Source organism: Theobroma cacao, chromosome 4, assembly GCF_053813885.1.
Source record: "Theobroma cacao isolate CCN51 chromosome 4, ASM5381388v1, whole genome shotgun sequence".
Lineage (NCBI taxonomy): Eukaryota > Viridiplantae > Streptophyta > Magnoliopsida > Malvales > Malvaceae > Theobroma > Theobroma cacao.
The window spans coordinates 29,974,058-30,115,926 of record NC_142642.1 but is presented as its reverse complement, the minus strand read 5'-3'; the positions used below and the strand labels follow the sequence as shown (position 1 = coordinate 30,115,926).

The 141,869-nt window shown below is 33.2% G+C and overlaps 13 protein-coding genes, 3 long non-coding RNA genes and 2 pseudogenes across 22 annotated transcripts; 12 read left to right on the top strand and 6 right to left on the bottom strand.

The window, feature by feature from the left end:
- Positions 1-11,471: 11,471 nt before the first annotated feature.
- LOC148763257 (uncharacterized) lies at positions 11,472-13,510 on the bottom strand. Its single transcript, XR_016026006.1, has 3 exons — positions 13,413-13,510; positions 12,682-12,761; positions 11,472-11,814 (listed from the first exon to the last, which is right to left on the bottom strand). It is a non-coding gene; the product is annotated as an uncharacterized LOC148763257 (long non-coding RNA).
- A 22,952-nt stretch (positions 13,511-36,462) lies between these two features.
- LOC148763256 (uncharacterized) lies at positions 36,463-38,387 on the top strand. Its single transcript, XR_016025985.1, has 3 exons — positions 36,463-36,572; positions 37,222-37,305; positions 38,174-38,387. It is a non-coding gene; the product is annotated as an uncharacterized LOC148763256 (long non-coding RNA).
- Positions 38,388-42,279: 3,892 nt separating this feature from the next.
- LOC18602052 (alpha/beta-Hydrolases superfamily protein) lies at positions 42,280-50,021 on the top strand. Of its 4 annotated transcripts, none has more exons than XM_088805330.1 (9): positions 42,280-42,297; positions 44,697-44,878; positions 45,423-45,452; positions 46,039-46,165; positions 46,257-46,403; positions 48,107-48,237; positions 48,316-48,453; positions 48,678-48,776; positions 49,520-50,021. In XM_088805330.1, the coding sequence occupies exons 2-9, from the start codon at positions 44,735-44,737 to the stop codon at positions 49,742-49,744; spliced, it is 1,041 nt and encodes a 346-aa protein (XP_088661456.1). In that variant the 5' UTR covers positions 42,280-42,297; positions 44,697-44,734; the 3' UTR covers positions 49,745-50,021. The 4 variants fall into 4 exon arrangements, with proteins under 4 accessions (XP_088661456.1, XP_088661457.1, XP_007033264.3 ...); XM_088805331.1 differs by lacking the exon at positions 42,280-42,297 and adding an exon at positions 44,121-44,250; XM_007033202.3 differs by lacking the exon at positions 42,280-42,297 and adding an exon at positions 44,257-44,582.
- A 1,080-nt stretch (positions 50,022-51,101) lies between these two features.
- ABA4 (abscisic acid (aba)-deficient 4) lies at positions 51,102-54,911 on the top strand. Its single transcript, XM_007033201.3, has 6 exons — positions 51,102-51,463; positions 52,274-52,499; positions 53,499-53,599; positions 54,208-54,336; positions 54,473-54,561; positions 54,656-54,911. The coding sequence occupies exons 1-6, from the start codon at positions 51,419-51,421 to the stop codon at positions 54,804-54,806; spliced, it is 741 nt and encodes a 246-aa protein (XP_007033263.3). The 5' UTR covers positions 51,102-51,418; the 3' UTR covers positions 54,807-54,911.
- LOC18602050 (uncharacterized) lies at positions 54,906-56,813 on the bottom strand. The gene is made up of 4 exons (XM_007033200.3): positions 56,355-56,813; positions 55,580-55,853; positions 55,296-55,495; positions 54,906-55,218 (listed from the first exon to the last, which is right to left on the bottom strand). Exons 1-4 carry the CDS (start codon positions 56,696-56,698, stop codon positions 54,906-54,908), a joined length of 1,131 nt encoding a protein of 376 aa, XP_007033262.3. The 5' UTR covers positions 56,699-56,813.
- Positions 56,814-57,777: 964 nt separating this feature from the next.
- On the bottom strand, positions 57,778-64,638 carry LOC18602049 (zinc transporter). Of its 2 annotated transcripts, none has more exons than XM_007033195.3 (11): positions 64,537-64,638; positions 62,935-63,127; positions 62,734-62,819; positions 61,170-61,254; positions 60,789-60,867; positions 60,483-60,613; positions 60,250-60,336; positions 60,012-60,121; positions 59,527-59,657; positions 58,721-58,834; positions 57,778-58,238 (listed from the first exon to the last, which is right to left on the bottom strand). In XM_007033195.3, exons 1-10 carry the CDS (start codon positions 64,584-64,586, stop codon positions 58,722-58,724), a joined length of 1,065 nt encoding a protein of 354 aa, XP_007033257.3. In that variant the 5' UTR covers positions 64,587-64,638; the 3' UTR covers positions 57,778-58,238; position 58,721. The 2 variants fall into 2 exon arrangements, with proteins under 2 accessions (XP_007033257.3, XP_088661289.1); XM_088805163.1 differs by lacking the exon at positions 64,537-64,638 and adding an exon at positions 64,125-64,143.
- Positions 64,639-68,118: 3,480 nt separating this feature from the next.
- On the bottom strand, positions 68,119-70,238 carry LOC18602048 (transcription factor BEE 3-like). Its single transcript, XM_088805667.1, has 6 exons — positions 69,813-70,238; positions 69,593-69,712; positions 69,392-69,457; positions 69,222-69,290; positions 69,031-69,108; positions 68,119-68,653 (listed from the first exon to the last, which is right to left on the bottom strand). The coding sequence occupies exons 1-6, from the start codon at positions 70,155-70,157 to the stop codon at positions 68,561-68,563; spliced, it is 771 nt and encodes a 256-aa protein (XP_088661793.1). The 5' UTR covers positions 70,158-70,238; the 3' UTR covers positions 68,119-68,560.
- Positions 70,239-71,030: 792 nt separating this feature from the next.
- Positions 71,031-72,336, top strand: LOC18602047 (large ribosomal subunit protein P2B-like). Of its 2 annotated transcripts, none has more exons than XR_016025889.1 (2): positions 71,031-71,713; positions 71,952-72,123. XR_016025889.1 is itself a non-coding variant. In XM_018119943.2 (2 exons), exons 1-2 carry the CDS (start codon positions 71,626-71,628, stop codon positions 72,229-72,231), a joined length of 336 nt encoding a protein of 111 aa, XP_017975432.2. In that variant the 3' UTR covers positions 72,232-72,336. The 2 variants fall into 2 exon arrangements, 1 of the variants encoding a protein (XP_017975432.2); XM_018119943.2 differs by having other exon boundaries at positions 71,626-71,713; positions 71,984-72,336.
- A 269-nt stretch (positions 72,337-72,605) lies between these two features.
- On the top strand, positions 72,606-87,659 carry LOC18602046 (alpha/beta-Hydrolases superfamily protein). Its single transcript, XM_018119942.2, has 9 exons — positions 72,606-72,739; positions 75,500-75,972; positions 76,775-76,819; positions 76,954-77,083; positions 77,573-77,642; positions 77,726-77,774; positions 78,228-78,325; positions 87,012-87,150; positions 87,350-87,659. Exons 2-9 carry the CDS (start codon positions 75,634-75,636, stop codon positions 87,494-87,496), a joined length of 1,017 nt encoding a protein of 338 aa, XP_017975431.2. The 5' UTR covers positions 72,606-72,739; positions 75,500-75,633; the 3' UTR covers positions 87,497-87,659.
- A 962-nt stretch (positions 87,660-88,621) lies between these two features.
- Positions 88,622-91,035, top strand: LOC18602045 (small ribosomal subunit protein eS7-like). Its single transcript, XM_007033190.3, has 6 exons — positions 88,622-88,766; positions 89,722-89,806; positions 89,890-89,963; positions 90,069-90,192; positions 90,340-90,522; positions 90,626-91,035. The coding sequence occupies exons 2-6, from the start codon at positions 89,732-89,734 to the stop codon at positions 90,743-90,745; spliced, it is 576 nt and encodes a 191-aa protein (XP_007033252.3). The 5' UTR covers positions 88,622-88,766; positions 89,722-89,731; the 3' UTR covers positions 90,746-91,035.
- A 586-nt stretch (positions 91,036-91,621) lies between these two features.
- DIN9 (Mannose-6-phosphate isomerase, type I) lies at positions 91,622-96,116 on the bottom strand. The gene is made up of 5 exons (XM_007033189.3): positions 95,536-96,116; positions 94,821-94,988; positions 93,758-93,970; positions 92,760-93,026; positions 91,622-92,099 (listed from the first exon to the last, which is right to left on the bottom strand). Exons 1-5 carry the CDS (start codon positions 95,845-95,847, stop codon positions 91,785-91,787), a joined length of 1,275 nt encoding a protein of 424 aa, XP_007033251.1. The 5' UTR covers positions 95,848-96,116; the 3' UTR covers positions 91,622-91,784.
- Positions 96,117-100,301: 4,185 nt separating this feature from the next.
- LOC148763255 (uncharacterized) lies at positions 100,302-102,222 on the top strand. The gene is made up of 3 exons (XR_016026012.1): positions 100,302-100,432; positions 101,083-101,166; positions 102,024-102,222. It is a non-coding gene; the product is annotated as an uncharacterized LOC148763255 (long non-coding RNA).
- A 1,766-nt stretch (positions 102,223-103,988) lies between these two features.
- On the top strand, positions 103,989-108,277 carry LOC18602043 (elongator complex protein). 2 transcript variants are annotated; one of them, XM_018120105.2, is made up of 10 exons: positions 103,989-104,254; positions 104,365-104,457; positions 104,607-104,779; positions 104,915-104,952; positions 106,127-106,196; positions 106,529-106,755; positions 106,845-106,931; positions 107,209-107,284; positions 107,427-107,671; positions 107,839-108,277. In XM_018120105.2, the coding sequence occupies exons 1-9, from the start codon at positions 104,088-104,090 to the stop codon at positions 107,618-107,620; spliced, it is 1,125 nt and encodes a 374-aa protein (XP_017975594.2). In that variant the 5' UTR covers positions 103,989-104,087; the 3' UTR covers positions 107,621-107,671; positions 107,839-108,277. The 2 variants fall into 2 exon arrangements, with proteins under 2 accessions (XP_017975594.2, XP_007033248.3); XM_007033186.3 differs by having other exon boundaries at positions 104,906-104,952.
- MEF22 (mitochondrial editing factor 22) lies at positions 107,940-111,134 on the top strand. The gene is made up of 2 exons (XM_018120104.2): positions 107,940-108,075; positions 108,301-111,134. Exon 2 carries the CDS (start codon positions 108,736-108,738, stop codon positions 110,941-110,943), a length of 2,208 nt encoding a protein of 735 aa, XP_017975593.2. The 5' UTR covers positions 107,940-108,075; positions 108,301-108,735; the 3' UTR covers positions 110,944-111,134.
- Positions 111,135-119,055: 7,921 nt separating this feature from the next.
- Positions 119,056-124,451, bottom strand: LOC18602040 (peptidase M50B-like protein). Its single transcript, XM_007033183.3, has 10 exons — positions 124,206-124,451; positions 123,228-123,323; positions 122,209-122,293; positions 121,555-121,676; positions 121,383-121,407; positions 121,206-121,289; positions 121,065-121,094; positions 120,828-120,933; positions 120,633-120,697; positions 119,056-119,350 (listed from the first exon to the last, which is right to left on the bottom strand). The coding sequence occupies exons 1-9, from the start codon at positions 124,293-124,295 to the stop codon at positions 120,634-120,636; spliced, it is 702 nt and encodes a 233-aa protein (XP_007033245.1). The 5' UTR covers positions 124,296-124,451; the 3' UTR covers positions 119,056-119,350; position 120,633.
- A 1,558-nt stretch (positions 124,452-126,009) lies between these two features.
- LOC148763254 (cysteine-rich repeat secretory protein 38-like) lies at positions 126,010-126,769 on the top strand (annotated as a pseudogene).
- Positions 126,770-126,888: 119 nt separating this feature from the next.
- On the top strand, positions 126,889-128,777 carry LOC148763253 (cysteine-rich receptor-like protein kinase 44; annotated as a pseudogene).
- A 5,442-nt stretch (positions 128,778-134,219) lies between these two features.
- On the top strand, positions 134,220-141,310 carry LOC18602038 (uncharacterized). Its single transcript, XM_088805765.1, has 2 exons — positions 134,220-135,416; positions 140,141-141,310. Exons 1-2 carry the CDS (start codon positions 134,652-134,654, stop codon positions 140,882-140,884), a joined length of 1,509 nt encoding a protein of 502 aa, XP_088661891.1. The 5' UTR covers positions 134,220-134,651; the 3' UTR covers positions 140,885-141,310.
- Positions 141,311-141,869: the final 559 nt, after the last annotated feature.

Below are 141,869 nucleotides of genomic sequence, written 5' to 3'. Positions count from 1 at the left end.
GAATGGCTTATGAGAAATGAGTATATGTGGCTATATTTTGTGAATGCATTGGGAAATTTATGTAAGTTGTTTTACTATGCAGGCTGGATAAATAAATAAAAGCCACGTTATACTGTCGAAATTTTATTAAAATTGGTGGGTTAGTCACTGCAGTGACGGGTTTTCGTGGACTGCCTATTAGAGGGGCACGGTAAACCCAGTTATATAGTTACTCCTGTTGTAGAGGCGAGGAGGGTAACTCCTGGAGTAGTATTAGAGCTCACTTCACGTCGAACCCCCACGTGAATGTGTAACTCGGCCAACGCCGAGGAACGGCTGGTTTTTAAAAATAAAAATGTGTTTCACGTGTGAATATTTTAACACCCTTGGCGGACTCGGTTAGATGCCTCGGCCAAGGTATCATCGAGGATTAGTTTTGGCTTGAGCCTTGTTTCAATAAAAGACATAAGCCTTAACAATTGTTTTGGTAAATTACAAATATTTTATGGTTTAAGAAATAAATTGAAAACATTATGAAATGGGTTGAAATTTATTGTTTAAACTTGCCTCCATTTTACTCGCCTTTAGATATTTATGATAATGTCTGTTTACTCATTGGGATTGCAAAATCTCACCCAACTCCTTTCCACCAATTTCAGGTTCAGTATAGACTGTAGATAGCTGATCTCAACGAGGACTACCATTGGATCTGCATTTTCCAAACCGTAGGTTCACAGTCCTCTTTACTTTTGTTTATTCGGGGGCCCTCTTGTTATTGTAAATTAAATTAAATATTTTGGCTTACTATATTTCAGTATGTATAAATTTATTTAGCTTTTACGCTATAAAAAAATTATTCACATATAACTCTATAAATATTGTTTTATAAGAAAATAGAATATTTTCCTTAATATTTCTTTTATTTTCTTATTATATTCAAATAACCGTAATTTTGTTTTAAATGAAGATTTCAGACTTTTAAACTCATTTTGAATATGAATTATGTGTTTTGTACTTGTATATTACGTTTTAGCTAGTTTCGAAATTTTTGAGAAAAAAATGACCAAAATACCCCTGTGTGGCGAAAATTTTATTTTGATTGTTTTTGATCTAAAATAGTATATATTCTCTCAAAACTCGATATTTAACAATGATTGCTCTGGTTGGCATTCCGGATAATGAGTTTCAATTGAGACGTCGCGGCGATTGTCATGGGCCTGAGGGAGGTTCCAGGTCGTGACACTTTATTTGTTATTTTTTTATAGCCTTTTGTTGTGGTTGTTCTTTCTTGCTCCAAAATTTATGGTTACCTGTATATACTTTCTTTCAATTCTATTTTCTAATGTGAATATGAAACTAATTAGATCTTTTGTTTTCATTGTTTCTTCTTATAATTAATGTCTTATATAAGTCAATTCGCTACAATTATTATTTTGAAAAAAATCACTATAAGTAATTACACCACACATATGAACTTATAAATCCCAAACCCCCAGAAAAAGGAATTAATTTTTTCATTTTCTCTTTCTCTAATAAACTAATTATGAATTTATGAAATGCATGCCCTTGTTGACCTTTGGCTTTTCAAAAAATTAATTATTGGATTTCTATTAAATACTTACATATCTGTGTTCCTCTTAGTATGAGTTACAGCTTTCTTTAATGCATAAGCTAATTATTACTATTTAGTTGTAATTTATCAATGATAGAGTTATAATATGCAAAGATTATTGTTAGATCAGTGCATACAATACTCTTAAATCTTAGGCCTTAAACATGTTTATTTTCTTATTACTTTAAGAGTGTTGTTGTTGTTTCCTTATATTCGTAAAAATTGTAAAACCCGACCCTATAAATACATGTCATGACATACATGCATTGAGTAGCATGTTATTACGCTAGAAAAGCACCTAAGAATAGACGAAACATGATATTGTACCTAACGGTACACTTAAATTGATTTAACTTCGAACTAGTTCAAATAGGAATTGTAGGATGAAATTTAATATTTTATAGTCCAGAAATGACTAAAAATGATTGTTCGGAGTTCGAGGGTTCATTTGGGGTAAAATTAGAAATTTTGATATTCAAGGGCAAAATCGTCATTTTGCCACCTAAGATAATAATTTGATCATGGAGTGAAAATTTTGACTAAGATTAACTATTTGGAGTATAATTTAATGATAGGAAGTGAAAAAGTTTAATTCTGGTGATTTTTGGAGTGTAGGGGCAAAATCGTAATTTTGCCACCCACGGACAAAATTTGAGATTTTGAGAGAATTTAGATCAAATTTGACAAATTGGAGAATGGTATGAGTATAGGGGATGAAAAATATGTCTATGGGTAATTTTTCAATTTTTTGGGCAAAAATGTAATTTTTCGGGCAAAAATGTAATTTTTCACTTTTACGGGGGTAAAAGTGTAAATTTCAAAAATTACTCCACCGAGACTTTGGATAAGTCTGAGAATTTTATCTAAGCTATGGATATGTGGGACAAGTGTATGGTGAAAATTTGGAAACAAATGGATGAAATTTTAAAAATAGGCCAATGGGAAAGTGACACGTGACATTTTTTTAATGAAATAATATTATTTTAATGAAAAGTCAGCCCATTTAAACCCAAATTTTGAGTGCTGGCCGGCTATAAGGAAGAACAAGAGAGGAAATAGAGAGGAAAGGAAGAAAAAAAGAAAAACCAAAGAGAAACAAGAAAATTCAAAGGGAAATTCGCGTTTTTCGCCCGTTTACTCTTCTAACGGTAAGATTTTTCGATTTTATCTTGATTTCTACCTTTCCTATGCCTTTATTTCCATTTAGCATGCTTGAGGAGAGAGATCAAAAAGTGATATCAAGGTCTGGACGAAATTCTAGGGGAGAGAAATTGAAATTTTTAGGTTTTGATTTTTAGTTAAATTGATAGTTTTAGTTAGTTAAATGTGTTTAGAAATTAAATTGGGCAAGAAATCATTAAATTTTCACAATACCCACTCTTGGCTGGATGCTCAATGCTGTACAATGATGATGAATTGATTTTGTTCTAAGGAAAATGAAGAGAAAATGATGAAAAACGATTAAACGTGATAGAAAAACAAAATAGAAAATTAACCGAGTTAATGTCCCATTTTTGGCTGAATTTTTCAAGGAAGGGAGTGAGCTGATTTTGTTGTTTTTAGAAGGTTATTGGCTGATATTTAATGGTTAGAAATGTTGGAGAGAGAATGGGATGATTTAGAGCTAAAATGAAGCGCGTTAGCAATTTATCAGGCAAAGTACCAAAAATAGGTTAATACCGCGTTTAAGCCGGTTTAGGCTATTGCATTTCATACCATGCATTAGTATAGGATTTAAGTTAATTATATAGTGATTTAGCATCAATGTGATGAATTGTGTAAATTTTTGTAATGTGTCTAGGAGGAGAGCCTTCCGGAAAAGGTAAAGAAGTCGTACCCGACGAGTAGTGATCGGGGCGCTTAGAAAGCTTTTAGTTTGTACAAACGGTGAGTAAACTTATTATTATTGTAAATTATCTAGAGTTTATTTTTAAATGCCCTTTATGTATTTTATGAAATGAAAACGGGATTTTTGATGTTTTAGGAATAAATGTGATAAATAAAAATATATTGTATTGATTATGAAATTGAGTAATTGGAGGCTGCAAACTGACTTGAAAAATATATATTTTCCTAGGAATGGCTTATGAGAAATGAGTATATGTGGCTATATTTTGTGAGTGCATTTAAGAAATTTATGTAAGTTGATTTTACTATGCAGGCTGAATAAATAAATAAAAGCCACGTTATACTGTCGAAATTTTATTAAAATTGGTGGGTTAGTCACTGCAGTGACGGGTTTCCGTGGACTGCCTATTAGAGGGGCACGGTAAACCCAGTTATATAGTTGCTCTGGTTGTAGAGGTGATGAGGGTAACTCCCGGGGTAGTATTAGAGCTCACTTCACGTCGAACCCCCACGTGAATGTGTAACTCGGCCAACGCCAAGGAACGACTGGTTTTAAAAAAAAAAATGTGTTTCACGTGTGAATATTTTAACACCCTTGGCGAACTCGGTTAGATACCTCGGCCAAGGTATCCCCGAGGATTAGTTTTGGCTTGAGCCTTGTTTTAATAAAAGACATAAGCCTTAACAATTGTTTTGGTAAATTACAAATATTTTATAGTTTAAAAAATAAATTGGAAACATTATGAAATGGGTTGAAATTTGTTGTTTAAACTTGCCTCCATTTTACTCGCCTTTAGATATTTATGATAATGTCTGTTTACTCATTGGGATTGCAAAATCTCACCCAACTCCTTTCCACCCATTTCAGGTTCAGTATAGACTGTAGATAGCTGATCTCATCGAGGACTACCATTGGATCTGCATTTTCCAAATCGTAGGTTCACAGTCCTCTTTACTTTTGTTTATTCGGGGGCCCTCTTGTTATTGTAAATTAAATTAAATATTTTGGCTTACTGTATTTCAGTATGTATAAATTTATTTAGCTTTTACGCTATAAAAATTATTCGCGTATAACTCTATAAATATTGTTTTATAAGAAAATAGAATATTTTCCTTAATATTTCTTTTATTTTCTTATTATATTCAAATAACCGTAATTTCATTTTAAATGAAGATTTTAGACTTTTAAACTCATTTTGAATATGAATTATGTGTTTTGTACTTGTATATTACGTTTTAGCCAGTTTCAAAATTTTTGAGAAAAAAAATGACCAAAATACCCTTGTGTGGCGAAAATTTTATTTTGATTGTTTTTGATCTAAAATAATATATATTCTCTAAAAACTCGATATTTAACAATGATTGCTCACAGGAAAGGAAAGAAACTGATATGTAAGGCTTGTGGGGTTCCGGTTGGCATTCCGGATAATGAGTGTCAATCGGGACGTCGCGGCGATTGTCATGGGCCTGAAGGAGGTTCCGGGTCGTGACAAAAATAATTACACATTTGAATTGCGTATAATTGTTTGTTCTTTAACATTTGTATGAACTGTACAAAGTTGTTGGTTTAACAAAGTTTTGAGCACTATATTACTTAAAATTAACAGAGGCTATTCTTGTGTGTTGGCAATGGTCTTTCCTACTATGTTCCTATTTATGATTTTTTATTCGTTTATATGCTTTGCTTTACATAATTTTTGCAATCACAATTTATACCATTTATTATTGTTTTCATGATAGGTTTTTTTTTTTTAGTAGAAAATAAAATTATTAGGATTTTTTTATTTCTTTCGCTATACAATTATTTTTGCTCTTTACTTTTTTTGTAAACTAAACAGGTGGTTGATTGTACAAAGTTTGAAGATATTGGTAACGTTACATTTGTAGGACCAGTCGGTATGTATAATCAACCCTTTTTTTTAACATTTTTTCTATTTAATTGTTTAATACATTTATCTGTTTTGCTTCACAAACTATCTGTAATTATTGTTTGTGTCATTTTTTAAAAAGAAAATTTATGGTCAATGACATTGATTGTTTATTTTTTGATTTTTGATTTATTATTTTATAATTTCTTTTTCCTTCTAATTACATATGCAGTTGATTGTCAAAAGATGTATGCTCTTTTTGTCAAATATATATTCTATTTTTTTATTAAAATAGTTGTTTATTTAATATAGTTCACTTTATGTACATATTACCGGTGGCATTGCATTATTTGTATGTTTAATCATGAAAACGACAGTGCCAACATTAATAATATATGTACACAAAACTTTTTTAACATGACTTAGATATTTATGATTCTAAAAATCGAAGAAAAATTTTGATCAACAACTCATATATGCTTATATATCAATGTCTAAAATATAAATATGATTTATTACAAGTTTTTTTTTTCATATTTTTACAAATTCACTTAAGTGATTGAATTTCATCTTTGCTTATCTACTACTTTTAAATGTACAAATTTTTTACATAATTTTATGCAATCTTGAACTTTTTCCAATATTTTCAGTTTTCTAATTATAAAAATGACATTCAAACTTTCTCTTATGTTCTTATTGTCAAATATTACATTACTCACATGGCGTTTCCTTACTTGCTGGTCTAACGTGTATATGTTATTTTGTTCTGCAGTGTTTTGTATTTTTTTTCATTAAATATCACATCAAGTAGCAATTGAGCATTGTAAAGCTTTCAACCTTATTCCACCTTCTGATTTTTGCATCTTTTTTGTTCTCGCTCCATTTATTATTTAAGTCGTATCGTTATTTTTTATGTTATTAATTTTTTAAGTTTTTTGTTAGATCTTCCTTTCATAGTAATAAGTTTGTCTTTATGGATAAAAATAATCATAGTAAACAAAATAGATGTAACAGGATCAAATTATTGAGAGCTAAAAGATTAAGCAAGACAAAGAATTATATCAGCTCTAATCTTATTATATCTAAAGGTGATAGTTACTCATCCTAAATTGAAAGAGAATTTCCTCCCTGATATAACAACACGAATAACGTCCCCTTAACTCAGTGTAACTATGCGCCTATAGGAAGACATAAAATTCTCCATTCTACTGCAAATGCTCATGGAGAATTACAGACAATTCGAGTTGATCCTCTTACAGCTATTGCTATGACTAGTTCAAAAAATACTCCTTATAGAAAGAGAAAATTTAATTGCACATATTCTCCTTCATCTGCCTCTAGCTATTTTTTCCAACAAAATACTTTAATTATAACTAACGATTTGTGTAGAATCCATCAGCCTTCTGATTTTGCATTTTCTACTCGTAGGCCATCAAAAGTCGTTGATGTCGATCTTAATGGTAAACTTATCTTTCTTAAAATCCCCCTACACTATACTAGCATCGTTTTTTTCCCTTTTTTCCATAACATGTAAAACCATATAAACAATTTATGATTGAATTTTTCTTTAACCAAAATTATGAAGGTCATGTAGAAGACGTTGATTATCAATCCGATAACCATACGTCACGCCTTCAATCATCATCCGAAAGAACCGCTTCTATACATTTACAGAAGTCAAACAATGTTAATACAAATGTACCAACTTATTTAAAACGTTATTTTGATATTATCATTAACTAATGCTTACTATTGTTTTTAATCAATTTATTAAGGAATTGCTTCACAATTGCTTGCTTCGGAGGACCTGATTATGTTTGTCCTTTTTGCTCTACTCATATGTAGTATAAAGAAAGAACTAACATATCAAAGGGAACTAGAAATTTTTAGTCTTCATTGTCAAGAAGGAATTGTCAAAATACCTCCGTTTAAACAAATGCCTTCTTTCCTAAATCAGTTGCTTAGTAACAACACAAATCAAACAAGAATGAAATTTAAAGATAATATAAAAATGTATAACAGTATATTCCAATTTACATCATTAGAAGGTAAAGTAGACAACTCAATCAACAATAGACCAAGCCTTTACACTTTTAAAATTAATGGATAGCTTCATCATATAATAGGTTCTCTTCTTCCTACAATTAGTAACAAGCCAAAATTAGCTCAGCTATATGTTTACAATACTAAAAATGACATCTCAAATAGATTAGATATTTTTTGTACTGATGAGAACAACAAATCTGTTGATAGATCTATAGTGGAAGGTCTATTAGAAATGCTAGATGAAAATAATCAGATTGTTAAAATTTTTAGGATGGCTAGAGATAGATTGACAATGTCAAATTCTACACCTCTCCGGTTAAGACTTCTAGGATCTTGTAATAACTCTGAACCAAGCTATCGATTACCAATTGCTTTTGATATTGCTGGGCTAATAGTTGGTGATTTAGTATAATATGATGGCCATCGAGATATCATAGTTGATCATATCAGTGAAAGACTTAAACGAATAAGTGAACTACACCTTTCTTTTATAACCATGTAATACCCTATTCTTTTCCCTTATAGTGAATATGGGTTTACATTTACTATAAATTATGTTCATTCATCGATAAGAAAAAAACCAAAACGCCAAAAAGTAACTATGCGAGAATACTTTGCTTATATAATTCAACAATGATCCATTGTTAAAAATAAGTTGTTAAGAGGTGGTAAACTTTTTCAACAATTTATAGTTGACGCATTTGCGGGTATAGAAGAGGAACGATTGTTATATATATGAAATAATAAAAAAAAATTATGATCAGAATTGTATAAAGGCTTAAAAGATGCATTTGCAAAAGGTGATAACAATGCAACTACTATAGGAAAACGTATAGTATTACCTGTAAGTTCCACTGAAAGCCCATGATATTTATTACAAAATTACCAAGATGTAATGGCAATTTGTAGATATTACAGTTGTCCTGACCTGTTCATCACATTCACTTGTAATACTAAACGGAAAGAAATTCCAGATGCATTAAGTTTGATTTCACATCAAAGACCAGAAGATAGACCTAATATAATTACGAGAGTCTTTGAAATAAAACTCTACTATTTAATGGAAGATTTAATGAAGAATAGACACTTTGGCCGCACTCTAGCCGATATGTCAATTAATCAAAACGAATATTTATGACTTTAAACGAAACAATAAAATCATACTTTTCATAGACTAATACAAAAGTTTTCATCCTATATGAGTCAGTGACTTACACCATTAGTTCCAAAAATGAGGATTACCACATGTCCATATTCTTCTTTGGCTGTATCGTGATGACAAATTCTCATCTTCAGAAGATATAGATAAGATAATATCAGCTGCACTGCCAAACAAAGATGTTGATCCAATAGCATATCAAGCTATAACAGATTTTATGGTCCATGAACCATGTGCCCAATCACGAACAAACTCTCCATACATGACCAAAATGCATTATTCCAAATACTTTCCAAACAATTTCCAAACAAGCACTGTTATTAATAAAAATGGTTTCTCAATATGTCGGAGAAGAAATATACCTTATAATACAGTTATAAAAAATGGTATTGAATTAGATAATAGATACGCAGTACCTCATAATGTTGATCTAGTAGTCAAATATCAAGCTCACATTAACATTGAAATTTACAGTCAATCTAGAGCCATTAAATACTTATTTAAATACATCAACAAATGACCAAACAGAGCACTAGTTATCCTAGAAAATTCAAACTCAAACATTGATCAAAATGAACAACAAACGTCTATTCAAATAAATGAAATAAAAACATATTTAAATTGTAGATATTTATCAGCATACGAAGCATGTTGGAGACTCTTTGGTTTTCTAATACACCATCAAGAACCAGTAATTCAAAGAGTAGTCATACATTTACCAGAACAATAAAACATTTACTTCCATTGTAAAGCCTGACCTCATAAAATACTTGTCATGACATACATGTGATGATAGCATGATTGCATGCTAGGAGAGTCTCGAAAAATTTACAAAAGTAGGTATTGTACCTAGAGGTACAACAAAGTTAATTTAAGCCTCGAACTAGATCAAATAGGAATTTTAAGGTGAAATTAAGAGCGTCACAGTCCAAGGATGACTCAAAATAGTAATTCGGAGTTTGAGGATCAATTTGGAATTAAACTGAAATTTTCACTATCTAAGGGCAGAATGGTCATTTGTCACTTGGGGATAAAATGAGAATTTTTAGAAAAGATTTTTTTGGCCCCATTTGACTTATTAGAGTATGATTTGAGTATTGGAGTATGATTTGAGGTTAAGAAGTGAAAAAAAAATTGTAATCTCGGTATTTTTTAGAGCATAGGGGTAAAATGGTAATTTTACCACCCCGGGGGCAAAACAGTAATTTTCCACCACCAGGATATTTGTCCAGCACATGGTCTTCCCTTATCCTCATTTTTGACCTTTGACTAATCATGTGGTGGAGATAAAAGGTTTAAAATTTTAAAGTTTTAAAAATGAACCAATAAGAAAATGACAAGTGTCAAGCTTAGGATATTTTATTATTTAACTAAAAAAAATCAGCATAAATCAGCCATTATCACTCCCAACATTCAGCCAAGCAAGGAAGAGAAGGAAAGAAAAGAAAAAAAAAACCCTAGGGAGGAAAAGCTAAGGAAAATTTGTTGAATTTTCAAGAAATTGGTGACTAAAGGTAAGATTTTTAATATTGAGCTTGAAATTCATCTTGCCCATGCATTCTTTTCCATTTTCCATGAATTAAACTCAAGTTTTCATGAGGGGCAATATGCTGGCCAAATTTAGAGAGAGAAAGTTAGTGATGAATTTAGTTGAATTTCAAAGTAACTTAGTGTTTTTAGGTGTTTAGTAACATTTAGTATGAAAATTAAACAAGAAATCCACATGCCCATTATAGAACCTATCTTGGCTGAATTTTATGGGTGAGGTTTGATGATGAATTTGGTTGTTTTTCATGCCCTATAGATTGTATTTGGTGCTTAGGAAAACCGAAAATCGAAAACGGGTACCAAAAAATTTTACTCCCGTTAGTTAGTAATTTGCACAATAATGAGGGATATTTTGGTAATTGCACTTAGAATAGATTTTTATTGAGGCGTGTGAAATTTTGGGGAGTATTAAAAGTGAAATAAATTAATTGGAATCAAATTGGACGTTTAGACCGATTAAATAGTGTATAGTGCGCAATAGGCCGAACACCTCTCATTTCATTGCATGCATTCATAAAGAACATAGAATAGTTTTGTGACGATTTAGCATAAGTATATTAAATTTCCTGTTACACATTATGTATAGGTGGTGAGCCCTCGGATAAGGGCAAAGGTATTGCACCCGATGATCAAGACTAGGAGTGTTGTAAATTCTCGTCAAAGTGAGTAACCATTGTTCATCTTATTATCTAGAGTATTTTTACAATCGTTTTTATGATTTTAAGAATATTGAACCTAAATGAATTTATGTTTTATGACTAATAATTGATTTAAGGAATAAGGTTTATGACTTATTTTACAATTCAATAATGTTTTTTCTGAAAATGTGAGTATGTGGAGACCAATCTTTGATGTTGCCTATATATTTAAGTTTACGTACCTACGTTGGAATTGATGATTTATGAACTGATACGTGATGACATATGTGGCTGAGTTTTTGGTTTGTGAAATATATAAACCGTTTGTTTTGCTTTGACAAGCTGGGTAGTATTATGTTAGCCACGTTATGCTGTCAAAATTTTATTGATTGGTGGGTTATTTAATTAGTCACTGCAGTAGGCGGGTTTCTGTGGACCAGCCTATTAGAGGGGTACGGTAAAACCCGTTATATTTACCTTAGTAGGAGAGGCGCTGTCACGACCCGAAACTCCCATCGGGCCCGTGACAACCGCCGCGACGTCCCGATAAGCACTCATTACCCCGAATGTCGATCGAAACCCCGCAAGGCTTAGCATCAACTTCCGCATCTCCCCGGTGAGCGATAGTTATTAAATCTCGCATTTCAAGAAATCATAAGTTGTTTCCAACTCAAAACAATAAAAATATTATTTTCTAGCTCACTGGGGCATTTTCGTCATTTTCTTTTTTTTTTTTTTTGAAATTTCGAAATCCGAAAAAATGTAATATGTAAGTGAAAACACATATTTCATGATTTAAATTAAATTTTGAAGTCTAAAACATTCGTTTAAAGTAAAATTATAGCTATTTGAATATAATAAAAATATTAAATAAAATATTCTATTTTCTTAAAACACAATATTTTCAAAGTCTTCCTAAAATAACTTTTGTAGCGTAAGAGTAAAATAAATTTATTCATATAGTAATAAAGATAATTAAAGTATGAAATTTCGTTTACAGTGACACGTGGGCCCCCAACTAACCAAGAAGGTGTAGAGCTACGAACTCTTACTTCCTATGATGCAACTCCGAGATTAATTCTCGTCTTAATCAACTATCAACAAACTGTCCTGAGCCTGAAAAATGGATAGGAAGAGGGGTGAGATTAAATAATCCCAGTGAGTAAACAATTACCATCAAAAGCATCTAAAGCCGAGTAGATGGAGACAATATAAAAACGTTATATCTCAATAATGTTCATAACACAAAATTCGTTTCAATTTATACCAAATAATTTCTTTTCATCAAAATTTCCCCGACTTATGAATTTTTTTAAACTTGGCCCCTGCCAATATCATTCTCGCGGGTACCCTCGTCAAGGTATCTCACTGAGACCGCCAAGGCTGTTCAATGACCCATACCCATAAATATGTTTTCACATCTGACACACAGCCGTTCCTTGGCGTTGGCTGAGTCTCACTCTCACGTGGTGGCCCAAACGTGAGGTGCACTCAAATCATACCTCAGGAGATACTTCACCCAACATCTCCCCCCGGAGGTAAGTATATAATTGAGTTACCGTGCCCCTCTCATAGGCAGTCCACGGAAACCCCCACCACTGCAGTGACCGTTTAATATACCACCAGACCCATAAAAATTCCAGTAGCATAATATGGAGAATAAAATGTAGTCCAGTCTACCAAGACCAATCCAAAACTATTCATGTTTTTCATACCAACCTCAAAAATTTAGCCATCATGCTACCATAGTGTCATAAGCCACAATTTCAATAACATATAAAATCATAAATTTCAACACAGTCTCCATATACTCAATTTTTTCAAAACAATATTAGTTTTCAAAACCAATATAAATCTCATTTTTTATTAAAAAACATTTTAATTGGAAAACATAATATTTTATAATTTAAATTCACCATTCAATAAAAGCATCAAACAAGTATAATAACTCTAGATATTTAAGACGATAAATTGTCCACTCACAGTTCTAGGAGTCGATGTACTCCTAATCTCAGTCTTCAAGCACAATGTTGGTACTTTTACCAGTGTAATTTGCTCACCACCTATCCACAATGTACAATACATAATTCACCACATCAATGCTTGACCATTATAAAATCAATTCAGGTTCGGTATATATGCATGATATGACATGCAACTTATCCGACTACCGCTTAAATGCGGTGCTAACCTAATTCGGCCTATTACTCGATTAAATTACTAACGCGTCCAATTTAATCTCAAATTAATTTTTTTCAGTTTCTATACCTCAATTGCACCCAAATTGACTTAATGTCCCTCAGTGTGGTGCAAATTATCAGTCCCGATAACAAATTACGAAAATACCCCTAATGGGTAAAAATTCGTATTTTTGCTCCGAAAATTTTCATTATTTTTCTAGACTCATAATTCATCATTATTCATCATAATTGCTCAAGTAAACATCAAGATCATCAGCCAATATTCCCCTAGAAAATTCAGCCAATAATGGTAATGGAGGAAAATAAATTCTTTTCTTGTTGTTTTGTTCCTAAATATGCTAAACTAACTTAAAACACTAACATAACTTAAAATCAAATTAATCTAACAAGTTTCTCTCTCCTAACCTATTTTTTCAGAATTGAATTCATCCTCAAATCACATGATTCAACCATGGAAAATGATGAGAAATGCATGAAAATGATAAATCTTAAGCTAAGCTTGAAAAATCATACCTTTAAACACTTGATTCCTTGAAAAATCACACTTTTTCTTTGAATTTTCTCACTCTAGGGTTTGTTCTTATTTCTCTCTCTCTCCTGATGGTTTTGGCTGACCCTCCAAATGAAGAATTCTGGAATTTGCAAGCCTTTTAATAGGCTTAATAAAATATTATTATTTTATTTATTTTTTTGAATATTTTATTATTTTATTTTTTCTAGCCATCTTTTTGACTTTCTTTTTCCACCACTCAATCCTCTTCACTTATCCATGTCTTCCATGAAATTTCTAGACTTTTCCAAAGTTTTGGTGGAGCAAATTTTTAAAAATTACACTTTTACCCCCGTAAAGTGAAAAATTACATTTTTACCCCAAAAATTGAAAAATTACCAAAATGCATAATTTTCACTCCTTATACTCATATCATGCTCCATTTAATCAAATTTGATCTAAATTCTCTCGAAAAATTCAATTTTGTCCTCGAGTGGTAAAATTACGATTTTGCCCCTAGATAGTGAAAATTCTGGTTTGACTCCGAATTGATCCTCGAACTCCGAATTACCATTTTGAGTCATCCCTGAACTGTGAAACTCTTAATTTCACCTTAAAATTCCTATTTGAACTAGTTCGAGGCTTAATCGACTCAATGATACCATTAGGGGCAATATCGTCTTTTAACGATTTCTCGAACTTCCTAAATATACAAACATTCTATCGAGCATGTGAATGACATTATAATTATTTTACAAAGCAGGGTTTGACAGGCGCGAAGGATATCTCCTAAGGTATGATAGAGTTCACTTCACGTCGAACCACCACTTGAGGATGAACTCTGCCAACGCCAAGGGATGGCTAAACTATGTTTTTATGAGTAGTTGTTAACTTAATAACCTTGGTGAACTCGGTTGAATGCCTCGGCCAAGGTATCACCGAGTATGATTTTTGGCATGAGCCAAGTTTTAAGAAAATCATAAGTCGTGATGTGTATTATAATCAAATGTGTTGTTTTATATGATTTGAAACAAGTACAAAATGTTGTGGATTATGGTATGATGAAAAGTTAACTATCTCTATTTACTCGGTTTTAGATGTTAATGACGGATTTTGTTTGAAATACCCCATACTTTGATATGGTGATAAATAAAGTTGATCGAATGCAAATTGAAGTCAATTAAAATGTTTAGAAGTGATAAAAGACGAAAGGAGTAGTTTAGGATAAAATATTTCGCAAGTGAGAAAATAATAATAAAATAATAATAATTTTATCGGAGGAGAATTTGTGAGATAAAAGGCGATTTGGAAGTCAAGTGAGGTATAATAAGGTATTTTGGGTACCAAGGAGACAAGATAAAATTTTTAGAAAAAATTAATATTTTATTAATAAAATAATATTGAAATATTAATATTTAGCCGGATGTCGAAGTCAATCAAGAAGAAAGATCATATGGTTGATCCAAGTGGGGGAGAAGATGACAAGCCCGACTCTATAAAAATATTTATCATGATATACGTGTGATGGATAGCATGTTTGCATGCTAGGAGAGTCCCGAAAAATTTACAAAAGTCGGTATTGTACCTAAAGGTACAATAAAGTTGATTTAAGCCTCGAACTATATCAAATAGAGAATTTACGATGAAATTAAGAATTTTAAAGTCCTAGAATGGTGTAATATGGTGATTCGGAGTTCGAGGATCAATTTGGAGTTAAACTGAAATTTTTGCTATATAGGGGCAAAATGGTCATTTGCCACCTGGGGACAAAATGAGAATTTTAGAAAAGATTTTTTTAGCCCATTTGACTTATTGGAGTATAATTTGACTTATTGGAGTATAATTTGAGGTTTAGAAGTGAAAACTTTTAATTTCGGTATAATTTAGAGTAAAAGGGTAAAATGGTAATTTTGCCACCCCAGGGGCAAAATTGTAATTTTCCACCACCAGGACATTTTTCCAGCACATGGTCTTCCTTTATCCTCATTTTGACCATTGACTAATTGTGTGGTGGAGATAAAAAGGATTAAAATTTTTAAAATTTTAAAAACGGGCCAATGACATGATACCATGTGTCATACCTTTATTATTTTATTATTTCTTTATAAAAAGGCATAAAATCAGCCCATCTTCCACCCCATGGCCGGCCAAACCAGCAAGAAGAGAGAGAAAATAAAAACAAAACCCTACAGAGAGAAAATCAAAGAAAAAGTGTGAATTTTCAAGGAAATTAAGTGAAAAAGGTGAGATTTTTTCTATTAAGCTTGAGTTTTCTTATTCCCAAGCATTTCTCTTTATTTTTCATGATTAAATTACATGTTTTCATGATGAATTCAATTCTGAAAAAATGGGTTAGGAGAGAGAAAGTTGTTAGATTAATTTGATTTTAAGTTATGTTAGTGTTTTAAGTTAGTTTAGCATATTTAAAAACAAAACAATAAGAAAAGAATTTATTTTCTCCCATAACCATTAATGGTCGAATTTACCATGTGTTGAGTGAGGATAAATTTGATTTTCATTCTAGGAGAATTGGTTAAGAAATGATGAATTATGAGCTTAGAAAAATAATGAAAATTTTCAGAGCAAAAATACGATTTTTACCCACTAGGGGTATTTTCGTAATTTGCTATCGAGATTCATAAATTGAATCTTATTCACAGTCATGGAGGTAATTTAGTTATAATTGGAGTGTAGAAAGTGAGAAGAATTGATTTGGAGTTAAATTGGAGATAATAGGCCGAATTAGGTCAACACCACATTTAAGCGGTTGTTGGATAAGTTGTATATCATATCATGCATATATACCGAGCCTGAATTGATTTTATAATGGTCAAGCATTGATGTGATGAATTATGTATTGTACATTGTGGATAGGTGGTGAGCGAAGTACATTGGTAAAAGTACAGAGATTGTGCTTGGAGACTGGGATTAGGAGTATATCGACTCCCAGAACTGTGAGTGAACTTATTATCGTCTTAGTTATCTAGAGTAGTTTTATACAACTGTGTGATTTTATGGAAAATGGGTTTAAATAGTAAATTGCTATGTTTTAAGAGAAATTATAATTTTATAAAATGATTTTATAAATTTTCTGGAAAATCGAATATTGGTTTTGAAAATAGAGTAATTGGAGACTGTTAGTTGTGTTGCAAATTTATGGTTTTGAATTGAATGACTTATGATAATAAATGAGCATGAATGGCTAAACTGATTTTGGTGTTAGAATTATTTATACTATGTATTCAGCCTTGAGAGGCTAGGTTGCGATAAATTGCCATGTCATGCTAGAATGAATTTTATTGATTGGTGGATTATATATTAATTATTTACTGCAGAGTGGGTTCTGTGGACTAGTCTATTAGAGAGGCACGGTAAACTCCATTATATTATTACCTCGAACGGAGAGGCGCGTAGGGTATCTCCTGGGGTAAAGCTTAGGGTTCACTTCACGCCAAACCACCACGTGAAGGGGAACTCAGCCAACGCCAAGGAACGACTGTACTTTTCTCAAACTAAAAATATAATTTAAGTGTATACAAATTTTTAACAGCCTTGGCGGACTCGGTTGGATGCTCTGCACAAGGTATCACCGAGTATGAGTTTTGGCACGAGCCCAAGTTTTAAGAAATTCATAAGCCAAGTTGATTACTCGATTTATATGGATTGATTTTATTTGGTTGAAATGAACTGAAAGGTAATGAAATTAAAGTATGATGACTTATTTTAATTGTCTCCATTTACTCGACTTTAGATAGTTTAGATGGTATCTGTTTACTCACTGGGATTTTATAATCTCACCACCCTCATTTCCTCACATTTCAGGCTCGGAGAATTCCATAGTTAGCTGACTTTGACAAGGACCTTCATTTGGACTCGAATCGGTAAAAGTTGTAGGTTTCCAGCTTCCGATGCATTTTGGATGGATGTGGGCCCACGTGTCACTGTAAAAGAAATTTTATACTTTGGTTATTTGCTTTATAGTATATATAAATATAATTAACTTTTACGCTATAAGAATTATGTACCGATAGTTTTATGAAAATTATTTTACAAGAAAGTAGTTTATTTTATTGAATATTTTTATTATATTCAAATGGTCAAATTTTCACTTCAAATAAACGTTTTAGATACTTAATTTTTTTTTAAATCATTAAATATATATTTTCGACTTACCTACTACATTTTTAGCAAGTTTCGAGATTTTTGACAAAAATGACGAAAATGCCCCTGTGAGCAAAAAAAAAATGTTATGTTCTGATTTGAAAATGATTTGTAATCCCTTAATTTTTTGATATTTGATAACTATTGCTCACTGGGGAAGTGCGAAAGTTGATACAAGAGCTTTGTGAGGTTTCGATAGACATTTGGGGTGAAGAATGTTTGTCGAGGCCTCGCGGCGGTTGTCACGGGCCCGATGGGGAGTTCTAGGTCGTGACAATTAAGATTGGTATTAGAGCATGGTTTGAAGATCAGATATTTTGATTTTAAAGCATTAGATTTTAAAGCCTTTGGTTTTAAAGTTGTTTTAAGGAATCTACATTGACACTGCGTGGCCCCAAGTCCAGTTAAGTTAAGTTAGGTTAGATTGAATAGAATATATGCATCTACATATAGAAATCTACCTACTTTTGAGATGCATAAATAATTAAACAATTACTATTTGATTGCATATAGGTTTTGAGGTACACTGGTGACATACACACCATGTCTAGAAGAGGTGGTAGTCTCGATACCTCTCATAGTGATAGCGAGGGATCGCTAGATTCTACTGTTAGGAGCCGATGGCAGTCCGAATCGAGTAGTCCAAAAAGTGCAGATAGTGATAATATTAATGTTAGCATGAGAGGTTCCCTTTTGAGAGAATCTACGGAACATGTTAAAGAAAGAGGGAAATTAAGGATAGCCGAAGGAGGTATTCGTTCTAGGAAGAGATTGACAGTAGTCCGACACTTTCCACCAGGCTGTGGGAGAAATATAAGGGGACAACCAAAAAAGGATAAGGAGAAAGTAACAGTGGCGAGTAAACCCCTTAGAAAAGTGTCAAGTGTACGACATTTTCCTCTCGGTTATGGAAGAAATGCTGCACCAGTGAGTGATGAAGAATATAGGAGAATACAACAAGCTTGGATTGAGGAGTAAAGGAAAAAAAAATCTCAGGAGGAGGAAAACCCGGAAGAGAATCTTCAGGAGGACTCGGAGTAGAATCTTCTGATAAGATCAAATTAAGATGATGATCCCAATGACATGTAATATTTTCGTAGGATTTTACACTACCTTAACTCTAAGTAAATGTTGTGTAAAAGAGATAATAATTATCTGTACAAAGAATTAAAAATAGTTTGGCTTTTAAAGTATAGGACTAGAATGTATTATAAAATAGTTGTTTAAGTAACTGAAAGTATATGGGAATCTTTAGTATGATAGGGATAAATTGGTAATATAATTATTGAGGAAGGTTATAGAATGAAGCAATAAGGTTATAAATGACATTCGGAATGGATAATGTGATTAAGTTAATGATTGTAATTTAAGCATGAAGGGGATTATTCAGTGATGTTATGATACTATGAGGTAATAATTGGGCACAAATATACCCCAATGAAGTTAAATTATGGAATATGGAGAATATAAAATTTTGATTCAGTAAGGATTGTGAGAATAAAGTAAAGAGGAAGCTGGGCTATTTTCGTAGTTAATTATACCGAAAGTCAATAAAATTATTGGAGTATAAAACAAAAAAGATAAATGGGATAAGGATGACAATAAATTTGAGGAAAGTTGTAGATAGTAAGCAACTTATGTGTGGAGTGGTATATTTATCATGAGTTTACACTTTATGGAAAGGATGTTTTGAGGTGGAATTTTATGAATGTTGATAAACATCAAAAGATGACATGAGATGGAAGTATTAATCTGGCTTAGTGTGTATGACAAGAAAATTGAAGGTACCTATACTTATGGAACTCATGATATATGTCTAGAAAGGAAACCCACTGGTTGAGAATGATTGATGAGGTGACTTTGAATGCAGACAAATAGTTTTGATGAAGAAAGTTTTTAACAGCTACAATACTTCAGCATTGATTGTCCAACACTATACTGCTCCGAATACCTCGCGCTTATGATGCATGAGTAAGATGGGAGTGACATGATAATGAGCTTACAAATAGAATTTTGGTTATTGGTCATTGTGTTTTGTTATCTGGGAGTGTTGAATATTCTGGAGAATGTTTACCCAAATGAATTGAAAAACTTCTTTATTGCCTTGTATATAGGCATATAATTAAAAAAAAAATTGAAAGATTCTTGAAATGACTATATTGAGATGAGATACCAAATAATGAAAGTGTGAAGGAAGAATTACGAGACTGGTATAGAAAATCAGTTTATATAGAATATCATTACGAGAATTTGTAATATCTGTTTTGATATAGTAAAATGACAAGAGTTAGGAACAACATGAGGCTAATTGTGTGACACCCTAGAAACCTATGAAGATGAGTTAGGGATTGAATGGATGAGTACGTATTTATATACCTTTAAGATTAAGTGTTTTAGGAATACATAAACATCTTTGAGAAGAGATTCTAATCATACACAGCAAGTATGAAACATAAAATTTTTAAAACTTGCTGAGAAGCCTAACGGTTAAATCACAAGTTAAGGGATCACATGCTGTGAGACATAAGTTTAAGATAGATATTCTCAAGGAAATACTCAAGAGAAGTTTTGCTCTGGATCTCGTTAAAGCAAGCACTAAGTTATGTGATTATAAAAAGGAAGCTGTAAACTGAGAGTGATATTAGTATTAGTATTGAAAAATATTTGAGGAGAATCTAATTTTAAGTTTTACAATTTCAAGTACAATTTATAAATTGGTTAAGGAAGAATGATGTTATGTTCATATGAAGGAGTGGAACAAAGGATGATAGAAGTTGACCTTGAAAATGAAGTCAGATAATGAAACTTTCCTAATATATTATGGAAATTGGAATTCGAAAATGCTTAAGGCATACATGATTCAAATGGGTTTGAGTCTTAAGTGACAAATCAATATCGTAATGCAAGAAAGATACAAGGTAATATAGAGGCATGAAAGATGATTAAGGACAAAAGGATGACTCTTAGGAATTGTGGTATTGCATGAGATGCAATGATCAAGTTGAGATAAATCTTTGAGGCATCAATAGGATTATAAAGCATACACGCATAATAGATTATAATTCAATGGAGATGACATTGTGATGAATGATATGAAGTTATACACAAGTATAATAAGAAGGTTGACATGCACTATAAGAATTATTATATTGAAACTAGGATTGGATACGGATGAATAATGGGGGAATGTAGTCCAAGGCATGTGAACACATGGATTCCTATATATAAAGAGAGAGGTTGACATTTGAAAATGCATGTATATATGTATATATGAAATTGATAATTTTACTAACTGAAGTGAAGAATGGTTCTCGGTAATTGAGAGATTTTGAAATAGTGTCCAGAGAGGTTAGTGAGCTAAAGTGTTAACGGACATGTAATGAACGATTAAAGTTATGAATGACTTTGAAAGTAAACCTTGAATTGTTTAAGTTCTTAATGGAACTCTATTAAAGGAAGGGTATGGACCAGTATAAGACGAATGAATTAAGGTTGAGAAATTTGGTATAGAGCAAATTAATAAAACGATGAATAGGTATACATAAGTAAGTATGATATGTGATCGAAATCAGTATAATTGAGGTGAAGTTATGGTTCAAATTTAATAATGGTGATAAAGGCATGCTTAGTGTCTCTATATAAGAGATCGTGGTTGTGAAAAGTATTACTGATTCAGTTCCAAAGGATAATAATTGTCATAAATAAAGCATTTAATTGAACTGAAGGTGAACGAGGTGAATAAGTTGAATGTCCCTATAGAAGGAACAAGGAGTAGGATCATAGAAGGAGATTGATAACGCAACATCGACCAAGAATTCGGGGACGAATTCTATTTAAGTGGGAGAGATTAAAATACCCCATACTTTGATATGGTGATAAATAAAGTTGATCGAATGCAAATTGAAGTCAATTAAAATGTTTAGAAGTGATAAAAGATGAAAGGAGTAGTTTAGGATAAAATATTTCGTAAGTGAGAAAATAATAATAAAATAATAATAATTTTATCGAAGGAGAATTTGTGAGATAAAAGGCGATTTGGAAGTCAAGTGAGGTATAATAAGGTATTTTGGGTACCAAGGAGACAAGATAAAATTTTTAGAAAAAAATAATATTTTATTAATAAAATAATATTAAAATATTAATATTTAGCCGGATGTCGAAGTCAATCAAGAAAAAAGATCATATGGTTGATCCAAGTGAGGGAGAAGATGACAAGCCCGACTCTATAAAAATATTTATCATGATATACATGTGATGGATAGCATGTTTGCATGCTAGAAGAGTCCCGAAAAATTTACTAAAGTTGGTATCGTACCTAAAGGTATAATAAAGTTGATTTAAGCTTCGAACTATATCAAATAGAGAATTTACGATGAAATTAAGAATTTTAAAGTCCTAGAATGGTTTAATATGGCGATTCGGAGTTCGATGATCAATTTGGAGTCAAACCGAAATTTTCGCTATCTAGGGGCAAAATGGTCATTTACCACCTGGGGACAAAATGAAAATTTTAGAAAAGATTTTTTTGGCCCCATTTGACTTATTGGAGTAAGATTTGAGGTTTAGAAGTGAAAAATTTTAATTTCGGTATAATTTGGAGTAAAAGGGTAAAATGGTAATTTTGCCACCTCAGGGGCAAAATTGTAATTTTCCACCACCAGGACATTTTTCCAGCACATGGTCTTCCTTTATCCTCATTTTCACCAATGACTAATTGTATGGTGGAGATAAAAAGGATTAAAATTTTTAAAATTTTAAAAACGGGCCAATAACATGATGCCATGTGTCATACCTTTATTATTTTATTATTTCTTTACAAAAAGGCATAAAATCAGCCCATCTTCCACCCCATGGCCGGCCAAACCAGCAAGAAGAGAGAGAAAATAAAAACAAAACCCTAGAGAGAGAAAATCAAAGAAAAAGTGTGAATTTTCAAGGAAATTAAGTGAAAAATGTGAGATTTTTTCTATTAAGCTTGAGTTTTCTTATTCCCAAGCATTTCTCTTTATTTTTCATGATTAAATTACATGTTTTCATGATGAATTCAATTCTGAAAAAATGGGTTAGGAGAGAGAAAGTTGTTAGATTAATTTGATTTTAAGTTATGTCAGTGTTTTAAGTTAGTTTAGCATATTTAGAAACAAAACAACAAGAAAAGAATTTATTTTCTCCCACAACCATTAATGGCCGAAGTTACCATGTGTTGAGTGAGGATAAATTTGATTTTCATTCTAGGAGAATTGGTTAAGAAATTATGAATTATGAGCTTAGAAAAATAATGAAAATTTTCGGAGCAAAAATACGATTTTTACCCACTAGGGGTATTTTCGTAATTTGCTATCGAGATTGATAAATTGAGTCTTATTCATAGTCATGGAGGTAATTTAGTTATAATTGGAGTGTAGAAAGTGAGAAGAATTGATTTGCAGTTAAATTGGAGATAATAGGCCGAATTAGGTCAGCACCGCATTTAAGCGGTTGTCGGATAAGTTGTATATCATATCATGCATATATACCGAGCCTGAATTGATTTTATAATGGTCAAGCATTGATGTGATGAATTATGTATTGTACATTGTGGATAGGTGGTGAGCAAAGTATACTGGTAAAAGTACAGAGATTGTGTTTGGAGACTGGGATTAGGAGTATATCGACTCCTAGAACTGTGAGTGATCTTATTATTGTCTTAGTTATCTAGAGTAGTTTTATACAACTGTGTGATTTTATGGAAAATGGGTTTAAATAGTAAATTGCTATGTTTTAAGAGAAATTGTAATTTTATAAAATGATTTTATAAATTTTTTGAAAAATAGAATATTGGTTTTGAAAATAGAGTAATTGGAGACTGATAGTTGTGTTGCAAATTTATGGTTTTGAATTGAATGGCTTATGATAATAAATGAGCATGAATGGCTAAACTGATTTTGGTGTTAGAATTATTTATATTATGTATTCAGCCTTGAGAGGCTAGGTTGCGATAAATTGCCATGTCATGCTAGAATGAATTTTATTGATTGGTGGATTATATATTAATTATTTACTGCAGAGGGGGTTTCGTGGACTAGCCTATTAGAGGGGCACGGTAAACTCCATTATATTATTACCTCGAACGGAGAGGCGCGTAGGGTATCTCCTAGGGTAAAGCTTAGGGTTCACTTCACGCCAAACCACCACGTGAAGGGGAACTCAGCCAACGCCAATGAACGGCTGTATTTTTCTCAAACTAAAAATATAATTTAAGTGTATACAAATTTTTAACAGCCTTGGCGGACTCGGTTGGATGCCCTGGGCAAGGTATCACCGAGTATGAGTTTTGGCACGAGCCCAAGTTTTAAGAAATTCATAAGCCAAGTTGATTACTCGATTTATATGGATTGATTTTATTTGGTTGAAATGAACTGAAAGGTAATGAAATTAAAGTATGATGACTTATTTTAATTGTCTCCATTTACTCGACTTTAGATAGTTTAGATGGTATCTGTTTACTCACTGGGATTTTATAATCTCACCATCCTCATTTCCTCACATTTCAGGCTCGGGGAATTCCATAGTTAGCTGACTTTGACAAGGACCTTCATTTGGACTCGAATCGGTAAAAGTTGTAGGTTTCCAGCTTTCGATGCATTTTGGATGGATGTGGGCCCACGTGTCACTGTAAAAGAAATTTTATACTTTGGTTATTTGCTTTATAGTATATATAAATATAATTAACTTTTACGCTATAAGAATTATGTATCGATAGTTTTATGAAAATTATTTTACAAGAAAATAGTTTATTTTATTGAATATTTTTATTATATTTAAATGGTCAAATTTTCACTTCAAATAAACGTTTTAGATACTTATTTTTTTTTAAATCATTAAATATATATTTTCGGCTTACCTACTACATTTTTAGCAAGTTTCAAAGTTTTCGACAAAAATGACGAAAATGCCCCAGTGAGCAAAAAAAAAATGTTATATATAATTTTCGAATGTTAATGATTATATATAACCATATCTAGGGATTGGTTTAATGTTTATGGAATGGTATCTAATTTTCAAAGAAAAATCTTGTTTAATCATTAAAAAAGGTATGTACCTATGTATCGGTTGTTAGGAAATCAAGGCTGAGTAGTGTGTCCAGACGATATTGCTTAAAATATATATAACCATATCTTAACAGAGTTTCCCTTAAAATATATTACAAATAGTTTGGTTGTTTCTCAATTAGGAAAGAGCATTCTACAATTGTATAAACAACAATCAAATTGATATTGCTTTGTAATTATTACTTATAATTAAATAAAAATATCAACAAAGAAATATTTAATTCTTTCATTCTCTATTGTTATAAAATATCAAGATTAATTTGTGCCAACTAAATAACTAATCCAAAATACTAATAAATATAATTCCAAGTTACCATGTGATCCAATTTTTCCTTAAACACTTGACCTTGTGTTGCTATGGCATTAAACTTATTATATAGAAATCTTGAGGATATTCTTTTCTATTATTAGTTACTATTACAATGATAGGAGAATTTAAGTGATTACCATACAAACTTTGAACTTTGTTTATATTGTGAAAAAGGCAGAATGTAGCCTGGTTGGTTAGTAGACAAGTTATGATGGATTACTGCTCCTTTGTATGGGATCAAGCAATTTTTTGATGCCATACATATTTTTAATTCCTCCAACCTATATTAATATAAATTGATTGTCAGAATTTTGAGATATTAACAAAACACAGATTTTTCTTTATTTAAATATTAACAAAACATAGATTTTTGTGTCATTTCAAAATTTGGGTACTTTACATATCAAGATAATAGAATTTTGCTTTTATCTTTGTATGGTTAATTGTTGAAAAATAATTTTAATGTTAAAACTGCATTTTGCATTCTTGGAGTTACAAATTGGTAATAACATTTTCAATTCTTCATTCAATAGAGAAATGCGTTGCATTTTATGGTTAGATACTCAGATATGCCACAATTTCGACCTTAATTGAAAGAAGGATCTTTATATTGAATTAGCAAGTTTCAAACAAGTGATAAAATGTAAAGCCTGATCTTATAAAATACTTGTCATGACATACATGTGATGATAGCATGATTGCATGCTAGGAGAGTCTCGAAAAATTTACAAAAGTAGGTATTGTACCTAGAGGTACAACAAAGTTGATTTAAGTCTCGAATTAGATCAAATAGGAATTTTAAGGTAAGATTAAGAGCTTCACAGTCCATGGATGACTCAAAATGGTAATTCGGAGTTTGAGGATCAATTTGGAGTCAAACTGAAATTTTCACTACTAAGGGGCAAAATGGTCATTTGCCACCTAAGGACAAAATAAGAATTTTTAGAAAAGATTTTTTTTACCCCATTTGACTTATTGGAGTATGATTTGAGTATAGGAGTATGATTTGAGGTTGAAAAGTGAAAAAAATTGTTATCTCGGTATTTTTCAGAGCATAAGGGTAAAATGGTAATTTTGTCACCCCAGGGGCAAAATTGTAATTTTACACACTCGACACTTGTCCAAAACATGAATTTTACCCAATTTTATCATGGATAATTGAAGGGATTTATATGGTGGAGAGAGAAAGCTTAAAAGTTAAAAAATAAAAATGGGCCAATGAAATGGTGACACATGGCATATTAATATCCTTTTATTTTTTTTAGCTTTAAAATCAGCAAAAATCAGCCTATTTTCTTCATTATGGCCGGCCAAAGCATGAAGTGAAGAAGAACAAAGAAAGAACAAAACCTAGGTGGAAAAATTGAAGAAAAAGTGTGGGATTTCAAGGGATTAAGTTAATAAAGGTAAAATTTTGTGATTTTATCTTGTGATTTACACTACCCATGCTTTCTTTTTCATTTTTCATGCTTAGAACTCAAGTTTTCATGGTGAATTCATGGCTGACCAAATGGGTATGGAGAGAGAATGAAGTTGGATTGATTGGATTCTAAGTTATGTTAGTGTTTTTAGTTAGTTTAGCATATTTAGAAACAAAACAACAAGAAAAAAAATTCATTTTCTCCCATTTCTCATAAGAGGCCGAATTTTCTAGGGAGGATATTGAGGCTGAAATTGATGATATTTCATGATATTTTGGTGGTATTTAATAATTGGTGAGGCTAGAAATTTAATGAGAAATTTTGGCATGAAAATCTGAATTTTTACCTAATGTATAGACATGTGCGATTTATGATTCGGACTGATAAATTGAATCATATTCACAGTCATTGAGGTAATTTAAATATAATTGGAGTATAAAAAGTGAAAGAAATCGATTTCAAGTTAAATTGGAGGTTTTAACCAATTACAACGAGAATAGTGCGAATTAGGTCAAATACTGTATTTAAACGACTATTCAGACATTTTTGCATTCCATATCATGCATTAGTAGTCTAAATTAGTTTAATTTTGATTTAGTACCAATGTAGTAAGTTTCTCGATTTTGTACTATGTCTAGGTGGTGAATCCTCCGATAAAGGCAAGGAAATTGTACCCGATGATCTGTAGTCAGAGTACTCTAGAAATTCGACTCCCGAAATAGTGAGTAACCTTACCATCATTTTAATTATCTAAAGTATGTTTTTATTCGGTTTTGGTGAATTTTATGAAAATGAGTTCAAATGGTAAATTTTTATGTTTTGTAAACAAAATGTGTTTAAATGAAAAGACTTTATAAATTGTCTTAAAACGAAATAACGATTTTGAAAATAGAGTAATTGGAGACCACTGGTATATTGTAAATTTATGATTGGAAATTGATGGCTTATGTTATATTGTTATTGTGTTGGCATGACTGGTTGGGCTGTATTTTATGAATTGTATGAATTGTTTTATTTTACCCGTGCAGGTTGGGTAGTAAAATATTAGCCCTGTCATGTTGTCAAAATTTATTGTATGGTGGGTTTAGCTTGCTGCAGTAGGCGAATTTTGTAGACCAGCCTATTAAAGGGGCACGGAATCTAGATATATATATACCTCGATCGGAGAGGTGCGTAGGGTATCTCCTGAGGTATGAACAGAGTTCACGTCACGCCGAACCACCTCGTGATGATGAACTCCGCTAACGCCAATGAATGACTGTGTTTTTCAAACTAAAAATATGTTTACGTGTATACGAACTTTTTAATATCTTTGGCGGACTCAATTAGATGCCTCGACCAAGGTATCTCCGAGAATGATTTTGGCAGGAGCCAAGTTTTTAAGATACTCATAAGCCATGTTGAATATTTAAATGAAATGAATATTTATGTTATGAAATAAATATTGAGATGAAATATTTTAATTATCTCATTTTACTCGACTTTAGATATTTCGGATAATGTTTGTTTACTCACTGGGATTATAAAATCTCACCACTCTCCTTTCCACCCATTTCAGGTTCAGATTAGGCTGTAGATAGCTGAGTTCATCGATGACTACCCTTGGATTTGCATACCTTCAAACTGTAGATTCACAGTCCTCTTTACTTTTGGTTATTCAGGGGCCCACTGGTCATTGTAAATTAAATTAAATACTCCGGTTTACTGTATTACAGTATGTATGAATTTACTTTGCTTTTACGCTACAAAAATTATCTACCTATAACTCTGAAAATATTGTTTAATAAGAAAATAGAATATTTTACTTAATATTTATTTTATTTTCTTATTATATCCAAATAATCATAATTTCATTTTAAACGAATGTTTTAGACATCTAAATTTATTTTTGATTTTGAAATATGCGTTTTGCACTTATATACTACATTATTGGCTGGTTTCGAAATTTTTTGAAAAATGACCAAAATACCCCTATGAGACGAAAATTAATATTTTATTTATTTTAAGTTGTAAACAGCTTAAAATCTTTTAGAACACGATATTTGACAATGGTTGCTCACAAGGAAAATAAAAAACTGATATTAAAGCCTTACGGAGTTTCGGGTTGACATTCCGGGTAATGAGTGTCTATTGGGACACTGCGACGGTTGTCACGGGCTCGAGGGGAGTACTAGGTCATGACATAAAAAGTCTAATTTTAACGCCACTCCCTCAAATATAATTGGGATGTTTACAAGGAACACCCAAATCTAAGAGCTTCATGAAGATTTGGCCTCATACCCTCATCATATTTTACTTTCGCATCATTTATCAACTCAATGTAAGGATTCGATATGATGTTGTCTTGATAAGTACAACCAACTTAATTATTTCCTAAATTGCTAAAGCATAATTTCTACAGCATCTTTCATTATTGACACTAAAATAGTCACTAACCCCAACTAAAATGATGTTTGAAAGCCTCATAAATTTTAGAGGAATTATAAGGAATAACCTTTCTTGATAAGGGCATTTCAAAAATAACCATCAAAATAAATTTAACTGTTTTTAGCCATATTTAGCCATGACTTGACGAAAATACGCTTGAAATTATTTCAAATAAATTAAACTAATCATTACAATTTCTCCCTATTTGTGTTTCCGATTTCTCTTTCTCATCATTTCGCTTTCTCTAATTTTATCGATTTTTCTCTTTAGCATTCATCTGCTATGCTCCTGATTTCTTTTTCTTGCATTTTCAGATTTCTCTTTCCTGCACTTTCAAGACACCAAGCGATGGTTTTGATGTGCTTGGGTGGATGGCTATTTGGAGAATTTGATTTTTAGGTATTTTGGATAAAACTAAAATGGTAAAAATAATCACAGATGCTTGAAATAGCTTTTAATTGGATCAATTCGGGACCTAGACACTAATAAACTCAAAAATTTAAAATTTATAAATCTAAATTTTCAAAGGAAATTTCTTTCGATTTTTAGTCGAAATAGGTAGTTTAGACAAGAAAATTTATGTTTTGATTTATGAAAACATGTTAGAAACACTTTAAGTGGTGCCAAATTGTCAAAAAAACAAAAAGAAATTAAGAAAGTTGAGAAGATTTGAAGTTTTGATTCGTAAGTAACAACAACATTTTAGGTGTTAAAGTGTAACAAAATATTTTTGAATATGGCGTGTAACAACAATATTGTTTCAACATGGTGTGTAACAATAATATTTTTTTTTCAATATGGCATGCAACAACCTAATCATGACATGTCACATGTTTTGTGCATGGCGTGTAACAACCTAATCATGGCGTGTCACATGTTTTTGTACATGGCATGTAACAACCTAACCATGGCGTGTCACATGTTTTTGTATATGGCGTGTAACAACCTAACCATAACATGTCACATGTTTTTGTACATGACATGTAACAACCTAACTATGACGTGTAACATGTTTTTATACATGGCGTGTAACAACCTAACTATGGCGTGTCACATGTTTTTGTATATGGCGTGTAACATGTTTTTGTACATGGCGTGTAACATATTTTTGTACATGGCGTGTAACATCATAACGTGTAATTTCATTAAGGGTAATTTTGTCTAACTTGGCTAAATATAATTAAAATTATAAAAAAGGTTATTTTTGAAAACATCTTATCTATAAGGGTTATTTTTAAAAATGCTCCCAGATTTTATTGGCACTTTAAAATCGATGACCAATATTGCAAAGGTTTGCTTGCATAACAAAACTTATGACATTAAAAAAGCATGACCTTTACATTGAGGATCTCAAGTTAAAAAAAAGTCATGAACGAATTTGATCCTATGGGTGAATAAATGTTTACATCAAATCCCATACTTTGTATTTTTATATAAAGTGGCCATAGCTTAAAAGTTGTTTTATATGCTAATAAAGCTGAAGACATAAATGAAGACCAACTTCTTGATGAAGTTATCAGCCCTATTATTGTTTTGGCCCCAACAACAATGAAGAAATACATGAGTAAGAATATTATTTACTATTAGTTATATTATTCTGTATTTGTCATGTTTTTTTATAATTGTTTACTACTCTTGCAGACACCCTTGACCCTACATCATATATATTGATCTAGATATACTTGAAACTGCAACATTTATACAGAGATAATATCAATATTATAACTATAAATGGCATTTCAAATATAAAATATCAACTCACAAATCTTTTAACTCATAGATATCAAGAAAAATCATTTAGTGTGCAAATCATAAATATGAAAATTGACTCACATCCACAAATTGGAAACAATAACAACATTGAGGAATCAACCACTGCAGCCATTAATGTGGCTGGCCCAACCAAAACCCAGGTAAAAGCAAACTTAAACAAACGATTTTCGAAACACAATGTTAAACACAAACATATTGAAAATAAACGTATATTGTAGAACATCAAATACAAGATATATGCAACAATTACTGATATTGATTGCAACAATAGATGGTTTTACAATTATGCAATGCATGTGGGTTGGCCTTACAATTCTATGCTGGAAAGTACTGGTGCACTCAACATGATGAAAAGACACTGCTGCCAACGTAAGTAAATCATGAAACTCTTATATTCTTAACATTTTGGTCATTTCTTTTATTCTAGAATATGGATGTTTATGATCGAATATTTTTTTTCTCACATTTTGAAAATCACTGCTAAATCCACTCCAATCTTCTTCATGTAGTCAAAATCTTCATTTCTATCTTCTTAATAATGAATTAAAACAAACAAATATACATGAACACAAGTTTATGTGTTTGTATATTAATTTTATAAACATGTTTATAATTCATTATGTTAATATTTGAAATATTTTAAAATTATTATTATACAATACATGTATTGTTGGTATAAATACCTTTTGAGTTCATTACCAACTCCTTATCTACATCTGTAAAAAACTAAAATTTAATTTTGCAGATATTCCATACAACTGATTATGCAAGATAGCACTGGACAAATGGGATTGGTAGTGTTCAGTAAAGTGGTAGAGAAGTTAGTTGGAGCGAGTATCACAAAACTTGCAACACTCAATACTATCCATTGCATGACATTTTTTGAACTTGTCAAGGCTTTGATCAACTAAACAAGGACATTCGTAGTAGGTTTGATGTTAAAGGTAATGAAAAAAAGAATTTCAAATTACAAACTGTTCGATTGTGATGTGATGGCAAACCAAGAACTTGTCACTCCAACTTCTACAAGCATTATTGTATCCTCAACACTTTCATTAACAATTGAACAACTAGAGGAGCAGTTCCTACCATCACCAATTAGCACACAAGTGGCCAAAGATCTTTTCCCAAAAAACATTCCTCAAAAAGTATTACCATCAGCCAGGGACAAGAATCACCCTAGAAAAAAAAAATACAAAACTAGGTTAGGATTACAATACAATAAACTTCATTTTACATATTTGCTCTTCATCTGATTGTTATTAGGTTATTTTCTCCTTCTTTCATATAGTTTGAATTGCAAGCATGAGATGAAAATGATGCATTTTGAAATATATCTATCTTCATTTGAATGTTCAACATTTTCAAAATTAACACACATTATAGCACTTTTGATGAAAGATTTATAGCTAACATATCAACACTGAAGTTTTAAATAAATTAGATTCTTTTGCACATTTTGAGAGCTGTAAAGAAATAAAAGGTCTTTTTTATGGATGATGAAATTTTGTTATTGATGGATGTTAAAGTTTGCCTTTTTTAATTGTTTGTACATACACTTTATCAATGCTTGATGTAAGTTGTGTATTACTCATAGAATTTTAATGTTTTTTGCTTTCGTTCATGAGTTGTTGAGATAAAAATTTCAAACAATATATGATACTCTTTAATTGCTCTGCCATTGTTTGCAAACAGGGCACACATCGAACCAAAACCTTGATGGAAGTGCAATGTTATTGAGACTTTTTGTTTATCTATAGCTAATATAAAATCTTAACATCTAATTGCCAACTACGTATTAAGATGCCTCATTCTTTTGTTCGAGGTGGCATGCAATATTACACACTATAATTATATCTTTTTTGTATATGCTTCGAATGCTGGTTGAATATCAAAACATTACTTTACCCAACTACATATAGTTTGTAACAACAACAATGACATCTTTTGTGAAACTTCGCAAAAGCCTTATTCTGATTTCCACTTATGGACACTATCTTTTGTACTTAACCTAACGATAATGGTAAAAAATTATAATTTGTCGTAATATTGCTTTTACGTTTTGTGATGATATCTATATATTTATGCATTATATTATGACCCTATGTTATAATATTCAAGGACTTTCTACTACTGACTATAACATTATATATAGATAATTTTTAGTACTTAGACTTGCTTTAGTCTTGACCTAAAAAAATTTAATAAAATGAAAAATATGATAAACACAACTATTACAACATATATTATTATATCCGTGTGCAACGCACGGTTACATTTCTAGTAATCATTAAAAGTATGAGCAAATCATGTCCCCTGTACACAAAAGTTTCTTGTAGCAGCAAGGAAAAAACACAAATTCTAGAAACAATAAACTCTAGAGCATACCATATCAACTATTCCAAGAGAAAGTCAAGATCATGAACCATTTACAGAACATGACTTCAATGTTATTTGTTTCTTCTTGAAAGTAATGTTTCTTTGGACCTCCTTTAACTTTTTTCAGTGAATTAAGAAGCTTTGATATAGTGTTCTTGTATTGTAAGAGAAAATAATGTAGTATGATTGTTGCTTTGAATACATCTTTGCACAAGACAAACTCCAGTATAGACTATCGTATTCAATCTCATATTTTTTGTCATTTTCCATGACATTCTTAATAATTTGCTCATTACGAATAATGATAATTCGTAATTTAGTAATTAGGTAGTATTTGTATAATCACAATACACAATACATGTATTAATGTTAAATTAAATTTTTATTAATTAATGTATAAATTATTAATTTATCTTTTATTTTATGGAGATTTTACTGTAAATATTGAAATAAGTAATAACTATACTTTTTTCCTACTAAATTTGCATATTTTATGTGACTCTTAACAAAAATTAGTATTAATATAATAAAATTTATCAATTGTAACAATGTGTTTAAAAAATAAAATAATAAGTATTATATGTTTTAAAAGATGATATTATAAATATAATACTGAAAACGTCTTCCAATTAAATCATCTATACACCACTAGTTTCTTGTAGTATACTCCAATTAATTTAAAAAAATCAAATTAATTTAACATGTTTAAGCTTTGGAGAAATTAATATATTAACCACTAGAAATCAGTTAAATAATCAATAATATGATTAAACTATGACTTATAATTTACAAATTTATCATAAATTAATATGTTTCCAACTCAATGAAAAGTAAAATTTTTAATTCAATAAAAGTTTAGTTTGAGTAATTAAAATTCAATTTAATGAGAATAAAATATATTTAAAATAAATCTAACAGTGATAACAACACAAAAAACTTCACATTTATGAACATTTAAATATACAATGCTTATTATTTTAATATTTTCTTTCTTACTTACTTTTCATTATGTTAAATATTTATTATTATTTAAACTAATTATATATATATGATTGGATTGATTTTTCAAAAAATATTTGCATATTAAATTTACTTTCTTTCCTTTATCTAGAAAAAATGACATTAAAAAAAGAAAAAAGAATATTAAATTAAAGCGACTTTACATTTTCCTCCTTTTCTTTTTAATTTCCAAGAAAAAGCTTTTTTTGTCAAAAACTTAAAAATTTAAAAAAAAAAAGAGAAAAAAAAAACTATACCTTTATTTTTAAATTAAAAAGTAAAGAACAAAAAAAAAAACTAGTTAAGTTGGGAAGATCCATGTGACTGCCACGTGGCACTCGCATGGAGGTTTGTAACGCAACTTTGGTAAGTACAAAAAAGGAAAATCAAACTCCAAAGTAATACAACTAATTCTCTATGATTGCCACGTGTAAGCCAATGAGTATGTCAAATATATTAATTAAGAATTCAAATATTGTCCGAACATCAAGCTATTAGACATCTAATTTGCAAAAGAGGATTATGCACACCTCCCACGTAATAATATCAACTTAATTAATAAAATTCTATAAAAAACTTAATCAAAACAATAAAGTAACGCACAAAAATAAGTTCATATTAGTAATAGTCTACATAAATATTAAGAATGGAGCCAATATTTTAATTAATTATTTTTTTATTTTTGGCACATACTTGAAAAAATATGTTTATTTTCTTACAAAAAGTTATTCTCCCACATACCTTTCTGTCTCTCTCATGCACATAATGGATATGCACAAAATTGTAATAAAGATAATGTGTGCGTAAATAATGTAAACTTTAAAATACAAAGATTTTATGTCTTATTCTAACTACTTGGATAAGTATTGTTTTATTCTCTATCATTGATTCATTTTCCCAATCACAAAAATGGCAATGCTATATGAATTTAGAAAATGCAAGTAATAATGTTAACACACATTGATGGCATAACAAGTTATTTTTGCCAACTTTAAGGATACAAATTTTGATGCGTTTTCTTTGCTCGGTTCAATTTCTTTTTTTTCAAACCATTTAGTATTTAATGTTTTGTTATAAAAAAACTAATGGTTGCTACAAATAAGAAATGATTAAATAATTGTGATTTAATCAAATGCGGAAGGAGGGGCCCGCCCTCCCAAATTTTCAAAAGTTTATAATTTTATAATTTTATTTCTATTTTTTTAAAAAAAATTATAATTTTATCCTCAAATATTAAACTTCTTGTTTTCTCCCTCTCAAACATAAAATCTTGACTCCGTTATTGGATTTAATCATGTCAAAAATCTTTTCACACTTATATGACTTGTTTATTAAATAAATTATACAACAGGGGATGCACTATGAAATACCCCATACTTTGATATGGTGATAAATAAAGTTGATTGAATGTAAATTGAGGTCAATTAAAATGTTTAAAAGTGATAAAAGACGAAAGGAGTAGTTTAGGATAAAATGTTTCGCAAGTGAGAAAATAATAATAAAATAATAATAATTTTATCGGAGGAGAATTTATGAGATAAAAGGCGATTTGGAAGTCAAGTGAGGCATAATAAGGTATTTTTGGTACCAAGGAGACAAGATAAAATTTTTAAAATAAAATAATATTTTATTAATAAAATAATATTAAAATATTAATATTTAGCCGGATGTCGAAATCAATCAAGAAAGAGGATCATATGGTTGATCCAAGTGGGGGAGAAGATGACAAGCCCGACTCTACAGAAATATTTGTGTTGACATACATGTGGTGGATAGCATGTTTACATGCTAAGAGAGTCTTGAAAAATTTACAAAAGTCGGTATTGTACCTAGAGGTACAATAAAGTTGATTTAAGCCTCAAACTAGATCAAATAGAGAATTTACAATGAAATTAAGAATTTTAAAGTCCCAGAATGGGTTAATATGGTGATTCGGAGTTCGAGGATCAATTTGGAGTCAAACTGGAATTTTCGCTATCTAGGGGCAAAATGGTCATTTGCCACCTGGGGACAAAATGGAAATTTTTAGAAAAGATTTTTGGCCCCATTTCACTTATTGGAGTAAGATTTGAGGTTTAGAAGTGAAAAATTTTAATTTCGGTATAATTTGGAGTAAAAGGGTAAAATGGTAATTTTACCATTCGAAATCGAAAATTTAATTTTTTGAAAGGATTTTGATCAAATTTAATTATTTGGAGTGTGAAATGAGTATGAGGAGTGAAAATTATGCATTATGAAAAATTTTCAATTTTTGGGGTAAAAATGTAATTTTTGAAAAGTTCGGGGGCAAAAGTGTAATTTTGAAAAATTTGCTCCACCAAAACTTTGGAAAAATCTGAAAATTTCACTTAAGACTTGGATAAGTCAAAGGGAATGCATGGTGAAAAAAATAGGACAAGTGGATGGCTAGAAAAAAAAATGAATTAATAAACTATTTAAAATATGAATAAAATAATATTATTTCATTAAACAATAAAAAGGCATAAAAAAAATCAGCCCACCCATTCTTCTTCTTCAACATTCGGCCAAGCAAGAAAAAAGAGAGAGAAAGGAGAAAACAAAACCTTAGAGAGAGAAAATCAAAGAAAAAGTGTGAATTTTCAAGGAAATTAAGTGAAAAATGTGAGATTTTTTCTATTAAGCTTGAGTTTTCTTATTCCCAAGCATTTCTCTTTATTTTCCATGATTAAATTACATGTTTTCATGATGAATTCAATTCTGAAAAAATGGGTTAGGAGAGATAAAGTTGTTGGATTTATTTGATTTTAATTTATGTTAGTGTTTTTAGTTAGTTTAGCATATTTAGAAACAAAACAACAAGAAAAGAATTTATTTTCTCCCCCAACCATTAATGGCTGAATTTACCATGTAGTGAGTGAGGATGAGTTTGATTTTATTCTAGGAGAATTGGTTAAGGAATAATGAATTATGAGCCTAGAAAAATAATGGGAATTTTCGGAGCAAAAATACGAATTTTTACCCACTAGGGGTATTTTTGTAATTTGCTGTTGGGACTGATAATTTGCATCACACTGAGGGACATTAAGTTAATTTGGGTGTAATTGAGGTATAGAAACTGAAAAGAATTAAATTGGGGTTTAAACGAACCCGTTAGGAATTTAATCGGGTGATAAGACGAATTAGGCTAATACCGGATTTAGATAGTTACCAGTGCATTTTTGCATTCCATATCATGCATTGGTAGTCCAAATTAGTTTAATTTTGATTTAGTACCAACTTAGTGAAATTCTCGATTTTGTACTGTGTCAAGGTGGTGAGTCCTCCAATAAAGGCAAGGAAATTGCATCCGAGGACCAGTAGACAGAGTGCTTCGAAAGTCTGCATTCTAGACATTGTGAGTAAACTTATTATCGTCTTAATTATCTAGAGTAGTTTTATACAACTATGTGATTTTATGAAAAATGGGTTTAAATGGTAAATTGTTATGTTTTAAGGGAAATTGTGATTTTATAAAATGATTTTATAAATTTTCTGAAAAATCGAATATTGGTTTTGAAAATAGAGTAATTGGAGACTGCTAGTTTGTGTTGCAAATTTATGGTTCTGAATTGAATGGCTTATGACAATAAATGAGCATGAATGGCTAAACTGATTTTGGTGTTATAATTATTTATACTGTGTATTCAGCCTTGAAAGGCTAGGTTGTGATAAATTGCCATGACATGCTAGAATGAATTTTATTGATTGGTGGATTATATATTAATTATTTACTGCAGAGGGGGTTCCGTGGACCAGCCTATTATAGGGGCACGGTAAACTCCATTATATTATTACCTCGAACGGAGAGGCGCGTAGGGTATCTCCTGGGGTATAGCTTAGGGTTCACTTCACGCCAAACCACCACGTGAAGGGGAACTCAGCCAACGCCAAGGAACGACTGTATTTTTTTCAAACAAAAATATATTTTAAGTGTACACAAAATTTTAACAGTCTTGGCGGATTCGGTTAGATGCCCTGCGCAAGGTATCACCGAGTATGAGTTTTGGCACGAGCCAAAGTTTTAAGAAATTCATAAGCCAAGTTGATTTCTCGATTTTTATGGATTGATTTTATTTGGTTGAAATGAGTTGAAAGGTAATGAAATTACAGTATGATGATTTATTTTAATTGTCTCCATTTACTCGACTTTAGATAGTTTAGATGGTATCTGTTTACTCACTGGGATTTTATAATCTCACCACCCTCATTTTCTCACATTTCAGGCTCAGGGAATTCCATAGTTAGCTGATTTTGACAAAGACTTTCATTTGGACTCGAATCGGTAAAAGCTGTAGGTTTCCAGCTTCCGATGCATTTTGGATAGATGTGGGCCCACGTGTCACTGTAAAAGAAATTTTATGCTTTGGTTATTTGTTTTATAGTATATATGTATATAATTATCTTTTACGCTATAAGAATTATGTATCGATAGTTTTATGAAAATTATTTTACAAGAAAATAGTTTATTTTATTTAATATTTTTATTATATTCAAATGGTCAAATTTTCACTTCAAATGAACGTTTTAGATACTTAATTTTTTTTTAAATCATTAAATATATATTTTCGGCTTACCTACTACATTTTTAGCAAGTTTCGAGGTTTTCGACAAAAATGACAAAAATGCCCCTATGAGCAAAAAAAAATGTTATGTTATGATTTGGAAATGATTTGTAATTCTTCGTATTTTGATTATTTGATAACTATTGCTCACCGGGGAAGTGCGAAAGCTGATACGAGAGCCTTGCGAGGTTTCGATCGACATTCGGGGTGAAGAATGTTTGTTGAGGCTTCGCGACGGTTGTCACGGGCTCGATGGGGAGTTCCGGGTCGTGACACACTAATTTATTTAATTAAATATATCGCATCAAAAATTTGTTACAATAAAATGAGATAAAACCTATTTAAATACAATTGACACTTGCAATGATATGGATTAACTTATGGATATGCATGATATCCAAAAAGACCTTTAAACTATTTAAAAAAATTTAAATAAACTCTTATACTTTTATTACCTTCAAATAAATTTTTATATTTTTATTTTACTCCAAATAAATCATTGTATTTTTATTTTGAGTTAAATAAGTTCTTATAACTAATGATTAACTTAGTCAAAATACCATTTGTTATTCTATTATGCTTGAAGTTGATATAACATGCTAACATATCCTAATTGATGATGATGTGATATATTGATATTTCACAATTGATAATAACACGACATGTTAATTTGACATGATAATATGACTATGTGGCATTTTTCACTCCTAATATTAACGTCATGTCACTGTCATGTGTATATAAAATGACAAGTGACATTTTGACTAATATAAATAATCAATCATTTGTCATAAGGACTTATTTGACCAAAAATAAAAATATAAGGGCTTAATGGAACACAATAGAAGAATAAAAACTTATTTAAATTTTCTTGAATAATTTGAGAGTTTATTTGAGCATTATGTCAAAAAAAATTAAAAGGGTTATAATTCAGAAGACATGTTTATTAGTTGACTTATAAACCTAAGATCTATGTTGTTTTTACGTACTAATTTGTTTTCTTTCTTTTCACCAGCCAGTCAACAAAAATCTAGTTGACGTAATGAAGTGTCGATTTGGCACTCTGGGGAGTGCTAGATCAACACTTCCTGTAGATGGATATGGCGAGGGAATGCTAATTAGCATTTTTCGCAATCGACATGGTGCCACCATCGCCATTCGTTGAAAGACTTTAGAGAAAGAAATAGATAGAAGATGGGTAGAGAGAGAAAGAAAATGTGAAAATTGAAGAAACTCTATATTATGATTGTAAAACCCAACCCTATAAATACATGTCATGACATACATGCACTGAGTAGCATGTTATTATGCTAGGAAAGCACATAAGAAAAGACGAAACCCGATATCGTACCTAACGGTACACTTGAGTTGATTTAACCTCGAACTAGTTCAAATAGGAATTGTAGGATGAAATTTAATATTTTATAGTTCAGGAATGACTAAAAATGATTGTTCGAAGTTCGAGGGTTCATTTGGGGTAAAATTAGAAATTTTGATATTCAAGGGCAAAATCGTCATTTTGCCACCTAAGATAATAATTTGATCATGGAGTGAAATTTTTGACCAAGATTAACTATTTGGAGTATAATTTAATGATAGGAAGTGAAAAAGTTTAATTCTGGTGATTTTTGGAGTGTAGGGGCAAAATCGTAATTTTGCCACCCATGGACAAAATTTGAGATTTTGAGAGAATTTTGATCAAATTTGACAAATTGGAGAATGGTATGAGTATAAGGGATGAAAAATATGTCTATGGGCAATTTTTCAATTTTTGGGGCAAAAATGTAATTTTTGACTTTTACGGGGGCAAAAGTGTAAATTGTAAAAATTACTCCACCGAGACTTTGGATGAGTCTGAGAATTTTATCTAAGCTATGAATATATGAGACAAGTGTATGGTGAAAATTTGGAAACAAATGGATGAAATTTTAAAAATGGGCCAATGGGAAAGTGACACATGGCATTTTTTTAATGAAATAATATTATTTTAATGAAAAGTCAGCCATTTAAACCCAAATTTTGAGTGCTGGCCGGCCATAAGGAAGAAAAACAGAGGAAATAGAGAGGAAAGGAAGAAGAAAAGAAAAACCAAAGAGAAACAAGAAAATTCAAAGAGAAATTCGCGTTTTTCGACCGTTTACGCGTCTAACGGTAAGATTTTTCGATTTTAGCTTGATTCCTACCTTTCTTATGCCTTTATTTCCATTTAGCATGCTTGAGGAGAGAGATCAAAAAGTGATATCAAGGGCTGGACGAAATTCTAGGAGAGAGAAATTGAAATTTTTAGGTTTTGATTTTTAGTTAAATTGATAGTTTTAGTTAGTTAAATGTGTTTAGAAATTAAATTGGGCAAGAAATCAGTAAATTTTCACAATACCCACTCTTGGCTGGATGCTCAATGCTGTACAATGATGATGAATTGATTTTATTCTAAGGGAAATGAAGAGAAAATGATGAAAAACGATTAAACGTGATAGAAAAACAAAGTAGAAAATTTACCGAGTTAATGTCTCATTTTTGGCCGAATTTTCCAAGGAAGGGAGTGAGCTGATTTTTGTTGTTTTTAGAAGGTTATTGGCTGATATTTGATGGTTAGAAATGTTGGAGAGAGAATGGGATGATTTAGAGCTAAAATGGAGCGCGTTAGCAATTTATCGGGCAAAGTGCCAAAAATAGGTTAATACCGCATTTAAGCCGTTTTAGGCTATTGCATTTCATACCATGCATTAGTATAGGATTTAAGTTAATTATATAGTGATTTAGTATCAATGTGATGAATTGTGTAAATTTTTGTAATGTGTCTAGGAGGAGAGCCTTCCGGAAAAGGCAAAGAAGTCGTACCCGACGAGTAGTGATCGGGGCGCTTAGAAAGCTTTTATTTTGTACAAACGGTGAGTAAACTTATTATTATTGAAAATTATCTAGAGTTTATTTTTAAATGCCCTTTATGTATTTTATGAAATGAAAACGGGATTTTTGATGTTTTAGGAATAAATGTGATAAATAAAAATATATTGTATTGATTATGAAATTGAGTAATTGGAGGCTGCAAACTGACTTGAAAAATATATTTTACTAGGAATGGCTTATGAGAAATGAGTATATGTGGCTATATTTTGTGAGTGCATTTGGGAAATTTATGTAAGTTGATTTTACTATGCAGGCTGGATAAATAAATAAAAGCCACGTTATACTGTCGAAATTTTATTAAAATTGGTGGGTTAGTCACTGCAGTGACGGGTTTCCGTGGACTGCCTATTAGAGGGGCACGGTAAACCCAGTTATATAGTTACTCCGGTTGTAGAGGCGAGGAGGGTAACTCCTGGGGTAGTATTAGAGCTCACTTCACGTCGAACCCCCACGTGAATGTGTAACTCGGCCAACGCCAAGGGACGGCTTGTTTTTAAAAATAAAAATGTGTTTCACGTGTGAATATTTTAACACCCTTGGCGGACTCGGTTAGATACCTCGGCCAAGGTATCCCCGAGGATTAGTTTTGGCTTGAGCCTTGTTTTAATAAAAGCCATAAGCCTTAACAATTGTTTTGGTAAATTACAAATACTTTGTGGTTTAAGAAATAAATTGAAAACATTATGAAATGAGTTGAAATTTGTTGTTTAAACTTGCCTCCATTTTACTCGCCTTTAGATATTTATGATAATGTCTGTTTACTCATTGGGATTGCAAAATCTCACCCAACTCCTTTCCACCCATTTCAGGTTCAGTATAGACTGTAGATAGCTGATCTCATCGAGGACTACTATTGGATCTGCATTTTCCAAACCGTAAGTTCACAGTCCTCTTTGCTTTTGTTTATTCGGGGGCCCTCTGGTTATTGTAAATTAAATTAAATATTTTGACTTACTGTATTTCAGTATGTATAAATTTATTTAGCTTTTACGCTATAAAAATTATTCACGTATAACTTTATAAATATTGTTTTATAAGAAAATAGAATATTTCCCTTAATATTTCTTTTATTTTCTTATTTTATTCAAATAATCGTAATTTCGTTTTAAATGAAGATTTTAGACTTTTAAACTCATTTTGAATATGAATTATGTATTTTGTACTTGTATATTACGTTTTAGCCAGTTTTGAAATTTTTGAGAAAAAAATGACCAAAATACCCCTATGTGGCGAAAATTTTATTTTGATTGTTTTTGATCTAAAATAGTATATATTCTCTAAAGACTCGATATCTAACAATGATTGCTCACAAGAAAGGAAAGAGACTGATATGTAAGCCTTGCGGGGTTCCAGTTGGCATTCCGGATAATGAGTGTCAATCGGGACGTCACGGCGATTGTCATGGGCCTGAGGGAGGTTCCGGGTCGTGACAATGATGATAATTTTTAAATTTATTTAAGGATAATTTTTTTCTAACAAAATTTTTGACCTATTCCCCATCTTTAGAATAGCTATTACTAAGGTTCCTTTACTAATGATTATTCAAGTTTCTTTAGGAATGACAATTCCAATAAAGCAAACAAGTTTTTAGAGAGAGTTTAGGAATATGGAAAATGGCTATTACATTCCCCAACCAAGCACGATGTAAGAGAGAAAGAGTGGAGAATTTAGTATATAGGTTTTCTTTTTATTGAGAGAAAGAGAAAGAAAAAGTGTTGTTGAACCAAAACGCCTTGTAGCTTAACAAAGAAGTAATTCCTTCGTCGATTTGTATTGAAACTCAGATGGGGTGGGCAGTTGGCCGATCTAACTACTAATTATGATAGAAGAATCCTTCATTAAATTGTGATAGTATTATCTTTAGGGCTAGTATCAGTGTTGGAAATATTTTGTCACAATTTCTACTAGAATTTTAATTTGATGTTAATTAATTACTTTTACCATTTTTATTATTTAACTATATTATAACCTCAAATCAAACTTAATAGTAAAACCTTAATTTATTTATTTGAAAAAAAATAATTAGTTATCACATTATAATCCTAAATCAAATGTAAAAATCACTTAAAAAATACATCACTAAAGTTAACAAGTAAAAAAAATTTTGAAATCTCTTTTGGTTGAACAATTTGCCAAACCCAATTTTAACGAAAAAAGAAGGGAGAAGAAAATAATGAAGTGAGAGAGGTACATAAAAGCGGAGAACTATCAATGAACATTATGACGGAGTTAAGAACAATTTTTTTTTTGTTATTTATTTATTTAATTATTAATTTTGTTTATAAACCAAAATTTTATTTAATTTCTAATCATTCTTGAAAAACACACTCTTAATAAGTCATTGAATAATATAGAGCTGATTTTTGAAAGTGGTACATCATAAAAACAAAAGTTTTTATTTAAATTAAAACTTACGTTGGTCATACTATCCGTTGCCATATTCCGTTCTTGATAAATATGAAAAATTTTTACCATATCTAAATTATTAAAAAATTTTAAGTATTTAAGTTTAAATCTTAAATACTTTTAATTTTACTTTATTAGTGACGTGATAACATTTGATGAGCTGATACTATATCAGTGCATAAATATAAATTTATTATTTAATATTGATTTTTTATTAAAAAGAATTAAATTTATTCGTTCCACTGGCTCGAATAGCACAAATTCAAAGGGCATCTTGTCATTTCGGTAGTGCCCGCATTGCGAAAAGAATCTTAACACGTGTAAGTGAGGAGTGGGGAGATTGTAGTGAGCATCGGCACCTTCCTTTTGTGATCGTGAACGCTACATCATCTTCACCAAACCCTTGGCCTCCTTGTGTTTGGGTATCTTCGAACCTCTCCAACAGTGAAAAGTAGTGACAGCTTAGCTCTATATATAAAGTCGAATCTCAAATTCCCTTTGCATTTCTCTTCCTCTTTACAAAAAAATAAAACATAATCAAAATACAAACAAACTAGTAGTACAAATATCTCTCTTCCACTGCCACTCAGATTGCCTTGCACTCATTTTTCTACCCATTCTTCCGGGACTTAAGGAACATAATATAATTTATTTGTTTTATTTGTTTTTGTCAGCCATTCTTCTTTACTTTTCCAGAAATAAATCCACATGGCTTTGAAATCTTCAAACTTGTTGAGGAGCCATCTTTTTGACGGTAACTCTAGAAACCAAGGACAACTACAAAAAGAATTTTCCTTTGTTTGCTCTTTTTCTGCTAAAGTAAACAATTGGGTATTTAAAAAGATATAGGATTTTTTCTGGGTGGCAGGGTTTTTGTCCAGGGGTAGAAGAGAGAAAAGGAAAGTAATGGCTAAACCGGTGAGGCTCAAAGGGGTGGATGATGAGTTGCAGAAGATTTTGGATGCTAATATGGATGAAGCACCAGCTAGAAGGAGAGCTAGAGAAGCCTTTAAGAAGTTTCAGCTTGGAATTGATCATATTTTGTTCAAGGTCATTGCTTTCCAACTTCATACTTCAAATTTATGTCTTTTGTGTTTTGGATAATATTATGTATGGAGTTGAATAATTGGTTCTTATTTTTTTCAGTGGCTCCTTTTTGGAGGATTTGATTTAGTTGATATTGTTTAGATAAGGAATGGCTGGATTGAAATGAAAATTGAGTTATAATTAGAATGAGTAGACAACATCTCAATGTCAAAATTCATTAGAGAATGTGCCTTTCTTTTTGTTTGATAGTATTTCAAATGGATAAGTCATAAGTTTTTTGTGTTTGTTGACTTTAGTTCATTTCATTATCTGGATGCTTGTAATTTATAATTAGCAGGATGCGGTTGAGTTGATTCATTAAGGGGCACAATAAATTTGATTAAAACGAAAATTGGTAATTATCTGAATGAGTGACAAAGTGTCACTGCAAGAATTCAGTTCATCATCCCTTTCTTTTTTAGTATGATATGTCAATTAGATAATTTTAAAATTTTGAGTGGTTGTTGGGTGAATATTGATTGGTCTATTGTTTTTGCATGTGTTGCAGACACCTATAGATGGACTGAAGATGAATGAGGTAAAAGCTCTAGACTTGTTCTTCTTGTCTTTCTCTCTTTTCTTTTTCTGTTTGTCTTGGTAGGCTATTGTACACCTTGAATTTACCATAGCAGCTTTATTCTTTTGCTTATGCATTCTTTTCTCGGAATCTTTAAAGTTTCATATACAGGCATTCAGTGCTGAAATTTGATGCAGGGGGAGAGAAAAGACAGCTCCTCTATCTTTGCCTCAGCAAGCAAGTTTCATATTATATGTATAAGATGATTCCCAATTCAAATGAAAAAGTTATTCTTTGAAAAAATCATATTTTTCTTTATTATGTTTATGCCAAAGAAAAGGTCACCATACTAGCCATTAAAAAGAATAACCTTCAGCAACTGGAAAGCTTTTTCCTTGTATTTTAAAAGAAAATTTCCCCACTGTAATTATGTCATTGATGTTAATTATTCAGTTACTTTTTTTCCCCTTGTATGCAATTGATGGGGTTCATGCCTAAGTTGTTGTCTACTGTGCCAGCAAAATGTTTAATTGCCCCATGTTGGATTCTTTGCAGTGGCTATAGTATACTTTATAATCACTTGATATTTTAAAATTTTGTTGTACAGTCATATCAAGTGAATTCTAGGGGATTGGAAATTTTCTCAAAAAGTTGGCTTCCAAAGACCTCCTGCCCCAAGGCAATGGTGTTCTTTTGTCATGGTTATGGAGACACTTGCACATTTTTTGTTGAAGGCATGTAGTTCATAACAAGTAGTGGTACAGACCATTTTGTAGTTTTGGGTATGTTGTTGCAGGACCTAATTATTTTTGCCACTGTTAGCAGGTATTGCTAGGAAATTGGCATTGTGTGGGTATGGAGTTTTTGCAATGGATTACCCAGGATTTGGTCTGTCAGAAGGTCTTCATTGCTATATTCCCAGCTTTGACAGGCTTGTTGATTATGTGATTGAGCAATACTCCAAAGTCAAAGGTTTGGAGTTTTTTCTCTCTAAGCCCTAATGATATTGAATCTTTTTGGAGAACTTCTCAGGTTGTGTCAAAATTTTATCTTAGATAGGCTTAGATTTCCTAGATAGAAAAATTCATCGATGCCCTTGTGCAATGAAGGAGGTAAAGTAACTTGGTATAGGGTTTTAGTTTAGTACATTGTGGAACTTTTTTGGGTATAAGTGCTTGGCAATTCATCATCCTCTATGATTTTTGTTGTATGTTGAATTAATATTTGAATGTCACAATTCATCTAATGATAAATGATACTCCTATGCTCCTAGCCCTAGGAAATTTATGACTTGCTTTGCACATGGTTTCTCAATTCTAAATTGAGTGCAAAAGATTTGCACTGCCCTTCTGAAGATGACAAATTTTGCTTTTCTAGCCTCTTCAGTTGCATATAATTGACTGGAGCTGGTTGAAAGTTACATCCAATTAATTTCTTAAAGCACCCTCTGATGATAAGATGACCTGGACTTTTATAGGAAAAACCATCACAAATGTTTTTGTTGAAACTCCTGGTTTTGGTGATCCAGCTGGAATAGTTTGATATAAACCGAAGCTGCAGGGAGAAAGGCACTTATCGCGGTTTCAATATCCAACGGAGGGATGTATCAAGGCACACCTTAATGCTTTGCTAAATAAAGAAAATAGAAAAATTTCTCAATGGGAAGAAAAAATAATAAAAAATTGAAAAGAACGATAAAATATCTGATTTTCCACTCATGTGCTTTGTTAGATGGATTTGGAAGTGAATTAATTCATAAAATTTTAGAATCTTCATTTTCTCTCACATTTTCCTCTTTGTAGTTTATATAATTTGTGTAATCAAAATTTTTATATTCAGGCGAAAGTTGCACACTCACATTTTCATTTTCTCACTTTTCTACTCTGATCATATCAAGTAGAAGAAATTGCACTTTCACCTTCCTTTTTGAATCTTTTCCTTTCCATCCTGTCACTTCTCTTCATTTGTGCACACAAGAAGCCACTTGAATCTTTTCTGAAAAAGAATAGTCAGGGTGCTTTTGACTAAGCTGCTCGAGAGATTGATGTGATGCAGTTTCTGTCCTCCTTTCTACTGTATCAAGTAGAAAAAAATTATACTTTCACCTTCCTTCATCATTCTTCTTACTTCTCTCTAATTGTGCACACAAGAAATCACATCAATCTTTTCTCTTAATTGATTCAAAGCATTATCTGTCCTCTTTCCAAGTGAGATGTAGAAGTTATATTTTTTAATTGTTTCTTCTCAAAATGTATCAGCTACAACTAAAACAGTGGTCAAGGGAAAGAAAGAATTGAATGAAGTTATTTTTGAATTGGAATATTGTTATTTTATCTATGTAAAAATTGTCGTTTTTATCATTATTGTCATCACTTCACTAAAAGGTGAATTGGAATGATGCATTTTGTTTGAGTTCTGTTGTTGTGACTCATATAGATGTACCTCTCTGAGAAGAAGCTTCAATTTTTCTATTCTCTCTGTTAAGTCACTTATTTTTCCTTAATAGTGAATAACGATGTTTCGTTTACTTAATGTACTTTAGTCTTGTTATATTTTTATTTGAAGGAAGACTTTTTCCCTTCAGGTCTTTGTTATGTTCAATTAATTTAAAAATTGCCAATCGCCTTGATTACTGGATTGCTCTTGATGTTTACTTTTGTTGGATTCAATAACAGAGAATCCTGAATTTCGGACCCTTCCAAGCTTCCTATTTGGGCAGTCCATGGGTGGTGCTGTAGCTCTGAAGGTGCATCTAAAACAACCTAATGCCTGGACTGGTGCCTGTCTTGTTGCTCCTATGTGCAAAGTATATTTCTGAGCTGAAACATTTATGGACTTTGCATGCATCTTTTTTAAATCCTAATAATTGGAATACTTTGTGTAGATTGCTGCTGACATGGTTCCACCCTGGATAGTACAGCAAATTCTGATTGGTGTGGCTAATGTTCTCCCGAAGCAGAAGTTAGTCCCACAAAAGGATTTGGCAGAGGCAGCATTTAGAGACATTAAGAAGAGAGAACTGGTTTGTTTCTATGGTTCATTAGAATGATTTGTAGTGTAGTTGATGTTTTGGTAAATGTTATGGATATCCTGTAGAATGTTTAAGTGTGTAACTGTGGCATTTCTATGCACTTTGTTATCTCTCTGATTTAATCATTCATCTTCTCTGCATTCATAATAATTTTTCGAATGAATAACCAAAACTTCTGTTATAGAAATTTACTTTTTAGTTTTCTGTCAATGCAGACACCCTATAATGTTATTGCTTACAAGGACAAGCCACGCTTGTGGACTGCTGTAGAGATGCTGAGAACCACTAATGAGATAGAAAAAAATTTGGAAAAGGTCCATTTTCCTTCTCCCTGTCTCTCTAATAACTATTCTTATTTATTTTTGTAAAACGAAATTTGAATCAACTTCTTCTCTGTTGCTTTATTTGGCCTGTTACTCTTTTACTTTGTACTCAGAGAAATATGTATATCTGTGTTTGTTTGGCAGTGTGCTTGTGTATATTTCTCCAGAGAGTTCTGTAGTGTAATGTTTGATAGCAATCAACCCATGCTTTGCCATCGTGTCTTCGAGAATCCCCAACTTGTTTTCCTTAAAAGTCAAATAAGCTAAATGTTGTTAAATCCTAAACAAGTGCTCTATAGACTGTTGCAAGAATCTTTTAGCTTAAGTTGTGGATTTAAATGATTGAAGTGTTGCATCTCTACCTAGGAAGACGAGATATGTATGTTGCTTAGGCAACGATAGGGGCAAGGTCTCAATTACCACACCATTACCTTACCACTAGCAGTCCAGGAGTGCCCACATATAATATGCTTGAGTTCTTTCCTCAGTGTTATTGGATCCTATGCTGGGCAAATTTTATTGACAAATGATGCCAAGATAGCAATTTCTTTTAGATCTTAGCTCTTGGATATCTCTAATAAGGGAGCCCCAGAGACACCTCCAGTTCAACTAAAAGTCTAAGACATTATTGGGCTTTAAACAATGTTGTCATTGATTTGGAATATGTTTTCAACAACCATTTTGATTTTAAGTTTAAAACTTATGATTGATAACTATAACTGTGATGATTTCAGGTTTCGCTTCCAATCTTAATCTTGCATGGAGAGAATGATGCTGTAACTGACCCATCTGTTAGCAGAGCCTTGTATGAGAAAGCAAGAAGCTCGGACAAGAGGATTATTATTTATAAGGATGCAGGCCATTCTCTTCTTGAAGGTGAACCAGATGATATGATTCTTAGAGTTTTTAGTGATATAATTTCTTGGCTTGATGAACATAGCAGTAATACTGCATGCTAACCTCATATCTATATTTGGTTTCCTACATTGTCTTATACAAAACAATTCAACAAAGGGAATAAAGATCAGAGAATAAGGATCCACTGCTGTAGATCTCTAGATTGGTTACATGTGTTGTAAATTCAGGAAATTAAATTAACTAAAGAGATATTTTCTTGTTTTATAAGCCTGGTTTACATTATTAGGGGTACTCTTGTTTTCCCCTTTTTGGTGCATGTAATGAATAAACAAAAAATTCATATGAAAGAGAACAAAATAAAAGTCTTAGTTTAAGAAATTTATTCTAAAATTTTCTTAACGTGCACGCTTCATGGTTGTGCTTGTCTTACTGACAATGATGGCTCCTGAATAGTTTCTTTTTGTTGAATGGAATATTTTTCTCCTTAAATTCCCATGACTAAAAGTTAATATTCACTTTGAAACCGATCGTATGTCATGAGATAAAATAAATTTTGGATATATAATTATGGTTTTTCTCTACTTATTAAGTATGTTGTTTATGTTGAAAACGTGAACTCGTGACATTTGATTCTGGTCTCAATAATTTTCTCATTAATTTTTTTTATTAAAAAAAAATTAAATAATTATATATACATTCATTCACCACGTGTGCGTAAAAGACTTTAAAACAATTGCATGTTTGACTATTAACCAAATTGGTGAAGTATATTACTAATCTTCTAACATGATGGCGGCATTGTATGTTTTGAATTGTTTTAAAATGACTGATTTGGATTTATAGCTTTTGATTTATAATTGTTTTGAGTTTTAACTTACTTAAATTCAAGTATTTTTCTTTACAGTTAACTCAAATTGAGTTTAAGTTCAAATCATTTTTTATAATAATCTATCTTGTACTTATAGTTTTTTGAATTGCTTAGTTTATTGTGAATTAAGACAGTTTAAATTTCATATTTGGCTCAGTTAAATACAATATAAAAAAATTACTTAATAACTTTTATTCGTATTAGGTCAGATAAAATTGTCATTAGATAAATTAATCGTACTATTAGCAAATTTAATAAAAAATTTACCCATAATATCACTTGAAATGTCACATATCAATTCTTTTTTTTTTATTTTTTTATTTAAAAGAGGTAGAGTTGAAATCGAACTCCTTAAACTGAAGATAAAGGCGTGCAAAGTCTATACTCATTGCCTTGCCTACAAAAGCATCATTAATTCATAATGTGCCATTACCCAAATCTGCCAAACCCAACCCAGTTAGTCTAGGCAAGTGGAATCTATGTATCCAATCAACAAAATCCACGTGTCAAAATCCAGATGGGACGGCAAAAACACAAGTGCACCAATTATCCATTCCCAACAAGCAACGTGACTGTAGTACACTGTTATGCGACAAAAGTTTGCTAGTGGACGCTACTCGCTGTCTTGGCTTATGTGAACAGGTTTTCCATTTTTAAAAGCTCTTCTCCGAAAGTGGCCTTTGCAATTTTCCCCTTGTTTCCTCTTTTGCCTGCGTGTCTCCCGGTCTTTCCCTCTTAGTGGAAATTCCTCACCTCACCAAGTCACCATTTTTAATTTTTTGTTTGGGTGGTCACCGACTACTGCTAGTTTGACAACTACCTGCTAGGCAATAGGTACTTAATAAAAGCTCATGAAGAAGCCATTTTTGTTGCTTTTGTTGAAGGGTATTTCAGTTTTTCAGCAATCATGGTCTTTTCTTCTTGCATCTCCCATCCTCTAGTCTCACTAAAGGTTTGCTTTTTTATGCTCTTTAGCTTACTTTTTTTTTTGTTTTACTTTTTTGTATACATTTCGAGGTTTTTGGTTGGTCTCTTAATGTGGGTGTTATTGGAAAGTTTCTGCTTTTTGTTGTTTAATTTGTAATGGTGATGGAAAAAGAGCTTTAAATGACTGGAATTGGGTTTGTTTTGTATTTTGGAACAATCAATTTGGTCATATAATTGGCATGTTTAAGTCTAATTTCTCCTATACCTGAGATGTGGTTTATGGCTTAGTTTTGGAGTAAACATTTGTTAAAAAAGACTATAGCTTTGTCATTATTAGAAATGAAGATTAAGTGATTTTTGGTAATCTGCAAGGTGGACATAATTTTGACTATGTTTTTGTATGCTCAGTTGATATATCAGAACTTTGATTAAATCCAAGCACACTGAAAACTGCAGTCAAATGATTGTTTGGTCATATAAAATTCTCATTTCTCAAATTTAAAGTGTAAATTGTTCATTGTTACTTATGTTTCTTTCTTGAAGTTTTCCGTTTTCTGTGTGTCCGGGCCTTGGTTTATCATATTTTCAACTTAAGCAAATAATACATCCATCAATTTGAATTATTGGGGGTGCAGGATTATCCCCTAATGAATTTTATCACAAGATATATATTTGCCCATAATGAGGGAATATTATCAGTTTAAACTTATAACTGTGGTGTATTATCTTTTATCCCTCATCTCAGATGTTATTTTATTTTTATATGTTAATGAACTTGAATTTTGATGAGCCATCTAATTGACTTAGTGAATTTGTCTAATTATGCGGTTTATAGATTAGCCACTTTGAGCAGCCTAGTAATCTTCGTCATAATGTGAAAGCGGACCAAAGATTCACTTCTGCTCTCAAAAGCAGGACTACTGAACACTTTGGTCAGCGAGCAGGAATTGGATCTGGCGTACTTGGTGAATGGAGTTTTGCTAGAGGAACAAGACTTGTTATTAGGCAAAAAGTTTCAACATTTGTTCATTGTAGAAAAAGCTTTGAAGTACAAGCTTCATGTAATTCTTTTTAACTATTTAAGTGCTTATTTTTCGGAAGTTTACGTACTGCTTTTTATTTGCTTTAATAATTCAAGCTTCATGCTTGTCACATGGCCAGAATTGTGTGAATCATGCCCTATGTTGAAAGAGGAGTTGCACCTTTTAAGAGAGTATCTTACTTTTTTTTTTGCTGCCTCATCATGGTCCTTCTGAACCTCCTTTATCTCTAATGTTAGCAGAAATAAATAACAAATAATCGTATTATGTCTTGTCTGCCAAAGTTTGGGTAGTCTTCTGCCATGTCACCTCAAGGATTGCTATGAATTTATTCTTTTGGCTGTTTTTATGTCGTTCCTCTCTTTGTACCTAGTTAAACTTTTGATATTTTTAGCATCCATCTGTCAGCAAAGTTCATCGGCATTAGGCCCTTTCCTGCTCTTATTTTTGGGCACCTCACCTTGTAGCAGAAACCAGTATTTTGCTAGACAATATACTGAATATTAGTGGACATGTATGGAAAAGAGGGAAGAAAAGAAATTGATCTGTTTTTGCCAAGTGAAGAATCTGGCATCTGCTGGAGGGAGATCCACATGTTTTTCTTTCCTGTATAAATTATTGCTGCTGAGAGGTTGAAAAGGTCTAAGTTGGAAATTTCCACTGGTACTGCTTTCTTGGTTCTGCCTGTGCCATTTTACGCTTGGCTGTGGGACCACTTTCCTTTTGCTGCTGCCTGGGTACTTATTGATGTCCTACTCATAGCAATCTGGTACTAGCATCATTGGTTTACACTATGTGTGCTTATGCTGAAGTGCTCTTTAAAGGTCCTTAATTTGTAGCATGTACACAATATATCCTCTTAAATGCCATCTAATTTTGGTAGTGTTTCTCATGATGGTCAATGATAATGGAAATGATAATTCTGAGTATTGGCTGAATATTGAAAGAAGTCAATGAAGTCAACATTGCCAAGCATTTTCTTTCATTTTTCCTAACCCGCATATGCTATCACTTTTATAGGGTTGACAACTTCTCAAATTGCTAGCAGCGTATTTACCTTGGGAACAGCAGCAGTTCTTCCGTTCTATACGCTCATGGTTTTTGCTCCTAAAGCTGAATTGGTAAGTTTCTTATCATTACTAGGGATATCTAATTTGTCATTATTCTCTTCTATTGATTTCTGAGTTTCTGTTAGCCATGTATAGCTTAGGAATCTGAACTTTCTTTATAAAACTCGTGAATCTGGAAATAATTATTCAGGGAGAATACTACTGGAACAAAAGTTTATAATTCAGTCTTTCCTTGTGGGGACATGGATTACCTGTGCTTTCTTGGACACACTGTTTCAATATATTTCCAGGGTAGTCCTAAACCTTTATCAAGCAAAAAGTTTTGGTGAACTGGTTGTAAATTTGTACTCTCTCTCTGAGATTTGGTGGTTTGTAATTGTTTTTTTTTTCTTTTTTAGCATTTAAAGAATTTTTTAGTATATAGATCATCAAGTTCTTGGTTTGTCTTTATAATTTGTTAGAACTTTTGTAATATCATGTAAGCTCCTACAATGTCTAGACTATATACCGCACCTGTGATTGGGCTTTTGCTTATGGTGCCTTAGTCTTGGAAACATTTGAACCTTGCAATCATTCTTTTACGATTCATGTAAATATTTTGAGCCCTGCAATATTTCTTGAGTGATTCATGTATCTGGCTTGCATATCTCCTAATGCAGACTAAAAAGTCTATGGAAAGTAGCATCCCGTATGTTGTGCTCGGACTTATGTATGCATATCTGCTGTATCTCTCCTGGACACCTGATACATTAAGGCTGATGTTTGCTAGTAAATACTGGCTGCCAGAGGTACATGTTTATCAGCACCTAGATTGATTTGATTGTGATATCTCTCTAGTGTTTTAGGAATACATGGTTGTCAAATGACAACTGCAAATAAGGTGCTCATTTTTAACTTTGGTTTTTTTCCCACCCTGAGTTTTAGCTATCTGGTATGGCCAAAATGTTCTCTAGCGAGATGACGTTAGCTTCTGCCTGGATTCATTTATTAGCTGTAGATCTCTTTGCCGCAAGGTCTCTCTTTCTCTTTCTCCCTCAATTTTTAAGCATGCACACATGTATAAACAGTTCTTATTTCTGACCATTTTGATTTCCTTGCTCGATCCAGGCAGGTTTTTCATGACGGACTGCAAAACCAAGTTGAGACTAGGCATTCAGTTTCTCTTTGCCTGCTCTTTTGCCCCATTGGGATTGTTACTCATGTTGTTACCAAAGCACTTACAAGAAGTGCTGGAAATAACACACATAGAATGCATTGAGGTTCCCTGATGCAGTAACATTCCAAAATGAATCTGTTTGTTTGAACGAATTGTATTATTCCTAATTTGATTGGAATATTATTGAAAACATCAATTTCTTTACAATTGCCTTTCCTTGTTCATTAAATTACAGTAGGGATGAAAATACAATACTTCTTCCTCAAGTTCTATTCCAAACTTCTTGTCAACCTTGTCCTTGACGAAAGCAATGAGATTGAGCATGTCTTGTGAAGTTGAACCACCAATATTGACAAAGAAATTGGCATGGATATGGGAAACCATTGCTCCTCCTATGCTAAAGCCTTTCAACCCAGTTTTATCAATTAACTCAGCTGCTGAAACACCCAAACTGGATGGATTTCGAAATACTGAGCCAGCACTGCGTTCCCCCAGGGGTTGAGTTATTCTTCGCCTGCAAGTAAAAATATTATCAGTAAGCAATCCTTTTAAACCAAGTCTTATACATGGCTTTTAAATGACAAAGACAACCTCTTCAGAAGTTCTTGTTGCCTTTTCCGAGCTGATCCTGAGCCCTGCAGCCGAAATGTGACTGCAGTGATTGCTGCCAAGTCTTTCATGTCTTGAAATGGTGATGATCGGTAGCCAAAACTGAGATCAACTCTGTGAAGAGTCTGAAAAGCTCCCTCAGTCGTAACAATATCAATGCTTTCAATGGTACTGGCAGTCTCCTTCAAAAATTATGATCCTTTTTATCTTCTTCATCCATGAAAGGTAACAAAAATCCATAACTTCACTATTAGGACCAGACTTACCTGACCATTTGCTCCAGCATTCATGTAAGTGGCACCTCCTACAGTCCCAGGAACGCCTCCTGAAAACTCAAGACCTGTAAATCCTTCATTGCAACTCAGCACTCCCAACTGATTAAAACGAAAACCACTTCCAACCCTATAAACTCCAGGGTCAATCCTCTCTAAGAACTCGATCCGATTTAGAATAAGACAACCATCAAAACCCAGATCATCGAAGAGGCAATTTGAGCCTTTGCCAATGATAATGTATGGAATGGAATTCACATGACAATATCTGCAATGCGTATCAGTTGAAAGAGCATTGTTAAGTTCTATCTCATGTTGTTAGGATCGACATAAATGGTTAGCTTTTCTGAAATCAAACAGTTTTCAGTTAAATGCTTCTTGTCGAAAGACAAAAAAGAGCAAAGTAAAGCCAGACAACCTTAATAAACAACATAAGAGTATCAATGTAATCCTTTTGAAGGACTAGCAAAAATGTAAAAGTATCATCACACTTTTTCTTTTCCATGTGAAAGCCCGTTGAGATTGGGTTTATATGACAGAAAGTTACTCTCTCTCTCCTTTCATTAGCTCAAACTCCCTCTTAAGGTTCGAATATAAATCTTTCAAATTAAAGGTCTCAAGTGTTCATTGTCGAAATACTTCCTTGGGAACAATGCCAACACACTCTATGCCTCTTGAGTGTCAACATCATGCTAAGCTAATTGTTTAATTACATTACATAAATACAATGCAGAGTAAAAGTGAAAGAAAGGAAAAGAAACAAAGAAACCTGATGGCAGAAAGAAGCTGGGTTTGGTCAAAAACTTCAACAAAGTAGTTGCAAACGCCACCAATGCCCCAAGTGGTAAGATCCTTCAAAAGTTTCTTCCCTCTAATGACCTTCAAGCCATTCCAGCTCTGGGTTTGCTCTTTGTTTTTGAAACAGTAGTTGCATAGAAAGGTGCTTGAGTTTCTTGGATGCTGGAACAAGGATGTGGGGATTGTGAAAGAGAGGGAAGGACATTGAAGCCATTTTGGTGAAGTTAGGGGCATGAGAGAGAGAGAGAGGCTCTGTTGGGATGGAAATTTGCCTTTTTTGCTGACTCTGTTTCCTTCTTGTTGGGTTTTGAACATCAGTTGTGGAGTTCAAACTTAAAAGACACAACATTAGATTGTGTCATGTACTTGTCTCTGGTAAATTTTAAACTAAACTCCCTTTCCATGTATGAGTTCGGAAATGCTAAGTCCTTTTCTTTCTTTACCTAAAAAAAAAAAGGAAAATCCCTTCTCTTATTTTTATTTTTTGATTTAATCATGCCTGTTGAATAAATAAAAAACATTCAATATTATAATTTATTTTGTTCAATAGATACATAAATTTATCAAAAAACTCAATATCAATTTATGAGCTTCTGATTAGAAGATGGATTTGGGGCCATTTAGCTTTTGGAGTCTAAGACTCTCTCCTTAACTTCAATACTAACAACAGTGAACAGTTTTAACTCCACATTCCATGGGTTGCAATGAAGCATCTTGAACTTGTTCAACACTTCCTTGGCATAGCCTTCTTGTGAGATTAACATACCATCATCATATTCATCCATTTGTTTCACCCAAGGAGCCAAATAGTGTGACATCACCCCCTATCTATGTCCATCATCTCAAATTCAATTCACATTTCATTTTTCAATTCTTCAAGCCTACTTGGATTATTACTGGTAAATTATTATACTATAATGACACCAAAGCCTTCATCATTTATATCTTATGACTTCTAAACGCTGATTTTTTCATATTATTTAAGCTCACGATTATGACTTAAAAGAGAACCCTTGGTAAATATTCCCCAATGACAAAGGCACAAAAAATGTGACCAGAAAGAAAAACAGATGCCTTTCTTCCCGACAGAGGTCTGTTTCCAGACAGGAATCTCTTAACAGCCAAACAGATATCTCAAACAGCAATGACAGGTAAACAAATCACCAGCATTTACCAATCTCTGATCTTTCAACAATTTGGCCCCTATAATATTTATCACTGCAAGTATACAATCACATAAGGATCATAAAACAGATTCACACCAGTCCGGCATACTCCGTTCTTCACAGGCAGGCGTTCACTAAGCTAACAGTTGAAAACATTCAGAAACCAAGTACAGATGCATCGAAGTTCAAAATTAAAAGTAATATCTTTTCTATCAGATGACAAACGGATTAGAACAATAGAACAAACTTTCATCTATTAGCAAAAGCTGTTTGGGATCAAAGGTACAGACCAATCTTTTACAATACAAAGTTTTCTTTGATAAAAAACAAATGTTAGCTACAGAGGCAATCAGCAAAACCCTTCATTGGGCAGTACAAGCATAATGTTTCCAGTGAGTAGTTGTAAACTATAAACAGTAGGTAAAAATTTGAAACAATTTTACAACGTCATGGATCTTGTTAAATGCCACACTTGGGGTCCAAACTCAAAATTTGCTTTAGCATGTCAAATGTTGGCTCAGATGTTACACCATTTTGACAATAAAGAATTTGGCCAAGAGCTATCTGGCAAGCAATTGAAGCAATGAGATGTGTTATCCATGCCCCATAACTAAGGGTAACAAAATCAACATCTTCACACCCAATGCTGCAAGAAAATTGCTTGTTCATGTATAAACCCTAGGTTGTCACTGCATGAAAAAAGTAGAACAGTCAGCACAGAAAATAATTCACCACCACAAAAGAGAGGAGGAATCCTGTTCAAACGCCTAATACCAGGGTGTGTGGCCAATAGGTTGGTATATGTCTCCCCCAGCACAAGGAGCTGGGTTTGATTCCCCACTGTCCAAAAGCTTTTGACTGATTAAAACAAGTCCCAAAGGTAGCTTTGACTGGTCAGCTAACCTCTAGGGTCTAGATCCCTGCTATTAGACCCTTAATTGATATTTATTATTTTTTGGCAAATAGAAAATATTTTGCTGAAGTCTACCTGCCTCCTCACATCATCATCCAACAGTTTCACGTATCACAATGAACCAACAATAGTTGATATTAAGGACTTCCTCCCCTATCTCCCAACCATGCAGTATTAAGCTCTTGTAAACACAGGGAAAAAAGGACCAAGGAATTTGACATGTAAATAAGCAAAATTCTTCACATCAGAATTGCATACATTAAGTTGGAAGAGAAGACATCTCAAGTTCATCGTCTAACATCCCATTTGATACATCTGGCTTTTGAAAAGAATTTTTCCTACCACGTTCCAAGGCAGTTGCCTCATATATCCCTACAAAATTTATGGAGAATCATACATAAGATCTCTTGAAATTTAGGAACAAAAAAAATGCTTATGGTAAACCTGAACATGTTCGAGGGCCAACATCAATACAAGTTAGTTCTTATTACTTTGCATTGAAGTTTTTTGCAGTATTTTTCTGAGTTTTCAGTTGTGTGCTTAAACAATAATGAGTTGTTTCATTACATTTTTTTTTCCCTTTCCTTTACTCATAAGAAAATAAAACTTTGCTGCAAAAACATACTTAAAAGGGAAGATAAAGAGTTTGTTCATGGAAAATATTGAAAAGTAAAAAGAGGGAAGGGAGGCAAGATAAGATTTCATCCTTGTCTAAAAACAGATATAAGAGGCTATATTCCTTGCGTTGATATATTTACTTTACAAGATATGATAACGATGAAAAGGTGCTGCTTCTGCGTGGAAAGTTTTATACATCCAGCTTCTTGGAAAACTTTTCAGCAACAAAAGATGAGGTCTATGATGTAACATTAACAAAAAGTATGGTATATCCCATGTGATTAATAAAAAGAACCTTCTCTAAGTAAAATTCCTTCCTATGTGTTTAGATTTGAATGCATCACCATTTTGATCAAAAGGGGAAAAAAGTTATCTCAAGGAGATGCACCCATCTTTATCCACAGTTAATTCACTTTAAGAAAAAATAAAGAGAAAGTTATACATACCAAAGCCCAATATTGAGGAGCAAATTACGAAGCCTGCCAGGGAAAAGTCCATTTTGTACACCATCTCCATGACAATTATGCATCCTCCAGCTGCCATTAAATGTCTTGGAGAAGAGAAAACCATGTGCAACCTATGAACAGATAAAGTTGTTATACATGTGAATATAGTACCAAATCAAAATGCTTAAAACTGAATTGGAAATTATTAATGCAAAATAAGCATCAGCACATGACACTCCCTCCCATCTTTTCCTCTCCAAAAATAAAAGGAAAAAAAAGAAAAAAGAAAAGGATTACTTGAATTAGAATATGTGGAACATACAAGAATGAAAAAAAAAAAAAGATGCAAAAGGAATGTAGCACGAGGGTTCTAGCACATTATACAGAGACAAATTTTGACAGAAAATAGGACGACATCATGCTATGGGTTCTTCAGAACTAGAAAAATCACAAAAGCCAGAGCAATGCTTTAGTTACTGTCATACTTCTCCTCTGCGATGCTGTCAACGTAGAATATCAAGATTATTCCAAAGAGAATAGTGCTTAGAAAAGCCCAGGCAGAAAATGGCAGTTCCACACTGCTACCAGAAGATCCCTGAAGTGCTCAATTTAAGCAGAGGAAATAACAAAAATTTGTCAAACAAGCAACGATCCACAGAGATGAAATTAAACATGTACATTCAATGAAATTATAACAACGATTTTGGAACATAGAACCCTTACTATGATCAAGTCCCACATGGCCACAGGGAATAGAAAACACGTTGCAGAAGCAATGGTTATTGCATGAAGCCGCCTTTTAAGTTGATTCTAAAGGCAGAGAATGACAACAATTACAGATTACAGTTTTTATTCATTAGTTTGCAATAATGAGGGGGGTGGGTGCTAGTTGTAGCTGAAGATTTTCAGCTGAAAAAGAGCCCACAAGATAACTAGAGAAACATTAATATCACTACCTTGAGTGAAACACGCCTTGCAATCACCCTTCTCAAAGCTGATAAGATCCCAGCCAAGATGGGAATCATCATTTGGCTCATACCCAATACTTGTTCAGCCTGAACATCAGAATCAAGGCTGTCTCTGAATGGTATTTATTAGTTAAGTTTATCTCATCAAACTTCAATGGGCAAATGTTCAGAACCAAAAAAAGAAAATAACTGCTACAAGATTAAGGAGAAAAAACAAATGAGATAATACTAAACAGCTAGCCTATTGGATTGAAATATCCTAGATTTGAGGAAAGCTTATGTACAAGAGGATATAGAATGGAGAAAATGTTGCCAAGGCCCAGCCTTGGGATAAAAAATAAAAAGATGCCAACATCGCAATAAGCCCACCAACCTGGTAAAATATAAGAAAAGAGCAATATGATTAGTGCAGAAAAGACATCAATTATCAGATATTTAGTCAATTAATTCATGAAGTTGAGCACATATAAATTTGATCCTAATAGCACCACTAATTTCAATTCTAAACCAACAACTTATATAGCAATAAAAGCAACATGCTGAAAGAAAATAACCGACTACTTCTGAAGACGCATAGTATAAGCTTCATAGTCCAGGATATGCTAAGGTAAAACAACTTCTCCTCTACATGAATCCACAAAATGAATAGATATAGACTATAGTTTAATGTGTTACCTTTTTCCAGACATGCCCTCTTCTACCATACAATACTGCAGATAATACTCCAAGAACAGCACCAGAATACTCCGCCATTATAGCTCTAGAGAAAAAAAAAAAAAAAGAAATTAATAAGACATGGAAACCATTTAAAACTTCATATGGATTAGTGACCATAGACAAGATAGAACACACAATTGTTCCTTATTTAAAAAAAGAAGTTAACGATCATAGACAAGATAGACCACTCAATTGTTCCTAATTGAAAGAAGAAGAAAAGAATCCACATCCATGTTTTTCATGATTTGCTGACAAAAGCAGGTCAAAGATCACACAGGTACCATCCACAACACACTAGAAAAGGAGACAAGATCATTAGGCTCATGAATCTTAAGTTCAGGCTATGATGCCCTTGACTGTTTAGAGTATAGACAAGCAAATGCAACAACAATCAAACATTATTGGGCTGTTAACACCATCCAATTCTTATTTCTTTTGGGGCAGGGAAGGTGTGGGGTTAATATTAGTATAAGAGAATGCATAAAGAGGCTCCAACTCAAGAACACGGCAAATATGCAACAGACCTTCCAAAAATGTGTGTGTGAGAGAGAGAGAGAGAGACAGAGAGAGAGAGTTACAAAATAGATATATATATATATATATATATATATATATATATATATATATATATAGAGAGAGAGAGAGAGAGTTGCAAAATAGAGCCTAAGATGTTATAAATTAATGAACTTAAAGAATTTTTCCTCATAATTCAAAGAAATCTTAGAAATTGCAAGAACCACGATAAAAAATAAGTTATCCATAGTTCAAATTAAAACATGAAAATATTATATTATGTCAAACCATCCTGCCTAAAACCTTTAGCCTATAGGTGGAGACTCATAAGTCCCAACCTAAATATAAACAAATGCCAAACCAATCAAACATGGAATACAACACCACTTAAAGGTCTCTCAGGTGTAAGTCCAATAGAACAATTAAAAGAGGGATGGGCCTATAAAGGAAACCATGCAAATGAGACAACCCGCTTAACTTATCATGTGCATGTTTGCCCATTCCTGGAGTTTGGAATTTGTCAAAGTTGTGCTCTCATAACAACAAAAATCAAATAGAGTTCATTACTAGAACTGTCCAAAAACAAGAAGTCCTTTTTTTTTTAATTAAAATTTTAAATCCATGTCCATCTTCAGTTTTGGCACTACAATAAGATACTTATATTCTTAAATATAAATAACTGCAATGGAAACGGTAAAACTTTCCTGGTTCCTAAAAGCTAGGAGGCCGTAACCAGAGGGGGTTTCTCATACCATTAATAAATAAATATTTATGTATGTATGTATGAACAAAACTGAACACTAGTGACATAGAAGAAAATAGAAAAGGAAAATATGATGGCACTTATTCTTTAGCAAATTAAATTGCGTGTATACATCATATGGAGTGTTGAAAGTTTCAAAGATAATTATACTCTCTTCTCTGCCCAATGAAACTAAATTATGTATGTTTGAGACATGTAAAAATGATCAGATATAAGAAAGAATTTCTTAAAGCACCAGAAACCTACCTAAGTGGCCCACATGATTTAAGGCCCTTTCCCCACAAGATGAAGTATACAGCTGTTATTGCACCGTTTATAAGAGATGGAACAACCTGAAAATTAACAAAGACTTCAAAAAAGAAACAGATGAAGGCAAAGCATACAAGTTATGCACTCTTTCTTCCAATTGCTATTATTTCCTGATAAAAGGAAGCAATTCTACTTAACCTGTGCATTTGAGAGCGGTCTTCCCTTCCAAGGCTTTTGCAAGAGTAAAAATAAGATAGATGAGGGAACTAGACAGCCGAAGATAAAAAGCACCACTGAAGCTCCTGTCTGGGTCAAGTAACGATACATGGAGTAAACTGACCATATTCTCAAGAAGTTTCCAACAACGTGGATTATCTGCAGAGGAGTGTGCCTACAAGTCAAAGCAATTACAGGTAAAATCATCTCAGGACAAGCAAAGTAAAATGTAACACAAGCTAAAACTTTTGATACTGTTGCTATCAGCTTTACTGAGGACACTGAACAACAATGAGGTGCCATATTATTAATGCTATGCTTGATGCATCAACTTGAAAAGTCAAGACACCAGAAAGAGGCATAGATGTATTTTTACAATGTTGCAATCTTGAACCGCTATGTCTAACAATAACAAATCGATAAATACCTAGATAACCATAAATTATAGGTGAATGAATCTAATGTCACTCTTAGCATTTTCTCATAATGAATCTTGTCTTTTGGTCAGCATTCTAAAGGGTATCAATGAGGAACAATCCTTGCAAGCTGGCCTTAAATCTTGTCAAGGCTCTAAATTTAAGGTGTTGTAGTTATTTTTGTATCATTGTTTGTTTTGACTTCTCATCCAGGAGTCAAGCGTCACTTGCTTTACTACATTTTCTAGTTTATCAGCTTTGGCATTTTTAATGATTGTTTTGCGTAAATTTTCCAATTAACCATCAGCAAAAGTAGAATAACAGTGCAATGAACTGGCAACTAGGTTTGTTTTTTCTTACCTCAGGTCTTATATAAATTTACCTATATAATTTCTTATCCAGCATTGAGAATGTTAATAGGGAAAACCTAATATTATTATTAACTCATATCATAGTATATTGAAAGGTTTATAAGTTAACTCTTAGCAGCTTATGCCTAATCTTATGCTTTCGCCTTTTAAAACATTAATTTAGCTAAACTAAGATCAATTCTTTCATAACTATCACATTAGTAATTAACACTGGTAGAGACAATTACTTGCTCAAGTTTGCAACACATTACTTTTCAAGGAAAATATCCTATGAGCCTAGGCCATATCAATACCTTCATCAACTCAAAACAGAAAGAATACTATAGGCAATTAAAAAAAGGAATACTAGCAATGAAAGCAAACATGTAAAATGTAAAGCTCTTACCAGCATTAAGCCAATCCAGACAACTGAAAACCAACAAGTCACAAGTTTTATGTTTCTTTCTTCTTTAATTAACCAAATTGATAAGTTCAATTTTCAATTTGGGAATGCTAATAACACAAATTGCTAATGTATCAGAACAAAATAAGGCACTGTTTGGTTACTGAGAAAATGCAGGAAAATGGAAATAAAAAAAAAGAAAAATTTAGGAACTTCATAACACATCATTTTGAGGCAAGACATACGTTGACCCAAACTCAATAAAACAAACATAAGATTCAAAGTTCTCAATTCTCCACTACTTAATATCTTTTTCTAGGAAACCAAACAGAAAAGTTAGGGTTCTCAAAAGAAAAAGAAAACAATTCAAATTTAATTAAAAAAGAGAGAGAGATGTATATTGTTTAATACGTACCTAAAATGAGGAGATCCTCGATCGTCTGAGATTGGCTTTGGAGACATCATTTTTTTTTGGGGGGGGGGGGGGGGGGGGGAAACGAATTTAGTTTGTGTAAACGAGCATATTTATAGCTTATTATGGGAGAACTGTAATCCGGATTGGACGAAGTTTAAACAGAGATTAATTACTGAAAATCAGTGTTTAGGAAGCAAAACCAAAGAGACAAGGAAAGGAATAGAAACATTTCTCCTCTCAATTGAAATTGACTGCTTTGGGCTGGGCAATGTTCAAGCATTGGGCTCAAACTGGACCAATTGTTCTTCTAAGGTTGGGTTACACTTTTCAAATCCAACATTTTTTAAAATGAGTAAGAGAAATTGTTTTTTTGTAATTTTGATTAGTGATACATGAAAATTTTTTATTTGTTACAAACAAGTCACTATCACTTTAGTATAGTATATAATTTTTTAAGTATATGCTCTTTCTCTCTTATTTTATAGGAAAATTATGAATAAATATATATATATATATATAAATAAGTATATGCGTATAACGATATATGTATATATTATGGATTCATATTTTCAATCCAAACAACATACTTATTAGGGGAGGGAAGGTCCAAGACTCATCACATTTCTTGTTAATAAAAGATTTGTAACATTCTATCATATTTTACTCCACTTAATTGTGTAATGCTTCTTTACACCAATTCTTGTATTTATAGAGGAGAGGGACCTACTTTGATACAAACTTGCTTTGATCCTAATATCTCTAGTAGAGATTCTCATATTAATGAAAAGTTGGATATACTTTGATATCAATTGTCATAAACTAATATTTTAGTTCAAAAGACATATTTATTAAAAGAGAAAATTTTTGTACTTATAAGTTCAAGATGCATTTTTATCTCTTATTGATTTGATGACATAGGAGCTTAAGTAATGGTTTTTCTTTTTCCTGTTGTTGCATTTTGCAGGCTATGTATCCATGCATTTATCACTTTCATTTGTCTTTTTCTATTAAAAAACACCTTTTGTGCTTAAATTGAATTTGTGGTCTATTTTAGCACTACTCATTTCTAATTAAGCATTCCCTGTACCCAAAAAAAAAAACCTTAAAATCAATTATTCAATAAAAAATGAAAAAAACCCAAACTCAACAAATGATCAAATGAAATATTCTGTCAAAATCAAATATGCCTTGGAAATGACAAAAAAAACCCATATGCTTATCTAGCTGAATATGCTTCTGGTGAGACATGCAGGGCAGGACAGTTGCTAGGGGTAGTGGTCCAATATTTTCTTTTTCTTCTGAAGCAAAATACTGTCATGTCAACTGTCTCTAAAGTAACCATGACCGACTTCTACTGACTCGAAAAGTAATGTCACTCAGGAAGGAGTTTTAGCAAACATCCTATAGTTAGAGTACAAAATAGAAAAATTCCATTGGGACCATCAAAATTTGGAATGGAACCAAAGTAATAGGGGCAGCCTTGAATACAAAAAAAGGAACATGGAAGTGGTGATTATGGCTATGGAAATCATCAGCATATCATGGAAAGGCCTTGCTTGAAGGGCACATAACTCTTTAATACATTACCATTATGCAGGATGCAGAGCAGCATTAGGATCTAGCAGCAGACCCCGCCAAGGTGCAGACAAACAGTGAAATGTGTGACTATACCTGCACATGTAGGCACGAAACACATCTCTTGGGAGTCATTTCGTGGCACCCTTTTGGTTAGCACATCGCCATCACTTGCTTACATTTTTCTTCTTTTGGTTTTTTTTGGGTACCCCCTTATGATTGATAGAACCTTTTCAATGTGAATGGTTTCTTAGCAAACAAGATTACAACAACATGCAACAGGGCCCCCGAATTGATAAAATCACAACCCCACCATATTTTTTTCCGATGTGAATCCAAAACCATCTGTTGGGATGAAGTATGTCGTCACTGTATTGCTAGTTTGAGAAGGCTGGGATTTTATATCCCCCACATTGGATTGAAAGACCTTTTACAAAAGTGTAAAAGAAGATAATTACTGTCAACGAAATTAGAAGGTTAAATACCAAAGTTTGGAAGGTGTTGGGAACATCAAATATTCAGCACTGTATCCCATTTAACAAATATAGTTGTAAGCCAAAAGAGAAGGGGTTTTCTTTAGGGAATGCATTAGGACTTGTTTTAAATCATGTATAGGGTTCAAGTGACCGGAGTATCAGCCATTAGACATCCAGAAGAGGACAAAAAACCTCGATGCATTAATTATTGAAGGGGCTGTTTTAGCATATGATGGAGTGCTTTTCCTTTTCTTTCTCCCTTTCAAGTCCCTTTCATTTTGAAGTCGGGGAATGGAATGCTGCCTCCTCCTGATCCTAGCATGCATTAGCAACAGGATATATTGTCTACCTACTCTATTTCCTGTCTCTTCCAAATGCTTTGTGGATTAATTGTGTGATCTATACTGACCCTAATGGTAATTCTAGTCCTTGAAAACCTGACTTGAATCTTGTTAACACAGGGCATTTTGTCTTTGTGATGGTGCATGTATCCAGAAGAAGCCAAGTGAAATTTGTCAAAAAGGGGTCAAAGAAAAGGATTTAAAGGTTTAATATAACTTTCATTAACAATGTTGAGAACCCATACTGCCCCATCCTCTTATGAGCATGATATGGCCCATTCAAGCTGTCCTCCCCAATCCCAAATTTTTGGATGCAATGCACCTGTAGTTTCTTCTTCCTTTTTTTTTTCTTTTAACCTCTAATGCCCCTCCCCCAAATTATTCTGTATTCCATCATTTCAATCATTCACCATATGAATTGGCAACATTTGTGAGATTCTATTTATCTATGTATTTATGGACCCATTTTCTAATTTGTCAATCCTAAGACTGTTTGTTTCCATTTATCCTTATTTCCAGATGTCGGACAAAGCAATATTTATTTCCATGTCTTGCACCTTTCATTTGATGAAACTCCATTTTCTGACTGCTTGGAAAAATAAAATATAGTATGCACAAGCCTAAGTGATTATCCAAAGAACAGAGAAGTGATGAAATATGTGGATGTTGACATTGCTTCAACATTATATATATTAAAAACTTAATGAAAAGCAAGTGATTAAACTAGTGATGCTCCTCCACAATTGAATTTCTGGGCTATTTCTTAATATATTATGCATTTGTCTGAGAATGTTTTTTATGATTGATTGAAAGACACCTGAATAGCTGAGGAAAGAACAAGTCACTACTGGCAAAGTTGATTTCTTTTGGATAGCTATCAAGCCTAACATTTTCTGAGTGACCTGCTTGTCTTATTAATTGGCATTTTTATTTCATTTTAAATCTTGAGTAGAAGTGGCTAGTTCAGTGGTTTGCAGCCACTTGACAGAGTTGATTTATGCCTGAGAATATCAAGTCTGTCTATATCAAGGTGGGTGAATAAAAGAAACATATCGGAGCACAGGATTAGTCAAATGTCAATCTTCATGTCCATATATGATCTGCAAGTTCCTTAAACATTTCAAGAACTCTTCATCTCTCAACGAAACCTTGAAGCAAGCGCAAGTATCAAGTTGAATGAGAAGAATTGGTATTGGAAGTGGCCAAAAGCCAAGTTTCAAATCATAAATTGACATAATACTTCACAAAATGGACATGAATATACTAGCAATACATAAGCCTAGTCCTGTTAAAGCCAGTTCTTACTTAACTTGCTCCAGCTGATATCGCATCATCGGTGCGTAAGGTGCTACAGACCACGAATAGATTTTTAGAGACAAACCAAGAAATAGAAGCCCTTAATTTAGACAAAAAGTTAGGGATATACTTATGTGTTTTGGACTCAACCCTTTGCGTAATAGTGATAATTTCATTAGGACAATTGACATCTAACTTGAAACAGATTTGACGTGCGGGAAAGTGGAGGAAACATTTGCCACGTATCTGGAAACAGATTTGATCTGCAGGAAAGTGAGGTCGGAAGCATATTCATGTGCTTTATAGCAAACAAGAAGGTAAGGGCCAAAAGTGCAGTCAAAGTGGCCATGTCGAATGGAAGCAATTCTGTTCTCCATATCTATCCCTTGCCCATTTCTCCATCTGTTGTGCCGCATGTGAATTTGTCCCCTGCATCATTTAACATCCACAATCACTCATCTTACCTAAATATACATAGAATTTGCATGAAAAGTTTAGTTACGTTTCCTTAATCACATATTCAATTCATGTTATTGCTTAGTGAATTACATATGTGAAATCAAGTGGCTAGACTTCGACTATATTTCTGGCTTTGACAGAACACTTTATTCAGGTTCTGGCAGCAAGTCTTTTTTAAGCTTTCAACTGAGTTCGTTACATTCAATTTCAGCCTTCAGGTCTCTCTATAAGCAATTCAACAACGACACTTCATTTAATAGGTTGGCTAGTGTCCAATTAAAAAGAGGGAAAAAACGCTTGTCAACTCATTATTGGTGATAGCTTTCAGAAGTTACTTAATTGTGTACCTGTGCCTTTTTGATGCACTCCGTTTCCAAGTTCAAGTCATAGGCAGAACTGGCAGCAGCAAGCTCCATTGAAAGAAACTGTATTTGGGAAATAAAAAGAAGAAGAAAATTAGTTCAAAATTGTTGGTAGTATTAACTTTGGAGCTAAAAACATTAAGTGGTTATACATGATTTCTTGACATTCAATTTACCTCTACTTGATTCTGTAATGAATGAACATAATTGATTATCTCGTCCAGCATAACCGCCATCCCCATTGTCTGTTGAATCCAGTCATAGGCTCATGTTAAATTACATATGTTCGCAGCTAAGTAAAGATTCATTCAAACAAATAACATGATTGCACCTGGGAAAGTTTTACCTTGTGGCATCCAGGAACAAGGTCTTGCAAGCACCTCATTTTCTCATTTATTTTCTCTCTTCTTACCTGATAAAAAAACTTGGTCATGTTAGAGTTTAAAGATCTTTTCATTATTTCCAGAACATTTCCATTCGTTCTGAGACCAAAGAAAAAAAAGCTACTAATGGATTTATATTTTTCCGCAAAGGTGTACAAACCTACCCTTTCTGCTAAACTGTGACTGTCAGTAGCTTGGCCCCTTCTTGCTCTAACATGAATTACTTCCTCTGCTTTCTCTGGTTGTTTCTCATTGCTCTTTCCTTTCTTCCCTTTGCCTAATCTCTGAAAGTATCAAAATGTAAAAGAGAAATATTTAGCTCAAATCAACGTGAGAATTAAAATTTGTAAGAGAAAGAAGAGTTGAAGAAACAAATGGACATACATTCCTTTTCCTGGTACTGGTGTTTCCTCCGATTTCAGTTGTGGAAACTGCTGGAGAAATGCTTTGGTAGTTGCTGGTGGATTGTTCCATTGCTTTTCTCTTCTTGCTTTCGATGAAAACATCCTCATCCACCGTGACAGTTCGAGCTGTTGGTATTGCAGTAAGGCTGCCGGCAAGCACAGTAGTGGAAAGGTTGTCATGAGTACAGCTTGCTGAGTATTCAGGTAGTTGGTGGGCCAATAAGGTTTCTAGTGAGAAGTCTGCAATGCTGAAATTCTCCAGTAGAGTTGAATTCAGCTCGGAAGACTGCTTTGTCATTTCCATGCTGATATCCATTTCTGACATAGGCTGAGAAGGTCTAAAGCCCTGCAGATGTAGTCTAAACTCGCCCCTATAGAAAGTTTCAATCCTGGACGAATTAAAGACCTCAATTATGGAATGAATTATAAACAGATTGACACTTCTATTTATAGGGGTACCTTATTAGTGAGTTATTAGCATGTCCAAATTATAAAACGGTAGGGTCTAGAGTAATTTTGTTTTTGCTTTTCAATCAAGTAAAACTGAAAACGCATGGGAGTTCCAAGTGGAGATCTCATTTTCTAATCCTGAATTTCTTTTGGTAGGCTCCACTGAGAAGATAGCATAAATCCAATGGAATGGGCCATTGTAATTTTTGAAGTGGAGTTAAAACATTGGAATATATAAGGTATAAAGTTTCCTTTTTTCTTTGTTCACAAAAAATATGGTAAAGCTCAGGAAATAAAGGTAGTAGTAGGTAACATTCATGGCTTTCTTCTTCTATGCCTTCTTTTTCATTCCTTCCTTTTCCAAACTTAACCAGTACAGTGGGTCAGCAATTCTAGCACATGGCAGTAGCATTTGCCCAAAGATAAGTGCTATTCATGAATGGAAATCAGAAAGTGAAGCAATTGCCTGTGAAGCAGAATAGAAGACTTTTTTCTTCCCCTACAAGCAGGTTTCCCATTATTAGATTTTGAATTCATAGTGAACTTATGCCTCTATGGTCCCATTCTTTTCTCTTTTTTCTTTTTGGCATAAGAAAGTTATCATAATTACATTAGCTTTAAAATTCAGGTTCTATTTACATCAACCTGTCGGCAATGGATATCACCAACAACAATTCTTGTACAAAATGATAAAACAAAGTGTCAAGAAGCTGATTAATAGTATATTCTCAAACTGACTTCAGGTAGCTCGATGCCTTGATGCATCGAAAAGTCTGCTACAACATTTTTCTTCCTACAGCATAACCGAACCTGGGCCAATTGCACAAAAAGATCAAACACTGGAATAATGAGAAAACTATCATGAACGTTTCAAGGTGATAACGTGGTGATTCCTAGACACTTAATGGTAGCATCACTAATCAATCTCTGAGAATGCCTTGTTGTACTGCTACGATCTTTTGAGCCATAGTCTTTTACTGATTACTATCCAGATGAAGGCATGAAAAACGAAGCCTGCTCCACCTTCTGATAACTCCAAAAGCCGTCTTCTGATTTCTATATTACTAATACGAAAAGAAAAGAGGAAATTACAATTTTCAGTTTTGACAGGGAGACTTGGAGAACAAATCCCCAGTCCTGACTGACAAACCCCAAAGTGGCAGAGTCCTAATCCTTGACCAATTTAACTAAAACCCGTATAAATTCCCAGGTTCCAAGGCCCCTTATCCTCTGTAACTCGACTAATCTTTATCTCGCTCTTTCTTACTCTTCTCTGCCTCCTCTTTTGTCTTATTTGTTCGGTGTTTGCAAAAGTTTTACTGATAATTTTCAAGTAGAAGAAGATGAAGGTGATAGCAGCATACTTGTTGGCCGTGTTGGGAGGAAATACCAACCCTTGTGCTGATGATTTGAAGCACATTCTTGATTCTGGTATTCTTTATTCTTTTAGTTTCTATATGTTAAATTTGGACTTGATTATAGGCTACTAGATTTATTGAGAATGTGAGATTTTTCATCATGCAGGTCAGTTTAAGTTGTATATACTATTTTAAGTCCGAACACTCTGCTAAAGTATAGGTCAAGTTTTTCTTGGTAGCAATTTTCATTGAATCAAATCAAAAACAAATAGTGAAAACAACAAGCAAATAAAACCCTTTATTGATTTCAGTTTGTTGCTGCTGTTTTGGTTGACTGTTGAAGTTGAAGCTGGTGATGCCAAGATTGAGTTGCTTTTGTCCCAAGTCAATGGAAAGGATTTGGCAGAGCTTATTGCTCCTGGAAGACAGAAACTGGCAGCTATGCCTTGTTCTGGAGAAGCTGCCGCTGCTGCTGCTGTTGGAGGCCATGCTGCAGCCTCTGCTGCTTCTCCCTCTGCTGCTGCTGAGGACAAGGAGCAGAAAATTGAAGAAGAATCAGACGAAGACATGTGCTTCAGTCTGTTTGATTGAGGATTTAATTAGAAAGCCTGAGTTCATTAGTTGTTTCGAAATCAAACCAGTTAATCATGTAAAAGTTACAATTCATTATTTATTATAAATTAATTTAATAATTTAAATTCTTTTGGTTGAGAATTATCCCAAGTTCTCTTTCACCGATTTATGTATGTTGATTCAACCACGCACGAGTTGCTAATGAGATCATCAAAGGGAAGAGTTCCAAAGGCAATAGGTTGGGTTCCGAATATTGTATTATTTCAATTAAGAAAAAAACATAGCACTACAATTTATGTAAAATTATTTTCAGTAATGGGTTCAAAACGTCGCCGTTTTAAGTTATGAAAACAAACAAAATAAAAACCAGGAAAGCGCAAGCCAGCGCGGTTGTTTTCCCGCCCCTGGCCCTCCGCGTCTCTTCCTCAATAGTATTTGCTCTCTCTCCCTCAAAACCCCTAACTGATTTCCTAAATCTTTAACAGTCAGTTTTGCTGCTATTCATATCAGACGAGAAGTTACGAAGGTAATTCTCAACACAATTTGTTTTTTATTATTTTTATTCAAAATTTTCAAGTTTTTTTACTCTTTTCACTTCTTTTACTGTTAATTAAGTGAACTGTTCAATCTTTGAATTCTTTTTTTTTTTAATTTTCCCTTCAATTTAGTTTTTTTTTTAATGCAGAATTTATGATTTTTAGAGGCCTCAATAAGGAACAATAAACTTACATATATATAAAATTTGGATAAATGACTGTTTCTGCAAGTGGAATGAACTAATGATAAATTACAGTAATAATATGATAAATGTGAAGCAATGAATGAATGATTATCATTCAACTGTGGGATTAAAGGGGAAATGATGCTATATGCTTGAATGATAAATAAGGTTAAAAGAATTGTGGCATGAACCATAGAAGGAACTATATTTCACCAAGATTACATAAAACTTGCTTTGTTTAGCAATTTATGTACAAATTACGTTAAGAAATACCAAATTTACTCACCTAATCTTTCGTCCAAGAAGGCATTTTTGGAAGAGTTCAGGCTTCGATCTTCATTTGGCATGTCAGAAACTCACCGGGCACTGTCTTGAGATTTAGGGGGATTTTGGGTATGAATTGAGAGTTTGAGACAATGATTCACTTGACTTTTTGCAGCTCGGGAATGTCGGCTAAAATTGTCCCCTGCTTGCCACCTCCCTTCTTTTAATCTTCACATCTTACATAAGAACTTCATGTGCACATTGTCTTTCAGTTTTGCAACTTTGAAACTAGAGTTTTTGTTTTCTACTGGGGCCACTGTGAATGACTTGAGACCATGATGTTCACATGAGCGTTTGAAGCTTGACTTTTGGCTGAAAATGTTCCTTATCTGCAAGAGAAACAATGCCAAAACAAACTTTAAAAAAAAGCCTGAAAATGCACATAAAAATTATGGCCCTAAGACATCCCCAAGACTTCAACTAAAGACAAAAGAAAATGCATTATGTGGCATGCAAAATGCCAAAGCCGAAACAGGTTTCAAAGTCTTAAAATCACATGAATGCAATGGCCTCAAGTGGTTTCCGAGATTACAAATAAAGATAAATACATTTTCTACGAATGTGCAAATTGAGTTTAAAGTAAGTCCTGTAGGGGCTTTACATGGAACATGAAGTTCTTAAGTTCGAAACAGTTAGGAAACCTAAGGGATCCAATACCAGTCTCCATAAAAAGCCCCTATCTTGTCCCATTCTGGAGGGAGGTTTTCTTGTTTGTTTCTATTTTAGAGCACTTGTGAAGAGTTTCATGGAGTCAGAGATGGTGACAAAATCTCAGAGTTATGTCTACAATTTTTTCTGGTAGATCAGCTGTAGTCAAATTTCTGTAGCCTCTCTCCTTTTTATGTTTTGTTAAATTCAAACTTATTTCATGTTCAAAGATACCAGGCTTGTGTTTTGTTTCCTATTCATTTATTCATCAATTTTTTTTTCTCTACTTAGTGTATCTAGTTAGTATAATAATCAATTGAGCGAGCATCGCATATCTCTTACTTCAACTTCTATTGACATTTATTTTTTAATATTTGGGAAATTGACTATAGAAACCTCTGAATTTACAGTTTTGCAATCTGGTAACAAAATGTAAAGTGTGGTAGATTGATCATACTTTGGATAGTTGGCATATTTTCTCTTGCAGTACTTTGGATTATGTACATATTTATCATTCATCAACACATCTAATTCATCTACACCTCTTAGTTTTGCATACAGTTCCACAGCTATACCTTCCTGTATTGCAAAAGTTCCTAGGCTTAATTGCTTAAATTATAACCCCAACTTTTTCTTTTCTTTTCTTTGTTATGGTATCAAGTCTGAGGTCAAGTACTTGTCGGAGTTTCCTCTCTCAGCAGTCCGGTCGAACTTTAGCTATACTGGCATTTTCTAAAGGAACATTCGTCGATTCATAGGATTTGCTCTTTGGTTTCTGGGACAGTTAGGACTGCTACCGAGGAGCCGTTTTCTATTGTCATTCAATTGAATTTGGAAACTGGAAAATAAGGAATTCCCTTCTCTTTGATTTTCTTCCCCTTTCCTTGACCAGCAGTTTCTGCACTGAGTACTTAAATGGAATGTACATGATATCCTCCAATGATGATTAAGTTACATATCCTCTGTTTTTACAATTGTAAGTATTGGATAAAAGATAATTTCTCTTCTCTCTCTCTCTTTTGTCCTTTCTAAATTTTATGAAAGGCATCAAAATTCCAGAGTGAGAGAAGAGGACTTGGAGTATCACTCAATAAATTTTGATTTAACAAACCAACATCCAATGCATCATGAAAACTTATCACTCAATATAAATGTTTTTACCATTTTTTAATAAAGGGAAAATAAATTCACATGCACAAAAATAGATTTAATAGTTGAATATAAAATGTTCTTCAAAAAAAGAAATAAGTTTAATAGAGGGATCATTATGATATAAAAGACAATACAGCTCAAGTATAATTCATTATCATAACATTATTCATAAGTCCCAATTAAAACAAATTATGGAACAATTTTTATTCAGATAAGAAAAGAAAGAGATTTTTATGTAAATTGTAAGAAAAAAAAATTGCTACCATCGTATGGATTTTGTCAAAAGTTTATGTTAATTTATGGGTTTTATTTATTCTGCTGAATCTAATAATTAAGGTTAAGATAAGCTCAAATGAAATCTGTGTGAAACAGCGCAAATTGACTGCATTGTCTAAGACTATGAGTCCTGACTTACTGCCAAGGTAATTACTTCATCTACAGGAAAATTTGCACACCCAAGAAGAAGTAGGTAAATCAAGAAACAAGACCACACTAACAGAGTCCAGATGAGATAAAATTACTACACGGGACAACTGTTGTGCCCAATACCAAGGGCAAGCTCAATTTTCTCAGCAATGGCCATTCTTCTGTCAATCCAATCCACCTTCCATCTCCAATCTACTCCTAAAATGACCTTCCAGCCCTTTGCTATCCTAAACAAAACGCAGAAAATGAGAGTTCCATATGAGCTGAAACAAGGGCAGGCACGTATTTTCCATCAGCTTCCTTCTGGTCTGAACATGGAGGTTATTGTGCAGAAGAGTGTGAAAGAAAAAGACCCAGATGAGACAAAGAGCCCAACTTTGGTTTTTGTTCATGGAAGTTACCATGCAGCTTGGTGTTGGGCTGAATGTTGGTTACCTTTCTTCTCTGCTTCTGGCTTTGATTGCTATGCTCCTAGTTTGCTTGCTCAGGTCATATTTCTCAATTTTTTTGAAAGCTCAATGTTTTGCTTTATGCTGAAAGCTTGAAATCTACACCTCCCTAGAGCTTAGATTTTACATTTTAGGGTAAACAGTAGTAATTGCAACTGCACCTATCTCCATCGCCCTATAGTTCACTGAGATGAAGGCCAATTTTAGGGCAATGTGGTATAAATCTTTTCATTTCCTTCTTTTTTTTTTGTAAGAAAACTTAAACAGTCAGTTCTAAAATGCTAAGGTGAATGAAATGCAAGTATATTACTCTATAAACTGAATGGTTTAATGCCTAAAATTGTCATCAAGAGATGGGCTTTGCAGCTACGATCTTGCATTTCCTAAGGTATATTAATTGCAATTAAGTGTCCTTAGTATTATTATGCTTTCAGATAAATGAACTCTTCCTTAATAATTCTTTTCACAGAGAAGTAGTAGACATCACAGCAAAATCAATTGGATGTTTTCCCTTTGACCATTGGATAGTAATGCTCTTGTTGTCCACTTTCACAATTAAAATCCTCTTGGACCATGTTTCATCTACCAAGAGCATCATCTCCACATCCTTTATTAGACTGAGTGACTGACTACAACTCCTAAGTTTTCTCTCTTTAATAATTTGAAAGCTACTTTTCAAAAAAAAAAGTTTGAAAGCTGAGGTGTTTGGTTATAAAATTATCAAAGCTTGACTAACAATCCTCTTAGTTTCGCTATGGCATATTTACAAAATTTCATTTTTAAGCAACTTTTTTTTGCAAATTTGGTACTGATTTGGAATATTGTTGCTGCATGAGGGCAGGGTGAAAGTGATGCACCTTCTGGTACTGTTGCCGGTTCTCTTCAGGTATTTTGCCTTTTGCCAGAAAATAGTTGCTTTCAAAAAATAACTTTGATATTGCCTTCTTTGACTCTTTTGAACATTATTGATTAGACTAAAGGAGATCCTCTTCTAATATGCCGTTCACTCATAATCTGTAGACACATGCAGGTGATGTTGCTGACTTCATCCAAAGGAACCTCAGCTCGCCACCAGTCTTACTTGGGCACTCATTTGGAGGGCTTATCATCCAGTATTATATTGCAAATATGAGAAATGAACAATCTTTTGGTAAGTATGTACATATGGGTGGTTCACAATATTCGAGAAAGTGAGGACTAATCGATCAATGAGGCATAGGCAATAGTTTGGTATGATTGTGACATTGTCGTAGTAAAGTTCTTTGCCTCTGCTTAATATTGTGAAAGTGTTCCAGAGGGTGATTCACACTTCCTGATGTCATGTGAATCGTCTTACTATTTGTTCATGAGTTTGAAAAACTGTAGAAATATTGGGTAGAATATTTAAGCTAATCTTTAGAAATCATTTGACTGACTAGGGTTCTTGTCTAGAATCTAGCTTGTGCCTCAAGGTAATAATGCATGACCTTATATAAAATTTAGACCATGACATGTGTTTCAACTTTGAGGTAGGTCTTGTGAAGTGAGTCTTATAGATCTAAAAGCCTATCTTTCATGATTTGATGTTGATTTTTTTAGTGGTTTGAAGAAAGAATTTCCTTATACTGACTGTCTTCTTATGCTGATTGCATGTATCTAGAAATGGACACTTTGTACCCCAAACTCACAGGTGCTGTTTTAGTCTGCTCTGTTCCCCCCTCTGGTAATAGGTGACTTACCATGCTACAAAAGTTTACACTCTTCTTTATTTTGAAAGTAACTGCCCATGCCTCACATTCCTTATTTTGCTCAGTGGCTTAGTGTGGCGGTATCTCTTTACCAAACCCATTGCTGCTTTTAAGGTAACTGTTTTTACATTTTGAGGACACCAATATGAAAACATATCTCAACCCCCTAGTCTTTTCAGGTTCATTCATTCAGACTAGGTTTATGGGTATAAAGGAACTTGAATCTGCATTTTATTCTTCCAATAGGCTTTACAAGCTCTGAAACTATGCTGCTGTTCTCAATATTTTATTTTAGATTTTGCAAGCTGTATTTTTCCACAGGGTCAGGGAAAGATTAATTAGAGATTCTGCATTTTTATATTGAGGACATCCCATGATTGAAATTTAGAAATAAATAAATAACGGAAAGAAAAAATACCACAAGAGAAACACATCCTTCTCTGATTGATAAAATGGTAATAGTTTTTTGTGATATCCTACTTCTTTTTCTCCTGCCTTAACTTTCATGAAGAATATACATATGAAACCTTAAATGCTTGACAAGGATTTGTTCAATCTCCTGAGCAGGTGACTCGTAGCCTAGCTGCTAAAGCTTTTCAAACTTCGGTATCTCTTTGTAGAGAGACCTTTTTCTCTTCTAAAATGGAAGATAATCTGGTGCTACGGTTTGTACATTGGCCATCTATTTACATCTATGAGCATTGGTTGCTTTCTGTTGTTTGGAATTGTTAATGGTAACAAATAAGCTTCTTCGTACAATCGTGTTTCATTCAAACTTTATAGTGAAATAAACTACCAATAATGCAAACCGAAGTCATATTGGTAATTTTGAATAAGATAAAGATGTCTATAACCTCAACAATATCAACTTAATATAGAATTAACTTGAGAATCTATTTGTGTAAAAGACATTTTGAAGGTGAATTCACAAAATAATGAGTGTCTTTTTTTTTTTTTCTGGTATCTGGATATCTGTCTGCCCATTTTCAGACTTTATATAAGATGTTTATACAGCAAATGAGATTCTGAAGTTAACAAGTAAGGAAATGTGAATATTCATAATTGTTTTTCTGCATAGATGTTATAGGATATGACTCTTATCTGGCATTTGGTGCTTTACTACATCAACTTTCCAATGGAAGGTGATTGTTGGGTTAAATTAGTAGAAAAAAAACATTGTAGCATTTAGTATATATGAGAAAGTGCTAATTCAACTCTTAAAAAGATAATATTACAGTGTTTGATTTACAAGTTCTTTATTGGGAATGTGATGTTAATTTCTTAAATTATGCTTATATATCAAAATACAAGTTTAATACACTTGCATGCTTTTATAATTAAATTAGCTAAGTTTTAGAGATTAAATTAGTTAATTTGTTTATTTAATTATCTATTTCGTTAGTTAATTAATTAAACGAGATTTGCATGCTTTTTATAATTAAATTAGTTAATTAAACGAGAATGTAAGAAAGAGGCTGTTGAGCATCTCAATTCAAAAGAAATTAGTTACTTTCCCAGTACTTTGAAAAGTAACATTACCACCCCTCCTCATGGGAATGAGATTCCCATGGGTGAAGTTAAAGTGATAGCAAAGAGGAGGGATTGATGCTAGAAAGCGGAGTACACACACAGAAATCGTAGTCCATAGCTCTAAACTTTGTAAACTGGGCACCCATATTAAAGGCACTAAACATAGTCAGGATATGGTTGTAGTCAGCTTTCGCCTTTTTACATGTCCTCTTAGCTTAACACAGGTTCAGTCAAGGTTTCAAACCTATACGGACTGTATGATGTGCTTAGGGTAATAAGGTCATGGTGTGCACGCTGTCGTGCTACAGTAATAACACCGCGAAGTACCAGCCTTTAGTGTTAATTTCCTATAGTGGCATGCGGTGGTCAGTAAAATAACTTCATAAGTTTTTTGACGCAAAGGACCTATTGAGGTGGCAATTGCAGAGCATATGACTTATATCATTGCTTATTAAATATGAGCAGTGGATTCATACTCAGTTACGAATTTAGAGGAGAGAGTAGTCAAAGAGAGAAAATTTAGATAACTATACTTGATGTGTCACACAATATTTTACAAGTAAAAAAAGACGTGCCTCTTTTATACTGAAGGAGTTGCCTTATATAGGCGTTATAAGACCAAATAAGAATAAATTAGTCACTATCAATAATAGTAATATGACACTTACAAGATTCCTATGCCTTTATTTATTAAAGCCTTACATGATAAGACTAAAAGGTTACATAATTGATACATATTTTTCTATAAGTAAAAGCAAAAGATAAAAACAAAAGCATAAAGACAAAAGAAGAAGGAATCTAATTCATTTTACTTCTTTTGAGGTAACGTTACTTTTAAGGAGAGCACTGGATTTCTTAATTCTTTATTTTGATGTGACAACACACTGGTGACGTGGCATGTTGAGACACTTAGCATTATTAAACATAATTTGGATTTTATGGGCTTTGGATTTTTAGCATTCATAGGTTGTCAAATGGGAAGTTCAGATAGTTGTTGTCTACTCCAAGGGAGAAGTTATAGTAACAAATTTGTTCATAGGTTCGGTTTGTTGTTTCCATTTCTTCTTCGGGGAGCATTTCTTTGCCTTTGCTAGTGGATGCCTTGGTTACACCCGGTTCTATGCATAGCTCATCAACAGAGAAGTCTTCCGGGTCAAAATCTTCACCTAAGTCATATGGATCATTTTCAAAATCATAAGCATCGAGGTCTTGGGTCTCTCTGAAGCTAGTTGGGACTTTTGGTTGTGGCTCTTGGATGATCGGTGTCTGTCAATTTGGGTTCCATTGTACCGGCTTGAGCTTAGACATATTAAATTCAAAGATAGGATCCAGTGGTTTGGTGGTTGGGTTTTAAAATTTGTCTTGATAGATTTGTCTATCTATCCTTAATTGGGTGACAGTCTTTAGGATATTCTTTCCAAGGCTAGTCACGAAACTAGGGCTTGATTTTTACTAGAATGGCTTTGTTCATTTCACAGAGCTGTTTTTATATTTCATGATGCTCTTGAGGATGCATATGAATTTCATTGTGGAGGTAGTATATTTGGCTGGATAGGATGGTTGTGTAAGGGAAATACTAGATGATATCTTTATAGTTGTAGAGCCTATGAAACACAATGAGATTATATTTGTGGCTTTTATGGAATTTTTTATACATTGTGAGTCATTTTTTCCAATAGGCATGGGTTTGAACCAATTGAGGAAGTGTTTGAAGTGGTCATGGTGTGGATCAAGGATGTGCTTGTTGGGCCTAAAATGCTGTCCTAGAACTTTTGGAGAGTTTTCATGAGAAGATCAAATGGAAACTCAATAGCAACATAGTACAGGTGACAAAAATACTAGAGACAGCAAAGAGTCTCTTTTGGGAAAGTTATCTAGTGCCGGGTAGGAAAATGGAGTGGGTGAATGAATGGATACCTAAGATGGATTTCTATGGGCTGGCTTGTTTAATCACCAAATCTCCTTATTATCTAACTTTGATATCTTATTTAGAGTGGGTAGGCATGAGTATGGAAGGAATGTGTGGTAACTAAAGTGAGGAGCTCTAGTGGGGGCTCGTCAAGGGGAAGGTTTTCCTTTAGGTCAGGAAGGTCTTTCGAATGAGGAAGATATGAGGGGTTGACAAAAAGGTTTAAAAAAGGAGGGAGCATCTCCAAATGGTCAAAACAATGGTCTAACCATTGCGATAACTAAGAGCATTTTAGAGAGGGAGTGATTTTGAGTAGAAAGACTTGGTCGGGATAGCATATCCAGGAAGACATTGTCTTTACCTTTTATATGCTTGAAGGAAAAAGAATACTGTGAAAATCATTGCGCCCAGCATAATAGTTGTGCATTAGGAAGAGTTTTCTTTCTGAAGTTAAGCATGTGCTCAAAGGTTGACATGTTTGATTCCACAGTGAAATGATGGCTTATTAGATGAACCTCGAACTTCTGAATACCATTTTTGACGGCAAGAATCTCCTTAAAAATGGAGTGGTAGTGGATTTTCGAGTCTTTAAACTTTCCATTTTTGTATCCACGTACTTTTCTTTGTCAATTGGACTCTTCAAGTAATATTGCGGACCAATAATGGTTACTTACATTAGTTTGGAGTATATTGTTTTTCCTCGTCAAAACTCACCAGGGTAAGAGACAAGCTCTTCCATTATCAAAGTAGTCTCATCATTAGGCATGGGGACTAAGCAATTAGACCAATTGATATAGATCACAAATATCTTTTCCTCCATCTCTTTCGTATTCCCTATTATGCCAATTTCCTAAAAAGTCTACTACCATTTATATGGTAACTTTGCCAGCTCCATAGCATTGTTATCGAGTTCCCCACTTTCAATCTCAAGTGGGCCATCATAGAGAGGTTCTAATCAGTAAACCTCTCAACATTTCTCAAATGGTTCTATCCTTTGGAAATGTGGCGAATACTTCTCAAAACCCACATTAGTGACCCATACAGTTTTACTATCATCATCTTTGAAAGACTTTTTACTTCATAAGGATTCAAACCATTTGTTACACCTTACACTTCTTCCCCACTTCCTCTTTATGAAAACGCTTCACAAGGAAACAACTTTACAAAGAATTGCTTGACCTTCTTTGCAACATGAATGACAAAACCATCCCTGAAGAAAGATACCCATATCTCCAAGAGAATCCATGGCAACACTATTGTAACACTTCGTACCCTTGTTTAGTCGTCAATAAGACCCTATTGATAAAACGAAGAGTCACTTGATGTAAATTAAGGGTCAAAAAACGGATACGAGTAAGAACATTTTGGAATAAAATATTATTTTATTTTATAAATAAATAATATTAAAATATTAATATTTTATTATTTGTCAAAATTAGTCATAAAAGAAGGTTCTATGACTAATTTAAGTGAGGGAGAAGAAGTACAAATGAATTTTGGAGATAAATGACGTAAGTGAAATCGCATGATTTTATTAAATAGAGCTAACGCTGGTAAGTCAATATTTAAATATTACGGTGATACCTCGTTGAAGAACAACTTCGATATTTTGATTGTACACGTGTAAGAGAAAGAAGATAGAAAGAAATTAGAATTTTTACAAGTGTCGAAAATACTAATTTTAAAATACGAAAACTTGAGGATTGTATAGCAAATACAAGGAAGTTGGGAATTTGTATGTAAATTTTATTATTTTGAGGAAATAAAATAAACAAATAATGAGGTAAATGATAAAACAATAAAATAATAAAAAGGAATTGGGAGTGGAAGGAGGTTGGAAGGGTCCACCACGTGAATAAAGAAAAAAAAAAGAAACAAAGATAAAAAAGTGAGGGATCGGTCATACAAAAATAAAAAGAGAGAAGACAAGATTAGTTGGGCAGTTGCCCATGTGACCTATTTAGGAGTCAAATAAATATTTTTTTTTCATGATGAAAGATGGTAAGGGCCGGCAAGGAGTAAAAAAGAAGAAAAAGATTGAATGAATGAGAGGGAGATAAGGACAAAAAGTTATCATTTTCGTTCTTTTTCCCCCTTCCACGTGAAATTCATTTTTTTTTCTTTTCTAACCATCAGCTTTTAAGGAGAAATAAAAAAAAGAAAGAAGGTCGACCAAAAGGGGAGAAGAAGAGGAAGGAGGAAGAAAGAAAGGAAGGAAAAAGAGAGAAAGATAAGGTTGGAAAAGAGAGGTTGTGTGCTGCCACTTAAAGGAGTAAAAAGAGGAGAGTTTTGTTGTAAATTTTAAGGGGAAAAGAAAGTTGAGTTTGCTGTTGGATTTTGAGGAAAGAAAAAAAAGGAAGTTGAGTTTTGGGGTGCTGCCGGCGGTGAGAAAGAGAGGAAGGAAGTGTCGTTGGCGGTGAGAGAGAAAGGAGGGAAAAGAAAGAAAAAAAAAAGGGGGAGTGGGCATAGCCCAAGGAGAAATGGAAAAAGCCCATGAGAAGGGCCCAATGGCAACAAGGAAAGAAAAGTCTAAAAGAGGAAATAAAGATGGAAACTTGAGCCAACTTAACCCAATTTGGAAGTGTTAAAATAAAGATAGTGCACTATAGTGGCGTGCCAAAGGAAATAACGAGCGGTCAGCAAGTAGAAATAGCGATGCAATATCCCGCTATTGTGAGGTGAGTAAGGGGGTGTCAATTTTAAAATTTTTGTAAATATATACCTATACGTATGATTTATTTTAAACACGAAAATTGTGGATAGCATGTGCTGGTAGCAATCTTAGGAAATTGTGGTTACAAATTATGTTTAGAAATCGTTTTGAATATATATATATATATGTATAAATTATATTTAAAGAGTTTTGAAAATCAGGAAACAAGCCTTTCGCACTGTTTTGCCTCAAAATCTGTGCCTTATATTTGTGCAGTGTGCATCCATGATTATAATGCTTATTCACCATGCGAGTTGTTTCGAAATTCATGCACAAATTTTATTTTATGAAAATGATAATGGATTTTATCATACCCTGTGTTGAATGCTTTGAAAATAATTTTAAGACGAGCTTTTGAGGACATAACACAATTTCAAAATGGTTTTACAAACCGAGAGATTCGAGAGTAGGTCGGTTGTCACTTCGGTTAAGTGTGACCCTCGTGCACGAGTGAGCTCTAGTTAGAGGACCTTTGGATCACTGACGGGCGGTTAGGCGTGGCAAGGACCACTGCGTATGATATATGTATGCGTGGCTAGGCCACCAGATGATTTTGCGGTTGTGATCGCTTGATTTTTCGATGTCGACCAACATCGTTGAGACTGCCATGGCATGTGGGATCCGATGGAGTGAGGCTCACGAAGGTTATTACGTGGTATAGGGACCATGGATTTTATTTGATTTCCTATTTGAGACAAAAATCTCTTTGGGTTTTCAGACTCTTATTTTACATCAAGTGACTCTTCGTTTTATCGATAAAGTCTTATTGACGGCTAAACAAGGGTACGAGGTGTTACAATAAATATTTATTTGACTCCTAAATAGGTCACATGGGCAGTTGCCCAACTAGTCTTGTCTTTTCTCTTTTTATTTTTGTATGGTCGATCCTTCACTTACTTCCTTATCTTTGTTTTTTTTTTTTTTTTTTATTCATGTGGACGACCCTTCCAACCTCCTTCCACTCCCAATTACTTTTTATTTATTTATTGTTTTATCATTTACTTCATTATTTATTTATTTTATTTTCTCAAAATAATAAAATTTACATACAAATTTTCAACTTTCTTGTATTTGCTACACAATCTTCAAATTTTCGTATTTTAAAATTGGTCCTTCCGACACGTGTAAAACTTCTAATTTCTTTCTATCTTCCTTTTCTTACACGTGTACAACTAAAATATCAAAATTGTTTTTCAACGCGGTATCATCGTAATATTTAAATATTGATTTACTCGCGTTAGCTCTATTTAATAAAATCACATGGTTTCACATACGTCATTTATCTCCAAAATTCATTCGTATTTTTTCTCCCCCATTTAAATTAGTTATAGAACGTTCTTTCATGACTAATTTCGATAATCAATAAAATATTAATATTTTAATATTATTTATTTATAAAATAAAATAATATTTTATTTCAAAATGTTCTTCTCACTCGTACTCGCTTTTCGATCTTTAATTTACATCAAGTGATTTTTTATTTTATCAATAAGGTCTTGTTGACGGCTAAACGAGAGTACGGGATGTTACAACTATCCCATGGGATATGCCCAAAAAATTGAAGCTACATCTACGAATCTACACTGACAACCACTCCCAATGGTGGAATTGAAATGATTGGAGATATAAGCCTTTACATCTCAAACATGTGAATCTACCCTTAATGCTCCCTTCCGTAGCAAAATATTTTTCTTACAATCCATACTGGACAAATGATCAGGACTTTGGTTTCAACCCAAACAGATTCTTCAAGATGGATATGTGCCATTTTGACAGACAAATATACCTTCTAGCAAGGGTTGACTGAACCAACATCTTAACTTCAGGAGCAAATGGAACACTCCGTGGCTAGAACTATGGAGAATAGTCCAAGAGATACTTACCATAACAAATCAAGAATGGCCTATTCCCCCAAGACAAGCAAGGCCCAACTTCGCAAAAAACAGCCCATGAAAGCCCAAAATTCAAGGCTTATAAAATTCAAATAATGTTAAAGGTCATGTCACCAATACGTTGTCGTATCAGGATATAGAATAAAGGAATCCAATACTCTCCTCAAAAGTAATATTATCTCAAAAGGAACAAAAAGAATCAAATTCCCTCCCTTTTTATTTTTTGCTTTCACTTTTAGGAAAATGTGCACCAATTATATAACTTTTAGTCTTATTATATAAGCCTTTAATAAAGGTATAGGAATCTTGTAACTGTTAGATCATTATCGTCGATAGTGACTAGTTTGTTATTATTTGGTCTTATAATGCTTATATAAGGCAACATCCTTCAGCATGAAGGAGGCACGTCTTCCTTGTAAAATATTATGTGAAATATCAAGTATGGTTTTCTAAATTTTCTCAGTAACTGAATATGAATTTACTGTTTACACTTAGTAAGCAATGACATGAATTTTATGCTCAACAGTTACCACCTCAATGGATCTTCTGCATTAGAAAACTCATGAAGTTATTTTACCAACCACCGCATGCCACTGTAGGAAATTAACGTCTAAAATCAGTACTTTGCGACGTCGTTACCATAGCACTACAATGTGTACACCGGTGGCCTATTACCCTAAGTACATCAAACAATTTGTGTAGGTCTGAGTTATTGACTAAGCTCGTGTTAAGCCAAGAGGGAGTGTAAAAGGGCAAGAGTCAACTACAAATATATCGTGACTATGTTTAGTGTCTTCAATATGGATGCTTGATTTACGATGCTTAGTATTATGGATTACGATTTTTGCATGTGTATTCCAGTTTCGGGAAAATGTCCTAACTTTTTACATGAATTGCTTGACAAGTTTGAATTTTAAACCTCATAATCATGGAGTGTAAACTTAACTCTTAAGAACACATCTGCCCTTCAGATAGATTTATCATTCTTCTGTGCTGGGAGAAGTGTGTCATCATGGAGTGTTTGTGTTTGCCTGAAATTCCCAGCGCTTTTCATGTGGCATACACTATGACTTGCTGTCATTCTTCTCTAAGTTACAGGACATCAAAAAGTTTTGATTATTCATTTTGCATTCCATTTGTCTAACGGCTAAACTTGCTAGAAGGGTATAAAACCATGGGCCAATAAAAAAATTTTTATTTGATGTACTGAAGAAAATGTCTTCTAGATTAAAACCTAGTTCCCCCAATCCTTTTCTTGTATTCTGTCGTACTGCATGCCAGCTTTGATTATATTTGTTTTCTTTCAGTTACCAGGAGCTAATGAAAGAAAGCTCAAGGATGCCGTTGTTTGATCTTAGGAAGCTGAATGCATCTCTTCCAGTGCCGAAAATGACCAAATCTTCCACTGAAGTTCTTGTTCTGGGTGCAAAAGATGACTTCATAGTGGTAATCCCCATCTTCAGCATATGATCTATTCCCTTCCAAGTTTACTGCATATTGTTTCCTCTGATCCCATACCAAATTCCGCAAACATATGAGAATAATATGCATAACCAGAAAAATTAAATGCCTGAAACTTTGCTTTGACCTTTTTCATCATTTTTGGACCCTTTACCCCCTGTTTATAGATCAATATATCTTGTAGGACCCTGAAGGACTGAGGGAAACAGGCAGGTTCTATGATGTGTCACCAATTTGTATTGAAGGAGTTGCCCATGACATAATGTTGGACTGTTCATGGGAAAAAGGTGCTAATGTGATACTATCATGGTTAAATGGTTTGAGCAGATAGTACATGATATGACCATGGAGGATATTTTATAGAAGGCTTCTCATTTGCTCTCAGCCAACATGTATGAATAATACTGTTTTTTTTTTTTTGAATAATTCGAGATTTAACTCAAGGAAATGCTTGATGAGAATGATGAATTAATATTATGATGAATTAATGGTAATTCATTCTTCTTTTTTATATATTTTTTTAATTCTTTCTAATTTGAAAGCCATTTTCTCTTTATATTAAAGTGTAAAGGGAATAAGAAAACAATTGTTGAACTACCTATTAATTTTAAACTTTTAATATGCTATTTTGCTATAGTGATTTAAATCATAAAAAAAGAACAAAATTGAATAGCTCAAATTTAAGATTTGCCTTATTTTTCAAATATTGAAGATAGTTGTCTTTTTTTTTTTTTTTTTGCCTTTTGCTTTCAATGTAGGGTAAAAACTAAAAGAATACTTCTTTTTTGTTGAATAAACTCTTTATTTTTTTATCAATCGAGGGAGATTAATCCTCAACATATCATACGTTATAAGATCGTTTGCTTTAATAAGAGGAGAATAAAAACTAAAATAAATGCTTGCAATTGAAAAACTTAAATTCGTCATAAAATTAGTCAGGCATTTGTCTTCTTTATAGGTATGCTTTGTGACAACCTCTTATTCTTGTTCCATCAAGTTATGTATTGTATTGATTAAAACATTTTGACATGAAAGTAAATAATATTTTTTAAATAATTAATATTGATATTATTTTTTTATGTTATACCTTTTTTTAATAAATATTTAAAAAGTAAAAAATAAATACCAGAAAAAATAGTAAAGCACCAATAAAATGAAACATAAATTAACATATGATTAATTGAGAAAAACAAAATTATTATAAAAAATGATATTGACGCTTATGAATAGTTTTAATACAACCTTTTCAAATTAATTAAAGCTCGGGAGAAGAGATTAAAATAAATTTGATAATAATTATAAATTCCCATCATTTTAGCTTTTTATTTTTATTAATAAAAAAGAGAAAAACAAAAAGGAGGGAAAAAAGAACGGGGTGCATATATAGGGTATGGATATAAACTATCTAAATGAAACGACACCGTTTTTTGTATACATCTGAACCGTTCGATCTGTGGCAAGACACTCAACCCTAATTTTGGCAATACACCTATTAAACCCTCGAAGCCACTTTGCGCTCTCTTCCTCACAGCAGCAGCAGCTGAAGCAGAAGCCAAAAGCAGAGCTTTACAGATTCTTATCGACCTTCTCTTCACTGCTCGGTAAGCCTTTTCATCATTTGGGTTCTCTTCGTTTTCTCCTTTCTTTCTCGTTTATTTCATATACTTCAAAGCCGCTTCTTTTCATTTTTATGTAGCATAACAATGAAGCCATGTTTCAACGTTTTTGAGTTCATTGACATAACGGGTAGCCTTATTTTACCTGTTTTTGAATTGGGTTCTCTTTGCTTTCATCTACTTTGCCCTTTTTTTTTTTTGGAGATTCAAAGCGACTTTTTTTCCCTTTTGTTTATAATATGTAGATGGATTGAAGTGTTGTTTCAGTTTATGGACAAAATGGATTATCTTCATTTTACTTTTTTGTGAATTGGGTTCTTATTACTTTCTTTCTTTTGCTCATAAATTTCTGTGGTTGTAGCTTAGCTGATATGTGTGTTGGGTATTATTTTAGTCAAGGTTTATTATTATTTTTTTTTTCTTTGGGTTATATTTTTGTCTTGTTAAGTTTGTTGTCGAAGCCATTTTCTTTTAGATTTGCTGTGGAAAATGTTAGGCTTTTTAGGTAACAAAATGGGAAAAAATAGAAAAATGAAACCTTTCAGTATTTATCAGTTTCTTATTGACCTGTACATCCATATTTCATATGGTTTGAAAATTTTTTCACTAACATTTAGATTAATGGTATATTGTGGTCCTAGAAGAAGAATAGTGAAATTGTTTGGTGAACTTGCTGGGAGATATTTGTAAGTACTTGTTGGTCAGTTACACATTTTTTTAAGCTCACATAATTGAACTAAAATGAGCATTTCCTGATTATAATTTTATGTTTGTAATTAATTTCTTTCTGTTAACTGTATAAGATTACATCTGTCAGTGATGAGGTTATGGGTGATGGGCATGCTTGAAAATTACAAAGATAGTAGTCTGGGTTTAAGCTTTTTCTAATGTATATGAATAGTACCTCTTCAAAAGCTTAAAGGACATTTTTGTTTTCCAGAACTGCCAAGATGTATACATCAAGGAAGAAGATCCACAAGGACAAGGATGCTGAACCCACTGAATTTGAAGAGACAGTTGCTCAGGTCAGTCAAGCTTCTGTATAAGCACCTTTTATGGTTTAGCAATCCAAATTGATGAAGATTTCTGATGCTTGATGGCACTGCAGGCATTGTTTGATTTGGAGAATACTAACCAAGATTTTAAGGCCGAGTTGCAAGATCTGTATATAAACTCAGCAGTGTATGGATTCAAAGCCTATTGCCTTTTCTAGATTTTCATGTGTTCTCTACCGCTTAAATTGGCCAGTTTGTTAACTAATATTGAAGATGCATTTTAATCCTACAGTCAAATGGATGTTTCTGGAAACCGCAAGGCAGTTGTCATTTATGTACCCTACAGATTGAGGAAGGCATTCCGCAAGGTTCATTTACGTCTTGTTAGAGAACTGGAGAAAAAGTTCAGTGGAAAGGTAATTTACTCTACTTTTCCATTAAAAACCCAGATGAAATTTATTCAGTATATAAGAGTGTGTGTGTGTGTGTGTGTGTAAATTTCAAAGTTACTTGGTAAAAAGACTTAATTTTAGTTGTAAATTGGTTCATGTATTCGGTTGCAGGATGTTGTCCTGCTTGCCACCCGGAGGATATTGAGGCCACCAAAGAAAGGCTCTGCTGTTCAGCGACCTCGCACCCGCACGCTAACTGCCGTTCATGAAGCCATGCTTGAAGATATGGTGCACCCTGCTGAGATTGTTGGGAAGCGCACCAGATACCGAATTGATGGATCCAAAATAATGAAGGTAGTTGAGATACTTTTGCTAAGCGTAGCAACACTGAATATGTCTTCTTTTCATGCTTGCTATCAACCATAGCATATCTGAAGTAGTTTTCCTCACTTCTCAGGTTTTCTTGGACCCAAAGGAGAAAAACAATACTGAGTACAAGCTGGAGACATTTGCTGGAGTATACAGGAAGCTTACCGGGAAGGATGTAGTTTTTGAATATCCAATTACAGAAGCCTGAAGAAGTTTGATGGGACAAGCTTTTGTGCTCTGCTTATTTATTTTAGAGTTCTTAATTGCATTGGATAGGGGTACTATTTGAAATTTTGACTCTGATTTAAGTTTATTTTCCAAATAGGACAAATGAATATTTTGTTGAAATACTCTTTCTGCGGCCTTTACATTTGTGAATCTTTTTGGCTTTCTTAATTCCTGGTTACGGAAGAAAGAGTTATTAATGCTGTTTACGAGTTGGTAGTTGTTTTTTCTTGAGTTCCAATACGACTGATGGTTGCCTTTGGTTTTTGATCATTCAAGTGAAATTGACAATTGTACTTGGGGTGCAACATGGAAGCGCTTAAACTACCTGGGATTGTTTTCTGTTGTGGTGTTCAACCTTAGCAAATTTGTAGGAGAAATGCCAAGGGCAAGTGTCTATAGGCAACAATCAAGCCTTTAGTTTAGTGGTCCAAAGTCCTTCTACCTCTCTACCGTGCACTTGTAACAATCAGTTCCGTGCCTTTTCTATTGAGGTTAAGTGGCGTATGTGTTAGAAAAACTTGAAAACCAATTCTGTGATTCATGAAAATCTTATGTCCAAATTACTAAGATCACGGAATTCTCTTTGCTCCAACCTCCCATCATGGAAAGGGAAACATCTATACTTTGTTTCTGCTCAATGGATTCGTGACCAATTGCTGTCGTAGACAATTGAGGTTTCCACTTCGTTGATGGGAGAAAATTAAAAAGAAAGAAAAATGGTGGTGGTGGTGGGAGCATGGGTATCCCACCAGTCAAACGGCAACATGATTTATGGGTGATGGAAGACCAAATTTCTTGCACATAGAAATTAAGAAAATGAATTTAAATTATTTATTTATATTCTGGAAGATATGAATGGTATTAACTTTGACTATATTATATTTGCATGTCCTAACATTGCATTGTAGTGCATGAATGGACAACTATAAATGGCAGCAAAAGATAGCATAGATACATCCAATAAATAATTAATAAGCTATTTACTCCATAGGCCTGATGGCTGCTGCTCTGCTCTACACTCACAAGGCATGCAAGAACCTACTGTTCACCCCCCCCCTGTACAGCTGCAGCTCAGATGCAGTACTAATGGTAATCTCTGTATTGGCTGGTGCAAAAAGCACGTCTCCTTCAGTAACTATATCATTCCATGATCCGGTATGCAATGTTCCCTCCCCAACAAAGGCAAGGAAAATAGAAGGTCCTGGGATGGCTGGGAAAACAGTTGATGCCCCTTTAGGAAGAATGCAACGATCAACCTCAAACTCATCGAAGGGTGGGAGATACCTTGTTATGTACGGGCTCAATGGAAATCCTTTCAGGATTTCAGGATAGCCCTGCAACAGAAATAACAAGCAGAAGATTTTTAAGTTGTAGAACTTCAGTTGTCCTTCATATTCATAAAACCAAGACCAAGTCAATCAAAACTATAAATTTTCTACTAAATTAGGCATTTCAAGGCTCAGATTCAATCAGCAATCCTCTGCTGAAGGCATAATTCTACAGCCGCATAAATAGAATGTCAACTTATTAGTACAGGAGTACTCAAGTTAACATGATTTGCAGTAACAGGAAAATTAATTTCTTACATCTGACTGAACATGAGGGAAAATAAGTGAAGCAAAACAAAGAGAACAAAGCCTCTTCTAAGAAACAGAGAGAGAACAAGCCTGAGCAAGAGTCGGTGTAATTTTTCTTGTTCATTATTCAGATATGTTTTTAAATCCAAGCACATGTGCACAACTTTTCACCTTATGGTATCAATCAAAACTGTCCCATTAGAAAAGACAAACAAACAATGGTTATCCAGTCACATTATCGAAAGTAAAGCATTTCCCAGTGGCATCCGTGACATCAAAGTTCATAAAGCAAGCAAGTTAGTTCAGGAAAAAAGAAAAACTTTGAAATATTACTCTATTAAACACACAAGCAGCATTTACAAATTATTTACTTTCAAATAGAAAATGGAATTCGAAACCTTGATTAAATACTTGTACCTGCTTATATGTGAGCATGGAACAAAGAGTTTGGATATCACGATGCTTGGGAGTAAGACCAGCACGCACAACATTGTCTGAAGTTGCCATGCATTCAATGCACTCACCACTTAGGTATGCATGAGGCTCATTTGCCCCAAGATACAATGCTTCACCAGGATTAAGCTTCACATAATTGAAAAAGAAGGCCGATATGACACCTATGTCACCTGGGTATTGCTTTTCCAAGTGCAACACCAACTGTTCCTTCTCTGTCAGGCACCTCAACTGATGCAAGCAAAAGAAAAAAGAGTAAATATACTATCAAGCAAAGGTAAAGAATACAGAAAGAAGAGAAAAAGAGGGAAGAAAAACTATACAGAACAGCTACTATTTAACAACTTTACAAGCTGGAAAGAGAAAGAGAAGATAATCTATCAAAGATAGTACCATAAAAATCAAGGAATTATTACAAAGTCTGATATGCCCTGGCCAAAGGGAAAACAAAACAATATATAACATACACTCTTTGCAGCCTCTTTGTCCCTGGCTGATATCACTATACAGCAGTGCTAAACCAGTTTAAGTCCGCAACTTAGTTAAATAAGAAATGGCATAGCTTTTTGACCATCGGGACAACTTAATTGGATGAATTTATTCAGGTACTAAAGTGACATATTTATAGCTTAAAGAAGTAAAGAGCAGAAGATCTCCAGGACCAAAGCCTATAAGGAAAATCAATTTGCTATCATTCTTTAGATAAATAAAGATTTGGTTAGGAGCCATCTTTTGGTATTATAGCAAAAGTCTAAAACAGACTAACGCAAAGCACGGTTTCAAGTCAAGTCTTCAGAACAGCCACTTTATGCAGGAACACTAAAGAGAAGGACCACATCAATGTTCTCTCATAGTTATGTTTCTAAGGAACATAAGTAGGTGATGACCATTGATCCCTTTCTCAGTTTTATGCCTCTATGCAGTACAGAATAATATATATAATGCTGAAAATTTCTGCAGACCTGACTTTTCATGTGCAGCCGACTTTTCAGCTTTGATATTGCTTTAGTTGTCATCTCCTTGCTAGCTGACATGAGTTGGGTAAAAACTGACCGCAGAGCAGATTTTACTTTCTCTGCCCCGTCTTTCTCGTCAATATATAAGACTTGGTTTGCTGATGCAGTGCCAACCAATTCTACAATCTCAGGAACATCTTCAAGCACACCCTTAAGCTCCTGCAAGGGGGATAAATACTTGATCCAAGTTAGTAACTACAGTTGGGAAAATCACCTGCAAATTTTATATACATAGACAAGATGCATGGTTCACCAAAACCAAAACACATGTGAATTTTTGGAAAACAACATGAATAATACCTAAATTCCTCAAGATATTTCAGACATAATTTGGAAATAACTGAGTGAGCGGTAAGACATGATTTGAGGAAAGCACTCAAGATGGATGTTACTTCACATTTAAAAAACCTTTTTCTGCTTCATGCAGAAGCACTATGAAATTGCTTGCCTAGGTATCAAACTTCTCTAAAATGTGATGACCTGGGTAACAGTACTGGAGCATTATAATCATAGCTCATACAGACAAGAAATAAGCTTTAAAATGTCAACGAAATCCCTCTAATATCAATACATATGAGAATATTCTGGTGCAGTGACATTAAATTGTAGCAAAATGACAGCAAGTACAATAGTTAGGACCCTACTGTTTAGGCCAAACTTTGAGGATGAAACAAGTCCAACCAGAAAAATTAGCAGTGGGTGTAAGTTTCATGGAAAGTCATGATCAATTGCCTTCTGTCTCTAATTCAGATGGAATTCAGCCTCAAGGTTTCAGCATGCGTATCATTTCCATAATAGTTGTTCAGCATGATTACAACTTGACAGCATAGATGATGAGTATATTTAGTCACAAAATGTATGTATCAATAACTATCATGTATATCCACTGACAGAGTTTTATCAAACACAAGGGCAGAGTTATTTCCTTCTCAAAAAAGCCAATAAGCAGGAGAGAAATATTAGCAAAACTAAAAGTTCCACCCAAAGCTGAGCATGATTAATGTACTACCTCAAGAGTAATGAACCCACAAAGGGCCCTGAACTCTGTTATTGCCAAAGCCATCTCAGGTTTGTGATTACCATCCTTGTAAAGATTTGGCTGTAACTTATGCAATCCTTTTGCCAATTCTTTATCTGGATGTGCCTGTATTGACAGGGCTTTTGCCACTGAAAGTACCTATATTACAGCATATGGTTATAACCACAGAACCAAATTAGACAATTTATAGACAAATTTGCTGATATTCTAGTTAAAGTGATATTAATATCCATTTTACACTCTCAAGCTTAGTGCTTTGGCATGAACTATCCAAGATCCATTCCAATATCCAAATTGCTATATAGATAGTGTTGATTCAAGTCGAAATTGAGATAAAACCATCCAAATTAAACTGATTAATACCCCAAGGAGAAAAAACAAACTCATGAACACCACATTAAATCAAAATTCAGTTACATTCAACTTAAAACCAAAAAATGGTAAATAATAAAATTTTAGATGAGTAGTGAAAATTCAATCTCCATTAATATTGAAGCCAAAGACGATGGCTTTCCCATTAAAAAACAAAAGACAAAAACTTTAAAAAGAAAACCAGTAATCCAATAAAATCCAAAGAGAGTAAAAAACATAGAGACAAAAATCAAAACTCAATTTTCCACTAATCAAAAAGATAAAAACCCAGAAAAATGAAAATCACTCGAATCCAAGTAAATGAAGAACAAACCTTGAACAAGAAAGGAAGATCAGACCCCCACTTTTCCAAAACCTTATGACCAAGTACATTCGGATTCTTCCCAATCCACTCTTTTAAACCCACATTTTCTTCTTCTTGTCCTTCTTCATCAGCCAAAAAACTTGGCCCTGAGTCATGGGTCCCCATCCAAAACTCAGCATAAGGCCTTTCAGGCTCAACCTCAGCCCCACAATTCAAAGCCAACAGCCTCGCCACCTGTGCCTCAGCTCCACATCTTCCCCAATCGTAGTTTTGCACCCAAGCTCTTAACCGCCTCAACTTGTCAGCATTAGCTTTTGCCATTGTTGAAATGAAAAAAATAAATAAAAAGGAGAAGGACCCAACAAGGAAATGACTTAAGTTTTATTTTTTTGGACAAAAGAAAACGAAACAGACTAGGGGAGAAAGATGAGGAGGAAGGGAATGGGCATTGTTTGCTGGTATTTGAAGAGTTTGAAAGGGTAACAAGAGAGAGGGAAACAAGTTGGAAAAGAGGAAAAAAGAGTGAATAGGAAGTTTTTAGATAGAGAAAGATTGGAGGAAGACGAGGTGGGGTCTTACTACGACTCTGCTTTGCTTTGTTTGCAGTTTCTTTCTTTCTTATCTTCCCAATTCCGCACGAAATTTCCATGCCACCTTTTCTTTTTTTATCTTTTCCATTTCTCCTTTTAAATGCTTAAAATAAAATATAAAATATAAGAAAAATATCAAATAAATATTGTTATCTTATTATGATAAAATTGGGAATTTGTTCAATTCTTATCTATTGTATTTAATACTATAAAGACGAAACTAGTTACGTTTAGATAAACTATCTTATCAATTGAATATTATTTATTATTATAAAAGTAAAGTTATATAATAACATTTAATCTAAAAAAAACAAATTTATGACTACTTTTTTTTGCCTAGATTACATACATATAATGAAGTCCAAGCTTTCTTATGATAAATAATAAGAAGTTATATAGCTTTATTCATGACAAATAAGGACTAACCTTAACATTACTAATAGAATTTCATTTTGTTTAAAACATTAGTAGCACATGTTATACTTCATGGTAATTGTCACCATCCATTGGCTGTGAAAACTACAAGGCAACAGGTCAGTTAATGACCATATCATCCTCGGGAAATTCAAAGAATAAAATGTAGACAAAAGTAAAAAAAAAAAAAAAAAAAAAAGGATAACATTGAAATGGTCTTTTATCTTGGGCATATACCAATTTACAAAAATTCAACTTGGTTTAATCAAAACTTGAAATGGTCTTTTCCTTTGAAAAAAAAAATAATTGTAGAAACGTGACAATATCAATTCAATTCAAAGCTTAGTTCCACTTTGGCGAATTCCATCAATTAAAAGCTCGTTTTTTATTTCGTTAAAAGAGCATTAAACTAAGTAGTAGGAGGATCTTGAACTGTCACTTGTTCTGGTTTTTCTTTCTTTTTTTCTAACACTATTTTAACAAAAGGAGAAATTAAGAAACCGACATGTTCTCGCCAGAGAGAACTGATAAATTCGATGAACATATCGACAAAAGCGAGAAGGTGTTGGAAGTTCTCGCACCCTGCAAAATGGGGGAGGAATGGCATTGATGTATTCACAGATAGACACACCGTTCCAATCAATGACGTGTCGGTGGGGGATCGTGGGTTACTGTTCGCACGGTTGATGGTCCCTCGTGTTGGTCATTTGCTTTTTCTTCTTTGTTTTTTTTGCCTTTCTTTTGTTACCTTGATTGGGACCCACTTTCTCATGTGGTCCACACCTTAAACGAACTCATAAAAGAAAGAATTTTAAAACATTAATTTCGATTAAGATACAGGGTTAACCATTTAGATTCCACGTGGCAGGTTGTGAATGATTTACGTGGCAGTTTAGACTCTCATTAAATAAAGGTTTGACTTTAAAAATGATGGGTTATTAAAAAAAGGGAATTTTTATTTATTTAGTTGGGAAAAAAGGTTGGAGAAAAAATTGAGGGCACGTGAAGCATGGGGATTTCCACGCTGCCCAGCGACAGGATCCGACTCCCTTTTTCCTGTTATTCTAAGTTTTCTATTTTTGCAGTTAATAATATAATAGGGGCTTGCAACTTACAAGGTGAAGGCAAACGCTGGCTTTGCGGTGGTGGTAGTGGTGGTGGTGGTGGTATCATTCTAAATCAAAAGGAATGGGTTTATTTCGATTGGATTTCAATTTTGGGATAAATTTTATTTTTTTTAATTCCAAAAAGTAGTCCTTTTATTCGGCAACTAAAGTCGAATTTGGCATTACAATTGCAATTGGTGATTCCCATTTAAAATTCGAATTGACGATTGCGATTGAGATTAAATTTATTATGTTGAGATTTTAAATTAAAATTTATATCTTATTTTTGTATTAAATTTGAAAAATATAATCAATATGCAATTCAATAGTACCGAGTTCAATTTTACAATAGAATTTTGCATTTGATTAAGGTCATGTTAACGGGTGTTTGTAGGCACCTATTAAGGGTATTAAATTAATATTTTTAAAAATGATCTATTCTATTTTATAAATTTACATTAAATTTAGAAACAACATAACATAGTAATTATAAATTTTTATATAATGTATCATGAGTTTTTTCTCTAATCTATAATATACGTAAGAACTTCTATATTAAAAAAATTTGATTGATGAAAATGGATATTTTTGTTCATTATATTTCTAAATTATTTTTTAAAATATTTTTATTATAAATATTAGTAAAATTTATTTAATTTGGATAAGAATTCAAATTGCATCGAATCATTATCTTTAAAAATATTTTTATTATAAATGTGAAAAACTTTATCCAATATGAAAATAAGAATTATAATTACATAAATGATTTTAATTAAAAATTATTTTTTAAATTCTAATAGCATTGAATAATTTATAAAATTAATATTAAAATTTTCATTTATTTATACTTCAAATTTTGCACTTTTAAAATATTTATATTCTATGTATAATTTTTATTTTAAATAAATAAAAAATAAATAATCGCGTGCAATGCACATAAAGACAAGAACATGAACATTTTTTTTTCATATTTATAGCATGCTTTCTCCATATTCGAATTTATTTTGATGAAAATTTTCACTTTATAAATAAATTTTCTTTTATTATGAAAAATTTTCATTTCACAAGATAAGATTTTTATAATATTAGTTTTTTTTTAATAGTTGAGAAAAGAGAAATTCGAACTTTGCTCTTACAGGAAGATTATGCATCAATTAATAAACTAAATGCTAGAAGTGTAGTTTTTGTAATATTAATTAAATCACTTATTAATTAAAATTTTTACTTGTTTTTATTTTATAAATATAATATAAAATATAATAATTAAACAAAATTTAAAAAATATATATATATTCACGTGCAACACATATACCATATACAGTGATTAAACGTAGAAGCCTTAACCACTAATGAGCAATGTGGAGAATCACCACTTTTCTAAAAATGCTCAATTATTAAAGAATAAGTATGGGAACAAGAAGCTATTCATTATCAGACTCTGATACGACTTGTTGACAAAACCGAGTTGCTAAACCACTAGACGAGTTATTCGTCGATTCCTTGATATAGAAACAATATAATATGTCTCCTTCACTCCAGGAATTGTTTATTTAATTATTTTTTTTACTTTTCTAGTGTTGCATGACTTTCACATGTCAATAGTAATTGAATTAAATCAAAGCAATTGGTAACCACCAATTATTCTCTGCTCTCCTTAATCAAATCTTACTTGGTTATTTCAACCTGATTCTTTTTTTTTTTAAATGTATATACAATTTACAAAAAAATAAAGGACATAACATTACACGGTCAATTTGTAAAAAAAAAAAAAAAAATTACTTGTTTTAGTGGATAACACTAAAAACCATTTTTTTAACTAAAATCTAATTAGGTTGTAAATATTGGGAATTATCTCCCAAACAGGATTGCATCAGGATGATTTTTTGTCAAGCCCGATCTTATAAAATACTTTCCATGTCATTCATATGATTGACAATATGCTTGCATACTTGGAAAGCCCTGAAAGAAAAATCGTTAAAAGACGACAATGTACCAAATGGTACAATTAAGTTAATTTAAGTCTCGAACTAGATCAAATAGAGAATTTAAAATGAAATTAAGAATATTAAAGTTCCAGAATGGTTTAATATGGTGATTTGGAGTTCGAGGATCAATTTGAAGTCAAACTAGAATTTTTACTGTCCAGGGGCAAAATGGTCATTTGCCACCCAAGGACACAATGAGAATTTTTAGAAAAGAATTTTTTTAGCCCCATTTGACTTATTGGAGTATGATTTGAGTATTGGAGTATAATTTGAGGGTTTGGCAGTGAAAAAGTTTAATTCCAGTGATTTCTAGAGTGTAGGGGCAAAATCGTAATTTTACCACTCGCGGACAAAATTTGAGATTTTGAGAGAATTTAGATCAAATTTGACAAATTGGAGAATGGTATGAGTATAAGGGATGAAAAATATGTCTATGGGCAATTTTTCAATTTTTAGGGCAAAAATATAATTTTTGACTTTTACGGGGGTAAAAGTGTAAATTTCAAAAATTACTCCACCAAGACTTTGGATAAGTCTGAGAATTTTACCTAAGCTATGGATATTTGGGACAAGTGTATGGTGAAAATTTGGAAACAAATGGATGGCTAGAATTTAAGGAATTAATAAAACATTAAAAAAATGAATAAAATAATATTATATTATTTTAGCCTTTAAAAAGGTAAAAATTCCGGAATTCTCATCTTCTTCAGCTGTCCAAACCAGGGGAGAAAAGGGGAAAAAAAAAAACAAGAATCCTACCTGAAAAATTTGGAGAAAATCAAGAGAAATCAAGAAATCAAGCATTAAAAAGGTAAATTTCATTGATTTTCCTTGTGATTTTCACTACCCATGCATTTTTTTCTCATTTCCATGCAAAATTAGAAAGTGGGTATGGACACCCATGCTGGCCAAACCTCCATGGATGAGTTTTGAGCTTGATTTTTGGTTGATTTTAATTGAATTAAGTGATTTTAGTTAAGTTATATTGAAATATAGCAAAAATAAGCTAGAAATATAATTTTCTCCCATTGAAACCCATTATGCTGAATTTTCTAGGGGAATATTGGCTGCTGATCTTGATGGTTATTTGAGGAATTATGATGAATAATGATGAATTATGAGCCTAGAAAAATAATGGAAATTTTCGGAGCAAAAATACAAATTTTTACCCACTAGGGGTATTTTCGTAATTTATTATCGGGACTGATAATTTGCACCACACTGAGGGACATTAAGTCAATTTGGGTGCAATTGAGGTATAGAAACTGAAAAAAAATTAATTTGGAGTTTAAACGGACGCGTATATCAATTTATCGGGTAAAAGACCGAAATAGGCTAACACCGCATTTAGGCAAAAATTTAGACATTTTTGCATTCCATATCAAGCATTAGTAGTCTAAATTAGTTTAATTTCAATTTAGTACCAATGTGGTGAATTTCTCGATTTTGTACTATGTCAAGGTGGTGAGTCCTCTGATAAAGGCAAGGGAATTGCACCCGAGGACCAATAGTCTGAGTATTTCGAAAATCCTCACTCTAGACACGGTGAGTAACCTTACCATCATTTTAATTATCTAAAGTATGTTTTTATTCGGTTTTGGTGAATTTTATGAAAATGAGTTCAAATGGTAAATTTTTATGTTTTGTAAACAAAATGAGTTTAAATGAAAATATTTTATAAATTGTCTTGAAACGAAATAACGATTTTGAAAATAGAGTAATTGGAGACCACTGATATGTTGTAAATTTAAAATTGAATTAATGGCTTATGTTATTGTATTGGCATGACTGGCTGGGCTGTGTTTTTATGAATTATATGAATCGCTTTATTTTACCCTTGCAGGCTGGGTAGTAATATATTAGCCCTGTCATGCTGTCAAAATTTTATTGTATGGTGGGTTTGACCTGCTGCAGTGGGCTGGATTCTGTGGACTAGCCTATTAGAGGGGTACGGAATCCTGTTATATTTTTACCTCGGTTGGAGAGGCGAGTAGGGTAACTCCTGAGGTATAACTTTTAGAGTTCACTTCACGCCAAACCACCTCGTGAAGGGGAACTCGGCCAACGTCAAGGAATGGCTATGTTTTCAAAATAAAAACATGACTTTCTAATAGCCTTGGCGGACTCAGTTGGGATAGCCCTCGGCCAAGGTATCCCAAATAACTGAGTATGATAATAATTTTTGGCATGAGCCAAGCTTTTTAAGAAATTCATAAGCCATACTGATTACTTGCTTTAAATAAATTGATTTCATTTGGTTGAAATAAGTTGAAAGATGATAAATTACAGTTTGATGAAATGTTTTAATAGTCTCCTTTTACTCGACTTTAGATATTTTGAGTGATGTTTGTTTACTCACTGGGATTTTATAATCTCACCACCCTCATTTCCACCCATTTCAGGTTCAGAATAGATTGTAGATAACTGATATCGGCGAGGATTACAGTTGAACTTGCCACATCCAAAGACTGTAGGTTCATTTCTTTTTATACTTTTGGTCATTCGGGGGCCCACGTGTCACTGTAAATTAAATTCTATACTTTGGTTATCTGTATTACGGTATGTAAGAATTTATTTTGCTTTTACGCTATAAAAAATTATTTATGCAGTGTTCTTAAAATATCGTTTTATGTGAAAATTGAATATTTTATTGAATATTTTTATTTTATTATAACAGTCATAATTCCATTTTAAACGAATGTTTTAGACATCCAAAATTATTTTTGATTAAGAAATATGTGTTTTCCACTTACATACTATATTTTTAGATGATTTTTGAGATTTTTGGGATAAATGACAAAAAAATACCCCTGTGAGACGGAAATTAATATTTCATTTGTTTAAGTTGGAAACAGTTTAAAATCTTTTAAAATGTGGTATTTGGAAACAGTTACCCACAGGGGAAATGAGAAGCTGATATTAAAGCCTTGCGGGGTCTCGGTTGACATTCCGGGTAATGAATGTAAATTGAGACGTCGCGGCGGTTGTCACGGGCTCGATGGGAGTTCCGGGTCGTGACATTTTTTATTTAAAAAAAAAGAAATCCGAAACAAATAGGTTGCTTCAATGTATGTAGATGTTGAGAATTACCTCCATTATCGGATAACATCAAAATAGATAATGAATAAGAGTTAAACTTAAAATCATTTATTAGTTATTATCGAGACCAATCATCTTACCCCTTCAACTAATTTGACCTTGGAATGTGATTTATTTATTTATTTATTTTTAAATTAATAAAAAAATAACTTGTTAGGATTTTTTTTTCATGTAAAATATTTTACAGAAAAATTTAATGTTTTTTATTGTTTTTTAATGTTTTTGTTGTTTGAATAAATTGTCGAATACATTTTTTATTGTTTGGATCATCTTGTGGAAAATATTTTTCATCATTATTAATAAAGTTATTTGGATGTTAAAATGATAAATAGTAGTTGATTACAAAACAATAACATCATTTGATTTTTACATTAAAAATAAAAAAATCAATAATAATATTTTCAAAAGCATTTAACTACATATTGTAATGCAAGTAAGCTTTAATTTTTTTTTAAAAAAATCCATCAAATCATTACCATAACATTATAAGAATATTAATATTAATTAATGGCGTAAAACATCACAAACTTATATTTATAAATTTGTATTAATAAAATAACAAACATTAAAATATTTTTTTGTTATAATTATTAATAAGAATTATTTAATTTATAAATAAAAATATTAATTGCTTAGAATGATTTGATTAAATAATAATTTTTTTTTTAAAATTTTAGTAGTATTGAATAATTTAAATATTAATATTTTAAGTTAAAAATATTTTAAAGTTAAATATTAATATTTTTAATTTTTTAATATTTTTAGTTAAATATTAATTTTTTTAATATTTTAAATTAAAATAGTATATATTTATCAAGCTTATAGTAGTAGACTTAGTATAAGATCATTTTTTCTGTTTTTTAGAAAATGTCATATGTTTCTTAAGGACGTAAGACATTTTATGTGATCAAAGAGTATTTTTTTCGTTGATCCCTAAAATGTTTTATATTTAAAATAAATTTTTTATTTTTTAAATAAGTATAAGTCTTAAAATATTTTTTAAAAAATATTTTACATCAAAACACAAAGAGATGTCAATATTAGACATTGTTGTACAATTTTATTTGTTTTTATTTTTAAAACATTTTTTAAAATTAATAAAAATTAAAATTATTTTTTTAATATTACGATGTCATCAAATTAATAAAATTATTAATATTAACGATTAACTATTAAATTCATGTGTATAATAAAATATATTTTTTAAAATAAAATACTTATTTCAAAAACTAATAAAAATTCATAAAAACTTAAAATTTGAAAAATCGTGACCTATTAAAAAATAAAATTCCCTCGTAAAACCTCCCAAAGTCTTTATCCTCTAGGGTTTTTGACGTACTCGACAGACCATAATCTCAGCAGCAACAATGGCGGAATCAATTTGCAGAGCATTACGGGACGGAGCCCTAGAAGGTGAACACGCGCCTGCTCTCACAATCAAGGACTCCATTGCTTCTCCCTTCGGCTTCCACGTGTTTTGTCACGTGCTCTCCCAGCTCTCCTCTTTCATTTTAGCCGGAAAATCACAGTCAGGGTTCGTTTTCCTTTTTTTGTTTTCTCAACTACCAAACGAAATCGTTTAATTAACCCTATTAACTTCAATTTTGAGTAATTACTCTTTTTATTTTATTTTTTTTTTGGCAGAGGGCTTGTCGTTGTTTCGTTTTCCCGGAGTCCCTCGTTTTATTTGGAGTTGTTGAAAAACAAAGGAATCGACGTCGTTTCCTCGGATAAACGGTCAATAATTTTTTCCCTTTTCTTTTTTTGGCTTCTAAATGAAGAGGTGAAATTTAATCAATTTCCTGAAAAATTCCCTTTGAAGCTATAAATTTGAAATATTTTTTTTTTTTTGGTTTTCAAAATTGATTTGTGTGGTGACATTGCAGGATTCAAATTTTGGATTGTTATAGTGATCCTCTTGGTTGGAAGGACCGGTTAATCGAGGCTGGAAACTTTACGGCTCTTTCTCATGAAGCTTCGAATTCAAGTACTGCTAATGTTCTTAAGGATGTGAAACATATGGATAAGTTGTACAATTCAATTGTTGAACGTGGCAAAGGTAAATTGTTTTATTACCTTTTTCAAGTGTGAAAGATCAGCATTTGTTTTATCTGATAGTTGATAGTGAAAGATAATTATGGTTTCTAATGGGTATTATGGATTGTTGTTTATGTTTTTTTTGAAGGACTGATAGGAGGTGGGAAAAACCGGTTTTCTGTTGCCATAGACTCGGTAATCCTCTCTATGGTGCTTGTTAATGGTTGATTGAGTGAAATTTAAACTTTTTTATCTAGGAAAACATGCAATGTAGGGAAAAGTGAAAATATGAAGTTTAGACAAGTTCAAATGAGCATACTGGCATGGTATGATTTGTATTTCTTTCAAAAATTTTTGTTGGATATCTATAGGTAATTTTGTCTAACTTGCAAAGGTGTACAATCAAGAAATTTGGAGCTTAGTGTGAATTTTGTCAGATATTCTTTTCTGGTTTAATGCATGGAAACTTCCGTTGAGTACAAATATGTGCCAAGAGCAAGGAATTTTCTTTTTTAATTTTTTATGTGAGGAGTACTATATCTTGCTAAGAAGTTGCTAGGTAGTTTCCTCCCTAATAACAACGAAGTACCAGCAAATATTATGAGGGATAGGTGCAATCAGAGAGGAGAAAGGCACTGTACAGAATAGAATGTCCATTGCCCTCGTTTATAATGAGGAGCTTTTTCTTTACCTAAACAATACATTGAAATGATTTGATATAAATGTTTTTGTTTTGTTTTGTTGTTTGGTAGAACACTTGGTTGTAATTTTGCCAGACAATGCTTTTTTGACGTACCTCACCATAGGGGGGGACAGTGCTTTGTTTGTCTCATTTTGCATTAGCATGGCATGCCTGGCATGGCTTGTTGAAGCTCTGCAATCTCTTGGTTGATGCTCATTGACTCTGTTCTACAGTGCATTGGTTTTTGAGTTACAGCTCATGCAGATAGAATTGCCCAAAGCTAAAAAAAGGAAAAAAAGCTTGGGATGGACTGACAAGTTTTGGTGTTGGACTTGAATGAGATAAAGAGATAATATTCTGTTTCATTTACTGCATAGAACTATATGAAAATATAATGACATAAGTAGGAAACATAGGAAGTCTATGACCAGTCTATGATCGGTCTATGATCATCTATTTCTGTATATATTTTATAAGGTAGAATTTTTTTGTATTATATACAAAATGTTTAATCACTGAATGAAATTTGGGTTCAAGTAACCAACTACTTTGAAATTAGCACTTAGTTGAGTTAGTGCTGAATTGTGCTTGCTTATTTCTCCTGCTATTAGAATTTTCAACTCCAATTTTCTCCCTTTTATTGTATTCTTATTCTCTGATTATATTGGATTCTTCTATTTCTACCAGGTAGATGAAATGTCGAGACATGCCTCTACGTCATCAGTTGCAGGCCTGTTAAGCAATCTTCGTAGCCATGGTAGATATGTAACCTTTCTTCCTTATTCCATATCCCTGACATTGTTTGGTTTTAAGAAATTTCTCATATCTGCGTAGCAATGTTGTGTGTCTTTGGTTCTCCAGGAATAGTGGTTGGTGGTGTTTTATGACTTGCCCTTTAAAGCTTTCAGTTGTGCTATTTCATGGTTGCAGAATCCTATAACACTTCATACCATGCCCTTTGTTGATTTAAAAGGATAGCTTCCTTATTTTTAGTGGAAACTTTTGAAATTAATGGATGGTATTAGTGATATTGATACCTGCAGCTGGTCCTTTTGGATGCTTTTTTCTCAGTGATATTTATGGTTGCAGATCAGGTTTCCAGTATCTTTTGGTTATTACATTCAGACCTTCACGAGGCCAGGGTTGCAGCTGTTCTTGAATATTTGTCATCTATGGTGACCAGTTTAGAACCATTGCATCAACCAGCAAATGGACACAGAGGTGATTTGGAAAATTTATCTTTGATTGAGCATAACTTAAAGAAAGGAAAGTTTCATGTTAGAATTAAGCGGAGAAATGGACGTGTCCGTGTGATGGTAAATTCCCTCCTCTCTCTCTGTGGAACCTTTTTGTACTGATCAAGATAGCAGCAGACTGACTTAATAGTTTTTAAACCTATATGTAGTCAGAAGAAGTTCACATTGAGCAGTCAGGCATCAGCTTTACATCTTTGTCATCTGAAGGAGCAATTAATCAAGGTCTTGTGCCAAAGGTAATATATTAAATCTCTCTCTGTTCCCCTCGTCCTGCCCTTCCTTCTTCCTTTTTTAACTGCGAGGGTACACTAAAACCTGCATGAATGCTTTCCTGTGATCAATGAATTTGCGTACTCCTCAAGCAAACGAAAAATAATGACCAAGCTACAATTGCATGTGCTGACAAACTACTATATGCATGAGTTCAGAGCACAATTTATCCAGTTCCTGTTGTTATACGTCCAGATTAGTCTGCAGGTGTCATTTTGGGCTAAATTCATGTTTCTTTTACAGGTGCAGTTCAGTCTAGAGTTGTCAGAGAAAGAGCGAATTGATAGGGCTAATGTTGTACTTCCTTTTGAGCACCAAGGTAGAAATATGGATAGGTTATGATTATGTGCTTGAACTTCAGCTTTGTTTGCTTTCTATTGGGTCCTCCTTTAATCTGTTGGTGACTTTTATGGTATTGGAATCTCTCTCTCTCTCTCTGTATTCTCTTTTATTTGCTTTAGGTAATGGTAAACCCATACAAATTTATGATGGCCGAAGATCTCTGGCGGATAGCAAACATGAGAGACAAGTTGCTGCAACGGAAAAAGTGCAGACCAATGAGGACTCTGGCGGGGGTGAGATTATATATTTCCGTGATTCAGATGATGAGATGCCAGATTCTGATGAAGACCCAGATGATGACTTGGATATCTGATTGTGCTTGCCCGATCTGTAATTTTGAATTCATGCCTGGCATTGCAAATTGGTATGTTTTCCTTTCTCTTTCTTTAACCGTGAATGAGTTAAATCTCTTAGGTATTACCATCTAAATGAAGTTGTATTTTCCTTTCAAAATGTGTAAATCTCTTAGTTGTTATTTCTTTAATGGATAGCCACTATATTAACAACTTGTTCCAAACTCTGTCAATACAGGTAAATGTTCTTTACAAGTATGGAAAGGCTCAGAATTTTGTTGTCAATGTGGTCACTCTGTAGTCTCAAGAAGAGGCTGCTAGGGCACCCTGTCACAGTGTCACTGGTCGAGAGTAGAACTGGAGAGTCCAAAAGCCAGTATTTGATGCCCAAACTGACAGTGAAAGTGACCCAGGACGCCAGCTGGTGAGGATGCAGGGTGCGTATGATTAGCATCGTCCTCAACCACAACCCTTTGTAAGTCACTTCATCTAGTGTTTCACCGGGTTAATGACACCAAAGACTTGATGACCCCGCCTCAAAGCCCAGAAACCCTGAGGAGGGATACGAGACGAATGACTAAATGAGATTAACAAGATTAATCTTTTGTTTTTGGGGAAAAAAAACCAATATTGTATCTCTTTCTTTGGGTTAATAAAATGACTTTTTTTCTTGTGTGTCTTAGTCTTTTGGATGGGTTAGAATGGCAAAAACAGGCTGATCAGCAACAGCCCGAACAACATTGCAGCTAACACCACTATCGAATACCATAACAGACAATCCATCCCAATGGACATCTCAAGGGCAGCCAGACAGACTGTTGTGTAACCTGGCAACTCCAAGGATTGTACAAAAATCAGCATCAAATCAGAAAATACAAGGAAAAATTTTATTTTCAACTGAGAAGATATCCCTGCAGATGTATAGACAACCAATTTGAACCAACCAGAACAACATGGTAGTGTGGCAGTTGCATGACAATAACACAGATTAACCATTGCCAAAAGTGTGTTTTTATTATAATTATTTTTTATACATTTTCTCTTGAAAAAAGGGAAGTAACGCCCTCGTGGACTTCAACAAAATAAGTGATCAAGTTTTAATCGGCAAATGGAATGATGCCATTAATCACTATCTATGGCTCTAAGTCCTCTCATTAGAAAAATCTCAAGCCCCTTTTACTTTGTTTCTTCTCTCGATCCCCCAAAGATCACACACCTAGATTTTGCAACGGTTAAAGCATTTGAGTTTCCCGCCACCCCATTCAATTTTCTCAAGCCCTTCTCCTCACATGATAATTCAACCATCTTTCACACATTCAATTTCGATTCCTTTTACGCTAATTTACTCGACAGTTCGACCCGAAATGCCCACTTAACCCAAATCCATGCTAAGTTAGTCCTTCTTGATATCCATCAAAACGGTTTTTTGATCACAAAACTCATAAATTCGGCTGTGAACCTTGGAGAAATCAGCTATGCACGTAAAGTGTTCGATGAATTTCCTGACCCAGATGTCTTTTTATGGAATGCAATCGTTAGAGGTTATTCTAAGTGTAACATGTTTGCTAATGCTATTGAAATGTATTCAAGAATGCAAGTTTTATGGGTTAGTCCTGACGGTTATACTCTCCCTCATGTTCTTAAAGCTTGTGGTGGGTTACCAGGTTTTGAAATGGGGCGGCGTGTTCATGGGCAGATATTCAGGCTGGGGTTTGAAAAAGATGTATTTGTGCAAAATGGGATTGTTGCATTTTATGCGAAATGTGGGAAAATTGAGAGTGCTAAGGTTGTTTTTGATGGGTTAGAGCTTAGGAATGTTGTTTCTTGGACTTCAATGATTTCGGGGTATGCTCAGAATGGACAGCCTATAGAGGCTTTAAGGGTTTTTGATGAAATGAGGAAAATGGGTGTAATGCCAGATTGGGTTGCTTTTGTGAGTGCTATTAGGGCACATACGGATGTAGAGGATTTGGAACATGGGAAATCTATTCATGGTTGTGTGATTAAGATGGGCCTTGAATTGGAGCCTGACTTGCTCATTGCGTTGACTGCAATGTATGCAAAATGTGGGCAAGTAATGGTTGCCAGATCCTTTTTTGATCAAATGAAAGTTCCTAATTTGATTTTGTGGAATGCCATGATCTCTGGTTATGCAAAGAATGGCTATGCTGAGGAAGCTGTAGAGCTTTTCCGCAAGATGATTTCTAACAATATCAGAACAGATTCAATAACTGCTAGGTGTGCTGTTGTAGCTTGTGCACAAGTTGGTTCTCTTGGGTTGGCTAGATGGATGGACAATTATATCAGTAAAAGTGAGCATCGAGATGATATTTTTGTCAACTCAGCTCTTATTGATATGTTTGCAAAATGTGGAAATGTTGATATGGCCCGTATGGTCTTTGATAGAACACTTGAGAAAGATGTTGTCGTGTGGAGTGCTATGATTGTAGGCTATGGATTGCATGGTAGGGGACGAGAAGCCTTAGACCTTTACCAATTAATGAAGCAAGCTGGGGTCTGTCCTAATGATGTCACTTTTCTTGGACTTCTCACAGCTTGCAACCATTCAGGTCTTGTAGAGGATGGATGGCGACTTTTCCACTGTATGAAAGACTATGGCATTGAGCCCCGCCACCAGCATTATGCTTGTGTGGTTGATCTTCTTGGACGTGGTGGCTATCTAGATCAAGCTTATGATTTCATTATGAACATGCCAATAGAACCAGGTGTATCTGTGTGGGGAGCACTTTTAAGTGCTTGCAAGATTTATCGCCATGTGACACTTGGAGAGTATGCTGCAGAGCAGCTTTTCTCAATAGAATCTTATAATACAGGGCATTATGTGCAGCTCTCCAATCTCTATGCTTCTGTCAGAATGTGGGATCGTGTAGCAAAGGTACGAGTTATGATGAAGGAGAAGGGACTAAGCAAGGACCTGGGATATAGTTTGATAGAGATCAATGGGAAACTTCAAGCATTTCGTGTAGGTGACAAGTCACATCCACAATCTAAGGAGATTTATGAAGAACTTGAGTCATTAGAGAGAAGGTTGAAGCAAGCTGGATTTATTCCACATACAGATTCTTCCTTGCATGATTTGAATTATGAAGAGATGGAGGAAACCCTTTGTAATCATAGTGAAAGATTAGCAATTGCCTTTGGGCTAATAAGTACTGCACCAGGAACTACACTTAGGATAACGAAGAATCTCAGGGCATGTATTAATTGTCATTCAGCCACCAAGCTTATCTCGAAGCTTGTTAACCGGGAGATAGTAGTGAGGGATGCAAACCGTTTTCATCATTTTAAAGATGGAGTTTGTTCTTGTGGAGATTATTGGTAAGAGGCACAAGCTGTTTACATTTAGCATGAGCATTCTGGTGTTCAGCTCATCGATATGAAGGCAGTTTATAATCATTTTATGAAATTTAGCTTTGTATCTGATATGAAAACGAGAAATCAGGTTACTTGCACAAATTCTTTTTGGTCTGATGACTGCGGTACAAAAAGAAGGCGATCCTCCTCTTCCTTGAATTTCTTATGAGCATCTTTGAGGAGATTAGGATGCACAAATATTCCTAACAAGATTTGAGGAGTGGTCAGTTCACTTCCTACTGCATCATATGCCAGATTTCTTTTTCAAATGAAACGGCAAGGATGCCTTTGCATGTTGCAGCCTGCAGGCAAGTGATAATATAAAAAATGTAAATTAGTACTTTTAACCTGAATCGTGGGTAGGTTTGTTTGATTTAACCGGTGTCTATAGTCTTTTGTGATAGGAAAATGACATTTATCATTAATAGTGCTGAAAAAGTTTGAAATCCATATTGAATCAGATAAAATGTACCTCTGAATTTAAGAGCACTAACACTAATAACTGTACATTGTTAGCAAAGGAGTATATGTCCTTGTTATGTATAAACAGTAATAATTAAGTCAATTAGCCGAGGCTAATTAATTTTTTTTACCTACCTTACACATAGAAATTTGCATTAAGATTCTTCTTTGGCCAACTTTAAACAAGACTAAAACAAAATGCCTCCCCTGGTGGAGATCAACATAATGATATAGTTTCATCTAGAATTCTAGAACAAATTTGATGTCATGACAGCATGTCATATATCTTTAACCTACAGAAACATTTTAGTGGATCACATAATTGTAGCAAAGAAATAGTGGATCACATAATATCTCTGTAAAAAATATGATTGTTTTTGCCTTTGTATAACTTATTAAATAAGACGAAAAATTCAACCCAGGTTCCTGCTCATTATTCTCAGCAATTGAAAACCCTATAAGAACTTTTGGGAGGCTATGGATTCCAAGGCCCCAGATAGAAAAATAGGTATGGTGGTTTTCTGTCTTGCTGCTAGACTTGTGAAATTAAAAATGTTTTTTAATCCATCAATGGTTGAAATTCCCCATGGAAAGAAAAGATATGGTTCATTCCCTTGACCTTTGAAGTAGAGAATTAGTCCATCCTACTAACTCTCTTTATTCCCCAAAAAGTTAAGGCTAAAGTTACCAGATGCCAAATATATGCTGATATCCTGAATCATAATTTTGGTTAATTAACAAATTACATTAAGTTGGCATTTAGAATAGGCCAAAGAGTAGTGCCTTTTACATGGATGAATTTTTGATTAGTTGTGATTAAGACTGTATAATAATTTAAAAGATTACAGATCAAACCTGCAAGACAAAAAGCAATCAAAGAAAAAGATGGAATTTTGGATTTAGTCTACTTCTTGAAGCAAGTAGAGGGTAATTGTCCTTATAAAAACTTGATGCAGCCTCCTATTTCGGTATGGCTAAGTAATATAGAACTGGTGAAGTAATTTCTGTTAAGAATGGAGAAGTTTTTAACTTCCCTCAAAGGCTTCCAATATTCTAAGCCATTGTTAACATCAGATGCAGGAATGTTGGGAGTCTTCGAGGGAAATTGAAGACTGACTCTTTGAGCTCGGTGATGCTTCTGTTCTGCTGAGTGATTATTAAAAAAATGCTTTTGCTTCTTTATTGATGGACTTGCAAGAACAAGCATGCTCTTAACATGTGCTTGCCTGTCCAGTCTCCGCTAATTTTGTTGAACTCTTGTTTCTGATATATGCAAATATATGCATAGCATGTATGAACTAAGGTCCAAAATTTTTTAGTCCAGGATTGGAACTACTGGATGAGGTATGCTTTTCTATTTGTTGTATTTTTTTTATGCAGTTAATAACATATTTTAGACTTGGATGTACATTTTCTATGAGAAAACTTGTATGATCTTGGTGCCTTTTTTATGTACGTTTGTTAAGCCATGAATGCTACGGTTATTTCATCTTCCCACCGATTCGGATAATGTGACAAGTCCAGTATGTTTATCAGAACAAATCTTTTGAGATAGCAACTGCTTGCACCAGGGCAGAGAGAATTTGGCCCAAGCTCTATCTTTTTTTTTTTTTTTTGAAAGGCCCCAAACTATATCTTTGATGGCCTGGAAAAGAGAAAGAGACAATCTTTTTAGTTTATGATCTTTGTCTACAGCATTATTGTAGTGCTAATGTAATTTCTGCAGCTATGACATTATCATCTGGAAGACAAATTATTTATATTGTTCAGTGTCTTGCTAGACTCAATAACATGAGATGGATGGTGGGAATATTAATCACCAGGTTCTATGAACAAGGTTGAATTGCACTCTTTATCTTCAGTTTGGCTCATGAATAGGCCATGAAAATCCTTAAAAACTTTACATGTTAGAAAATTTCAAACCTATAAAAGTGTTCTCAAGAATTAAATTATTGCTTAATGCATTAGCCACAGAAGCCAGTTTTATTGATATTAATATCAATGTTTAAAGATTTTATCCTATTCGTTTTCAAAATTATGTGATTGACTGGTTATAATAGGAGAACATTTTTATTGCTTGTAAGTCAAGTAGCCGTGCAAGTTGCAAACTGATGCTAAAATCTGGCGCTTTCAGGTCATCTTGTTTGGTTATTGGCAGTTGTAAACTCATGTTCTTATCTGCCAATTAGGTATGCTTCTCAAGAATTATTTCTCTTTTTTATACTTTTACAACAAAAAATACATGCAGTCAATTTTTAATTGCAATCACAAACAATTTTGGACTTGAAAATTATATCGACCAAGTATTTTTCGTAAGAAAGCTTGTAAATTGTAATGTCTGACATTAGAATTGTTTCCCTTCACTTTGTAGATTTAATGTGCGGTAAATCCTCTCAATATTTTAACTCTGTATCATTGTTTGGTTGAAGATCATGAAAATGAAACTGTGCATAAGAAAGGGATTGAGTTTATCTCCAAAATGCCACCTTAAGCTAGTTTGAATCAACTGATAATCCATCCTCAATAATAATGCATTTATCAAAGGATTCTCTTCATTGTCACTGTCTGTGTATCATCTGTTCAAACAGAAATGTCTTGTGGCTGGCAATTGGTTCCAAGAGACCATTGGTGCTTCTACCTTGTAGATTTGTTTCACAATGAGATTTTTATTCTCAATGTACAGTTGCTAAACCGCATGTGATTGTAGTTTGCTGCAACCTTGGCATGATTATTACAAGTTGATTACTGCCAGTAACTAACAAACTGTTGCTGCAGTCTGCAGAGGGTTTCTTGTTCCTTTAAATAGCATGTCGTGTATAGTTTGCACATGTACTAATGCTTTCTCTCTCTGTGTCTCTAGTAATAGTAGCATGCTGGTGATAAGATAATCACATCCATTGATTGGTTTCTGTGACCATTCTACGCCGCTGGTGGTGATGAAAAGTGTTCTTGCTTCTCAGGGTAAGTTTTTGCTGTAAAAGTTATGCTCTGTCAATCTAAGGTACTCGTTCTGATTTTGTGATGTATGAATTATTTTGACATAAGAAAAGAAATCTAAAAGAGTGTAAAATTTCCAATTTGGAAATGCTTTTCCATTTCCATACGTAGCTCAAACAAGGCAAATTTTAGTTGCTGAATGTGTTCACTCAAGCTTAACTGAGAGAAGTTGGAAATAAGGAAAATTGGAGTATAGCCAAAATCTCAGGGCTGAGAACAGTCAAAACCTCCTGGAAAGTGAAAATGATGGAGTATATGACAGTTCAAAGCTTTGGGAAATGGGAAATAATGTTGCATAATTTAGTGAAGTTCGAGTGAGTATACGTTGAACTGCTTTTAGTTGCAAGAGCTTGCCAGTAGTTTATAGCTAATACTAAAGCAGTATACTGAATGTTTGGCTTCTTTGCTGTTGTGGTCTGAGAAGTGGAGATACAGTACGAAGTTAAAGGTGTCCGGTAATCAATTGTGAGTTTCTCATTCAGTTTCTGTAAATATATACCTATGATTCAAGAGCTAAACTCATAACTTTTATACAGATGAAAATGCCTCATTTCTTCGTTCAATTAATTTAACTAAAAAAATCATGCTTTTCTTTGGCATGTAAAAACAGGTTTCTGGTGATCAGCTTCAAGTATAATCTGGTTACATCTTTCTTTAGCATGGAGTAATTGGAATCTATGCCGCTCTAACTCTTGATTTTTTTTGTTGTTGAAAATATTCATGTTCCATACATATTCGATGAAGATGTATTTGGAGTTTAGACGATTCAAATATACGAAAAAAACTGTTTAAAGAATTTTGAATGCATTTATGTCAAACATATACCTACATCTGACACTCACTTCCGAATTCGAGTAACAAAGATCGGAATATAAGGAAGGCAAGATGATGGATGGTGAAGAGCCGTAGTTACTCTCATAACCTATAAACAAGAAGCTGCCATCATAGTCGATTTGAGCTCATGGATGTGGTTACCAAACCAGAAAAATAAAAAGAAAACAAGGGAAAAATGTCTAGTAAAATTCATGCTAGGCATTAGATAGAGCTAACGACGTGGATACACAATAGAACGTAACCCCTCATGCCCTTGAATCCCAGATTTATTTTCAAGTGAAGGAAAAGAAGCATACCTTTGCATAAGTTGCAGCGGGAGAGGTTCAGGTGAAAGTATTACAAAAAACTGTGTTATCAGTAGGTTTAAGTCGTTTAACTGGAACATTCTGTTGGTTTCTGTAATTTCAATAGCATCCATTTCGAAGTAAAATTGTGTAAATAATCTGAACTTTTCACAATATTTTATTTACCCCATTTTAAAGTTATTTTAAATTTATTTATATTTGTCGGCACACCGTTAAAAAGTGAATGGAATATTGGTGAAAATTTGTTATGCCGTGCATGCTTAGATGGACGTACATGTGATAAATTCCGTTAACATTTTTAATGGTATGTTAATGAATGAAAAGATTAAATTTAAACAAAAATTTAACAGGTCATGATTAAAAAAAATTAAATTTTAATGTCAAAGATGGAAATAAAATATTTCAAAATGATAGTTTGGGAGTAATGGTGCAATCTGCTTCACACTTTGCTATGGTACCTCAGCTAGCTGGACAAAATTTGCAGGGTCAAAAATGTTAAAAACAGTTTTAAGAGAAACCTAGTGATGGAAGGTTGGACATGAGATGGTCAGATGGGTCAATTTTGCTAGCAACATGAAGAAAACTTTTCTCTTGATTGAGTTACAAACAAACAAGAATACAGTTTTAGGGTTTCAGCTTAGATCAATACCATGATTTCAAGGGATTCTGAGGGCTGCAAGCAGTATATATACATATCTGTCACCTATAACAAGGCCAGAAAATAGCTGTGCGCAAGGAATATGCTTATTTTAGACTTAGCTCAACTTGTTCAATATGGTAAAAAATTGCAGCCCGGGTTTGTTGGCCATTATTCTTCACTGCTTCGAATCCCCTATAAAAACATTTTGTAGTCAATGGATTCCAAGGCCACTGTAAATGAATAGGTGTAGTGGTTTCCTGTCCTTGCTAATAGATTTGCGAAATTAACAATGTATTTAGTACCCATCAACGGTTGAAATTCCCTTTGGAATAAGAAAAAAATATTGCACATTCTCTTGACCCTTCAAGTGTAGCATTGGTCAAAATGTACAAATCCCTTTTCTTTATTCCCCAAACTTTATCCCATAGTTAATTAACAGATTCCAAGCACATGTGGTTTTCCATACCTAACAATCTTGGCAAACTATACAAATTACATTAAGTGGATATAAATGGAGCAAATTAAATCAAAGTATAGAATAATTATTATGCATGGCTGGAAAATTTGATCACTTGAGAGTATTAAAAGATGCAAATCAAACCTGAAAGACAAAAGTAATTATCCAAAGGAACAAATGCTAAATAGCCTGCATGCGAATCTGATTGATTTCTTCAGACAAACAAAGGGTGACTGTGTATCCTTATATAAACCCCATGCAACCTCTTACTTTGGTATGGGATATGTAGAATGATTAAATCTTGCTTAGATTGATTAGAGAAGCTTTTAAGTACCCTCAAAGGCTTCCAATAGTCCACGTTAGCATCAACTTGGGGATGTCTATGGGGAACATTGGAAGTCTTTGAGGCTATATTAAAGGCTTACTCTTGGAGCTGGCTAGGTGATGCTTCTGTGTCCCAAGTGAGAAGATTATTTATAAGCTTTTGCATTGTTACTAATGGAGTATAGGTCGAGCTCCTACAATTCGGGTTACTTGTTAAAGTATGAGATGCATGCAGTCAATTCGATCTCTTCCATTCTCTGACAATAAACCCTAATACATCATGCATGAGGATGAGGTTCGTGTTTCTACTTTCAAAGTTTCATTTACAGACCTGAAAAGCGCATGTCCATGTACCATTTGATCAATTCAACATGTCATCCTCGAGGTTTTGGCCATGAAGACAATATTTGTTATTTGGACTCATCTTCTTGGATATATATATGGGTAACTAACGAGTATTAATTTAGTTTTAATGAATAAATTATCTTTTTGATCACTTAATTTTTTGAGATAATTTTTCATTTTGAGCACTTAATTTTGAAAAATAATATTTGGATCACCAATATTTATAAGTATTTTTCGTTTTGGTTATTTAGCCATTAAAGGATAACGAGTCTCCTTTTAAAACATAGGATTGAAAAATCGAAAATATTAAAAAAATGCTTTAAGACATCTATCAATGTCATTTTTTTAAAAAATAAAATTTTATTTGCTCTCACCGATTATTTATTTAGGTGTACAAAATGGTTATTGAACATATATCTTAAAGATATAATAAAACTCAGTGATTAACTACATGTTGCATTAAAAATATCAATGAACCGAGCATTTGCCAATGTAAGACAAGATGATCGTGCTCCTACCAAGTTTTTCTGAAGCAAAATGCTATGAAAGAAATTTGAAAATTATTTGTAGGAAGAGGAGAGATTGGTCGCAAGTAAGATTTTGTATTTTTTAAAGAAATAATAAAAATCTTATTTATAAACAAAGATATGTCTGAAAATCAAAAGAGTTCTATATGTAGATCAAAATATGTCTATTTATAGAAACACTACTTTTTGAACAAAGATAATTGCTTGAATAGATTTAACAATTTTTTTGAACAATATAAATGCGTAAGACTTTCTTCCTTTCATTCTTTTCAATTTAAGATTGTGTCCCAGACTATTATTGTTCGTCGACAGGGATAGGGCAAGCTTGTTTTGTGAATGAGATTGAAGCACTGGAGTTGAATTGGGCCAAAAGAGTAAACATTTGTCCTACTTGCATCATGATTGCAAGCCACCACCTTTGTTCATCGACACATTTGGAGCAACAATATTGTGTTGAATTCTGATTTAGAGGCACAGCTACACTAGTAGGAAAGCATCCAGGGGAGGAGCTGCTATCATCATCTTGTTCCCACGATATAATGTTAGGAGATGTATTAGATCCAAGGAATCAAATATATGGTTGTACAAAGTATCTTCCCTGCTGCTAACGTTAGCCTTTGCAGGCTTACACTTGAAGCCTCAGTCCAGACCAACAATGAAATTTATGGAACATAAATAAATTCTAATAAAATATAATTTGAATTTGGTTTTGCATAAATCTATACCTTTCCTAGTTTGCAGGCATGTTGGGAACGTTAATTCTTCGGTACATAATAGAGAAATCCATTGGGTATTTAGTGATGCAATGGAAACCCATCCTCTCCTATCTTTTAAGTCCCACCCAACCATCCCAAAATTCAAAACCAAAACTTCCATATTGACATGACATCTCAAGTTTTACCTGTTTATATGCCACCATTGAGACTTTTGTGTACAACTATTAATGATATTGTTACTGAGAAATAGAGATTAGATGATGAAGAAACCAAAAAAAAAAAAAAAGGTTCCAATGTGCTGTTCTTCTGCAGATAGTTTATTGTTCAGAGGGTACAACAGTGTCACAAATTGACTTCCTCAGAGCTTGGATGATTTTATAAAATAGTGACAATTCTCATAATTGGAATGTAACCAGAAAAGGATCTATGCATCCCAATTTCAGAAAGAAAAGTGGCATCTGCATGCACCATACTTGACATCATTCTGAATAATAAAAATTGAACCACATCATAACTAAATGTTACTTTACAATCACAATCAAGAGCAGATTAAACCCATATAGATTTACCATCTAGTCATAAATGAATTTTGACCCCAAATAAAAAGGGTTTAAAAGAATGAGGCCTGCACACTATCAGTGCCAGATGAATCAAAATTACAATGTTCTGCAGAAGAATGCCCTACATCATTTAACATATACACCAGACAGCAGGTGAACAATCCACTGTTTTGCTATACGAGGAAGCATTTATACCGAATCTCTGAACCTGAGATGAAAGCAAAAGCAAAAGACATAGTTTGCGATTTGAAATACAAGAGTTATGCTTTTTCTGAAATGTAATAAAAATTAGATAGATAATACTAACACACAAAACCATTTCTATACTGTTCAGAGTCAGAGCAGCTGTGCGGTATTGTTGTTTCCTAATTGAGAAAATGCTCTTGGTTTTGCCTCTCAGTTTAGATGCTTAAAGACCATTCAATATGTATAAATAGAAACCAGGCCACAGTTTAACTCCATAGTGAACATTTAGGATAACTTTAAACAAAGACTAATTAAGGAAGTAAATAAGAGGGAAAAAAAAAAAAAAAACCTGCAGGGCTTCCTAATTACAAATTAACTTCAAAGTTGACACTGGGAAGTTCAAACATTATCACAGATTGTGTCCTATAAGAACCCTGTATGATATAATTAGCCACTTTAGTCTTCAAATGGCGTATAAATGCACTGACACTAATTAATATGCACTACATCCTAGCAAATAGCAATGCTGAATAAAGCATGCATTTCCACTTAACAACAATCTTATTAGTAACACTGACAGTAACTATTATTGAGTTTCCTTCAATGTGCATTTTCAGCTAGCCTTTCTCTAACCATAAATTAGCTAAGAGGCCCAACAGTTGAATTATAGAGTAAAGCAAGATTAGTTCAATGTCAAAGCAGCTGAATGTTATATATATGTTTCAGTTACAAGACATTTGCTTGAAGACTTCACTCAACTACTGCAATGTTTCAAGAAGCTCATTATTGTGTTATTGCTTTAAATTTTAAACACTTTGTCATTGGATCTAATGAGTAACAACCTGTATGCCCTGTAAATAGGCTTCTATAAGATGTAAGATGTCCTATTTGTGATAGTCAACACCCAACCATAAGTCAATTACATTAAGTAAATGACACTCAATATTAAATTGTGTAGTCAAAAAGGGAAAAGAAAATGAATTTCAGAATTTACATGGGATACTTGTTGAAAATTTATTTTCTACAACATGTTCAAATTTATTCCACTATGTTTCCTAAAGCATTTCATCACTCCAATTACCTACTTTATCTAAAAGTCAAATTTTGGTTGTCAAACAGATTTCAACCTTTGTAAAGGCTTCACCTCATTATCAGGAACTACATTCTAAATGACAAAAGGAAAGAAATTCAATTACATATATCCATGAGAAATAAAAGAAATTTAGCAAATGAACACAATTGAAAATCAATTTTATTTATAGTTCTAGAAAAAAAAATTAATTCCCATCAAGAGCAGGTTGTACCTCAAGATAAGATGACAAGTCCAAGATACATGGCTCCAGCAAGAAATAAAAATGAAATCATTCCCCTGCAAGCAGTGTTCACAACAATATGTAAGCAGCAAAACAGAAGTAATTATGAATATTTATACTCTTGCACATCATATGCAGTATGCTTATATATCAATATTCATGGTCTTGCAAGGCTTAAAGTCTCACCATATAAATCCCCATCCAACTCCGTTGCAAGGGCAAGGACAAATTTCTGCAAACTTCTCAGCATCACTGGAGTGAACTCTTCGAGATATTAGATCATCATAGATATCTGTGAAAATTATATTCAAGTCATATTATACTTAGTTCTTAACTCTGACAACAATCAATCGACAGAACCAAATAGAAGGAAGCATAAATATGAAGCAAAAAGAAGAGGAAGCAGAATCAGTAAATACGTACCGTAAACTGAAAACAAACTGTTCATGACACCTACAATTTCCAAGTTAGACATAAGCCACACTTCTTTTTCATAGAAGAGATAAGAAAATGAAATTATTCCATGGAAAAGAGAAGGAAAAATATGATAAGAGAAGCCTATACCAATGAATAGAATGACATAGCGGAGAATTCGAACTTTTGTCTTTTCTTGCAAAAGCCAAATTATAGCAAGGAAAATAATAAATCCTGAGGAATCCAATTTATAAATAAAAAAATTATAAGTAGTTAAACTCATTGATAAAAGAATACAAGTCATCACCAGGTTATGAAAGCACTCACCAATGCAAAGTCCTCGAAGTGTCCACTGTTTGAACAATAATACACATAAAAAAATTTAAAAGCTTGAGAGTTCTCTCCAAAAGAATATAAATTAAAAATGGAAAGAAAGAAAGCAGCATCTACATATGAATACCAATTTTCATTAGGAAATATTATCTTCTTGACATCTTACATTTTTAGCATAAAAGAGCACAACAACCAGAGCAAGAAGAAAACAACCAGCAGCTATTCTTGCAGTGAGGAGATTTGTGGATGCAAGAATCAAAGCCATTCCCCAAAATGATGAGCCAAGATCTGGATGCAAAGCAATTATAAAACCATTAATGCCACTAAACCAGCTTGCATTGGATAAAGATCACATGGTTGGAAAAGGATTCAACAAAAACTTTGAAAAGAATAGTAAATTAATTTACAGAAAAAAAAGGAAAGGAAAAGTAAAGGAAAAAGAAGTTTGAATCTTCAATGTTCCTTCATAAAAGCTGCAAAGCAAGAAAATGTGAGCCCATAACTCAAGAAAGGATGAGTTGCCCTTTCACTGCAAGATCAAGAACATGGCAGAATACAGGCAGTCAGCAACCAAAAACTTGCACTCAAGTAGACATGTCTTGACACATCATATACTGATTACACACAACAATAATTATATTTTCATTAAAAGGGGAGGGAGAAAGCAGAATTGGAGGAGAGCAGTTTCTTATGCTAATCAAACTAAATGGGTCTTTAAATAAACTGCCTAATAAACATGTGCTTGCCATATACTTTCTTCTATTGACTTCATCAAACATACCATGAAAACAGGGGTGTGTTCTGATAAGAAAATACTTACATCCAGCAGGCAAGATCAACCAATATACACCACCACGCGTCTGTGTCACCCCACCTTCATTTGCATGAACCTGGATCCCTTCTACCTGCATGTTCAGTAAAAAGGAATATTAAATTAGGCCAACCAAAACAAAGAAAACAACTTGCAATTCTATTCATAGCAATTAGGAGGGCACCAATTATAATAATTTTTTTATGCTTATATAAGCACTTGTCATTTTTTGGTAAAATACTGCACTATTTACTTCATATATGAAGACATTAAAAATTTTAACAATAAAAAATGGTTAAGTGGCATAACAAACAGACCTCTAACACTATGATCACATGCTACAGACAAGACTGTGAAACACCATAAAATATGTGTAACAATATTATATAAGTGTGCATTGGTCCCATAGATTGAAAAGGGTATTTAAAATGATGAACAGAGAATACATGCAATGTAATTATTGATTCACAAACAACTGGCACAGGATCATATTTGTTATGTGCTTGATGCCACAATAAAGGGGCAAAAGACTAACAAATCCTGAATGTAGCTTACGATAGAGAACAACTTAATGAATTTACCATATATCTAATGCTTGCATTATGAAAATATAGAAATCAAACAAGGATAGATTCCTTTTAGATACCTATTCAATTAGCCAAAAAGGCCCCAAGAATACTAGAATCTTTGATCGATCCAAAGACAAAGTTATTTTTGCAAATTAATAACAAAATCAAGCTTAGTTATCTACGATATTCTTCTTCGTCTTTTTATTTGGGGAGGTTGCTTTCAGTATGAAAGTAGAGCAGAGGGTGATATATGATCAGAAGAGCCAGTTATATTATATCCCATAAATCGAGTTCATAATCAATCAAACTAAGGAAAAGCTATCCTTAACTTCATCTGACCATCTCACAAAAAATATAAATTAAAAGAAGAACAAATAGTTGGAGTCAAACAATTGCTTTATCACATTGAAAACATGTTTTACCATTACATGATGTGTGATAAAGGTAAGAGCTTCTTACATGACCACAGGTAAGTTTGCAAGCGATTGCATGGCTTGCTTCATGCAAGAATACTGTAATGAGCTTAAAAGGCATCAATACTACTGTCCTCCATAGCTACAACAATCAGGAGGAAATTAGGTCAAATCATAAAGTTGAGTGAACAAAGGCCAACAGTTCAAAATCCAGGAAGAAAAAAAAGAAAGAACTTTATTATGCAAGGCAATTCTATCAAATTTGCCCAATTATCTATACAACAGTACCATACAGTTGAAAGAACTTCATGCTTTTCAAAAAAAAAAGTTGAAAGAACTTCATTTTAAGTGAAAACACCTTATCTTTTAACTTAAGTCAGCTAGAATGAATCCTTCTAGAGAGTTCATTCAATCTAAAAGATTTACCCAAGTTCGATCATAGACAATATCAGTTCATGTAACCATGATTACACACAAAGTCTTCATTGCATCACCTTCTTTCTTCATTACATCCTTCTCCAAAACCCATAACCACAACCACAACAATCTCATCTCAGCATCTCCTTTTTCTTCTTTTCTTTCTTTCTTAAGCTTCTATGACATATTTGTTTTTTTTTTTTAATTTCTAAAATTTGGATTCATTTATATCACATCTATCTTACTCTTATGAACATTTTCCCAATTATTATTACAAAATTTATCACGAATAAATGAACCCCATAATTCCTCCAATTTGCAGATCGCGAAAAATGGAAACATTCATCAACTATTAACCCAATTGAAATCAGCATCAATCATTTCTCAATAACAAGAAACTATTTTAACTAAAACTAACAATTATGGTTTAGTCAACTTAACCACAAATGCTGTTTTTGACTGACTCTCTCAACCTTCAAATAAACATAAGTAAGGGAATCTTACAAAATTTACTTTCTTTTTTCTTTAAGCTTTTTCAACAACCAAAAAACAGAGCAGAGTAAACAATGATGTTTATATCAAGAGAAAAATCAAGAAAGAAACTTACAGCTAGAATGACAACAGTGAAGACAGCTATCGTCACCAGAAAGGCGACTTGGTCATTGTTGCAGCAACTTTTCAACCCCCAATTCGCCATTTTCTCTCTTTACTTCAAAAAACTTGGGGGTGTTTGTTTGGGGTTTGAGAAAGTGAGAGAAAAGATGGCAAGAAAAAGAAAGAAAGTTCGCAGAGCTAAAAGAAGGAAGAAGACAACTGGGTTTAGTCTTTTCTGTGTTTATATTGTTGAATGAAATGTCAGAGGGCCAATGGCGTGTAATTTTTGTCTCTGTTTTGTGTTTTCATTGACTTGGTTGTCGTGGCTGAAGACTAAGTCATGATTGGGCAAATGTCTGCCAATTATATTTCTAGTTTTGTTTTTGAGGGCGAATTACACAAAAGGATAATGGAAACAAAATAATGAGAGTTTGTTCTGTGGAGAGAAGTATTAATGAAGATGGATATTGACCTTCATAATTATAAACAAGGATACCCTAATTTTAAGTGCTTGAGGTATATTTAGTGAAAAAAATTCATAAAAAAATCAAATAAACATATCAATGAAACAATCATAAAATTAAATGAAAACTTATGTGATGATATTTAAATTTATGATTTAAAAATTTTAAAACTCTCGTTATTATCATTGAAATAAAATTTGATCTGACATCAAATGAATTAAATCAAAGATTATAACCATAATGGACCATAGAATATTAATTAACTGAAAAAGGACATTGAAGGCTGTGAAGGTTCTAGACAGAATTCAACCAAAAATCTTGCAACTACTTTGGACAAATTTGACAGAGTAAACATGTTGGAAGTAGTTTGTCCAAATTTTGAAAATGTAAAACACGAAGGTGTATGGTGACTTAGCTACTTATAAAATTACCAATTCTGAAATATTCTTACATGTAAGAAAACCATAAATTCCAGCTCTGTATTCTTTCTAAACTGTCATTACATGGCAGTCAGCAATTATATATTAATGTGACGATAGGATACTCAGTTTTTGGTTTTGCTCTTTGTTCTACTTTATTTCCAACTCCCGCAAACTGTACCCTTTGTAGCAGGTTTGCCTCTTTCTTTGGATAAATAAAAATTCCAAGGACATCATCGGACCCTTAAAATATATAAGTAACTTTAAAAAAAAAAAATGAATGTGCTCATGCCACATACTTAGTATCCGACATGCACTCATCATGGGTCCGAGTAACATAGATTTAATTGTACAAAAACTACGATTTGTTATACCTTGTCAATATTTCATGGTCTCAACCTTGTCGATTAAGTCAATTTAATACCATTGAATTCTAGAAAGGGAAAGAAATAATTGGTTTTAAGTGTATTATCTGAAGTGAAATTGACCAGCCCGTGCTTTTGTTTGTAGTCTCGTGTTCTAAGTTGATTTTGATTATTATTGCGAAATTATACAGCATCAACCTCCACTGAGTCTTTATTTATCAGTTGGATAATTACGATAGCTCGAATCATTGAATTTTGTAATCATATATGCAGCTGAAGGTTCCCCTTCTAATCGATTAGCACCAGCCTGTGATGATTTAAATGAACTTTCAATTCAAGTATATTAATACATCAAAGGTAACAGTTTCTTTACAATTAGAGTTTAAGCCTTGAAGGATTCTACCTCAGTTGCTACACTTTTTGTTACTAATATTCTGAAGCTAAACTTTTACCGGTGCAGCAAAAGGAAATGCTATATCTTCTCCCCTGTTGTTTCCTCCTTGCACTGAAGTTAGCATTTTCCGATGAGGTGAATGATCTTCGTTATTACACATGTGTGATACTCACAACTACCATCTAATTCGATTTTCTCTATCAATCTTGGCTAAGCACTAGCCCTACTTCAAAATATAACTGTTGCCACTGGTTTCGGTACCACCACTATATATAACGATTCAGCTAACCTTGTCACAGCCCTTGCCCTTTGTCGTGCTACCATAGCTTCACTGATTGCCAAACCTGTGTAGATGCTGCTATGCTAAGCATTCGTCGTGCGTGTCCTAATCAAACAGCAGCTTAGGTTTGGTTAACTTACTGTATGATAAGGTACTCCTCCATTAACTTCATAAGCCAGACTGGCTACTCAATCTCCTTCATGATATATGATACGAGAGCTGTGGCATATATTTATTATTATCCAACAATTAATATGTTCATGCAAAATCTATCATTCGCTGCAGGTGCATCCGATAAGAGTTATGCAGTAGCTCAAACAAGATTACCAGATGATCATCCACTGTATGGTTACGTAGATTGCACTAGAGATGTTAATGAAGAGAGTTGCACGCAGTGTCTGAAGGGCATTTGGTTGGGTAGCCACTCCAACTAATATCCAGTTTCACATTGAACCAAGGCACAGAGACAGCAAAACTGCTCCATTTGTAAGAATACCTGCACCTATAACACTCCCACCACCAACGTCTACAGCAGCTGCACCTCCGGAGATAAAACCTGAGGGTGGTTCAGGTTCTGATCAGTTGCCACAGATTGTAATCGCAATATCAATTGTTGGTGTGGTGCTACTCCTGACATTGGCAATTGGTGTGTCTGTGTCTGTTGCAAAAAGAAGGAAGCATATAGTAGCTAAGCAAGGAAACTGCAGTAGTGTAGTAGAAGCCGCTGAGTTGAGGCTTAAAGAAGAGGATATATATTAAGATGAAACGATTCTGTTTGACATGGATGCTTTGGTGGCTGCAACTGATAACTTCTCTGAGACAAACCCTTTTGGAAGGGGTGGATTCGGCACTGTGTATAAGGTAGTTTCTGACTTCTTCCTAGCTATACAAGTTTTTTTCTTACGTTTTCTTTTCAAATGTAATTTCCTTGATACAAATTTAAAAAATTAAACTGAATACGTACCCCATAATTTCAATATGCATTCTCTTGCCACATAAATATACATTTTATTGTCTGCCAGAGTTTTTGTCCAAGTAAAATCATAGGAAAGGCCATACAAGAATCAATCAATGTAAAAAGAGCAAACAATAGCATGAGTTAGGAAAGCCAAATCTATGATCCTTTAGCTTGGATGTAAAAAGAATTGGCATGAGCATACCCTTCATTATTAGCTAGCAAAGTGATCATCAAAAGATTTTCTCAAATTACTCGATCTTTGCTCTCCTTTGCTGAAGCCACTGTAGTGATGTTTCTCGTATTAATTTATTGCTATCAAACTAGGGGCCTCTATTTTGACATGCTAGTTGCAATTGCAGTTCAAGCACGCAATTTTGAGTCTAGAATATTCTTGATTCAAACCAACTTTATGGACTATGTCATAACATGTGGAAGCAAAAGTTTCAGGGAATACTGCCTAATGGAGAAGGAATTGCTGTAAAAAACTTGCAGCTAATTCAAGACGAGGGAGAAAAGAGTCCTCGAATGAAAGTCAGGCTACTGTTACGAATGCAAAACAGAAATCTTGTCCAGTTGCTAGGATCCTGTGTTCATGGAGAAGAAAGGATATTGGTTTATGAATTACTACCCAACTAGAGTCTTGACAGGGTCCTTCTTCGGTTAATGTTATAAAAAAGATCTGTACTTGGTGAATTTTTTATCACTGAATCACCAAAATATAACTCTTAAATTGATCTATTACTGTTTAGATGTCGATTTTGTATTCTCAATTCCCAATTTTTTGTAGATAAAAACAAGAGCACCTTGCTTGATTGGGGACAACTTCACCACATTATTAAAGGTGTTGCAAGTGGACTAATTTATCTTCACCAAGATTCTGTGCTTAGAATCATACACAGAGATATCATAGCAAGGAACATCCTACTCGATAATCAGATCAATCCAAAAATCTTGGACTTTGGTTTCGCAAAGCTGGTAAATGACAAAAAAGTTATTCGAGGACTCATCATATTGTTAAAACACTGAGTATGAACAATGCCTAAGGATGCTATAAACTATACTCCATATGAAAAGAAAAGGAAAAGCCTAGCTAACTAATGACAGTTTTTTGGCTAATTATAATGACAGTCACTCACTGAAAGGAATAAAAGAAAAAGGGTTTGCAATGCCCCCAAAGTAACCTGACTTGTATTGTTGGTAACTTTAAAGCAGTACATCCATGGAAAACAGACTGCAATGTTAATTTGTAAGCATCAATGTTGTTCAACAAAAGGGTTTAGGTTCGATCTGTTTGATTGTGTTCTATAATATAAATAGATAGTTGGGGAATGAGATATTCCAATTCGAAAACCTTCATTTTGAAATTAAAGCGCAGTTGCATGACTTAGTAATAAAGATCTTTGCTATACATATCCTGCTGAAAGAAAGTGTATTAACAAACTAACCATGCTGGATCTTGCTTTCACAAGTAGTTTTAAGTGGCTTCATAGCTCCTGAGTATGCATTCAGAGGATTCTTGTCAGGCAAGAATGGTGTATTCAGCTTTGGGGTGTTGTTATTAGAAATCATGAGCAAGGGCTCCTGAATCTGGTAAGAAAGTGTGTATATATACACATACAAAGATTTGTACTAGTTCCCCTTTGAGAAAGAGAGATTGCTGCTAGAAAAATGAAGTCTGCTGAGTGGTGTATTAAATGCATAGAAGAGTTTGGAGTTGTTCCATTCTAATAAGGTCTACCCTTGTGGAAAATATCATTTTGAAACACAAAGGGAAATGATCATTTCTGCGCCTTGGGGGAAGGGGCCGGAGTGTTGACTGTTGAGGCCCAAAAATAAGGGGCAGTATGCCTTTGGGCCCAAAAACTAACCGTTGAATATTCAACAGTCCACAAAAGTTTCATATTTCCTTCGATAAAGTAGAGACATGGCTGGTTCGGGTTAAAGTCCGGCTCAATTTAAATTATTAACAAAATCATATCAATATTTTTAAATTAAAATATATAACTTATTAATATAATTATATTCTAATGCTGGTCTCAGTTAGGTCTTTTATCTTAAAAATCATATCTAGAGTCAACTTGAGTCAGATCAAATTTACGCACTTAATAACTAACTCGACTCATAGATATGTCTGATAATATAAATATCAATTAAGATTGGGATAAAAAATTTTCAATTTTTGATATTATGATCTCTTTGATTTTAAAAAAGAAAAAATAATTAAATAGTGAATAATATGTGGAGAACTTTGCTATTTTCTCCATTAATTTGTTCAATCATATTCAAAGCAGTTTCAAACTTCTATCATGTGGAAAAACCATCGGTTCATTTTCACAAAAAAAAAAAAACCCATGGGTTCAATCATCGAAGAAGAGTACCCAAAAGTCAATAGATTATGGAACAATTTGATTGAGCAAATAATTAAGTTGAGCAATTGTTACTCTTTTAAAAGAAAGTCCAGACTCAAAGTCTTACCCCTTCGTGAAATTGAATAATAGTTAAAAAAAGAAAAAAGGGAAGGGAAACAACTGCAGTGCAGTGTTGTTTTCAATTACTGTAAACCACTACAGAGAGGCACTGAAGCTGCATTATTGTGCATGGAGGGGACCATATATAAGGGCAGAGAAAAAGGAGGAAAACAAAAACATTATGATTCAATATTTGTCAGACATTATCTTTTTCTTCTTTTGGACGACCCAGGTTTGACATCAGTTGCTAAAGCACATGATCATTTTTAATCCCACGTTCATATATATCTCACTCCCTCTACTCCATTCATGATCATAACAAGGTCTTTTCCACGATGAAAGCTTTCAACCAAATAAAGGGTTTTTGAGACCTTCAAATTTTCTGATATATATCTGTAGTAGGTCGACATTCCTCATCCAAATCCAATGAACTTTGTAGATAGATCTCAAGGCATTTGGCAATGGTTGGAGTTTGAAAGTGAGAGACATAAAGCACACAATGATATTGTGCGTTAAATAATGCAAAATTTAAAGATAAAATCAATTAATGTTTCACATTCAGACTGTTCAGGTTGTTTAGCTTGATCTCCTATCAGATATAAATATATATTTTGTCTAATCAGGTTGGAATTTGGATCACCATTTGGTCAGTAGCTTTGCTTACTTTGTAAGCCAGTATTGGTCTCTGGTCAATGTCGTCCTCATTTCTTTACCTTTCGGTCTGATCTTGCAGAAGCCCGTTGTCCCTTTTTGGCTCGGCCAAATATGGGGTGGAATGATTCCTCTTGTTTAATTTATCACCAAGTATTAATTAAATATTGTCTCCCAGAATAATTAAAGTAAAACAACTGGAAAACAAATTATCACTTTATTTTGATTACTTTTCATTTGTTAAATTATTGAAGATATGGAATGATATAATATATATATATACCCATTATTGCTTCATAATTTGGCAAACTATTACTGATCAAACCATTGTTTTTTTAAACATTTTGAAAACTTTTTCCCTAAGGAAATAATTAAATCCATTGCTACTTCGTCACCTATTTGTAACGGTACTGGCATTCTATTTTAAAGACTTTGCATATTAAATTTCTTTAATTTGAGTTAATAAGTATTCGATCAGTTCTCTGGTTTATTAAATATCAATATCATTTTTAACTCCATTGTCTCTTATAAACCTAATGGATGAACTAGTTGATATGATGCAACTCTGTTTCAAGTTTAAAAGGGTCATCATTTTCTTGTTTACGAATTGTTCATAGAGAAAATTAATTATAAATACCATCTTGATTTGGTAAAAATTATACTTATTTCTACTGGTTTATAAAATATTCTTTATCTCTTTTTAAAAGGTAACAACATAAAATAATTATTAAAAAAATTAACTTGATATACTTTAAAAGAAACATGTCACATCAAACGAATCATTGACATTATTAAGAATTAATCAAATTAATGAAAATAAATGTATTTTTCATTAAAATCTCAATGAATTTTGTATTTTATCTGCGGTAAAGGAAAATATTCCGAAACCATAATCACGTCCAAAGAAGATTGTTGAGAGTAAAGGCTTTGTGGTTTTTGATCACCTAACTGCCCCCAACCTAGCTCCTTCCAAAGGGAAAACGGGTAGGAAGAAAACAGAAAAACCTTCAAGATTCCCTTTCCCTTTATTGAAGCTTTAGAAACTCTAAATGGAGAGACAATCAGAGGTGTTCAGAATTAGTTCAGATGGGGAATCTGAGGTTGCAAGATTTATCTTACCCTCCATTTTGTTGCAGCTTTATTTTTACGTAAATTTGCCTCCCATCTCACTTCTCATCATGTCAGTCCAAATCACAAGGACAAAAACACAAGGTGTGTTATCTTTGAGTACCAAATTTCCACGTGGGATAAAGTTTCAGATTCTTGCAGTTCCCTCTTTTGGTGTTTTCTCACATGGCAAGTGGCCAAAGACAGAGAAGAGATGAATGTAATAAATGATAAAGTAAAAGAAAAATTTAGAACGAAGCAGGTCGGACCCCTTGGCTACTTCATTCGGATGATCACCTAGCATTCCCAATTTCTCATATTACATGTAGCTGGGGCTATCAATCCTTTGTATAAAAGAAATAAAGAAAAGAGGTGTGTCCATGGATGCTAGGCTGACTTAAAGGGAGACTAATAGTCAGGCTAAAAGGAAATCTAAGATTATCCACATGCAATAGCGTATTATTGAAAAGAAAAAGGTAAATTGATTAAATATAGTTTTGCATCTATGTTTATGCTCAAATTAATCATGTAATCCATCTTACAAAAAGTAATAATTTTTTTTAAAAAAAACTACCTACTCTAGATATATATATATATATACATATTGACCTACCTAGTTTGAAAAACTAACTTATAGAAGAAGAATTAATAATCTTTAGGAGAGATCGACCAATGGAATCAAAGATTTTGCATAATAGATTGGTGTAGGACAAAGAATAATTAGTATTATTATATCAAACTTATAATATTTGAATTACTGGGGTTGTACCTTTTCACCTTCACTCGCCTACTTGCCTTCATAGAAAGGGCTCTTAGGCTTGAAAGTAATTAAATAAATTCAAGACATACTCACAACAAAAAGAATCATTCTTCACTACAAGTTAAAGGCCAGTGATTGTAGAGCCAACAGATCAGTAGTGGAATAAGAGTTTGATGAGTAGTAGACTAGCAGTCCAAAATTCAAACTTCTGTTGTTCCCATTAATAAGTAAAGTTTTAATTTCAATGTGACAACTTGATGATGAGGACCACTTCCAAAGCTTGAAGCACTTCAATATGAGCTTACAAACTAGCTTGGTGTCCTAACCTATTTCCAAAGTTCTAGGTCTGATTAATTTGATTATCACTTTCAACCCCCAAACATAAGTTCACAGCTTTTCTTCCATACAACTATACAAGTATACTTCTTCAAGATATATGTGCAGGAAGTCACCTTTTTATGCATCAAACACCTTGTGCACCATATATTGTTCTCCTTCTCTTCTACTCATCTTTCCTTATAATGAACTCTTTTTTATCAACTATTAATTATTTGCAAGTAGGTGAAATTACCCCTTTTTCCCCATTTTGTAGTCGTTATTGTACACTCACCAATTTTATTTACTCATCACCCATTAGATTTTCCAACTTTGACATTATATTGATAAATTAGTACACCCACCCATCATTAATAGGTCGATCCCAGCTTAAAGTAGTAGTCAAATTATATTATAACTTATATAATTAATTGTTTATTTATTGCAATATTTCACTTGATTTATCAATAAATAAATTAGTTGGGTTTTTTCTCTCCTCTAGTTAGATTGATTAGATGGTCGAACTTACATAGGAAGATGCATGGATGTGAAAAGAGAGTGGGAGCCATCCATCCACCACTTGCATGACTTTATTGCACCAAATTTTGTTCAAACTACGGATTTGGGATCCACTATAGTACTAATCTCAATGGAAGTAGCTAGGAACAATTTTGAACAATCTAAATTTTGATTTGTGCATTTAATTTGTAGGAAAAATGTTAAAACATTCCCACATCAGTTAAATAATTACAATAAAAGAAAAGACATTCAACAATTTATACTTGTCTTAGAAATTTTATGGAGTTAAGGATCAATGACAAATTTGAAACAGTTACGTATACAGTGTTAATTTTATGTATTTATTGATATTAAACTTCTACTACATGCAAATACTTCTTTTACTATTTATTACCAAAAAAGAAAGTGCAATCCAGGGGGAAAGGTGGACTTGATTTTTACAATAAAAATTGGAAAATTAAGCCTAAGATTAGTAAAAATAAGTTAAATAACAATAAATAAAAGAGGGAAAGAATAAGATAGAAATCACAAGAATTTATAGTAGTATATATACTTCACAAAATATGATTAATTTAGTTTCACTACCTTGCCTATTCACTAAATATTTTCAAGAATCAATCACAAGCTTTAGTATAATATTTTAAAATTTTTTTATATTATTTAAAAATTTTTAAATAAAATTTTATTTTTTAATTATGTTTAATCAAATGCTTATACTTTTGTTCCAAATCAAATAAATTAACTAAGAGTTAACTAACTATTATTAGTTAAAATAGTACTTGTTATTTTATGTTATATGATGTTGAAGTGACATGCTGACATGTTATAATGTATGATAACGTAACATAATAATATGATAATATGACATTTTTACCTTTTATGTCAATATTATGTCAACACTTCGTGATATAAAATAATAAATAATATTTTAATTAAATATTAATAATAAAAACTTATTTGATTAAAAATAAAAATATAAGAATTTGATTAAATATAATAAAATAATAAAATTTTATTTATTTTTTTAAATAATTTAAAACTTTTTTTGGTAAACATCATGCCTTTATACAATCTCTGGCCAAACCTAAACCAAAACTTTCAATCTAACACTCTTGATATTCTTGGGCCAAAGCATATAGTATATCATAATATTTCATCTTATGGGTTGGACAACGATATAATCCAAGCCATAATTAAGATAAAATATTTTTTAAAAACTTTTTTATCATTTATTTTTTGCAACACAGGCGGTCACAATTCCCGAGGCTACTTATTTATCTATGAAAAAAAAAACAACAGGAAAATGTAGAATATGATTTGTTGGTAAACCCCTTCCACCGTTCCACGTCACCTAGAAAAAAAAAAAATACATGTCTACCAGAATCACAGTAGCAGCGGATTATTCTTCCTTTTTAACTAACGCCTCTGAGGGAGAAGGAAGGCTGAAGGCCGGCTTTCGCTGCTTAAAACTCTCTTCACGTCTCTTGTTGTGGTCTTTTATCTTCGCCACTCGCTGACTCCTTCAATTCTCACTTGTTCATTTTCTCATTTCCTTATATTCTACATCTTGGCAGACGTGCTTCATTTTTGCATTCTGGGGTGCTTATTTTATGCCCCTTTTGTCGCTTTCTTTGACCCCTTAATTACAATGTTTTAATGCAAAAATTTTTTTTTCTGATTTCTTCTGTTATAGCTTACCAAGATTTTTGTGGGTTTGCATGATTTTCTTGTTTGCTTAATTGCAAAAGTTTCCAAGAAAATGGCTGTAGAACTTTGCTCAGAGAATTCTGGTATGAGTCCAAGGATTTCGTTTTCTCATGACCTTTGTCATTTTGATGTTGTGCCTGTTGAGCAACGCCCTCTTAGATCAAAATCTTCAGGCTTAAATTCAAGCATTGATTTCGATTTCTGTGTCCGTGAAAGCTTGGACCTACAATCATCATCAGCTGATGAGCTTTTCTCTGATGGAAAAATCCTTCCCACTGAGATCAAGAAAAAGAACGTCCCATCGAAACAAATTGATCAATCTACAGCCCCACTGCCATTGCCACGATCAAATTCTGTTCATGACGATGCTAACATTAACGAGACTTCGAAGAAAGAAAGCTCCAAAGAGAACAAGATTACGCGGGACGAAACAGGGGATGAAGTAGATGAGAAGCAAAGTTCCAAGTCGTTTTGGCGTTTCAAGAGGAGTAGCAGCTTGAATTGTGGAAGTGGGTATGGTAGAAGCTTGTGTCCCTTGCCACTTTTGTCAAGAAGCAATTCAACAGGCTCTACACCAAATGTTAAACAAGCTTCGATTTCGAAAGATTCCCATCACCATAAGCAGAATGCACAGAAACATGCTACTAATTCCTCCTATAAGCCTTCAACAAGTTATCAGAAGCCTCCGTTGAGGAAGAGTTATAAGCCTTATGGTAATGCTGTTCAAGTTAACCCTGTCCTGAATGTTCCTTCTGGCAATATGTTTGGTTTAGGTTCAATCTTCTTCACTGGCAAAGATAAGAACCACAGGAAGAAATAATTGATAATTCACTCTAATCATGATTACTTTTTTCCAACTTGAAGATTTGTTGGATTGGTGTTTTCTTGTTTTTATCTTTTTCCTATTTCCATTTCTGTTTGTTGATTGCCATGTGAGTAGAAGAACTGAATGTAGTATGGATAGCCAAAAAAAAAACAAAGAAGAAAAGACATTGCTCTTAAGAAGACAAAAGAAGATAGAAATGTCAATGGATGGAGGGCCAGGGGGAAAGATATAATTCAATGGCCCATGCTTTGGAAAAACAAAATGACAGGTAACCACTGCTTCCACGGTTGTCACATGCTGTTTTCTGTTTTTTTTTCTCTTTCACTTCCCACTGGTATTTGCTCTGCAAACCTCATTTTCTTTCTGTATATAGTACGTTTTAAGTTTGCTGGTGATGATATCCCGGAATCTTACTTGATTTTTGGTGTTCGGAGAAAATATAATTCGGTTGGTTTCTGATTGTTCTTGTTTGGATTGGGAGATTGTGAGAAAACTAGTTGCTGTAATTAGTTAATTCATCAAGATGAATCTAAAGAATAACAGTTATATACTCTCATTTACTGCTTACTTTCCGTTGGCACACACAATTCATGTTTCACCCTGTAAGAGAAGTGGAGCTTGCATCCTGCTATGGCTTGAGCTAGTTATCCGAATACAATTCCAAAAAGAAGTACTCCAAATTTCAATATAATCGTAAAAGATGTTTTTAGCATCAAAGCTTAATAGAACTGGACTTGAGTTCGCCTCAATATTTTCCACCTCTTCAAAGTCATTATACGGTTGCTATGATCTAAGAAAGATAACTGGAATAATGGGATTTTTATGCTTAGTTGCAAATAAGATGGATCTACTCTTTTACCATAGTTTTCGTAATATGCAGATTTGAATACTTGATCAAGCTAATAGAGAGTTAACAGGGAGACTGCCAGAGATACTCTGAAGCAAAAAAGATGCCATGAATTGTACTCTATTTGTTGTACTTTTCTTATTCTTCTAGATTCTAGTTCACACATGATTCATGCACCATTGATTTCATTAGTGTTTCAGGGCTTTGAAATGGCTGTGTATCCAGCAAATTTTGAGCATAATATAAAAAGGGTGCTTCATTTTTCTAGAGGAATAATTCTACTTTTGATTATAATTGTCAAATGGATAATGTTTGTATCTGGATTCCTTTGAAAATTATAGTGTTATGTAGCTTTTTCAGTCATGAATAGCTCTTTTCCATCAGTTCATCTATCCAGTCATGGAAATCAAAATACAGCAATATTAGGCATTGGTCTTGGCAAATCAAATCATTGATCAATGCATGGTTCTCTTGGAACTTTTGTCACAATCTGGTGTTCTGTAAATTTTTGTTTCAGCTTTCTAGTTCTAAGAAACCAAAAGACATACTGATAGGTACACCTAAGCTTGCCTTTGGTTAGGTGGCATTACTTTTGATTGGCCTTTGTCACCTTATGATATAATAATTGATAAGCTTTTCAGTTTCATCGGACACCATGAGAGGTATTTAGGTATTTCTAACTTGTATGTTGAGTGGTCTGCAAATTTTGAAGCTTGATTGAACCGTAAAACTGACTAAATTGATGGCCCGCTTGTTTGGTTGGTGAGAAAATAAAACTTTGCCAGCTAAACTGCGCTCAACATAATTTCTTGGTAAGAAAGATAAAGGAAACAGAACTAATCGACAATATGTGCCTTCCATTGTAGCCAGCTTTATCATGGTAAGCCCCACTGCAACCATTCACTTGCAATGTACAGTTAGCCGTACATGAATTCAACTATGTATCGATAGTGTTGGGGGGAAAATCTGAAACTCCCTAGTAATGAACCATGTTTCAGGTAGCAGGAAAATAATTAGATCATGATTATTATACTGCTCGTTTTCAGCTTATTCGTGATGCAATTTTCTGAAGGAGACAAGGGATATAAATTGGTCTTGGAATCAAGCATTTATGTTATAAACAACTCTGCTTTAAAGTTAATTAGTGACAAAACCTGTCTTGGTGAATTGACCTGTATCCAACATTGTTCAATATATACTTGAACCTCAAATACCAGTGTTACTAATTAGCACTAAACTGAGAACTTCTTCGCTTGGTCAGTACTATGCCGATGACATTGAACTTGAAGGAGAAACTTGTATCATATGCTGTCTAGGCAGCAGAAGAACCTTAATTCAATTGAAACATAACTGCCTGATGGAAGGAAACAAGGTGTTACACAGATTAAAACTTGACTAGGATGCCAAAACCCCATAAGTTGATGGAATGGAACATGTATGATCAAGGCTTTTGAGTGTTTTAAACTTCTGGTGATCGCCAACATGCATAGTCTCAAGTTAAGTCATCTACCAGCTCTAGCTGTAGGCATCTGCCTCTTCTTGTTGTAAGATTAGTTTCTGCAACACAAACATCAATAGCTAGAGCTGAATAAGCTTGTTCCGTTTATCATCAGCTGATTGAGACACAAAAGGCATCGAATTCGGAATAGTAAAACAGAATTTTTAGTTTGATAATTAGTCATTATATAAAAATTTTGCCCTAAATTAACATATAAAAACAGATAAGAGAATAGTTGAAGATGCTATATATCATGCCATTCAAATTTTTGTGGTCAGTATACTAACAAAGTTCAGTATCATTCTTAAATTTTCCCCCTATACCGTAGATTAAACATCTTCCTTCCACATAAACAAAATCTAACATCAACATCCTTAGCCGACAAAAATCTTTGATTTGCCATGTAGTTGTCATAGAAAGTATCATCGAAGCTAGATTAGCATGCCTAATTAGCCTTGCAGTACCATCATGCACAGCATCGGAAATCGACATTAACAATTGGAACTCACATGAAAGTATAATTATGTTTGAACAGGATTTTCAAATTATAGCATAAAACTTTCCCACATATGATAATGACACCTCCAAAAAGTTTTTATTTCTACCAATGAGATTGCTGATTAATGGAACTCAATTCAATCAGACAAGGACTTTGTTGCTAATTAAACAATTACATGGAAAAGTTTTCTCGACTTCTTGTCGATGTTTTATTTATCACTACAAGCTCTTGTTTGTGCCACAAAAGAGAGCTCCAGAAATCGAAAGAGAAGAAATGACTTGAGAGACATTAATGTAACGTTGATCTGATATATTATTATCATATCATTATCTTAAACATAAATACAGAACTTGTTCATAATTTTTAATAGAGTAATTAATGTAATGTTTGGGAGTAGCTAAATTGTTATAATAGAAACATAGGTGATTAATTAGACAGCCAAAATTGGTCAATTTAAATAACCTATAACCTTTATTATGCCCAATTCGACATTTGATGTTGTTATGAGGTGAGCAAATATTAATGTTAACTACTTCAATGTGCTGCCTAGGACAATGAAAAGTGGATTAAAATTATAATTGGTTAATGTTAATTGTATTGTATTGAAAATATTGAAAAGTAATTTTAAATATTTAAATCTCAAATTTTTGACTTTCTATTAAAAAAAGTCATATATGTATGCCTTTACTATTTTAAATTTTGCATTTGAAGCTGAAATTATTGGCGTGATAGCCCAGATGAGAGTAGACTTGTAAATGGGCTGAGTTTGAATCTGTTTAAGCCAGGCCCAAACCCTTTTTTAAAGAACTTACTCATATCTGCCTATAAACCCTATTTCGATATTAAAAACAATAAAAATTACTTTTACATTAATGTTTTGATCTAATTTTTTTTTCTATCAAAACTTTTTTAATAATATCGTTTGTGTACTAAATCATTACCAAAAAAGCCTGTCGTGGACAAAACCTATTAAAATATATTTGAATTGGAAAAAATAATATTTTAATTTATTTTGAAAAGAACATAATTGGTAATAAAGGGTAAATGTTTTAAGTATTTTGAAATGCTTTTAATGTTGTAAAATTTTACTGCAGCATCTAAACATGAGATGGAGACATTAATCAATGAGATGGAGAGATACTGGCCCCCAAACTTGGGTCAACCTACAAGGAAGTAATTGATTCTGTGGTTATTATGTGCTCTTGTCCATACCAAATAAATAAATAAATTCTATTGCAGACCAAATTGTTAAAAGGCAACTTGTTTATTTATGTAAAAGGCTGCATTTGGAGTGGAGACTCTGTTCTTTGCCAACTCAACTAATCATGTGATAAATATTAAATAGTATTAGTTTTAAGGTGGTATTTAAAAAATTACCTAAGAAATTCCCAAGCAAAGACCCAATCAAAAGTCAAAACCAACAAAGAATTGGAACTTTGTTATTGCAAGGAGGAATTGGGCACCTTTAGTCAACCCAAGACCGAGTCTCTTCACACATCTCCATAAATAAGCTCCAAAAAGTTAACAAATCTTAGATATTTGTTGAAGCCAATTGTGGGGATCTCCAATTTCAACCTTCTAAATAAGGATACTTTTGCTTTGCTGTTGTCACGTTGCAGCCATGGTTATAGAGTCATTTGACGCTTCCTTCATTTTAATTTTCTCCAAGACTTGCCACTTTAAGGGTTTCAAACCTTCCAGAAGTAAAAACTTTTCCAACTTCCAATTTTCCTAAAATTTAATCTTCCATGCAACTTTCTTTTGACTTTGGCTCTTCCTTTCTGTTTTTGATTGGATTTTGATGTTGCTCTTTCCACTATGAAACCATTTTTTCCATTCAAAGACGTTTCAGATTTTCTCTTGCAGAATAGGCAATGACTATTGAGTTTTGTCCTGCGGAAACCATTCCAAGAATCTCGTTTTCTCATGATTTCGGTTCATCAACAATTTCTCCAATGCAACAGTACTGCCCTCTCCGATCAACTTCCTTGCCCTTGAATTCGAGCATTGACTTCGAGTTCGAGGTTCGAATCAATAGTATTGATCAAGAATGTTATTCATCAGCAGATGAGCTCTTCTCCAATGGTAAAATCCTTCCAATTCAAATCAAGAAAAACATTTGCCCATCTAAACAAGATCAGCAACAGCCAACATCCCACAAACCCCAACCTCAAGCTAGAAATGCTAGCTCAAACGATATCGAGGTTGCAACTAAAGAACCAAATGATCAGAATCAAAGTTCCAAGTCATTTTGGCAGTTCAAGAGGAGCAGTAGTTTGAATTTTGTCAGCGGATATAAGCGGAGGCTATGTCCATCAAAACTTTTATCAGGAAGTAGTTCAACAGGGTCAGCTCCAAAGGTGAAACCAGGGCCAGTTTTGAAAGATGGTCATGGACCTCATGGTATTGGTAATCACAGGCAGAACAATCAGAAGGAGAAGTCTTTGCCATGTCTGCAGTCTTCAACTAGTAACCAAAAGTCTCCTTTGAAGAAGAGTTTTACTTATGGATCCCACGGCAATGGTGTGACAATCAATCCTGTTCTGAATGTTCCCTTGGTGGATATCTTTTGTCTAAGTTCAGTCTTCCCTTCTGGCAAAGATAAGAGGAAGTAACTAAGCAAACAGTTTTATGAGACATGGGAAAGCAAATAGAATTTCTTCTCTTAAGTGCAGAGCTTTGGGTTTTGTCATTTTTTTTAAAGATAGAATCAAAGCCTAGGAGACAGGGGTGGCAGAGAATCAGAGATGTAAAGGTCGGTCTAAAGTAGGATCAAGAACTAATGCTGACATTGCCAAAGGCTTCCAAGCACAAAATGTTAACCTTGTTTGCTGTAATGCTGCTCCATTCTGTTCTGCGTTTTTTCCAACTTTTGACCTTCTAAAGGCTGACTCATGAGGTATAATTTTCGTACTTACAATTTCTGGTTCCTTTTCTCTGTTACCTGATACCTGCTTTTTAGTGCGTTCACATGGTGTCCCAAGAAAAGAAAATATTGTTTTATTTTGGTTTTAGTAAAAAAACATGGGATGGCTTTGGTCTTGTTTGTAATCAGCTGCACATTTGAATCAGAAATGATTAGATTGTGAAAAGTGGTAATGAGATGAATCTACGATTAAGTGTGCCCCTGTCTTGCTAATATATACTACTAATTATGTCTATGACTATGACTAGAGGTAAGAGGTTGCTAACCGCCCAACTATGATTGAACAAGAGTCAATGCTACAGTTACTTGTGTGATTAATGTATGGAGTAAATTAAAACTCTTCATACATAAACAAACTAAATGATTTAATTTTTCTCATTTTGGAGTCAACATATTCATACATTTCAATCATTTTTTAGTGATAACCAATGTTGATTAATGGATTATTGCGTCATTCTCGAACTCCTTTAATTTATGATCAAGGCTCCTCGTTATAGGGTATAAGTTAGGAAGATTTTCTTAATTATTGTGAGATTGATGGTAGGAGCATCACCACTGAACATTACAGGATTCAGTTGTCTCCTTCCCCTCCCTCATTTATGATTTTAATGTATTGTTCTCCCTTTTTGGTGCAACGTGGGTCTGCCGGTCTGGTGCATTGACTGGTCCCATCA

Bases quoted from the DNA above. Each gene is read 5' to 3' on its own strand.
- MEF22 (XM_018120104.2), top strand. From the start codon at position 108,736: ATGGCTCTAAGTCCTCTCATTAGAAAAATCTCAAGCCCCTTTTACTTT.
- LOC18602046 (XM_018119942.2), top strand. From the start codon at position 75,634: ATGGCCATTCTTCTGTCAATCCAATCCACCTTCCATCTCCAATCTACT. The intron at 77,643-77,725 runs GTGACTTACCAT...TATTTTGCTCAG, and splicing joins GTTCCCCCCTCTGGTAATAG to TGGCTTAGTGTGGCGGTATC. The intron at 77,775-78,227 runs GTAACTGTTTTT...TCTCCTGAGCAG, and splicing joins AACCCATTGCTGCTTTTAAG to GTGACTCGTAGCCTAGCTGC.
- DIN9 (XM_007033189.3), bottom strand. From the start codon at position 95,847: ATGGCAAAAGCTAATGCTGACAAGTTGAGGCGGTTAAGAGCTTGGGTG. The intron at 94,989-95,535 runs GTTTGTTCTTCA...GCTGTAATATAG, and splicing joins ATCTTCCTTTCTTGTTCAAG to GTACTTTCAGTGGCAAAAGC. The intron at 93,971-94,820 runs GTAGTACATTAA...TCCCCCTTGCAG, and splicing joins GTGGGTTCATTACTCTTGAG to GAGCTTAAGGGTGTGCTTGA.
- LOC18602049 (XM_007033195.3), bottom strand. From the start codon at position 64,586: ATGATGTCTCCAAAGCCAATCTCAGACGATCGAGGATCTCCTCATTTT. The intron at 60,614-60,788 runs ATATCCTCTTGT...ACTAATAAATAC, and splicing joins GGCAACATTTTCTCCATTCT to CATTCAGAGACAGCCTTGAT. The intron at 60,122-60,249 runs GTAAGGGTTCTA...TGAGCACTTCAG, and splicing joins CCATGTGGGACTTGATCATA to GGATCTTCTGGTAGCAGTGT.
- LOC18602047 (XM_018119943.2), top strand. From the start codon at position 71,626: ATGAAGGTGATAGCAGCATACTTGTTGGCCGTGTTGGGAGGAAATACC. The intron at 71,714-71,983 runs GTATTCTTTATT...TGACTGTTGAAG, and splicing joins GAAGCACATTCTTGATTCTG to TTGAAGCTGGTGATGCCAAG.
- LOC18602048 (XM_088805667.1), bottom strand. From the start codon at position 70,157: ATGTCAGAAATGGATATCAGCATGGAAATGACAAAGCAGTCTTCCGAG. The intron at 69,713-69,812 runs GTATGTCCATTT...TGATACTTTCAG, and splicing joins CCAGTACCAGGAAAAGGAAT to AGATTAGGCAAAGGGAAGAA. The intron at 69,458-69,592 runs GTAGGTTTGTAC...TTTTTTTATCAG, and splicing joins GTCACAGTTTAGCAGAAAGG to GTAAGAAGAGAGAAAATAAA.
- LOC18602050 (XM_007033200.3), bottom strand. From the start codon at position 56,698: ATGTTCAAAACCCAACAAGAAGGAAACAGAGTCAGCAAAAAAGGCAAA. The intron at 55,854-56,354 runs GTTTCTTTGTTT...TACGCATTGCAG, and splicing joins CAGCTTCTTTCTGCCATCAG to ATATTGTCATGTGAATTCCA. The intron at 55,496-55,579 runs GTAAGTCTGGTC...TAATTTTTGAAG, and splicing joins ATGCTGGAGCAAATGGTCAG to GAGACTGCCAGTACCATTGA.
- LOC18602038 (XM_088805765.1), top strand. From the start codon at position 134,652: ATGGCTGTAGAACTTTGCTCAGAGAATTCTGGTATGAGTCCAAGGATT. The intron at 135,417-140,140 runs TAATTGATAATT...CTTGCAGAATAG, and splicing joins ATAAGAACCACAGGAAGAAA to GCAATGACTATTGAGTTTTG.
- LOC18602052 (XM_007033202.3), top strand. From the start codon at position 44,537: ATGGCTTTGAAATCTTCAAACTTGTTGAGGAGCCATCTTTTTGACG. The intron at 45,453-46,038 runs GTAAAAGCTCTA...TTTGTTGTACAG, and splicing joins ATGGACTGAAGATGAATGAG to TCATATCAAGTGAATTCTAG. The intron at 46,404-48,106 runs GTTTGGAGTTTT...ATTCAATAACAG, and splicing joins GCAATACTCCAAAGTCAAAG to AGAATCCTGAATTTCGGACC.
- LOC18602040 (XM_007033183.3), bottom strand. From the start codon at position 124,295: ATGGCGAATTGGGGGTTGAAAAGTTGCTGCAACAATGACCAAGTCGCC. The intron at 123,324-124,205 runs GTAAGTTTCTTT...TGATTGTTGTAG, and splicing joins TCACTGTTGTCATTCTAGCT to CTATGGAGGACAGTAGTATT. The intron at 121,095-121,205 runs GTATAGGCTTCT...TGGAAATTGTAG, and splicing joins CTATGTCATTCTATTCATTG to GTGTCATGAACAGTTTGTTT.
- LOC18602045 (XM_007033190.3), top strand. From the start codon at position 89,732: ATGTATACATCAAGGAAGAAGATCCACAAGGACAAGGATGCTGAACCC. The intron at 89,964-90,068 runs GTATGGATTCAA...TTAATCCTACAG, and splicing joins CTGTATATAAACTCAGCAGT to TCAAATGGATGTTTCTGGAA. The intron at 90,193-90,339 runs GTAATTTACTCT...ATTCGGTTGCAG, and splicing joins AGAAAAAGTTCAGTGGAAAG to GATGTTGTCCTGCTTGCCAC.
- LOC18602043 (XM_007033186.3), top strand. From the start codon at position 104,088: ATGGCGGAATCAATTTGCAGAGCATTACGGGACGGAGCCCTAGAAGGT. The intron at 104,780-104,905 runs GTAAATTGTTTT...TTTTTTTTGAAG, and splicing joins AATTGTTGAACGTGGCAAAG to GACTGATAGGAGGTGGGAAA. The intron at 106,932-107,208 runs GTAATATATTAA...TTTCTTTTACAG, and splicing joins ATCAAGGTCTTGTGCCAAAG to GTGCAGTTCAGTCTAGAGTT.
- ABA4 (XM_007033201.3), top strand. From the start codon at position 51,419: ATGGTCTTTTCTTCTTGCATCTCCCATCCTCTAGTCTCACTAAAG. The intron at 52,500-53,498 runs GTAATTCTTTTT...TCACTTTTATAG, and splicing joins CTTTGAAGTACAAGCTTCAT to GGTTGACAACTTCTCAAATT. The intron at 54,337-54,472 runs GTACATGTTTAT...CCTGAGTTTTAG, and splicing joins GTAAATACTGGCTGCCAGAG to CTATCTGGTATGGCCAAAAT.